Source organism: Capra hircus, chromosome 14 (genome assembly GCF_001704415.2).
Source record: "Capra hircus breed San Clemente chromosome 14, ASM170441v1, whole genome shotgun sequence".
NCBI classification, from domain to species: Eukaryota; Metazoa; Chordata; class Mammalia; order Artiodactyla; family Bovidae; genus Capra; species Capra hircus.
The window spans coordinates 11,979,264-12,123,442 of record NC_030821.1 but is presented as its reverse complement, the minus strand read 5'-3'; the positions used below and the strand labels follow the sequence as shown (position 1 = coordinate 12,123,442).

Genomic DNA, 144,179 nt, shown 5'->3' with positions numbered 1-144,179 from the left:
ACAGAGGCATCAGTTGTCTTCTGAACTCATTCGCCTTTGGTAACAGGTCTTCATCCTTTCCCTGATGGTGCTGTTGTCCTTATTTCAGTGGGCAGGATTTTCACCCAGGAAATGCTCTGGGCATTGGTGCCCACAAAATGCCACCTGCGGCCTGCCAAACCCAGGCAGTGGGGGAGGCTTTTGAAGGCAGAATTTCCTAAGTTAGAGGGCAAATGAAGTCACTTGCTGGCTGTGTGATCCTGAGAGAATAACTCAACCTCTCTGAGCCTCCTTTTTCTTACCTGTAAAAGTGTGGTGGTAATGCCTGTGCTATGGGAGAGGGGAGACTGGAATGATTCACGGAGGAAATGAATATGAAATGCTTAGTACTTGGTCTGGAATGATAATTCATGAATGGCAGTGGATCTAATTGCTTGTAACCCTGCCATCAGCTCAGATTTCTCTGACCATTGGAGACACAGAATCTCAAATCACGCTGTGAAAGGCTAGAGACACCTCCAAGATACCTGCAGATGACTGAGACCTAACCTCAAGTCGGACAACCTGCCCCTTCCTTCTGCACCCCTTTTGCTTCCAGGTCACCAGCTCCTGTGTCTACACATGTGCTACTTGCGTTTCATGCTGTGCCTACTGGCCAAGATCCTTATATCCTTGAGATGCTAGCAAAGGAGAACAGTTCTTATGTTTCAGTACTTTTTGTAGTGCCCTAAGCTCCAAATTTACCTTCCAGTTCAGGAGGCTTCATTTACATTTTCTGAAAGACCAGATTCAGAATGTGAAACTAGAGGGCCAGCACATGGTGTTATGGTGAAACAGTGTCTTCTCTGGAAACTGTCCAATTGAGAATGTGCTCAACACTGTCTCTACAGAAATAAATGCCTCGATGGTTTGAACAACAACAACAACAAAAAAAACACCACTCACTGCTTATTGACCCAGCTCCTTTGCTCAAAACAAGGATAAGAAATTAGGGAAAGTCAGAGTGTACGTGTGTGGATGTGTAACTAAAGAGTTCTCACTTTAAAGTTTACTAATAGAACATGTCAAAATCAACAAAAATAGAATAATGTAATAAACTCCCATCTGCCATCATTGCCCACTTGCTTTGGTACTTAGCTTGTGCCTAGTCTTGTTTCATTTCTGCTGCCCTGTACCACACTACCTTCCCTTACAACCAGAATGGATTCTTACAAAGCACATCTAAGACAGCAAATCACTTCATGCATAACTCAGTACATATCGCTAAATAAGAACCCTTAAAGAACTGAAACCACATAACCATTTTCACACCCCAAAATGGAATTTACCTATTTTCATAATTAAAAAAAAAAAAGAATTGGTTTGGGGAATTCCCTGGCAGTCCAGTGGTTAGGACTCTGAACTATTACTGACCTGGGTTCGATGCCTGGTTGGGGAGCTAAAATCTCCCATGCTGCATGAAAAAACAAGACCACAGCAGAGAATTGGTCCATGCCTTCTCTCAATTTTCTTTTAATCTATAACTGTTCCATCTTTTTTCCTTTTCAATTTGTACATGGAAGAAACAGAGTCATCTGTCCCATAGTATTTCACGTTTTCTATTTTGCAACTCTGAGTGACATTTCATCTGTAACCTGTTCCTCTCACCAGCATTTCCTGTAGACTAATTCTTTAGACCTACAGTCTAGAGTGGAAAGCTTGATCTGCTTTAGATACAATTTTCTATCAAGAAATCTTCATGAGCGTACCTCTTTCAGGGGGCAGTGGTGCGACATGTCGTCTGTTTGCTGTAGTTCATCATTTTTGATAGACTCATTTTTCACTAGGGGTTGCAAAATGAAAATAGTCTAATTCTATCATTCCTTCATTGATTTGATGGAAGTCTTCTCTAAAGAGAAACTTTCCCTTAAAACTCTTTGGTTACCCCAAGATAGAGTTTGCACAGTAAGGGCAGATTAAGTCCTTTATTCTTATCTATTCAGAATGAGGACTTGGTTCTCAGTCATCCTCCAAGGGGGATCAATGAGTTTTTGTTGTTGACTATAATTATAGCCTCATGGATTTAAACATGTTTGATGTGTTTCAGTTCATTTCAGTCATTTTTTGCCTCTGAGAGCCTCTTTCTGTTTGTTGAATTCTGTGAATACAACTCCAGTGGGTTTTGACAACTTCGTTGCTGTCCGTTATGACAAATGTTCTAGGTACATTTTGTACATTTCCTGCTCTAGACCAAGAGTCAGCAATTTCTTCAAGGAGATTTAGCTCCTTTTGTGAGAAATGATGTTTAAAGATCACAAGCTGGCTTTAGGGCTGCTCATTGCTTATGAGCTGGTCATTGTTTCTAGGCTGTTTCAGTGGACAGAATGATAAAAATTATTTAGGAGAGAATATATCATGAGTTCCTGCTAAAATTTTGAATTTGGACTTAGTATTGCAGGACTTCTGTTTAACTTCTTTGATTTTGTATTTGTATATTTTTGCTCTTCTGCCTAAAATCATGACTTCAAGCAGTGTTAATATAATTACTTTGGCTTTACTATCTGTGTTTCAGAATGATGATATTAATATCATTGCTAGCAGAATGATTTCTGAAAACAGTTTAAGATTTTTAAGGTGATTTTTGTCCTTAGGATCTAAACCACCAGGTTCACAGTGATACTGCTGTTTTTAAATCATTTGAATTATTTCCTCTCAGGCTATGCTACTCATTCAATACATAGAGAAGTTTGTTTGTTTCATTTGCTTTCCATTTAAGAGTAGCTTTCTTTTAATTTTGACCTAAGGTTGTTTTGTAGTTATGTAAAGAATTTGCATGGTTCTAAAGGAGATCAGCCCTGGGATTTCTTTGGAAGGAATGATGCTAAAGCTGAAACTCCAGTACTTTGGCCACCTCATGCGAAGAGTTGACTCATTGGAAAAGACTCTGATGCTGTGAGGGATTGGGAGCAGGAGGAGAAGGTGATGACAGAGGATGAGATGGCTGGATGGCATCACTGACTCGATGGACATGAATCTGAGGGAACTCCGGGAGTTGGTGATGGACAGGGAGGCCTGGCGTGCTGCCAGGACACGACTGAGCGACTGAACTGAACTGAATGTCAAATCTATACAGTCAGTTATATTCAGAGCAGTTCTAGCTTCTGTTCTTATTCTCTCCACTTTGATCTCTAGCTTCCCCTATGATAACTATTAAACAAATGTGCTTTATCCTTCTATTTTCTAAAGTATAAGTAAATGTATATCTGTATGTGTTTATATACGTGCATAATTATATATATATACAAGTATATGAATTTGTATCTTCCCCTTCTTCAGTGTTAGATAAATGGTTCAGTTCAGTTCAGTTCAGTCACTCAGTTGTGTCCAACTCTTTGCAACCCCATGGACTGCAGCACTCCAGGCTTCCCTGTCTATCACCAGCTCCCAGAGCTTGCTCAAATTCATGTCCAATGAGTTGGTGATGCCATCCAACCATCTTATCCTCTGTTGTCCCCTTTTCCTCCTGCCTTCAATATTCCCTAGCATCAGGGTCTTTTCCAATGAGTCAGTTCTTCCCATCAGGTGGCCAAAGTACTGGAGTTTCAGCTTCAGCATCAGTCCTTCCAATAAGTACTCAGGACTGATTTCCTTTAGGATGTACTGGTTGGATCTCCTTGCAACCCAAGGAACTCTCAAGAATCTTTTCCAACACCACAGCTCAACAGCATCGATTCTTCAGTGCTCAGCTTTCTTTATGGTCCAACTCTTACATCCATATATGACTACTGGAAAAACCATGGCTTTGACTAGATGGACCTTTGTTGGCAAAGTGTCTCTGCTTTTTAATATGCTGTCTAGGTTGGTTATAGCTTTCCTTCCAAGGAGCAAGTGTCTTTTAATTTCAGGGCTGCAGTCACCATCTGTAGTGATTTTGGAGCCCCCCAAAATAAAGTTTCTCACTGTTTCCCCATCTATTACCATGAAGTGATGGGACCGGGTGCCATGATTTTAGTTTTTTGAATGTTGAGTTTTAAGCCAGATTTTTCACTCTCCTCTTTCACTTTCATTAAGAGGCTCTTTAGTTCCTCTTCACTTTCTGCCATAAGGGTGGTGTCATCTGCATATCTGAGGTTATTGATATTTCTCCCACCAATCTTGATTCCAGCTTGTGCTTCATCCAGCCTAGCATTTCATATGATGTACTCTGCATAGAAGTTAAATAAGCAAGGTGAAAATATACAGCCTTGACGTACTCCTTTCCTGATTTGGAATCAGTCCATTGTTCCATGCCTGGTTCCAACTGCTGCTTCTTGACCTGCATACAGATATCTCAGGAGGCAGGAAAGGTGGTCTAGTATTCTCATCTCTTTAGAATTTTCCACAATTTGTTGTGATCCACACATCAAAGGCTTTGGCGTAGTCAGTAAAGCAGAAGTAGATGTTTTCCTGGAACTCTCTTGCTTTTTCTATAATCCAACAGATGTTGACAATTTGATCTCTGGTTCCTCGGCCTTTTCTAAATCTAGCTTGAACATCTGGAAGTTCACAGTTCATGTACTGTTGAAACCTGCCTTGGAGAATTTTGAACATTACTTTGCTAGCATGTGAGATGAGTGTAATTGTGCGGTAGTTTGAACATTCTTTGGCATTGCCTTTCTTTGGGATTGGAATGGAACCTGACCTTTTCCAGACCTGTGGCCGCTGCTGAGTTTTCCAAATTTGCTGGCATATTGAGTGCAGCACTTTCACAGCATCATCTTTTAGGACTTGAAATAGCTCAGCTGGAATTCCATCACCTCCACTAGCTTTGTTGGTAGTGATGTTTCCTAAGGCCCACTTGACTTCTGACTCCAGAATGTCTGGCTCTAGGTGAGTAATGGTAGCCTACTATTAAATATATACACTTTCTTTTGGTTTTCAGTTCAGTTCCGATCAGTTCAGTCGTTCAGTGTGTCTGACTCTTTGCGACCCCATGAATTGCAGCACACCAGGCCTCCCTGTCCATCACCAACTCCCAGAGTTCACTCAGACTCACGTCCATCGAGTCAGTGATGCCATCCAGCCATTTCATCCTCTGTCGTCCCCTTCTCCTCCTGCCCCCAATCCCTCCCACCATCAGAGTCTTTTCCAATGAGTCAAATCTTCACATGAGGTGGCCAAAGTACTGGAATTTCAGCTTTAGCATCATTCCTTCCAAAGAAATCCCAGGGTTGATCTCCTTCAGAATGGACTGGTTGGATCTCCTTGCAGTCCAAGGGACTCTCAAGAGTCTTCTCCAACACCACAGTTCAAAAGCATCAATTCTTCAGTGCTCAGCTTTCTTCGCAGTCCTTATTTTATTTTAAACTTTTTATTTTGTATTGAGGTATAGCCAATTAACAACAATGTTGTGATAGTTTCAGGTGAACTGTGAAGGGACTTAGCCATATATATAGATATATCCCTTCTTCCCCAAACTCCCCTCCCATCCAGGCTGCCGCAAGACATCGAGCAGAGTTCTATGTGCTCTACAGTAGGTCCTTGTTGATTAACCATTTTCAATATAGCAGTGTCCTGGGTAGCAGCAGCCAAGCAAAGACTCAGCTGCTTGGTTACAGCCTGAAAGTCAGGCTCTCAGTTGTTGAATTTTCAACTCATGAACTTCTGTCGTTCAGAGAGCAAAAGTTTCTCAAAATTGTCTACCACAAACAAGCAATGTTAAGAATAACTTTCATGGTGCCTCTTCAGACCCTAGCACAAACAATGTTGGAAAAAGCCTCCAGGAGCCCAACCAGCTCAAAAGTAGAAGAGCTGCTGTTCGCTGGATGCCAGTCAGGCAGAGAGAAAAGCTGGTGTAATTTGATGAATTGAGAAGCTTGGCCTATAGTCCAGGTGATGCAGGATCATTTGACCTCTAGTAGAGTTGACCAGAAGTCTACTTCTAGGCAAGACCACTATTTCTTTTTTCCTAAGAAGTCAGTTTGAATGCTCTAGGGTGAGGGATCAGGTCATGTGTTTCAAGGGAAGCACAGATGGAACAAAGCTGGACATGAGCTGTTAATTGCTAAAGCTGGAGGTTGGTACATGTGTTCATTACATTAATCTCTCTACTTCTGTTTATGTTTAAATTTTTCCACTGCGAAATGTCACAATAAGAGAATTCAAGTCACACACACACACACACACAACCTGACTGAAGCATTTGTTATCCAACCATAGACTACAGATACTCCTGTGAGCCTTCTACATCAATCCTTGAATTAAATTAATCACCAGCAGAAAGATTATCCTAGATGGACCTCATTAATTTAAATTCCAGTGGAAATTTAAATTTTTTTAAATTTAAACTTTTTACTAAGTTACTTTTTCATGTTATATCCTTTGATTTTATCAATGGTGGATGTAAGAGATATCCCTATAGAGAATGTACATCTTTTATACAGTCATGCAAAAAGATATTACATTGTTGGATATACACTCTAGAATTGAGGTTTAATCTGATTCAGGTATATTTTCCCAGGAATAATCCTGTATAAATGGGATTGCATACTTCTACCAGAAGACATCTAGTGACCAATTTGCCAGCTTGTGATGGGACAGTCTAGTCTTTACCTAGACTCATTATTTCACTAGGCATTTGCAAAATGATAACATTCAGATTATATCATTGTCACTTCATTTGTTTGCTACAAGACATCTATAAGAGAAACTTTTTCTTATGACCCTAGAGTTCCTCTTCTCACAGAATGGCTGGCATGCTTTAAGCCTGGAAAAATGCTAAGAGTGGTTACCACCTTCCTCAACCTCAGCAGAACCTTAGTAAACTTCTGAAATGGAGAGGATGGCATTTGGACAGAGAAGTCTGGATGAACTCATATAAATATGTCATGGAGGGAATACAGAAGTAGATGAATAAACAGGGCTGGTTTAACATTGCCTGCTTCAACATTAGTGAGTTTGCCCAAAGTAACAGTTTTGGCTTTGATATAAGTTCTCTAGAACTTTTTTAAACTATGTGAAACAGTTAGTTGTATACTAAGTCCTCTTCTGTTTGGTTGAGCCACTCAAGTCGAAGTAATAGGAGAAAGGATGTGGTCCTGGTGTCCAGGGTAGAAGCTGTGACTAGGACATCTCTATAAATCAGGAGCAGTGTTCACAATGACAAAGATCCTGAGTTATTTGAATCCAACTCTTAGCTCTGTAACCACCAGTTATGTGTCTATGAACAAGTTATTTGACTTCTTTGAACCTCAGTTTCTGTAATTGGGGTTGGAGACTGTGATCTGCCTTACAGTCTTGCGTGCATTAGAGATAAGATAAGCCAAGCACTTTGCCCAGCATCTGGCATAGAATAGACCTCATCATCATTTAGAAGTAATTCAGAAAAAGGCAAACAACATATGATACCACTTATATGTGGAATCTAAAATATGACACAAACGAACTCATCTACGAAACAGAAGCAAACTCACAGACACAGACAATAGTCTTGTGGTTGCCAAGGGGGAGGTGGGGTGGGAGAGGGACGGACTGAAAGTTTGGTGGGGGGATTGGTGGAGGGAGAAGGCATAAGTAAACAAATAAATGGAAGAAAGACAAAGGAACTGCTTAATGATCAGACTAAATAGTTAAGTCGGAATTGGGGACCATCCCTAAATTCAGGACTGAACACATTAGGTGGCAAAACAACTTCTGGAGCAATCACATGGGCTACATCTAAAAACTGTGCAAAGTTCCTACTGGGGAGAATTGTATGTCCACCAAATCCAAAGACGTTGCTGCAGGTTTATAAAGTCAGGGCAACTCTCTAGTCAGCTACCAGTAGAAATCAGTTCTCACTGCACTTTCAGAAGCCATTTGGTGAGAAATATGTCCAAATGGTGTCCGCTGAGATGCCTAATGACTTATTTCAAGCTTTCTCACTGATGTTTGCTGTATTGTAGCTTTTAAAATAGAAACTTAAATGAGAATTTGAACTTAGCTTTCTGTGGCTTCCTTTGTTGGTTTGCTTATTAACGACACCAATTTTAGTTTCCTAGCAGCCTTTGCAATACCACGAGATTAGGGTGATTAAGCCTTCTAGGCTTGTGGTCAGTTCAGTTCAGTTCAGTCGCTCAGTCATGTCCGACTCTTTGCGACCCCATGAATCACAGCACGCCAGGCCTCCCTGTCCATCACCAACACCTGGAGTTTACTCAAACTCATGTCCATCAAGTCAGTGATGCCATCCAGCCATCTCATCCTCTGTCGTCCCTTTCTCCTGGCCCCAATCCCTCCCAGCATCAGAGTCTTTTCCGATGAGTCAATTCTTCTCATGAGGTGGAGTTTCAGCTTTAGAATCAGTCCTTCCAAAGAACATACAGGACTGATCTCCTTTAGAATGGACTGGTTGGATATCCTTGCAGTCCAAGGGACTCTCAAGAGTCTTCTCCAACCCCAGGCTTGTGGTAGATGAGGCTAATTGCTGTTGGTTCCTGGTCTGAGTGAGGTTGGGAGGCAAATGGCAAAACACCCAGCAATGGAGAGGATGTTCAGTTATTGGGGGAAGGGGCTTCCCAGGTGGCTCACCGGTAAAGAATCCACCTGCCAAGCAGGAGATGGTGATTGGATCCCTGGGTCCGGAAGATCCCCTGGAGAAGGAAGTGGCAACCCATTCTGTATTCTTGCCTGGAAATGCCCACGGACAGAGGAGCCTAGCCTGCTGCAGTCCAGGGGGCTGCAAAAGAATCAGACGGGACTGAGCGACTAAACAATGAACAACATGTAGAAAGCCTAGGAAGTCAGGGATAATTGATTGACCGCTGGGGCAAAGTGCACCTGGCCTCGTGTCTAATTCTTTGAACAATATTGGCTGCTGGGCTGGGCTGGTTTGAGCTGAACTCCAGTAAAGCTAACCACTTCCTCATTAGCTCTGAGACAGGGTGACCTTCCTCCAGACCAGCTGAGAGAGAGACTGGATCCAAGTTGGCCAGGTGATGCTCTGACTCCATGCTGAGAAAGGTCAGGGGGATGTCTAAGAGGATACCAGCTGGGGAGGAGATCTGGGTGGAATGTGCTCTAGGGGGTAAAGTAGTTGGTGTTATCTGGGAATGGAAATGACACCAGGGCAGGTTTCGCGGCCGGGGCAGGATTCCCAGGGAAGGAGCTCTCAGAAAACGTGGGGCGAACGGACAGCTGGTGGGAATGTTGTTGGGGTGGGAGTGTGGATGTTTGGGCTGCGGTTCTGTGAGCTGATGCATCTAAGCTGCCTCTGATTCTGGTGCCTGGTGGATAAGTAGAGCCGCATAGGAGAGGCACCCTGCGGGTTATTAAAGGCTCTCAGCCCTGAGTAGCTATGAAGTGCTCTGATATATATATATATATATATATATTTTTTTTTTTTTTTAAAATTCACACCTGGACTCAAGCCTTGGTGAGTCGATTTTTATCTTCTTTTTTTTTTCTTGGTTTCTTTATTTGCAAAGTAATAAAAATAATGACCTCACAGCATTGTTGTGAGGATGTTATGCTGAGACCAGTTAGGAAAGTGCCTGACAAAGGGCAGGCCTTGGATCAGTGAGTCTCAAGCTCAGCTGAGCCTTTGGTACCAAGGAGAACATAGAAATGGCTGTTGTCAGATCATCAAACACCAACCCAGTTAGAATCACTTTGCTTCTGTGCAGCCAAGGTTAAGAAGCTCAGTACTAAAAATTAATTGTTTTCAGAAAGCTCAGAGGATAGAAAAGAGCGGTGGTTTTTGGTTAACTTTTAGTCAAGTCCTGTGTTGTTAACTGTGATTAGTTTTCTTTTGTATAAAGTGGTAACTTGGAGAAGGTACAGCCACCTCTGTCTTGTAAATCAATCTGATTGGATATAGTGCTGGTTCTAGGCAATCTCCTTTGCTTCTCATGCTTAGGAGTGGAACTGGGAAGATATGGGAGTAAAATAGTCTCTTTGAAGCCTTGCCTCTGGGACTCACTGGACAAGACCACAGGGTTTGAAATAGGGGCACAGTGTGAGTGGGATTCCGACAGTTTAATCAAAGACGGTCTGTGGGGCCTCCCCCATGCTTTGTGAGGGGACCTGGCATTACCTGAGTGCTCATTGGTGACCCCCAAGAATCCTTCCCCAGTGGCTTCCCTCTGTCCTCCTCCTTCAGGCTTCTCCTGAAGAAGAGCAAAGTGGATCTTAGGTGTGAGATTTCATTCCTGGGTTTTCTCCTGTAGCAACTGGGGAATTTCAGGCTTAAGATGACAGAGCTTTTCCAGAAATTCTCCTGCATAATTACTGTGTGCGTACGTGACCCTAGGCTTAATATTACCCTGAGCCAGAAGACCAAAGAAAGAAAAAAATTTCTGTTTTGTTTTCCGAGTTACTAGATTTGGTCATGTCGAAAGAAAATAGACTTCCCTTTTTGGGGGCCAGTGAATTCAAAGAGTTTCTCTAGTGCTGAACTGACTGACCTGAAGCTCTAGGAGAGAGACAGAAAGGCCTGTGGTCACCTGGTCCTCTTTTCCTTCCTTCTTTGCTCAGGGCAGAGAACTTTCAAGAATGGAAATGTTCTTATATACACTTTTAAAAGTAAAACATAGAAGATGAGATCAAATAATAAGTAAAATAAGCAAAACAAATATATTTAGGTAAGACTAACATGATTAAAACCCCTCAAATCATCTATGATACTAGAACACGATGAATTTGTTTTGAAGTTCCTGGTTTGAGGTAACTGGAAATGTTTAAGCCTGTGTCTTGTATTTCATATCAGGGTGAGTTTGGCTGCAGGAATTACCTGTTCCTTTTTTTGGTAACAGCTTTACTGAGATAAAAATGAATGTACATAAAAGTTACCAATTTAAAGTACAGAACTCAATAGTTGTTTTTAGTATATTTACAGAATCCTGCAACCGTCACTGCGATGAATTTTAGAACATTTTCATCACTAGGAAAAGAAACCCCATATCCTTTAACATAAACTTCTAACCCCATCGACCCACTCCCTGACCTCAGGCAACCATGAATCTACTTTCTAGCTCTATGAACTTGCCTGTCCTGGGCATTTCACATGAATGGAATCATACAGTGTTTGGCCTTTTTTGTCTGGCTACTTTTACTTCATCTATGTTGTAGCATATGTCAGTTCTCCCTTTCTTTTTGTGGCTAAAGAATACCCTATTACCTGGACACACCACATTTTGTTTCTCCGTTTGTTGGTTGAGTGGACATTTGGTTGTTTTTACTCTTAGTTATTATGCATAATGCTGCCGTGACCATTCATGCACCGATTTTTAAGTGGACGTATGTCATTTTTTTCTTAGATACATACCTAAGAATGACGTTGCTAGGTCAGATGGTTTAAGTTTTTGAGGAAATTTCCAGATTTTTTTTTCCAAAGTGACTTTATCATTTACATTCCCACTGAGTATACAAAGATTCTGATTTCTCTATATCTTCTCCAATACTTGCTGTTATATGTCCTTTTTGTTATAGTTATCTTAATAGGTATAAAGTAGTATCTGATTGTGGTTTTGATTTACACCATACTTATGCCTAATGATGTTGACCATCTTCTCATGTATTTGTTAGCTATTTGAATACCTTCTTTAATAATATCTGTTCTTATCCTTTGTCCATTTCTGATGGATTTTAATCTAGTTATTTTTGAATTCTAAGAGTTTTTTTTTTAATGTGTTCTAGCTACAGTTCCCTTCTCAGATATGTGGTTTACTCTCATCCTGTGGGTGGCCTTTCCACTATTAAAAAAAAATTTTTTTTTTCATTTATTTGGCTGCACTGGGTCTATGTTGCAGCACGTGGAATCTGATTATAGTTGCAGCATGCAAACTCTCAGTGGTGGCACGTGGGATCTGACTCTCTGACCAGGGGTTGAACTCGGGCCCCCTGCGCTGGGAGTGGGAGCTTTAGCCACTGGACCACCAGAGATGCCCCTCACTTTTAACAGTGTTCTTTGAAGCACAAATTCTTAATTTTGATGAAGTCCAATTTGTTTTTCTATTGTTGTTTGTGCTTTTGCTGTTATGTCTAAGAAACCATTGCCAAATCCAAAGACATTCAGATTTACCACTGTTTCCTTCTAAGAGTTTTATAGAGTCCCTAATTTCAGGTCTTTAATCCACTCTGAGTTCATTTTTCTGGATGGTATGATATAGGAGTTTGACGTCATTCCTTTGCATGTAGGTATGCAGTTATTTCATCACCATGTGTTGAAAATACTATTTTTCTCCAGGAAATACTTCTTAAGGACAACATTTTCAGAGGCAATCCCAATGTTTTGTTTTCCCATGAGAAACCCATAAGTAGAGAAAGTAATCCAGAGTTTACTGAGCCCTCGTGTCCAAGTCATGGAGTCCTTCCTAGGCAAGGTTGGTGATTCCCAGGCATATTCACTGCCAGCCTCCTATTTGTACCCGTGACAGGAATTACCAATCAATCACAGCACCCTGGCTAAGGCTTGGTGACTACCAAGGCTAACATGAAGGGGTAGTGTTCCAAGAGGCTGAGTTTGGGAGAGAGTGAAGTGGTGAGATTAATTTTGGATATGTTGAGTTTGTAGTGCATTTGGGACATATAAAGGGAGCTTTGGCAATAATTGGTTGGTGTAAAAAGACTGAAACCCAGGCCAGGGGAGGGATCTATACTGAGAGACTTGAGACTTTGCTGTACAGATGGGAACAGATCCAACCTCCTAGAGTGAGTGACAAGGTGAGATAACCCGGCATTGACCCAAGGAGTCTGGTGAGGCTACAAATGGGACTGCCAGAGACTGGCTCGAGAAGTAGAAAAGAAATCAGAGCAGAGTATTCGCAAATAAACCAAGGATAAAGGGCAGTTCAGGGAAGGCTACTGATAGTGTCACATGTTGTGAGAGATCTGGTAAAGTGCAGCGTTTCTGATTATCAAATGGGGTTGTTATCGCCTTTGTGAGCGCAGCTTCCAGGGGATGCTGGAGGTGGAAACAAGATGCTATAGTCTGAGCATTGAACTGGATGTGAGCCGAGACCAATGCTGGTGAAATCTGGTAAGAGAGACAGAGATCAGACTCAGAAAAGCAACAAGATTATTGCAACTTCTTGGAATTAAGAAAAAAATTTGAGGTCAAATGAAATGTTCAGTAGACTGCGAAAAAAATGTCTGAGGCAAGATAAGCATCTTTGTGTTTGCCAGATTCAGTCTGCATGGATAACATCAACTCAACTGCAGTGTTGTCTGAGACAGGTCCTGCAGAAATGGTGGGGGGAAATTAATATCAAGGACAGACCTTGTTAAAGAATATTTACTTTCAGATAGAGCACAGAATCACTAAGCTGTATTTCTCGGGGAAGGGTCCATGTGATTACTTGCATCAGGAATCCAGAAGGCTTTAAAAAAATATTGATCCCTGGGATGCATCTGTGACCTCCTGAGTCAGGATCTCATCATAGGAGGCCCAGTTTTAATAAACTGCCCATATTTAGAAAGCTCTAGAAAGCATTTGTCCAATCTATGTCTGATGTGGATACTTACTAACCATTCCAGTCATAGGGTTCTCCAGAAGTTTCCTGATAGGGGTAACTGGAGCCAGATTAAGGACCTATTGTGTATTAGGACCAATTGCCTACTAGGCAATCGTCTGGAGCAACCCTCTATAGATGGCGTTAAAATATTTCTGAAACAGACAACTTCAAGCCGGATCCACTTCTGTCAAAATTGAAAACAGGGAAAAGACTTTTCATTAGCTTCAAACTGTCTTTTTTGAATATTTTTAGGATGAGCACAGGTCATAGCTAAGATTTTGAAACTTCATTATGTATGGTTCAGTGTTTTTCACTTGGCATTAATGTTTTATTTTCATATCTAAGTCTTAAATCACTTAGTAATTCCTTAGAGTGTTCTGGTTTGGGAAATTGCCTGAAACAATAACATGAAAAACAATAAAAAGCCCAAACTCAAGGACAAGAATAAGGGCAGTGTAAGAGTGGGGGCTATGTTGCTTACATTTATCAGAAAGTGGACACTGCCTTGGCCAGTGAAAGGAATTAGAGAAAATTCTGCTTTGGTTTAAAACATTCACTAGCAGAAAATTAATTTCATGTCATTCCACTAAATAAATGTGGAATAAAAGATGTAAAATATAGCCTTGAGAGGATCCAAAATCATTCACTTATCTGGGTTCCCATTAGCCTTGGTTGGGCCTGCATGCAATCCTGACTATTTGGAGTTATTGAATTAAATAACTCAAAAGAGTTTAATTCTAAAAAGTATTTACTGAGAATTTCCTGATGGGCTAGTGGTTGGGCCATTGCACTCCCACTGCTGAGGGCCCAGGTTCAGTGGTCTGGGAACTAAGATCCTGCAAACTGCACGGCTTGGTCAAAAAATAAATAAATTAAATAATAAGAATTTATTCAGTGCTAATGGAAGACAGTTTCTGTCATCAGTAACATGAGTAAGACATGTATTTAAAGTAATTAAAAGTATTACTATATATATGTATTATATAACTCCTATTAGATGAAGTTCTATGTTGATAGATGCATGATAAAAAGTTCTTAAAATACATAATATGTAATGCAAATAAAGTCCAAGTTAAAGTGCAAGTGAATGAAAAATGGAAAAACTTAGTATTCATAAATTTACTTTGAGCTTATCTAATAAGAATATTAGAAATGTAACATTCTTTGAAATTTAAGAATCATTTCAAATTTTCATCAAGCTTTTGTCTAGGAGGCTATCCAAACTTTATTCCTTGTAACTAGCTAACTAGCACAGTCCATAGATCAAACACTGCTTATATATTTTCTATGGCTAATGTTGGAGGAATGGTTTAAACACTATTAATATTAAATGTTAATATGTTCTAATACTATGAAGCTGTTAGGCAGAAGTATTTATCCTAACTTTTCCAATTGTTCACTTGTTTCCATCATATAAACAATATATATCTACTTTGCTCTGATAAAAATAATTAGTAATCTTTATCAACTAAAATTTCCTTATTATTACTGTCAGTGTTAAACTATTGAACTGGAAATGCCTCATTTTTACATAAGAATGGGTTCCTAAAATGCAAAGGTGTTTACCCGGAAACACAGGGCAGAATTTAATCTAGAATTATAAATCCAGATAATTTTAATCTAAAATTGTAAACCCAGATAATTTTATAACTTATAAATTTAAATTTAAGGTATGAATGGTGAACACACAGCTCTGAAAACTGTGCTAACCTATTATCATGGAGAGCACAGGAGACGCCTTTATAATACAGAGATGTGATTACCTGTTAATTTCTCTGATGGGTGGTTTTGGCCTTTTTAGAGTTTAATCAATCTAATTCTCTGACTTGAGAAACTAGAAACCCAGAACATAAAATATATAAAGGGAAGCCCACTTTAGGAACCGGGCTATCTCCCATCAGGAATGGGGTCACACAAATGGATTTCTTCCTAAACGGAACCCAAAGAAAAACAAACTGGCAAATTCAACAGCTGTGGTGGTGAATAGGTTAGGCTTTGAATCAGACAGACCAAGGCTGGAGTCCTGATTCTATAATTTTGATCATCGCTAAGAATCAGTGATTAAAAGTGGTACATATATATACATTCTTTTGAAGAAAAGCTTATAGATTTAAATGTACTTTTTGCATACATTATTAAAAAGTACTGCAAGTGTTTGAAGAAGAAGCAAACTCAGAGCAACACCTTGAGATTCTTGTCATTGATTCAGGAAGTAAAACATGCAAGTGAAAGTTCTTTGATCTTGTGTAGCAAGGTCATTTGATCTGGTTCACGGGAGGGCAGAGGTGTTAAGAATGTGAGAGTTGCTTAGCCTCACTGACCTCATTTTTCTAAATGTAGCTATGTTGTGAAACAAAGGAAGAAGGATCCTTGCTGGGCCTGCTGGTCTACCGAGCATGCTGACCGCTGGCCCACAACCAGGTGATTTCACTTCAGGGTCCCCAAGACAAGTGAGGCTTAGTCTTCTCAAGGGGATCGAGAAGGCAGAAGCCCGTCTAGACAGTGGCTATGCTCTTGTGCTTTGACTGTGCTGGATGCGTGCTAGAGACAGGTGGGGAATGCAGTGCAGCTCAGGAGAAGCCCAGAAATGAGTATCAGAATGACCATCATATTTGACACAAAAGCGACCTTGATTCACATCTTTAGTGTAGGTTTCCAGAGTGACTGAGGGGTGGGAATGAGGAATCCGTCAAAAAGAGCCCTTGACTTTAGAAATCTGGGCCATAGGCTTTTATTGATTAATTGGAAACTTCATTTTGAGTGGAAAAAGTGGTAACTTGTTCTTAGTAAGTCCATCCTCAGAGAGGTGAGAAAAAGGACTTGATTTGTGTTTTGGGGGAAGGCTACTGCTGGCTGCTTCATGCAGACTTTGAAGAGGACCCTTGGGCTTCAGAAGCGGGTGCTGTCAGATTGCACGCTGTGTTGACCGTCTGAATCATTTCCCCTGTCTCTTGTGCCTGGTTATCAGTGAACCGAGTCACTGCTCAGACATGACACCCTGTACTTGTCTGTGTTTAAGATGGAATCTATACAAATATCTGTCAATTATTCTTCTGTGCCAAGTGGTGGGAAAGAGGACTTCCTCTCTGGCTCACTGGGTAAAGAATCTACCTATGATGCAGGAGACACAGGAGATGCGAGTTCAACCCTTGAGTCAGGAAGGTCCCCTGGAGAAGGAAATGGCAACCCCCTCCAGTATTCTTGCCTGGGAAATCCCATGGACAGAGGAGCCTGGGGGGCTACAGTCCACGGAGTCGCCAAGAGTTGAACAGGACTGAGCGGCTAAGCACACAAGGGTTGGGAGAGCAAAATATGGAGGAAACTCAAAGATGTCAGGGAACTCACACTCCACAGACAGTTGAATACACAGAAAGTTTTTCCATGCTAACTTCCTCTTGTCTTCTATTTTATTTAACCTACATTCTGAAATTCAGAAACTTGTTCTGAGAAGTGTTAGATGTGAATGAACTGCTTTTGGTATAAACGCATTTCTTTCCTGGATTACGATTCCATTTATGACATCTGATGAAAATCAATAAAACCAGTCGATGGTTAATGTTTGACTGAAGGGGAAGGGAGAGGCTGGGGAAGCAGAGCCGTGCACTGGGTGTGGCCTCTGGGGAAGATACTTCAGTCCCAGCAAGGGTCCCAGCAGCTGAATGGAAGAAAATAAGCTTTAACCACCATTTTTGTTACTTACAGAAAGGTAAGCTTTGGTATATCTTAACTATGCTGATAATGTATTTCTTTAAGGAGAGCAAAATAGATGGCGAAGGGGCTTACTTAAGTTGATGGATAAAAGCATTCCTTGAGGGGTGCTGGGTAGCATTTGCTGGGAGGGAAAGTTTATTCCTAGCATAATAAGTTATGCTTCTGGAGCATAATTTCTTTCGCAGGTTCTTTTGATTAGTCTGTATCTTCTATAAATCCATTTCATGAAGTGGTTTGGGTTAAATCAAGCTTGGGAGTAGAATTAAAGGAAAGAATAATGCTTTGGATGTTTACATGTGGATTACACCCATTCTTTGCAATTAAAATATAAAAAAGTGCCCAGCCCTGAGAGTCCCTGGGACTCTCATACTCTAGAAATCAGGGCCAGAATCTCATTTTCACAATGTGTTATTTCTCAGAGGTGGTCTTTAAAAACTGTGCATTTTATTTACTTCTCAGAGAGCGAAATTCAGTTTAGGATTCATAGGACTGCCTGGGACAGAGTAGAGAAAGGGAAATGCATAGGAGGGAAAAAAGTCCTTTGTTAAAAGTAGTGGAATAGGAATTGAAAACAGAGAGACAGATCTGCCTTCCCAACTGGGAAAGCAAGGTTGGTGCGTGTATCGTCAGATTCTGGTCCTTCTTTCGGCCATATTGGTGGATGTAATATCAGCTAACGAGTGATTATTTTGAGATGTCAAGACATGTACAGCTTGTCAGTGTCTTCAAAGGTCCAGTCCCTGTCTCTGTCCCAGTTTTCCCTTCATTGTAAGTGACTTTGAAACAGATGCCCTCTGGGCTGGCAGACGCCAAGCAGCAGACGGGCAATGCATTCTCTAACATTTTCTCATCTTTCTGTTTCTTCAAAAACTCAGATAGCAAGAGCAGAATAATTTGAAAGAAGAAGAAAGCATATGTTTCGATGACAGGGAAAATGGATGGCATTCAGCTCTCACCAGGAAATGAAATGAGTCTTGCTGAGTGAAGGTTTATCATGGACTATAGAGTATGTAGTTTATGAGTCTTCTGGGTTGGGCAGATGGGTTAGGCCAGTTTCATCATTTACCAGCCAGGGGACACGGAGCAGATTGCTTAAGCTCCCTGTACCTTAAATTTCTCACCTAAAGAATGGAGATGCCTGCCTCACCAAGAAGTTGTGAGAATAAGTTAAAAATTAGATCAGCACGTCAAGAACTCAGTACACTGTTTGGCACCCAATAGACGTTTAATGAATGCTAATTAACTCTACTTTCCATGAGAAGAGATGTTGACTCTACCTTTCAAGTAGGTGATGCAGGTCAGACTGAGAAGTTGCTCTTTCGATCTCTAGGGAGAGAAACCAACAGTAATGTTGCAGTAATTGCATCTACCATTATGCAAGGGGGAAACTAATGCTATGCCAAAGAAGTGGGGTCCCAAAATATGAGATAACGATAAAACACTTGAGTTTTGTTTCTTTTTTAATGAAGCATTTTAAAGCACGTCTGATGTTTCGCATATATCTTTGGTGAGAAGGGAGTGAGGTATCCTTTGAGACTTGCTAAAATGTCCCCTGGGAAAAGTCATTGCTGTCGTTCACGATGAAGATTGTATTTCCAGTACCTCCTCCCTTCTTTTATAAAAGGCAAAATATACCCCACAACAACTCAACTTCCTGTTCCTTTGTCAAAGGAACTCTCTGGAAAGGAGAGTGGGCTCCCCCTTTTCTTCCCGGTCAAGAGAGGTGACTCTGGTCAGGAGGAAAGCTGAACACTGTTGTGCTCCTTTCTCTGAAGGCTGACAAGTGTCTTTATGGCCGTTAGTTTACACGGGTAGAGACATACAGGTTTATTTGTTGGCATAAAGTTGTGTTCCGTCAGAAATCCCTGGTGTCGAATTTAGCAGGGGCTAGTTGTTCTGTGTTCTCCTCAGTGATTAAACAAGAAAAGAGGTACTGAAGTTTGTTAGGGGAATATCAATCTACCTATTTGTTACTGGTGAGAACAAGAATGTTTATTTAGGTATAAGAAATGTTAAGTTAGTAAAAGCAGATACCCAATGGTTGAGGTTTAAATTCTTGTACACTCAAGATGAGCTTTTCACTTCTGCATGTGTAACAGACCAAGCTGTCCATGGTGATTGTGTGTGTGACACAAATAAAACCTAATTTGTCTTAATATTCTGTAAGACCGACATTGAATTCTCTCATCCATGATATTCTGAATCAATGATTTCTTACTGCATTTTAATTATTTTAAAGCATAGGACTTGTGTTTCTGAGTGAGAGGCAGAGAAATCGGAAGGGTAGACTTGTGCCCTTAAGGACTGTTAAACTCAGGATGAGCACGTCTTCCTCACGCAGAGGGTTGCATGCTCGGTCTCTGCGATCAGACTGATGCTCCTTCTTCAACCTCGCTGAGCTGTTCTGCCCTGTAGGATGACAACAGGTCCTGTCTTATGGGAACGTTGTGAAACTAAATGAAATAAGTCATCCAAAGTACATAACTTAGTAAATGTTCACTAAATGCTAGCTTTTTTTTCTTTTTAAAGGTTTCAATTATAAAAGACCAACTCATGAGTGAGGTTTCATAGTGGTATATCACCCTTTAAGAAGATAGAATTAAATTTATTTTCCCCTTACTTTCTTGCCCATCCCAGTTGTCAATTATGACTTAATTACAGAATCAGAAAGTTAGCCTGCTACACCTGAGGAAGACTGCACATTTTTGTTTTTAGAGCCCTTCCCTGAAGGTCACCTCATACGTGAGCTAGTATTGTAGCAGGTCTTTTGTTTTGTTTTAAATCTCAGTGTTTAAACCATACGTGAAAGTTAAAGTGTTAGTCACTCAGTCATGTCCGACTCTCTGCGACCCCATGGACTGTAGCCTGCCAGGCTCCTCTGTCCTTGGAATTCTCCAGGCAAGAATACTGGAGTGGGTTGCCATTCCCTTCTTCCTGACCCAGGGACCGAACCTGGGTCTCCTGCAATGCAGGCAGATTCTTTACTGTCTATCCACCAGGGAAGCCCTTAAATCATATGGGATGGGATCTAATTTAGATTTACCTCATATTGAATTTCTAAGGCCAGAATGTATTATCTTGACAAAGTATTCACCTGTGCACTTCTTAATACGCAAAGAAATGTATAAAGCATGAAGAAACACTTTGCCAAAAATCATTAAGCTGCTTTTTTGAGAATATTGATTTCTACTCTCCTTTCGGTGGCTCAGTCAGTAAAGAATCAGCCTGCAATGCAGGAGACCTCCTGCAGCATAGCAGACCCAGGTTTGATCCCTGGGCTGGGGAGATCCCCTGGATAAGGAAATGGCAACCCACTCCAGTATTCTTGCCTGGAGAATTCCATGGACAGAGGAGCCTGGTGGGCTACAGTCCATGGGGTCACTAGAGTCGGACACCACTGAGCAGCTACACAATGACAGCCGTCCTCCTTTTAGGCTAGAAAAGACCCTTGTGATGTCGTTGTGCTAGACATGGAGGAAAGAAGTCCTATCCCTGCCTCTTCTGAGGTGGAAACCTAAACACCTTAGAGAACTCAGCATCGTCGTCCCTACTGCCTATCTGCTCAAGTCGTCCAAGGACCATGGGGGTGGGTCGCCATCTGTGACCCCATGCGAGGGCCTCCCTTCCCTCTGACCTCCTCACGCCAGCTGCCCCTTCCCTAGCTCACTCTGAGGGGCGTGCTGGGTGGAAGTAAATATGAGCATACTTCCTGAAATAGTCCTTAGAACTCATTATTACTTTCTTTAATAATTAGGTTTAAAATTTGTATTTAAGTCGATCAGAGAAATTCAACATATTTTAAGAGGAGCCCTCTACCCTCTCATAAGACTGTATAACCAATTATTCACCTACTGATTAAGTAAGAAATCACCCTCAATTTTGCATACGTGTGAATGCAGATTTTCGTATGCTGAAAGATGGGCATATTTCTACTGCAAAAGTCAGTGAGAGAACACAGTGCCTGCCTTTATGTGTGCATTGGGGGGGAGAGGGCAAACTACCCTTCCTCTTCCTTCTCTGAACCTTCCTTCCTCCTCTCTAATCAGCCTGAAGTGGACGGCAGCAGCCCAGATTTTATAACTTCCTGTTTGTTTCTAGCTTATTACTAGCTGCTTTAATTGGGTCCTTAATCTGCCAAGAATGCAAATTGATCGGATCCTCCTGTGATTTTTTCTAAACCTTGAAGGATGTAATGAGTGCCTGAGATTTGTGAGGAAGAAGACCACAAAGATGGGCATGATTGATCTGAACATTACTTGATGGACAATGTGAGCAAGCTTTTAATAGGATTTTTATTCATATCTGGCCTTGCTGTCCAATTTATGCTGCTCTTAGCAATATACAACGCAGAGGTGAATTAAATGGCACACAGAATATTTGGCTCTATTATTTGGTCCTGACGGTGTTATGAATTCTAGTCACAATTCTTTCCTTGGCCACATCACCTATGATATTGGAGAGCAAATTTTGCAGCCCTCTCCTGCTGTACCTTCGCTGTTCTTTGGAAATGCATGGTTCAGCCTTAGAGCATGGTGAATTACTTTAATTCAAAGCCCTTAACTTTTCTTTTTTTAAACAAAAAGGATGAATACGGCTGACTTGATTTAAGGTTTGCCTATCACTTAGCTTTTTGTAAGAGGGGGAAAAAAAATCAATGCTTGTGTATTGATTTACTTGCAGGTTTTGAGGCCTGGGACCTAGAAATTCCTCGTCCTTACTCAGATAAATGGGGATACGACAGGAGAGTCTAAAAATACCTCTTGGAGTCACTGGAGCCCAGCAGGAGATTCAATCAGCTTGGAGTGGAGATGCAGTGGCCACTGCCTATATCGTTACTGGATGAGGCCCCATCTGAGGCCACCTCTGTCCTAAGATGGCACTGCCTTTGTCAGTCAAAACTAGGGCCCCTTGAGGTATTAGTTTGGCAGGGATGCTATAATAAAGTACCACAGATACAGTGGCTCAAGCAACAGAAATCTATTGTTTCACAGCTCTAGAAGCTTGAAGTCCAAAATCAAGGCATCTGCGGGGCTGACTCCTGAGGACCATAACAGGTCTGCGGCCTCTCCCCTTGGCTTGTCTTTCCCTGTGGCCCTTCATATTGTCTTTCCTCTCTGTGTGTCTCTGTGGCCAAGTCCCCCCTTTTGATGAGGACACCAGTCATATTGGAGCAGGCCTACCCTGACAACTTAATTCTAACCATATTTCCTCTGTGAAGACTTGAGTCTCCAAGTCAGATCACATTCTGAGGTACTTGGGAGTCAGGACTCCAACATGAATTTTGAGGCAAGGGGCACTCTTCAACCCATCACACTTAGCTCGATTAAAAACTAAGAAACTAGGGGAGTGAAGTTCAGAGAGTGAACGAGGAGAGGGTACGATAGAGAAATAGTTGTGTGGTAGGAGCCAGATCTCCAAGGCTGATGGTCCTCTGAGAAGGCGGACGCGTGTTAGCGTCTGAAGAGGAAGCGCCGCCATGGAGTGAAAAGCAAAACTTTTTGAAATTTTAGCAAGATACTTAACCGACTCAGTGACACTAGGCGTCTTATTCGTAAGGATGTTCGTGCTTTCAGAGAGACTAAGACATGAATGAGAGCATAGGTGTGAAGTTAGCCAGACAGTGTGATCTTGGACAATGTCTTGTAACTTCTTTGATTTTTGATCTTTAAAATGATTTTGTTTCTTTTCGGCTGTGCTGGGTCTTGTTGCTGTGCGGGCTCTTCTCTAGTCGTGGTGCACGGGCTTCCCTTGGTGTGGAGCACAGACTCTAGGGCCTGGACCCGGGTCTAGAGCACAGACCCAGTGGTTGTGACACATGGGCTTAGTTGCTCCAAGACAGGGAGGTGGGATGCTCCTGGATCAGGGATCAAACCCACGTCTCCTGCATTGGCAGGTGGGTTCTTTACTACTGATCCACCAGGGAAGCCCCCTTTTAAGAGATAAATTTTAACAGTGCCTGCTTCATAGGGTTCTTAAGAAAAATCAATAATTATATAAAAGTCTCACCATATGCTGAGACAAAGGGCTTCCAGTAAATGTTAGCTGCCTTTGTGTCATTATCCTGGCTGGACACAGATGGAGGACATGGAGGGGTTTCAGTGTTTTCTGGGCTGTGGTGAATTAAACGAAGCCATCAGCCCTAATCGTCAAGGCCAGCAGACCTGATTCCGTGTTTGTAAATGGTCCATGGTTAAAGCAACTGGTGGTGGCTTTTCAAAACTCTCCCAGACCTCTGACCTCTGACCTCTGTTGCTAAGGATGTACTTGGCTTCTCAGATAGTTGCATTGAAACTGTGTGAATTTAGTCTTTGTGCCTGAGGGAAACTCTGACAGATAGCAAAAATTCCTAGCAGATGGCTGGATCAACTGTTTCAGATAGTTCAGATGAAATGTCACTGAATTATCTGGAAATCTACTCCAATCCTTTGCCAAGTAGGGTTGGTGAAGTAGTCTATCAAGTGTGTATGGCTTGGTGGTTTTAGGCAATTTCAGTTACAAACCATGGTTTCCCTCCAGCCAGGATGTAATATACATTAGTGAAATTATGTCTGTGTAAAGAGGAAAGATAGGCGAGACTTGTTTGTGAGGACGGAGTCCTCCTTTGGCATAATCCTAGCAGTGGGGTACTTTGCCTTGGACCATTCAGACAAAGGCTTTGCTTGGCCGCTTCATTCGGCCGTGAGGGTGTTGCTGTGAAGGCTGCGTCTCGAGTATCCTTGTGACCAGGGCCATCGAAAGCTGGGAACTGTGACAGGAGCTGTCTTGTAGGACAACATTTAAAGTTCTGACTAATAAACTTGGGTGGCAGAAGAAAATTTTGTTTGACAAAAAATATTAACTGTTCAAAATATTCCCTTATTGAGGTCCCCAAAGTAGGTACTTTTATCCTCGCTTTACCGATGAGAGTCAGTGGAGGAGCCAGGATCCAAACCAGCCAATCTAACAATTGCATCGTGTGACTGATTCATCCACAAAGAAATCATGAGACCCTAGGCATGGGAACGGAAAGCAATTACTTCTGTTTCCCACTGGAAAACTTTCTGTGAGGGGTGAAACCAAATGTAAATGACAAAATAAAGGATGAGTTTAATGCTTTGTTTACTTTTTAGGTTTCATTAAGCACCTCAAACGGTGGCCTGTTTGAGCATCTAGCTAAAATAAGGTATTTATTTTAATTTGCTTTTCTGCCATTCAACTTACATGTCTTTGGAAGATTGGAAGTGTTAAAAAATCATTTCAAGTGGAGATGGTATATATCAATCAATCCTTAACCTATTTACTGAGAAGAAATTTGTTTGTGTATTTAAAAGAGAAATAATCCTTTTCATCAACAATAAAAATGTATTACTGTGGATCAAAATAAATCTTTAGATCTCATTAGTTTCCTTCAATGTTTTCTGTTTATTCTGAAAGCTCTTACTAATTGGAGAAATTCATAGAATACCAATGTTAGACAATCACAAATGTTTCAGAATTTAATAAACATCTGTTGAGAGTGTAATATATGCAAGCCATAGTATGAAGAGCTGGGAGAGGTTAAAAATATATAATTTTAAAATAAGGCCTCTGCTTTGAAGGATTTTGTTTTCTAGTAGAGGCAGCAACACAGACATGTAAATAAGTGATAAAAAATAAAATGCAGGTAGGAGGGGCTTTGAGAGAGTTTCTGTCTGGAAATCAGAGAGATTGCATGAAAGATGTAATTTCTAGCTCCATGAAGCAGATGCTACACCCCTTATTTTGTTTTCCCAGATTTTAGCCGAGTATCTGGCACATAATAGAATTGTTAAATTCAGTGATTTTAAAATAAATAAATTGGCTCTAGATGGTCAGGTATGTAAGGAAAAATGAGAACGCATAATCTCAATCCGGCTTGAATCAGCAAATATCAATTGTCATTTACTCTGGGTGGGGCCCTTTGCTGGGTGGGAAGAACAGCCAGTGCCAAAGCGTGGAGACAGGGAAGCTGGGTTCAAAGTCCACGGAGTGCTCGGCGGCATTCCTGGGTGCGGTGGGTGTGGAAGATAAGGCCAGAAGAGCAATTGGGGACCAACATTTAAAAGATCTTGATGCTGAGGGTTTTGAGGAGGAAGATCCCCAAATGTCTATATTATGTTGTCTGTATTTTTACTTCTCTTAAGCAAATATTGGTTGATAGCTGATCGTGTTCATTTTACTAACTTAAAAAAAATGACTAGTTAGATTTAACAATACCCATTTATTCATTTTAGATATATTGTAGTATGCTAGAACCTGGGCTTGTTATTTGTTTCTGTATATTTCCAAACCACATAAGCAGTCTAAAGCAGTAGAAAAAATGTCTTGTTTGTGTTTGACAAGGAGCCAATTCTAAAATGATGTTTGGACACATAGACCAGACTAATTCTGTTGCAAAAGCTCATTTCTAAACATTCACAGAATTTACAGATCTAACTGTCCTGAAGGGTTTTCGTCCTAGCTCTTTCTTAAAATAGCTGTAGCCTTGGGACAATTGGCCTCATTTACACAGCATGTGCAACCAATATGCACATCTCTATACCTGCGTCTGCCTCTCTTCCGCTATCACACAGTACAGGGTAGAGCTGGGAGAGGAAAAGTTCTTTGAACTTTGGCCTCTGACAGATCTGGTTGGCAACAGGGCAGTATCACTTCCTAGCTGTGTCTTTAGGTGAATGGCTTAACTTTGAACTTCAGTTTCCTCATGTATAAAATAAGAGTAACATTTTCTAATTCGTTATGGCTGTGAGAAACTCGTAACAGTGTTCGCTCACTATTGAGGAATTGCTATGTGTTTTCCATTCGAGTAAACTGAGGCACAGAGAGAGATTAAGTAGTACCCACGTGGCCACACAGCTAAGGAGAGGCTGCGCTGGGTTTCCGGTCCAGACTCGCTGACTCAGAGTACACCTTCTGGGCCTCTGCCACTCTGTCCGTAAAGGTCCCTCCACTGATCTGCCCTATGTGCTGTGCTGCGTGCTTAGTCACTCAGTCGTGTCCAACTCTTTGCGACCCCATGGACTGTAGCCCGCCAGGGTCCTCTGTCCATGGGATTCTCCAGGCAAGAGTACTGGGGTGGGTAGCCATGCCCTTCTCCAGGGGATCTTGCCAACTCAGGGATCGAACCCAGGCCTCCCACACGGCAGGCAGATTCTTTTTTTTAGCATCTGAGCCACCAGGGATGATCCTTAATAAACACTAAGTTCTATCTTTATTTCCCAGGACATTTCTGAAGCTAAATTGTTGTAGTACTGTGGTTATTCTTAAAGTTCAAATAGAAAAGGTGTCCAAAGGTAAGGAATTAAAAATTTTCAGGGTCTAAATTTTTAGATAGTTTGAATTTTATAATCATTTTCCCTTGCCGATTGTATCAGCGACGTAAGTTCAATGTAGAAAAACTTTAAAAAATTTAAAAAAAAAGAAGCAAAACAAGACCATCTTCAATTCCTTGAGGCAATAAAATAATTGGAATTTTAGTGAAGTGAATGCATTCTTCATTTCCTTGTTTTTTTTTTTTTGTTTTGTTTTAGCAGTCCAATATTATGATAGGCAACAGTCCTGCTTCACAGACCATGTGGAAAATTTGTCTCAGATCTTAAAATCAGTTAGTCATGAAAAAATAAGAATAGGAAAAAAAAAATCAGTCATGATGTATCTTAGGGTGAAAGGTATACTTTTTGTGAAATGTGAAGGCACAGGGAAAGAGGAAAAATAATACTGAGTAGGAGAGAAGAGGGGCGGAGTGTGGATTCTCACTGGGTTGCTTTGGGAGTTATAAATACATTTTTTCCTTTGGTGTATTGTACAGTTAACAGCAAGGTTTAGAAGAACAAAGAGGCGGCTGGTGAGGTCGTTGAATGAAGGATTGGGAACACGCTTGGGTTCTTCCTCCTTGAAGACTCTCATATATTTGCAGCTGTGAATCAGAACCACTAAAATTTTAGCGTCTCGTTATTTTGGCATTTGCCCATCTCCTCCATCCATATAATGAGGGTCTTCATTGTGGCACATGGGGGCTTCTCTAGTTGTAGAGCAGAGGCTCACTAGTTGCGGCTTCTCTGTTTGCCCCCCGGGCATGTGGGCTCTTAGTTCCCCGTCTAGGGATTGAATCCTCATCCCCAGCATTGGAAGGCAGATTCTTAACCACTGGACCACCAGGAAAGTCCCCACTTAAGACTCTTTAAGTGAAGAAGAGTGATAAAGTGAAGCGGCAAAAACGGAGTGAGCACAAGCTTGTTTCGGGATATTGACTTGTGGTTGCTGTGGATGAGGTATCAGGGGGCTTGGGGAAGTCCAGGCTGATCCGCAGAGGAGAGGCTGGCCTTCAAGGATGCCATCCTACGAGGTTTATAACTGAATATCGTCCAGTGATCCTTTGTGCTTGGATAAACATGGTTTTAACAGGAGGGGAACTAATCAACTTATCTCCGGTTTATTCACAGGAGTTTGAATAAGGAAAATTATGACAACGCAAGCCCAGCTACACTGCTTGTGCCTCCTTACACTCTACTTGGTAAGAGAAGAGAAATGTTCTGTCTTTATTTAGTGGAATATTTCTAGCCCATACCAGGGAAGCAACAGCTATCATCACTTTAAAAAAAGTCTATCAAATTAACTTATTGTGAACAAAGCACACAGCTTACCCTAATGGGCCATTTTTGATGAAATGGCTGTAAGTTATACGTCTAACTTTCAACCAGGGAGATGCTTTCTCCTCAGCTCTTATAAGCCAATGCCCCTTCATGGGCAAGTTTTAAACAATTCATCTACTCAGTTTTAAGCCTTTACATCCAGCTCAGGGACTCTGGAAAGAAAAGTATACTGATACATGTGTTAGTCTCTGTCCGTTAGTCTTGACTTTATTTATTTTTTCTTTAACCATGGTTAAATTACCACTGAAATTAAGAAAAGCATTTTCTCCATTTTTGACTCTGCTCTGCTCTGTACTTTTGTTCCCATATACGGCTTGGACTTTTTTTTGGCCAAATTTGCCCTTAGTCACTTGTTGAGCTAACCCTATCGACTCAGGCTTCTAGAAGTTGGAGCTGAATGGAACGTGGGGAGACCAGCCCAGACCTCAGGTAGATAGAGGAATGCTGTCTTGCCTTTTGTCGTGAGGTTCATAAGGGTCATACACATGCCAGATTTGCTGTGTTATGAAGCATAATTATGGGGAAGCATTTGCTTTCTCCTTAGAAGGAAGCTACTAGATCCTCTTACCTCTAATCTTGGTTCCTTTCTTTGAAAACCCAAACATAACATCGAATTTCAAGTTCCAGAGAGCCCCTGAGAGTCTACACAGTTCAAAATATTTAGAGTGACATGCAGCTGTACTTGTAAACTTAACAGAGTGTTCCTCTTGAGGGGAAAAGCTGTAGTCTGAACCTTATGAGCACTGTGCATTCTCACAGCCTGGGGCTTGAAGCTTGTCCCCAGGACTGCCCAGAAGCACCACTTGGCTTCGCTCCTATTGCTACCTTCTCATATGTGCTTTGCTATCTATATTATGGCAGAACGGTGAAATCAGTGCCTGGTTCAAACTTGGCACTGCTGTTGACTGGTGATAGGAGCTTGGGTGAGTTACTATGCTCTGAACCTCAGTTTTCTGCCCTGTGAAATGGGTCTAACAAGAGGACTTGCCTTATGTGGCAACTAAATGAGATCATACAAAGCCCTTGGATCAGTGATTGGCACAGTCTAAGGACTTGATAAATATTAGCTATAATTATTACTATTGCTATTATTAAGTCACTTCAGTCGTGTCCGACTCTGTGTGACCCCATAGACGGCAGTCCACCAGGCTCCCCTGTCCCTGGGATCCTCCAGGCAAGAACACTGGAGTGGGTTGCCATTTCCTTCTCCAATGCATGAAAGTGAAAAGTGGAAGTGAAGTCGCTCAGTCATGTCCGACTTAGTGACCCCATGGACTGCAGCCTTCCAGGCTCCTCCATCCATCGGATTTTCCAGGCAAGAGTACTGGAGTGGGTTGTACATTTTAAATATTCCGTGATTACACTCATATGGACCCTGACCTCCATGAGGAAGTCTGTGTTTTAGTCATCTTTGCAGCCTCAGCACAGAGCACAGTGCCAGGAACAAGGTAAAAATTAAATACATAATTATGGATTTATATTAAGAAACAACAATGAGCTCTAAGAAAGAGAGAGAAGATTCTACCAGGATAGTTTAACATTAGCAGGCTCAACAGCTTCTGATCTGAGATGGGGATATGCACTTTTCTTCCTAGACAGAGGATGAAAAGCAGTTTTCCTTTTCCTTCCTTTCGTTTTCCTTCCTCTCACTGTAGTGTGGTTTCCACCTGGAGTAAGAAATATGGCCCAAACCACTGCTGGCAGCAAGAGCGTTGCCCGGGAGACAGCCACGTTCACAGCTGTCTCTGGGTGAAGGAGGGAGGCTGCGACCTGTGGCTGGGGTCTCAGGGGCGTTGGGAGGAGCCATGTCTCTTCTGCCCCCCTCACCCCTATGCCCAGACCCTCTCCTGTGAAGACGGCAAGTTCACTTGGTGCTTCTTTCTTTCAGCATCAGGCTTTTATTTCGCAGAGGTTATTTACCATTTATTCCATACTATAGTGGCTCTCCCGTCTTCTTCTGAGAACTGGTTCTCTTAGGGGATTAGAAACACTGTGTGAACACATTGGAAGGGCACTGAAGAGAGGATTTGGGAAAGTGCTGAGTAGGGATGCAAGGCAATCAGGGAGAAGCCAACTGTTTCAGAACTGTGTCTGGGACTCTGCTTCCTCCAGAAGGAAGAAGAGCTTGAAATACTTACTGTATAACCAACACAGAGAACTCTTGCTGTAAAGTGCAATGAAGGTGGCTACTAGGCAGGCAGATCTGACAATTGCAAGTGTCCTTTGCTGGCCTGGAAGGCAGTGGGGCAACTTGGTGGAGAGTTGGGGCTTGGTAGTCCAGCCCCATTGGTACTGTTCCACGGTAACACCAACTATCTGTGTCTCTGCTAGGGGAATTCTCTTGAGAGATTTCCTTGATATTGATGAGGATCTTAAGAAATGACATGTGTGGAGGGTCACATTCCGTAGCAGGAGACACGAAAATATCAGTTCCTTCCGCTTCCTACCTTTCACCTCTTTATGCAAGATGGTGGGTTTTGTTCCTCCAACTCTTTCACAAGTTTTCACTGTAACATTCTTCCCAGTTCTGGCAGTATGGCCTGTTGACTCATGCATTTTGAAATCTTTATAGCTCAAATAGCCCTGATATGAGAACCCAACCCTACTTTGAACCTTGCCACTGAGACATCTCCTTGTTTCCTGATAGGTGAGCCAGCTTGTCCACCGAGGAAAAATGCAGGCTTATGGGTGAGGTGTGCCTGACTAACATAGTTTTCCTGTAGGGGCCGTCACCGGTGTGATCAGCTGAAAGACAGACTGCTTCCTGATGTGAGCAGAAAGCTGATGAAATGAAATGAAAGTCACTCAGTTGTGTCCGAATCTTTGCGACCCCAAGGACTATACAGTCCATGGAATTCTCCATTTCAATTCCATTCCCCATGGAATTCTCCAGGCCAGAATACTGGAGTGGGTAGCCTTTCCCTTCTCCAGGGGATCTTCCCAACCCAGGGATCGAACCCAGGTCTCCCACATTGTAGGCGGATTCTTTACCAGCTGAGCGGCCAGACAGATTGCTTCCTGATGTGAGCAGAAAGCTGATGAAAGCAGTGTGCTCTTAAGCAGTAGCCCCTCAAAAAGCACTGCCCTAGCAGCGGCAGCATCCTGTATCCACCACGGCGCCCACTTCTTGTGCCCTGCCTTCCAGAGGGAGGAGGAGCTGGAGCTGGAGCTGGAGAAGATGTGGAAAGAAGTGGGAGGGAAGATAAGCCCTCAGAGGAAGACACACCTTGAAAGGGACTGATGAGCTAGGAGTCTGTATAGTTACTGTGTCAGTCAAGAAGTCCTTTGCTGCTGCTGCTGCTAAGTCGCTTCAGTCGTGTCTGACTCTGTGCGACCCCATAGACAGCAGCCCACCAGGCTCCCCCGTCTCTGGGATTCTCCAGGCAAGAACACTGGAGTGGGGTGCCATTGCCTTCTCCATAGAAGTCTTTTAGCTATGAGCAAATTTAGAGTTTCTCCAGTCAATAGGGATTTATTTTTTTGTTAGACAATAAGGATCCTATAGTGGGCAGTCCTGGGCAGGTTTTGCAGTTTTGTGATGTTATCAGAGACCTAGGCTTCTTTATCTTTGCTCCACCATTATTTGAGTTGGTTTATCCCTCATGGTTTCATGACAGCTGCCACAGCTACAGACAGGGCACCACTGCCTGAACAAGAACAAGGAAAGAGGAAGGGCCATGCCACCCACCTCAGTCCTTTTTCATCAGCTCAGTTCAGTCGTGTCTGACCCTTTGCGACCCCTTGGACTGCAGCACGCCAGGCCTCCCTGTCCATCACCAACTCCCGGAGTTTACCCAAACCTATGTCCATTGAGTCGGTGATGCCATCCAACCATCTCATCCTCTGTTGTCCCCTTCTCATCAGAAGAACAAAAGCTTGACTAGAAACATCCCCCTACCCACACCCCGACCCAGCAGACTCCACCTTTTGTTTCAATAACCAGAATTGAGTCACTTGGCCATGATCTTCCCTGCAAAGGAATCTGGGAAAGAGATCATTTATTTTTCCAAGGGACAGAGGTTGACGATGGCTGTGGGGGCAGTTAACCCGAGTCCACTGCTACTCTGAAGGGGAGGGAAGTTCCAAATTCCAAAACCTCTGTGTTCTTATTACTGCTTTTTTGTTGGACACTGAGATCAACTCAGTCAAGGTTTAATGAGCCATAGTACAAGATCTTTTTTCCCCATCATTTCATCCTAATTGTTTTTGGGTTATTTATCTCCAGTGTTTCTGTAGTAAGAGTATACTTGTTCCATATAAAGAAGTGGAAAATAAATCTCTTCTCCCCAGTTTTTCTTTCTTTTTTTGGTTTTACCTGTCCAGTTCTCCAAACCATTAACTTCCCATATCCTACTAATCTATCCCACCCTTGACTGCCACCACAGGAGGGAGAGCGGAAGGACCACTCAGGAGGGGCACTGGCATTGGGTGTCATGCTAGATACCGCGTTCCAGGGGTGCCCACTACGGTGGGTTTATAGCTGGTGGTCCCTTCCTGCATGCTGCTCTGCCTTGTGATTTCCTTCTGTGATCCTCGTTGGTGGGAGACAAAGGGATGGCAGGAACTACCTCTGAATGTGCCCTCTTGTACACCCCCCTTGCTGCAGATTTCCTGCCAGGCTGTCTCTGCCACTTGTGAGTAGTGGGGCAGTGGCTTAGAGTGGCTAAGAGTGGTCTGGAATTGTAGGTTAGAATCCTGCTTCCTGTACTGTGAGCAAATGACTTAACCTTTCTGCATCTCAGTCTCATCGCCGGTGAAACAGAGCTAGTGATGATAAATGTAGGATTGTTAACGTGGTTAAATGTGCTTAGGACAAAGCTCAGCATACGCTAGCGTAGCGAATGTGAGCTCTTTTTGCTGTGTGCCAGGCAAGCATTGTATTAAACAGGTCCACGTATTTTTTTCCCCTTATGGATTCAATTGTCTTTGAGGTGCCTGAACTCTAGCATGCTGGGGAACCTGCCATGGATTTCCTTATAAGCTAACAAGAGTGGAATGGAGGGGTTTTAAGAAGCTGGTGTGAACCAGGTAGAATTGAATGGCATAGTGGCATTGTGGGACGACGATCAGCAGTTTTCCTTCAGCTAGAACCTAGTGTGTGTGCCATGTCAGCCGCTCATGGGTTCTACTCCGGTCAAGTGACTAACCCTTTGTGAGCCTGATTGAAAACATGGCAGTGTTAATTTTTTTCCCTCAGGGTGATTGCTTGAATCACCTTGAATGAGAAAAGCAATGCTAGGCTGCTGACAAACCATCTTGATGTAGTGGAGCCTCAACAAATATTAGAACCCTTCCTGCCTATTTTGATTTGATTTCACTTTTTGAGGGGGCCATGTTAGAATCTTAGATTTCATATATCACTCCCGGAACCATAAGAAAGCCATCAAGTGGCCCATATACATTCATAGTACATGGTGTTGCTAATTTTCTGTTTTCCTTTCATCTTTTAACAGACAACTGGATATGGCCAAGAGGGAAAGTTTAGTGGGCCCCTGAAACCCATGGAATTTTCAATTTTTGAAGGCCAAGAACCGAGTCAACTCATATTCCAGGTAAGGGCTCCTCAGTCCCTGTCATCTTGATTTTTCAGGCTCTCTCCATGGACTTTTACTCGTTTACTGGACACCCAGAAATAAAACAGAGGCCTAGGAGATCTCATTATGGAGAATGAGTTCAGAAGCCAAGGGATGAGCAGCCTCAGTAATACCAGGCGTCCTCATTCGGACTTCCTCAGTGGTATCTGGGGTATCTCCCATCCCTGAGGCGGGGACCTTAGGGCCTGTAGGCTTCACCCCTCCTAGGGGGTGGGCGGGGAACCAGTCTCGGAAGTGGTTGGTTATCTGAGTCTTGGTCTATTCCGTGAGCTGGCTGCTTGCAGCGTTTGAAGATGCCGATTCTTTGGTTTAGCGCTGGAATAGCCTGCCTTCCTGGTGAAGGAAATGGCAACCCACTCCAGCATTCTTGCCTGAAGAATCCCGTGGACGGAGGAGCTTGGTGGGCTACAGTCTATGGGGTTGCAAAGAGTCGGACACGACTAAGCAACTAACACACACACACACACACACACACACACACACAGAGCCTGCCTTCCCCACCGAGCCATCTCTAGGCCGACGCAGGCATTGCCCAAGACACACTGGGAGGCAGTCATCTTGTTCACTTAGTTCACTGAGAGAAGCCTCAGGTTGAGGGTGCACGGCAGGGGCTTGAGGGGCAAGAGACTTCAGCTTTGGGGGCACTGAAATAATCCTGGGAACATAATGGAGAGGGAGAAAAACATCCTACTGCATTGGTCAGAAACTCCTGGGGAAGCCTGCTTGGCCCTGGAGTGGTTGAAGAGGATTTGATGGGCCTTAGAGGGTGACCGTGACCCCCTACCCCATGCACTGGGGGAGCAACAGGGGTTGCCAAACTACTGTCTGAGGTGGGTATGCCTTCTCTTAAGTGCCAAACATCTCTTTTGTTGGACAGTTCCCATCCACAGAGGAGGGACCGAAAACTGCCTCATCCCAGCTTCTCTCATTTGGTACCAGATCAGTGCGAAGTGGCCCTATTATATGAGCTGGTAGGGGTGCACAGGTATCTCTGTGCCCCCACCGTGGGGTGTTACAGAGGCTTTGACCTCTCCAGTCAGGGGAATCAGGCCCTGAGGGAGGAACAAATGCTTTGCGAGCTTAGACAGAAGAGCATTCTAGCAAAGGCACAGCTGGGACACCTGCTCTGTGCTGGAAGAGGGCAGGGCCTGCCTGGGGTTCTGGCAGAAGGCCAGTGAGACTGGGAAGCCACGAGCCTGGAGAAGGAGGTAGGCGCAAAGGCCGCAGAGACAGGAAGGATCCTGACTTCTAAGGTTCTTAGACTCCCCTGCTCCCCCAGAGGAGCGGGCCTGAATCACGTTTCCATTCAGGGCTGCCAAGTGGAGGGGGCTGGAAAACGGGAAAGGATGCCAGGAAACTGGTTGGGAGTCTCTGGCGAGGGCTCACTTAGGGGAAGATCTCTTTAACTCTGTCTCCCTGGCCAGGGAGCATTTAGTTAGAGATTTCTCATTTGCATTTGGAAAGTCCTTTTCATTTGTGTGTTTTATGCTTCATAAGGTGGTAAGAATGCTGCGGGCTGGGCGCACATTCGTCTCCTTGTGTGAGCTGTGCAGAAAGTGCCCCCTGTCACTAGATGCTCTCCCGGGTCCTGGGGGTGCGGGATGAGACCAACAGCAGTTCTGCCCCTGGAGAGCTCTTGGATAGCAGAAGGAGACTAACAAGAAAGCAAACAATGCAGTGAGGGTTCTGATTGGAGCCTGGTGGGCTGCGGAGGGGCCAAGTGCAGGCCGAGAAAGAGTGGTCGATTTTAAGAGTGGAGGGTAGTCTTTGAACAGAAAAAGTTTCACTGGGCCCCTGAACTGGGTATTTAAAGTCGACCAGGGACTCCCAAACAGAAAGCAGACCCTGAGGACTAGATGAAAAAAAAAAATATGGGGGCAGGCATTTAGCAAGAGAATGAAAGATGGCAGGTGGTTTAGGGTGGGAGAGGGTGTGAGGAGGGGTTGCTGAGGGCAGGGGTCGGCGTGGGGGTCCAGACTGGCTGTTTAACCTGTGCTAGGCGGCAGGGCCCACTGGGATGTTAAGGAAGGGGTGAAGGAATTAGGCCGTGTTTGCCCAGACTTGCTCTGTGATTGCTTTGAGTGTATGATGAGGGGATGAGCCTGGAGGTGGGAAGGGTCTTGGGACACTGTTGGCCATAGAACCAGTGGGATGTAGGCCTGGTTTAAGCAAGTATAAACGGGAGTGGAGGGGAGGGGTCGGAGCAATGCCAGGGGGTCCCATGTGCTGGAATTGGTTACTGAGTGAGTGCAGGCCGTGAGAGAAGGTGTTGAAGGTAACTCTGGGGTCTCTGGATTGCTAGACTGGCTGGTTCATGGTGTCATTCAAAGAGAGAGTGAGAGAAGGAAGGGAGGGAAAGTTTATGGGAAAGCAAGTTTTAGGCTTATTGAATTTAATCTGTGGGGTTAGCGAGGTGGAGATGTTTGAGAGACAGTGGCCACATGAGTCTGGAGCTGTAGACTGGGGCTAATCCAGGGCTTGGGTTTGAAAGCCCGTCTGTAGTGAGTACCTCAACTACCCACAGGGGCCAGGTAGATGATGAACGGTACTATCTTGGGATCAGAAAGGCAATAGCAAAAAAAAAACAGATGTAGAAAAGCCCCCAACTGTGCGAATGTGAAATTAAAAGTCTTCTGACACTTGGTTTCAGCCTGTGGGACACGGAACAGCGGGGAGCAGGACTAACTGAGGGTGCCTCCCAGGGCAAAGGCTCAGTGCAATTCCAGATAATTTCTCAAATCAGAATTTGTGTATTACAGGATTTCATGATTTTTTCCACAGAAGTCAGGCATTTTTATGTTTATGTAGAATTTCCTGGTTCAGTTCAGTTCAGTTCGGTCGCTCAGTCGTGTCCGACTCTTTGCGACCCCATGAATCGAAGCACGCCAGGCCTGGTAGAATTTCCTAAGAATCTAAGTATTTCCTAAGAATCAAAATCTAAGAATATTGACACAGTTAAAAAAAATCATCCTATAATCAAAGCAAAAGGTATCTCTGGGCCAGAGAGTCTGCCGTCACTTCCTCAGACAGAAAGGAATGGATGTTCTGTGAGTACAAGTCCACGTCTCGTTGAACAGAATCAGAACTGTACATAGTTCTGATGTACTGAACTGCACAATCTCCAACTTACAAATATCGCAGACCTAGAAATTGCTTCTTAGGATTCTTTCACAGTCTCTGAGGATCCCAGCCAGTAAAATCATTCCTTGGGTTGCTCCACGTCGTTTTCTGTTCTTTTTCCATCAGTCATGCTACAGAGCTTATCTCTTCTAGGCAGGAAATGAGGGCCCCGCCGTCATGGTTGAAAGTTCTTGTGTATGGGTGTGTGTGTTACAGAGAAGTAGGAGATGAAGGGGATTTCCTTCTAGAATCTCAGAGTCTTCGTGCTAGAAAACACCTTAGAGAATTTTTGTACCAACTGCTTGTTTTACAGATAGGGAAACTGAGGCTTAAATAAGTTACTGGCATAACTGATATTATAACACTGCTGTTCTCACATTCTAGTCGAGTATATCCTGCTACCTAACACCATATATGGCTTCCCAGGTGACGCTAGTGGTAAAGAACCCTCCTGTCAATGCAGGTAGAAATAAGGGAAGTGAGTTCAATCCCTGGGGTTGGGAAGATCCCCTGGAGAAGGGCATGGCAACCCACTCCAGTATTCTTGCCTGGAAAATTCCACAAACAGAGGAGCCCGGCGGGCTATAGTCCATAGGGTCACGCAGAGTCAGGCACCACTGAAGTGACTGAGCATGCGTGCAACACCATATGCAAAAATTAACTCAAAATGGATTAAAAACCTAGATGTAAGACCAAAACCATAAAACTCCTAGAAGAAAACAGAAGCAGAAACTTTGATATAAATCATATCTGTCTCCTAAAGCAAAGGAAATGAAAGCAAAAATAAGCAAGTTAAACCTAATTAAACTCCAAAGCTTTTGCACAGCAAAAGAAATGATTGTTAAAATGGAAAGACAACCTACAGAATGGGAGAAAATGTTTACAAACGATATAACTGATAAGGGGTTAATATCCAAAATATGCAAAGAGCTCATACAACTCAGCGTCAGAAAACAACCTAATTTAAAAATGGGTAGAATACTGAAATAGACATGTTTCCAAAGAGGACATGCAGAAGGCCAACAGGCACATGAAAAGATGTTCAACATTGTTAATCATCAGAGAAATGTAAATTAATAAACTCTAGAAACGATCCCTGAAAGTACAGTCTTGAGAAATGCAAATTTAAACCACAAAGAGATATCACCTCAAGCTGTCAGAATGGCTATCCTCAGAAAGAGCACAAACGACAAAGGTTGGTGAGGATGTAGAGAAAAAGGAATTGCTCGTGCGCTTCTTTTTGGGAATATAAATTGGTGCAGCCACCGTGGAAAACTGTACGAAGGTTTCTCGAAAAATAGAACTACCATATGACTCAGTGACTCCACTCCTGGGTATATGTGAGAAAAATGAAAACACTAATTCAGAAAGATACATGCACCCCAATATTCATAGTAATAGTAGTTACAGTCACCAAGATATGGAAGCAAGCTAAGTGTCCATCAGTGGATGAATGGATACAAAATACATGACACACACACGCACAATGGAATACTGCTGCTGCTGCTGCTAAGTCGCTTCAGTCGTCTCCGACTCTGTGCAACCCCATAGATGGCAGCCCACCAGGCTCCCCCATCCCTGGGATTCCCCAAGCAAGAACACTGGAGTGGGTTGCCATTTCCTTCTCCAATGCATGAAAGTAAAAAGTGAAAGTGAAGTCACTCAGCCTTGTCCGACTCTTAGCGACCCCATGGACTATAGCCTACCAGGCCTCTCTGTCCATGGGATTTTCCAGGTAAGAGTACTGGAGTGGCTTGCCATTGCTTTCTCTACTACTCAACCATCAAAAGAACTTCCCTGGTGGCTCAGACTGTAAAGAATTTGCCTGCAGTGCAAGAGAACTGGGTTCAAAACCTGAGTTGGGAAGATCCCCTGGAAAGGGAATGGAAACCTACTCCTGTATTCTTGCCTGGAAAATCCCATGGACAGAGAAGCCTGGTGGGCTACAGACCATGGGGTTGCAAACAGTCAGATATGACTGAGTGACTAACACTTTCACTTTCATAAAAAGAATGTAAATTTACCATTTGCAGCAATATGGATGGACTTCGAGGGTATTACGCTAAATGAAATAAATCAGACAGAGAAAGAGAAATATTGTATGAAAGCATTTATATGTGGAATCTGGAAAACAAAACCAACTAGTGACTACAACATAAAAGACTCAGAGAACAGAAAGTTCTCACAGAGAACAAGCTAGTGGTTATCAGTGACAGGTTGGGGGAAGAGGAGGGGCCAAGATAGAGGTAGGGGATTAAGAGGTACAAACTATTATGTATAAAACTCCCTTGAACAGCAAGTGGGTCAAATCAATCAATCCTAAAGGAAATCAACCCTGAATATTCCTTAGAAGGACTGATGTTGAAGCTGACACTCCAATACTTTGGCCACCTGATGCAAAGACCTGACTTATTGGAAAAGACCCTGATGCTGGGAAAGATTGAAGGCGGGAGGAGAAGGGGATGACAGAGGATGAGATGGTTGGATGGCATCATTGACTCAATGGAGATGAGTTTGAGCAAACTCCAGGAGATAGTGAAGGGCAGGAAAGCCTGGTGTGCTGTAGTTCATGGAATCGCAAAGAGTTGGACATGACTTAGCAGCTGAACAACAGCAAATAATCTACAAGGATGTACTGTACAACACAGGGAATATGACCAGTATTTTGTAGTAACTATTAGTGGAATATAATTTAGACCTTGTGAATCACTTTGCTGCACCCCTATAATTTGTGTAATATTGTGTGCTGTGCTCTGCTGTGCTTAGTTGCTCAGTCTTGTCCGGCTCTCTGTGACCCCATGGACTAGTCCTCCCAGCTTCTCTGTCCATGGGGATTCTCCAGGCAAGAATACTGAAGATCCTCCAGGGGATCTTCCTAACCTAGGGATTGAACCCAGGTCTCCTGCATTGCAGGCGAATTCTTTACCATCTGAGCCACCAGGGAAGCCCATGTAATATTGTGCTTCAATTTAAATCAAGAAGTCCTGGAGAAGGGAATGGCAATCCACTCCAATATTCTTGCCTAGAGAATCCCATGGACAGAGGAGCCTGGTGGGCCACAGTCCAAGGGGTCACAAAGAGTTGGACATGACTGAGTGACTAACACTACTACTGTGCCTTGAAAGAAAAGCTTTGACAAAATTAGACAGCATAATAAAAAGCAGAGACATTACTTTGCCAAAAAAGGTCCATCTAGTGAAAGCTATGGTTTTTCCAGTAGTCATGTATGGATGTGAGAGTTGGACTGTAAAGAAAGTTGAGCCCTGAAAAATTGATGCTTCTGTGTTGAAGAAGACTCTTGAGAGTCCCTTGGACTGCAATGAGATCAATCCAGTCAAACCTAAAGGACATCAGTCCTGAATATTCATTGGAAGGACTGATGCTGAAGCTGCAGATCCAATACTTTGGCCACCTGATGTGAAGAACTGACTCATTGGAAAAGACCCTTATGCTGGGAAAGGTTGAAGGCAGGAGGAGAGGGGATGGCAGAGAATGAGATGGTTGGATAGCATCACTGACTGGTTGGACATGAGTTTGAGTAAGCTCCTGAAGTTGGTGATGGACAGGAAAGCCTGGCATGCTGCAGTCTATGGGGTTGCAAAGAGTCAGACACAACTGAGTGACTGCACTGAACTGAAAGAAAGGTAAACACATGAAGTTAACATTAGGTGAGATGATTATAGAAAAAGGGTGCTAGTGGTAAAGAACCTGCCTGCCAATGCATGAGACATAAGTGACATGGGTTCGATCCCTGGGTCGGGAAGATCCACTGGAGGAGGGCATGGCAACCCATTCCAGTATTCTTGCCTGGAGGGCTACAGTCCATAGCATCACAAAGGGTCGGATATGGCTGAGTAACCGAAGAAGCTTGAATTGTACTTGTAGGAGCAATAAGTAAAATACTGTGAGAACAGACAAGAAAGGAGACACAGAGAAGTTTAGAACTTGCCCAGGAACACAGAGCCTGAAAAGAAGGTGTTGAAGGACCCACAATCAACCAGCTGTCCCCCTCAGTGAGCGCCTTTTATTTCCCATTTTTGGTAACTCCATACTTAAGAAACATATCTCACTCATTTTCAAAGTGAGATTCAGTGATGCAAAAGACTCAGTGGCAGTGCGAGTGGGATTTCTCACTGTTGGGTAAAGCAAAGTGTTTGTGCTGTTTTCAACTTTCTAGTTCCAAGTTAATCTCCTACAGCACAAGATGAGTGTTTGTGTTGAGCTGCTCAGACTCTGCAGAGCAAGCAAATGATAGGGAACTTTAGAGGGGAGATATGCAAAGAGCTGACTCATTGGAAAAGACCTGGATGCTGAGAAAGATTGAAGGCAGGAGGAGAAGGGGATGACAGAGGATGTGATGGTTGGATGGCATCACTGACTCAATGGACGTGAGTTTGAGCAAGCTCAGGGAGTCGGTGATGGACAGGGAGGCCTGGTGTGCTACAGTCGATGGGGTTGCAAAGAGTCAGGCATGACTGAGCAACTGAACTGACTGATATGCTGAAATGTGATTGATGGGAAGATTTCTTGCATTCTTTCTGATGGAGGGAAGACACAAATTGATTATGGACCTTCACGATTGCTGTAAAAATCTTCTTTGCCAAATAAAGTAACATAACCCTGGGGGGGGGGATAAATAAATTAAAAAGTAGGTTGCATGGCAAAAAATAAAATAAAATCTGACATCTCAGGAAAAAAAAAAAAAGCATTTCATTCTCTCTCCATCTTTGGATGTGGAGGTGATGTGGGAAACTCAGCCTTGGTAAGATGTTCTCTGAGCTCTTTATTCCAGGGTAGCGTGGAGTTGTCCCAGTCCCCTCCTCTTACCTGAAGTCAGGGAGGCACAAAACAAGCTTATTGCCCCATGAGGTTGACCCTTGCATTATTACCATATCCTCCAAAAAAGAAAGAAACAAGCAAACAAAAGGAAGGAAGGCAGGAACTACACATCTACAGATTTCTTTCACTGAAGATTTGCAACCAAACCCAGCTCTGTACTCTCAGGGGCTTCCAGAGGAAAGAATTGTATGATACATTTCTGAGATAGGTCATTTTTTGCCTTTTCTCTTTGTAATGTATGAGATGTAACTCACATATCTTAAGATTTGCCCTTTTAAAATGGCCAATTCTTTGGTTTTTAATGTATCATAAAAATATGCAACCATCACCACTGTCTGATCCCAGAACACTTTCACTTTCAAAGAAACCCTATACCCACTGGCAGTCACTCTTTCCTCTCCTCCCAACCCCTGGCAAACACTGATTTATTTTCAGTCTCTATAGATTTGCCTTTACAGACACCTCATAAAAATGAAGTCATATAACATGCGGTCTTTTGTGTATAGTTTCTTTTACTTAGCAGAATATTTTCAAGGTTCATCCATATTGTAGCAGCTATTAGTACTCCACTCCTTTTTCATAGCTGAATAATATTCCATTGTGTGAATACGCTACCTTTCGAATATCCATTTATCATTTGATGGACACTTATGGCTATTACAAAGTAATGGAATTATGGACATTCATGTACAATTTTTTGTGAGGACATATGTTTTCCATTCTCTTGGATATATACCTAAGAGTAAAATTTCTGAGTCATGATAAATTTAATATTTAGCCTTTTGAATAACTGTAAAATTGGTCTGCAAAACAGCTGAACTGTGTTACATTCCCACCAGCATTGTATAAGTGTTCTGATGTCTCTACATCCTTGACAACACTTGTTACCATTTAAAAAAATTTTTTAATTAAAGCTATTCTAGTGGAGTAGAGTGGTTTCTTTGTGGTTTGGGTTTCCCTAATGATTAATGTTAATATCTTTTAATGTACTTATGTACTATTTGTATCTGTTCTTTGGAGAAATGTCTCTTCAAATCCTTTGCCTATTTTTAAATTGTATTATGTCTTTTTATTGTAAGAGCTGTTTATATATTCTGCATAAAGTTCCTTATCATACGCATAATTTGCAAATACTTTCTCACATGCCGTAGATTGTCTTTTCAGTTCCTTGGTAATGTCATTTGAAGCACAAAAGCTTTTAATTTTGAAGTTCAATTTACTTATTTTATTTTCTGTTTGTGCTGTTGATATAATATCTAAAAAACTATTGCCTCATCAAGAGTCATAAGGTTTTATGCCTGTGTTTTCTTCTTAAAGTTTTATAGTTTTAACATTTAGGCCTTTGATCTATTTTTAGTTGTTCCGTGCATGGTACAAGGTAGGGATCTAACTTCTTTTTCTTTTGCATGTGAGGATCCAGTTGTTCAAGCATCATTTGCTGAAAACACTATTTTTTTCCCCTTGAATTATCTTAACACCTTTGTTGGAAATTAATTTGACAATAAATACAAAAGTTTGCTTCTGTACTCCTGATTTTGAGTCCACTGATCTATATGTCTATCTTTATGCAGTGCCATAAGCTTATTGGCCCATGAGGTTGATCCTTAGGTTATTAACATATCCTCCAAAAAAGAAAGAAAGAAATTCTTATACAGTTCTATAATACTGTAGCTTTGTAGTAAAGTTTGAAATTAGGCAGTGCTAGGTCCCCTAACTTGGTTCTTCTTTTTCAAGATTGTTTTGGTTATTTTGGGTCTTTTACATTTAAACCTAAATTTTAGGATCATTCTGTTAATTCTACAAACAAGACAAAGGTAATTTTGATAGGGATTGTGTTGAATCAGTATCTCAACTTGGGGAATATTACTATCTTAAAAATCTTGTTTTTCAGCTTTTAAGGATAGGGTGTTTTCCATTTATTTAGATCTTTAATTTCTTTCAATAATGTTTTATAGTTTTCAGATTAAAAATTCAGATTTTCTTGTATTTCTCAGGTTAAATTTATTTGGAAGTATGTTATTCTTTTTAATCTTATTGTGTATGGGGTTGTTTTCATAACATCACTTTCAGATTTATTTTTTGCTAGTGTATAGAAATAGTATTGATTTTTGTATATTAATCTTTTGTCCTGCAGCCTCATTGTACTTGTTTATTTGCTGTAAAATTCTTTGTAGATTCCTTAAGATTTTCCATATAAAAGATCATGCCTTCTGTGAATAGAGGTACTTTTATTTTCCAATCTGGATGACTTTTATTTCTTTTCTTGCCTAAGATCTCAAGTACAATATTAGACAGGAAGTCCCCTACATGTGAATGAGTTCTGTTCCGAGAGTGCATTCTTAAAGTCCACTTTGTTCATAAGTCCAACAGGGTTAGACTAGTTACCCAACAATTGGCTACAGAGTACCATATTATAATTGGTTTATAATACTTTTCACACAAATAATATGCAAAAAACAAACATAAAAAATGAAAACATTTTTAACCTTACAGAATAGTACCTTGAAAAGTACAGGACAGCACCTGGCATACAGGGGCTGGTACAGAGTGAACAGGCAAGAAGAGTTACGGACCTGAAGAGGGAGAGGAGGTGGCAGACGACAGAGCTGAAGGAGTGCCAGCAATAGGAGACAGAGGGCGAGCTGCAGTCTCACTCCCGCCTGATGCTGATAGTACAGGTTCTGGCTCCTTGCTGCGTTCAACCCTACCCTTTTGATAAAATGATCCAGTGATGTCTGGGTAGGGCCTCTTTTCTTCTCATTGTAGATGATATCTTGGGCTTGAAATTAAGACATTATACTACTACACTCTATACAGTGCGTGCATGCTCAGTCATATCTGCCTCTTTGCGACCGCATGGACTGGAGCCCACCAGGCTCTTCTGTCCATGGCATTCTCCAGGCAAGAATACTGGAGTGGGTTGCTATTTCCTCCTCCAGGGGATCTTCCCAGCCCAGGGCTTGACCTAGCATCTCCTATGTCTCCTACATTGGAAGGCAGATTCTTTTCACCACCGAGCCACCTGAGAAGCCCATCCTCTACAGAACTGTAAAGTCCACAAAAGCACAACCACTTATAGAGGACGCACACACGTGACAACGTGCGCCAGATAAGTGAACTAACTTAAGACATGGAGATGCATTTTCGAATCTTTGAGCGCTCACAACTTGAAGGGGACTTACTATATAGAAGTGGCAACACTGGGCTTCATTTCCTTGTTCCTGATCATACGGGGAAAGCTTTCAGTCTTTCACCACTAAGTATAATATTAATATTAACTGTGGGTTTTTCTTATATATCCTTTATCAGGTTGAGGAATTTACATTCTATTCCTGAATTGTTGCATACTTTTCATCATGAAAGGATATTGGATTTTGTGGAATGATTTTCTGCCTCTATTGAGATACTCATCTGGTTTTGTCCTTAATTCTATTAATATGGAGTATTAAATTAATTGATTTTTGTACGTTGAACCAGCCTTGTATTCTGGGATAAATACCACTTGGTCATGATATGTAATTTTTTATAGTTGCTAGATTCAGTTTGCTAGTATTTTGTTGAAAATTTTTGCATCTGTATTTATAAGAGATATTGCTCTGCAGTTTTATTGCATTTTTTTTCTGATTTACATATAAGGATGATATTGGCCTCATAGAATAAGTTAGGAAGTGTTCCATACTCTTTTTTTTTTTTTGGAAGTATTTGTGAAACTTTGGTGTTAATTCTTTCATTGTTAGGCAGAATTCACCAGTGAAGTTATCTAGACCTGGACTTTCCTTTGTGGGAATTTTAAAAATTATTAGCTCAATCTCTTTACTTACTATAGTTCTTTTATTCTTTTGTCAATTTTGGTTCAGTTCAGCTGAGTTCAGTTGCTCAGTCCTGTCTGGCTCTTGTGACCCCATGGACTGTAGCACGTCAGGCCTCCCTGTCCATCACCACCTCCTGGAATTTACTCAAACGCATGTCGATTGAGTCTGTGATGCTATCCAACCATATTATCCTCTGTCACTCCCTTCTCCTCCCGCCTTCAATCTTTCCCAGCATCAAGGTATTTTCAAATGAGTCAGTTTTTCTCATTTAGTGGCCGAAGTATTGCAGTTTCAGCTTCAGCATCAGTCCTTCCAATGGCTATTCAGGACTGATTTCCTTTAGGATGGACTGGTTGGATCTCCTTGCAGTCCAAGGGACTCAAGAGTCTTCTCCAACACCACAGTTCAAAAGCATCAATTCTTCGACCCTCAGCTTTCTTTATAGTCCAACTCTCACATCTATACATGACTGCTGGGAAAAACATAGCTTTGACTAGATGGACCTTTGTTGGCAAAGTAATGTCTCTGCTTTTGAATATGCTGTTTAGGTTGGTCATAGCTTATCTTCCAAGCAGCAAGCGTCTTTTAATTTCATGGTTGGAATCATCATCTGCAGTGATTTTGGAGCCCCCCCAAAATAAAGTCTGTCACAGTTTCCACTGTTTCCCCATCTATTTCCCATGAAGTGATGGGACCAGATGCCATGATCTTCGTTTTCTGAATGTTGAGCTTTAAGCCAGCTTTTCCACTCTCCTCTTTCACTTTCACCGAGCCTCTTTAGTCCTTCTTCACTTTCTGCCATAAGGGTGGTGTCATTTTCATATCTGAGCTCATTGATCTTTCTCCCAGCAATCTTGATTCCAGCTTGTGCTTCATCCGGTCCAGCATTTCTCATGATGTACTCTGCATGTAGGTTAAATGAGCAAGGTGACAGCATACAGCCTTGATGGACTCCTTTCCCAATATGGAACCAGCCTGTTGTTCCATGTTCAATTCTAACTGTTGCTTCTTGACCTGCATACAGATTTCTCAGGAGACAGGTCAGATGGTCTGGTAGTCCCATCTCTTGAAGAATTTTCCACAGTTTGTGGTTACCCACACAGTCAAAGGCTTTGGCATAGTCAATTTTGATAGTTTTTGTCTAAGAATTTATCCATTTCACCTAGGTTGTCTGATTTGTGAGAAAACGATTGCTCATAGTATTCTATTTAGATTTTTTAATCTTTGTAAGTTTGGTAGTGATGTTCCCTCTTTTTTTTTTTTTGGTTGTGCCATGTGTGGCTTGCAGGTTCTTAGTTCCTCAACCAGAGATTGAACTGGTTGAGATAAGTCCAGTTGAAGATTCATTGATCTTTTTTTTTTAATCAACTTTTGGTTTTGTTGATTTTCTCCTTTGCTTTTGTATTCTCCATTTCATTAATTTCCACTTTATACTTCATTCTGCTTGCTTTGGGTTAGTTTAGTCATCATTTATTTAGTTTTTGTAAAAAATAATTTTTTATTTATTACGGTTGCTCTGGGTCTTCATTGCTGCATGTAGGCTTTCTCCAGCTGTGGTGAGCAGGGGCTAACTCTTTATTGCCATGAGCGGGCTTGTCATTGCAGTGGCTTCTTTTTTTGTGGAGCACATGCCACTTATTGTTTAAAAAATATTTCCTTAAGATAAATTCTGTTCAGCAATGTTTGCTATTAAAGGCTATAAACATTTTATGCCTCAAGTTATTTCCAAAAGGATTATGCTAAGTTATATTTTCATTAATAATATATGTGCCTCTTTCCATTCTTTACAAGAGCTTTTACAACATTGGCTATTATTGATGTTTGACCTGTGAATATAGAAAAATATATTAAAATTGTTAATGAGGTTGAATGACTTTTCTGTCTGCTTTATTTTACGTGAATTTTCTCTTCTGTGGTCTTAAAAGTACTATAGCTATCCCATGGGTGATCATTGACATTTTCTTCATTTCTGAAAAAGCGAGATTTTCATACAGAATATTATCAAATAAAGCCACTTTAAAGTTGTTTCCCCTACCATTAAAATATCTCTTAATCTTTGTCACAGTTTTTAGAAGTACTAAATGCCGTCTTTTTCATCCTAGCAATGAAACTATAGTTCTTAAAGTTTCTTAGAAGCTAGTAGTAACATAGCTCTCAGATATTCCCAGAAAAAATCTCATCTAACTCTAGCTGTAATGTAAAGTATCAATTGATTTTTGTAAATATATTAAATTATGTCATTTATTGTTTCTTGAGAGACATGTAGTTTGAATGTTAGTTAACATTAAAGCAGACTTAGAATGTATCCCTTTAAAAGCTCAGAAATCCTTATTTTGGTGATTGCGCAAATAAAAATGTTACCTGAAATTGGTGACTTTCAACAAATTCTACAACATTGCTTTTCCTAATGACTTAATCTAATTTTTGCTTTTTCCCAGTTTAAGGCCAATCCTCCTGCTGTGACTTTCAAACTAACGGGGGAGACAGATGGCATATTTCAGATACAACCTGATGGACTTCTATATCACAACAAAAGCCTGGACAGGGAAACAAGAGCTGTTCACAGACTCCAGGTGAATCGACACCAGGCCATGGACACCAGCTCCAATCTCTGAGCGCCAGAAATGCCACTGGCATACTCCTCCCTAGCACAGAATCCCGTTTACACTCTCTTGACCCTAATGATGTGTTTGCCAATCTTGTTTGTCCACATTTTTTTTTTTTTAACCAACTAGAGAGTGATTTGGTAAAGATATCCCTGTTTTTAGGCTTTTTGACCAGGTAACCCAAGTTATATTGCCAAGGCTCTCAGATGGATCACTCATCCAAGTAAGGCCCTACTTAGGCACCTGGATCAAAACCGTTCAACACTTCTTTGACGTTTCACTGGTGTCTCGCTCTGGCTGTTGGGTGGGCTCTGGCTCCGCAAAGAAGGCAGCATTGGTGCTAGATGGCCCGCCTTTGGGCCTTGCAAGAAGCAGAAGTAACAGATGACCAAAGCATAGTCTGACTAAAGAGACCTCTTCCCTCTCTTTCTCCCTTAGGTTTCATGGTTTGCGTCTGAATACACAGAAATGGTAGAGAGCTAATTGTGGGTAAAGAGCAGGCCAAAGCTTTCTGTTGGTAAACATGCAGATTGACCACTAAAGTGCCTCTGCAACAGCTTGTGACATTTCCATACCCTAAAGGGTCAAAGGGTTCTTATTTCACTGATTCTAGCTATTTAGAAAAGAGCGTGTCCTGTGGCCAGCATATCCCACTGCTGGAAAACACAGTCATGATTAGCTTGGCTTAACTGATAGGGCCTCTATTTTAGCAGCCCCCAATTTGGGCTTTTATGGGTGTCTTTCTCCCCTGTAGTTATCAGACCATTGATTCTTTGGGCTCTAATTTTCCTCAAGTGACTTTTGGGTGTATGATATGAGGTTCAGACTCACCAAGAAGCTTTCCTTCTGTCAACATCAGGTCTCAGCCCTGGATGCTCAGGGCAATACAGTGGAGGGCCCAGTCCCTGTCACCATCGAAGTGAAGGACATCAACGACAACCGACCTGTGTTTCTCCAGCAACATTATGAAGGCTCAGTAAGGCAGAATTCTCGCCCAGGTAATAGGCAGGAGCCTGGAGATATTTGGCAGAATGGCACATTTGTGTGGTTAACAGCTATAGCTATCATTCATTAAGTGCTTACTATCTTATTTAATTTTATTTATCTTATTTAAATTTCACAGCAATCCTCTGGGATTTGTTTTATTATCCCCATTGCTCTAGGGTACAATTTCTCACCCTTGGCACTACTGACATCTTAGGCTCCATAATTCTTTTTTGTGTTGTTGTTTTTCTATTTTTTGGTCAGGGGCTGCTGTTCTGTGCATGATAGGATGTTAGCAGCTTCCCTGACATCTATCTACACATCAGATGCCAGGAGCAACACTTCCCTTCCAAGCTTTGATAGCCTAGATGTCTTCAGACATTGTCAAATATCTCTTGGGGGCAAAATCACGCCCAGTTAAGGACCACTATCTTAGGATGAGATTTTAGAATACCTCACAGCCCTAGAGGGGCTTCCCTGGTGGCTCAGACGGTAAAGACTCTGCCTGCAATGTGGGAGGCCTGGGTTCAATCCCTGGGTGGGGAAGATCCCCTGAAGAAGAGAATGGCAACCCACTCCAGTATTCTTGCCTGGAGAATTCCATGGACATAGGAGCCTGTTGGCTATAGTCCATGTTGTTGTCAAGAGTAGGACATGACTGAGCAATTAACACACACAGCTCTAGAACACTCTGGAAGGGTAAGCTTACTTTCCCACACCCTCCCAGAAAATTCCACATTCTCATGGTCATTGCTGGCTCCCAGTTCTTTTTCTTCTCTTACTTGCAACTCCTAGCTAGGGTTCATCCTTTCACAATTCTCTTACCTTTCGTCTCCAGGAAATCCCCTCATCAAAGCCTAGATGTGTGCGGTTCAGTTCAGTTCAGTCACTCAGTCGTGTCCGACTCTTTGCGACCCCATGAATCGCAGCACGCCAGGCCTCCCTGTCCATCACCAACTCCCGGAGTTCACTCAGACTCACGTCCATCAAGTCCGTGATGCCATCCAGCCATCTCATCCTCGGTCGTCCCCTTCTCCTCCTGCCCCCAATCCCTCCCAGCATCAGAGTATTTTCCAAAGAGTCAGCTCTTCTCATGAGGTGGCCAAAGTACTGGAGTTTCAGCTTTAGCATCATTCCTTCCAAAGAAATCCCAGGGCTGATCTCCTTTAGAATGGACTGGTTGGATCTCCTTGCAGTCCAAGGGATTCTCCTTGCAGTCCAAGGGACTCTCAAGATTCTTCTCCAACACCACAGTTCAAAAGCATCAATTCTTCGGCGCTCAGCCTTCTTCACAGTCCAACTCTCACATCCATACACGACCACAGGAAAAACCATAGCCTTGACTAGATGGACCTTAGTCGACAAAGTAATGTCTCTGCTTTTGAATATGCTCTCTAGGTTGGCCATAACTCTCCTCCAAGGAGCAAGTGTCTTTTAATTTCATGGCTGCAATCACGGTGTGTGTGGTAGGCTTTACTAAAGATTTAGAGAAATGAAGAAGCATCTTGTCATAACAGTGCATAAAATAAACATGAGTATTAGACTTTGAGTTCTCAGAAAGACTCTTGGCCATTTCCATCGACTCACTCTCAAGCTTCCTTCTGTGTTATTTAATGTTCTCTCTCATTTTTCAATGCCCTCTTCCAATAACTCAGGAAGAGTATTCCTTTCACTATATTATGTGGAGTAATTTCATGTGTCTCTGTCCCTGAGGTTGCATACCAAAGGTTCACTGCTGAACTGTGTTAAGTAATAATCTTGCAGGTCTTATTCTTCACCAATTAGAATTTTTAGTCCAGTGGTTCTCAAACTTTTGGGTCTTAGGGCCCTTGTATTCTCCTAAAAACTATTATAGGCTCCAAGGAAATTTTTCAAGGATATATGGCTTATATCCAGTGGTATGCTGGCAAATTTTAATAGCTGTCTATTTAGGGGGGCATAAAAAAACCTCTGATTTGTAGCATTCATCAATTTCTGTGGTATAAGTACTCCTACCATAACCCATTTTAAACAACCAATGGTGTTAATAATTGACTCACAGAATTTCTGGAAATTCAACTGGGTTGTACAAGTTGGCTCCACTATATCACTGGTTATATCTACCAATATTTATCATATTTGAAATTAAAACTGAGAAATTGAAAAATTATTTAGTAATTGACCTAAAGTATTTATCATATTTTAATTAAAAGAACTGTATTTTCAAAGATAGAAGGAATTATTAAGAAAATGGCATTGTTTTAGTCTTTGCACATCCTTTAATGTTTGGATTAGTTGAGAACAATTGGATTCTTATGTCTGTTTTTGCATTCATTTTGTGGCCATAAACTGTTTTGGTTGAAACATTTAAAGAAAAACTGTCCTTAGGCAGACGTGTAGTTGAAAAAAGGAGTATTGTAACAGTGTTTTCAGATAACTGTGAATAGTCTTTGATACTAGACAAAACTCAGCAAGGGATGGTTTATTGTTCATTGCAATGTGGAATCTGAAACTGTATCAATGTTTTTTTGGATACTCCTTTATGCTAAAATGCATAGATTTATCTTGTGATTTGGGTGGGTCTTTTATACATATATGACCTTAAAAACAGTCTCAAAGACCCCCAGAGGTTCCTGGACCATACTTTAAGGAACTTCATCCTAGGAAAAAGTAGCAGAATAAAGATTTATTCCATACTAATATGAATTATGGCACATTCCTCCACTCTATTTCTGCCCCTTGGAAGGCAAATGTGTCTATTGTTGGTTTAATATCTTTTAATATCTTTTTTTAATATCTAAATATCTTTTTTTTCTGGGTACATTTTGTTAAACAGGAAAGCCCTTTATGTATGTCAACGCTACAGACTTGGATGATCCAGCCACACTCAATGGCCAACTTATTTATCAGATTCTCATGCAGCTTCCCAAGGTCAACAATGTCATGTACTTTCAGATCAACAACCAAACGGGAGGAATTTCACTTACTCCACAAGGTGAGTTAAGTGATGCCCTCATGGGACTCTCTGAATCAATACAAACGACCTAGATCCATATCATCTTCAGAGACATTTCCTTTCCTCTTCTCTCCTACTTCCCATAGGGTCCCAGGAATTGGATCCTTTGAAGAATCCTCACTACAAGCTGGTGGTCTCAGTGGCAGACATGGGAGGCCTGACTGAGCATTCCTTTAGTGACAGTGTACCTGTGGATATTACGGTGAAGGAGAATATTTGGAAACCGCCAGAACCTGTGGAGATTGAAGAAAACTCGACTAAACCTTACCCCTTTAAAATCACTCAGGTAGTGCCCAAGGAATGCTAACAGCCTGCTCAATCAATACACTCACATTGTAGGGGCCCACCCTCGTGGTCTTCACTGATGTTTTTGCATAGTGTCATTATAAAGCAAACTAAATAAACAAAATCTCTGGCCCCAAGTCTCTGGAGTTTGCCATCATGGGTGAACTCTGGACTGTACCAACTTAGATTCATGTGCGCTAAGTCACTTCAGTCATGTCTGACTCTTTGTGACCCTGTGGACTGTAGCCCATCAGGCTCCTCTGTCCATGGGATTCTCCAGGCAAGAGTAGTGGAGCAGGTCGCCATTTCCTTCCGTGGGGTTATCTTCCAGACCCAGGGATCAAATCCAAGTTTCCTGCATGGCATACAGATTCTTTATCATCTGAGCTACTAGGGAAGCCCAACTTACATATATTTGAGTTTTAAAAGAGAACTTTACTCACCTTCATTTTCTAAGTAGATAACGCTGTTTTCTTTTCCTTGTCTATAGTGTAGGATATGGCTGAGTTGTATATGGTACATGTGCATGATTTGAATTTGAGACTGCAAATTGCTTCTTATTCCGGTGGGGAAAATCTTGATGTGAAAGATGCGCCCCATCATAGGCTGAGGGGCAGAGACAGGACTGGCCAAGAGTAAGAGCTGAGGAGACAGCTTTTACCTTTGGAGCCCACCCCCTTCCCAAAGCCATCCCCTCTAGGTACCTCCCCTCTCCATTCAGACCCTCCCCTGGTCCTACCTGTGTCTCACTCTGAGCCTTCTCTCCCTGCTTTAATTCCTGGAAATCCACTCCAGGGCCCACCCAGATCCGATCTTTTCTGGGAAATCAGGAGATTTTTTGACGCAAAAAGCTGTGAGTCAGTGGAAGATCACTGGATTTGGAAGCAGATAAGCAAAACCACATTCTTGCTCTGTTACCTCAAGGACTGATCATAAACAAAGAAAGTGAAAGTGAACTCACTCAGTCGTTTTCTACTCTTTGCTACCGCATGGACTATAGCCTGCCAGGCTCTCCGAAGGGGGTTTTCTAGGCAAGGATACTGGAGTGGATCTCCATTTCCTTCTCCAGAGGATCTTCCCAACCCAGGGATTGAACCCAGGTCTCCTACACTGCAGGCAGACTCTTTGCCATCTGAGCCACCAGGGAAGCATAAACAAGTCATTTGTTGTTTATGAGAAGTTGAGGCAACTTCTCACCAATAAAATGGGGATAATGACAGCTCTTTGGGGTATGACAGAAGTTAATTAGTATCTGTGAAAGTAGATAAAACGGATTAACGTTATAAGGCAGTTCTAGTCTCTAGTACTCCTATTTTTTTTTTTTTTTCAAACGGTACTGCTGCTGTTAAGGGGTCCTGGAATGGCCCATCCCACTGTATTGATCATCTAACTTAAGATATTTATTTATTGAAGTTTTTTAATGTGAAAAATGTTTCTCCTCCTTTTACAAATTTACTTATTTATTTAATTGGAGGATAATTGCTTTACAATGTTGTGTTTGTTTTCTGCCATACAACAATGAGAATCAGTCATAACTGTATATATATCCCTTCCCTCTGAAGCCCTCTCTCACCACCGTCCCCCTCCCCCCAATCCCAGCCCTCACAGAGTGCCAGGCTGGGCTCCCTGTGTTATATAGCAGCTTCCCATTTATTGAATGTTGAATTAATGAATTTCACCTTCAGAAGAAAAAAAATGAAAGCAAGAAGTATTCTGCTTTACCAGATAAGAAAGTATATCGGGACTCATTTCCCCAAAAATTTCAGTTTGGTTCTTTTATGAAAGTCTTCCTATTTATTATTCAGGTTGCCTTCATAAGGATTTATAAATGTTAAAAAATTGCATATACTTATTTTTTCATAGCACTGTCAAAGAAAAGAAAATATAAAGAGCCATAGCCAATACCCAGGCCTGGGAAAAGTACTCAGTGTGTCTTCAAACTGGGGAAGAAGAAGTGGAGGGGGACAAGATGGAAGAACTTGGGCTGAATTTGTAGGGTGTAATGGGAGCTTGCTTACAACCAAGAACATAATCTTTGGCCTGGAGCTTAAATAACTAGAAAAGGACAGTGGTGGCTCCTTGATACCCTTCCCAAGTTGTCTTTGAGAAAATAGTTTAGTGTAGAAATTTCTACACTACACTTAGTGTAGGACCTAAGTGTAAACCCAGATGTAGGACTTTAGGCAAGTCATTTAAACATTCTGTATGCTAGTTTCCCCATTTATAAGGTGGGGATAACAATAGTCTCTACCTCATGGGACTGTTTGCAGATTTAATGAGATACTTTAAAGTGTTTAGTATTATGTCTGGAATGGGGCACAACCCTCAATAAGTGTTATTATTAGTAATAAGTAGATTATCCTATAGGCTAGGCTCTGTCTGTAGCAAGTAGACAGGACTTACTATTGAGTTTATTGATTTTTTTTTTTTTTGCAAAGTTATTTACAAAACAACACTGGGAGTTGGCAAATATTCTTATCCCTAAAGTCTATGAGATTAAATATTTAAGGGAGAGATGTTCTTTATTTATGTATCACTTGTTTTAAATAACAGCATGGTAAAGAATTTGAAAGTGTCTCCTTATCTTTACTGGGTAGTTTTGGGAGCCTGTCATTCATCATGGCTTGGTCCTCACATAATGCCAGATACTAAGTGCTTCTTGTTTCTTAAATTGGTGTTTCATGACAGGAAGTCTTCACAACCAGGCTTCCAAATGAACAACCTATAGACTCTTTAGAGGGTTCACAAAGAATTGCTTTAGGGAAGAGAAATACCGCTATGTGCTTATTTGGAGCAATACAACAGTGAAAAGGGAAAAAGGGGGAGGGATTATTTTAGGTTGAAAATGAAAAATGTAATTTAGCAGTTATAAGAAACCACAGACATCCAAACAAGGTCATCAGAAATTTCAAACGGAGAGCTAGAAAATTGTTTATTTCCTTTCCAATTCTCTCCGTCCGGGTCTGTCTTCCCTCACATTTTGCTCTGGGCCCTGTAGGTGCAGTGGAATGATCCAGGTGCTCTATACTCCTTACTGGCCAAGGAGAACACACCACAGTTTCCATTTTCCATTGACCAGGAAGGAGATATTTATGTGACTCAGCCCTTGGACCGAGAAGAAAAGAATGCAGTGAGTAAAACTAAGAGGAGGTTCACGGGTGACAAGACGAGATCCTATGCCCGTGGAGATCTGAGAGCAGAAAGGATTTTACTGAACACCCGCACCACCACCACCAAACCCCCAGAACTGTGTTCTGAACCTCAGTGCCTTATTGCTCTCAAAGACATGGAAAATAACCCCACAAATTTGATCCATTTTATATTTTCTCATTTCCCAGTTCTAAATGAATTGAAAATAAGGGGATAAATGAAATAGTCTTGAAATAGTTGTTTTCTCTGCCTTTTAAAGAGGATGATGATGGAGTCATGTTTTACCTCTGATCTTGTCGTAGTATGTTTTTTATGCGGTTGCAAAGGATGAGCAGGGAAAACCACTCTCAAAACCACTGGAAATTCAAGTGAAAGTGAAAGACATTAATGATAATCCACCTACGTGTTCATCTCCAGTGACTGTACTTGAGGTCCAGGAGAATGAAAAAATAGGTAAGAAAGTGTGTGTCTGTCTTCTTTAACTCTGTAGTCCCTTTCTCCTCCCTGGTGGGTAAATGGTGGGCAGGTAAACCTGACGGGATCGGCTGTCCCTGCCCAACACAGCATAGAGGTAGAATGCATTTGGGGACTCACACAGGTACAGTATTTCAGTTCAGGGAGTGTCTGAGAAGGGTTCTAAAATCGGAGTTTTCTAACTACCACCCCTACTCATAGCACTGTTACTGCCCCTGCCATTACTGCTACTGCTCTCGCTGCTGCTGAGGCTACAGCCCCACACCTGCCGTGAGCACCATAACCACTTGCACCAGCATCCCGTGTAAATGTGTAAGGTTATCTCGTCTGCACAGTTTCACCATAGATTCCTATTTGCCTTCCAAAAGAGTCAGTGACAGATGTAATCCCATCAAATTTGCTAAATAATTTAAACAAACATTCCCGCTCCATGTCAGATACCCTGCAATCGACCCTCTCTAGGCAATGGCAACCCACTCCAGTGTTCTTGCCTGGAGAATCCCAGGGATGGGGAAGCCTGGTGGGCTGCCGTCTATGGGGTTGCACGGAGTTGGACACAACTGAAGTGACTTAGCGGCAGCAGCAGCAGGAGGCTGATAAAAGCTCATGGGGCTTAAAGATGAAGTTCAGTTTCTATCTGTTTTTGTCCTTCTGTTCTTGACCTGCTTCATTTCTTTGTGCTATGCCAGGATAGCTTTAGTTTTGTGCAGGGACAGCCACCATTAGAACATTGATTTCTGGGAGTTCTATGACTTCACTGGATTTGGGACACCTCTTATCTATTACTCCTTACTGCTGAGCTCATTGATTGTGCAGAAGATCTTTGAAAACCTCTGTAGATGATACCTCAAGTATTTTTGTGTAGGGCCCAACATTCAGTGTATCAGTTCATCTATGATGCATAACAAACTGCCCCCAAATTTAGCAGCTTAAAACAACAAACATTTATTATCTCACAGTTTCTCTGACTTAGGGATCTGGACATTCAGAAAGAGAGAGAGAGAGTTCAAAACAAATGGCAAGTAAGATGAAAGTCAGTCTTTTCATAATCTAATCTCAGAAGTGACATCCCATAACTTTTGCCATATTCATTAGAAATGAGTCACTAGGCCCAGCTCACACTCAAAAGGAGGAAGTTACACCAAGGCATCCCGATCAGGGGTGCGGTGATTGCTGGGGGCCATCATAGTGGTGGCCTGCCTTACTAGGGAGGAGGACAGCATTTGTTTTTGGAGACTAGTGAGGATGTCCTTGCTGGTAAAACAAATTGTTCAAGGGTGCAGCCTCTCCAAATGTGATAATTTATTTTGTAACAATATTTCACAGTCTTGAGTTGTGGACTTAATGGACCAGGAATTCTTATAAATCAACACAGAATGAGCCTATTCTAATATATATAGCCTAGAAGGGTACCCCCCCAAAAATGCCCCTGCCTTTTGGGGCCATACTGTCTAGCTCACTAAAATATTAAATTATTCTTTAGTATATTTATATTCTCCTGTTTGGTGTCTTGTATCGGCCAGAAACTTGTGAGACTCATGTCCCCAAGTCTCAGCAGTGCCAACTTTAATTCTGAAATCCCACTCACCACCAACACCTTTGTATTCACACCAGACCTTTATCCTCTCATAAAAGCCCCACCTCCCCAAAGTATTTCTCAGTGCCCCAAGAGATACTGTATGTACCTCTGAATCAGTTTGGGCTGCCGCTTATTCCTAGCTGCCGGGGTCCAGCCCCGGTGGATCCAGGGTGATTCGAAGAGGGGGACAGAGTCGGCGTCCTTGGAAATAACTTATTTAATTACAGATAGAGAGAGATTAGAAAATTAGCAGAGAACGAGAGGCTGAATAACTTGGTTTACATGGAATACCAATCACCACCTACGTAGGCCGCAGGTGTCTTCCCGTTCTTCCGAAGGAGAGGAGGCACTCAGGCTGCCCCCCCGGTCCAATCTTAGAAGCCCAGGCAAAATCAGCAGGCTTGGTGGGTACCCATGCACCAGATGGGAATTCGGCCAGAAAAACGGACAGCAAGAAAGAAGCGACATGGGGGAATCAGTCTTTCTGGAAACTGATCCTCTTTCTTTATTTTTGGGTTTGCTTACATACCTTTTGTTACACATAGGGATGAATACAGAGTCACGCGGGGGTCAGCAGTCCTGACCTTTATCAAAGTCAGGTGCTTTACATAAAAAAAAGATCTTAGAGGTTTTACATCATTTTCTGGCCATGAGGCCTGCTGACATTTTACGACCCTTTCTTTCTGATAACCAAAAAACTTATTTTTTCCAAGGGTGTTTTTTCTTAAACCAGGCACCACCCTCCAAATAAAGTTGCATTCCTATAGGGTGAGGATGTAGTGAGTTACAATCAAGAAAGGAATTTATTTAACCCAAGGTTAACATGATTAATCTTAAAGGTTAATACTTATTTCTCCTATATGCTAGTTATATTCATTATAAGAGCAGGGAATATGGAGATTTAGCAGCAAACATCAGCCCAACAAATGAAAATCCTTTCACCAATGTTCCCCTTAAGATCTATTTAGTCTTAAGATAGTGATAAAGTTACATTTTTACATAGCAAGGACACAGTGATTTATAACAAAGTACAATGGTCTATTACAAAAGAGAAATTTCATGAACTCAAAAAGTCTGGTATTGCTGACCTTAAAAACTACTATATTTCCTTTTCTATATTCCAAATACATAGATTAATATATTCCCAGGTGCCTAAGGATATGGAGGCCTGGCGGCAATCATTGACTCAACAATGAGGAAAGCCCTATGCTAATTAAGACTTTCAAAACCTCCAGACTCTCTGTGCTGTTTATGGTTGAGAGATAGTAAACAATCATGTGCAGGAGTATGGATAATCCTGTCACACAAGCTAGTTTGCCAGCAGAGAGCTTTGACCTGAGACACCCTTGTCACACCCAGGGCAGGGAATTAGCAGCAATTATTGGCACAACAAATGAAAAACCCTTCACCAATACAATTCCTAACCAACCTACTATACTAATAATTTCTAACTTCCCCAAAGAATTTGCCTTTAGTAAGTCTAAAACGTCTCGTGCCTCTCAGGTTGGGAGGCTGTAAACAATCACATGTGGAAGGACAAACCTATACAGGCGGGCTAGATAACCTTCAGAGGAGTCCGTAAGTTGAAACACTCTTGTCACATCCAGGAATTTTTATTGACTTGGAGCTGCATGTTTACTCCTTCTCTGAGGGAACCGGTGGGGAACAGCCCCTCCATAAAGTCAGAGGTGTAGGCGAGAGCATGAAACAGTAAAGTAGATAGACTCTGGTTTTGGGGGTAGATGCCCGGGAACAGGGGGTTTCCTGAGGCTTGATCACGCCTTTGTGTATGCCAAGCCTCCTTCCTCATGACCTTTGCCATGGACGAAGTTCCTTGCCATTCGGAGACAGGACACTTCTTTCACTCCTGGCTCATTCATAAAGTTCTCTGCTCTCACTGAGTGGCACCCCCTACTGGAGTTTCCCTGTCATTGATGCCAAACAGTCCTGGTGTCCCTGACAGCTGGAGGGTTCCCCCGCAGTGAGGGGAGACTGGTGTCCTCTGTGTTATGCTCATTTGCCACTTGCCGGGGAAAGGGTCCCAAGCAGGGCTGCTCAGACACCAAAGTGAAAGTGAAAGTCGCTCAGTCGTGTCCGACTGTTTGCGACCCCATGGACTATACAGCCCATGGAATTCTCCAGGCCACAATACTGGAGTGGGTGGCATTTCCCTTCTCCAGGAGATCTTTCCAACCTAGGGATCGAACCCAGGTCTCCCTCATTGCAGGCAGCTTCTTTACCAGCTGGGCCACAAGGGAAGCCCTCAGACACCAAACCACCACAGAATTTAGAGAGATGCACTTTCATTCCAGCACGCAGATGCTTTTCTTACAAGGGCAGATGCAGGTTGCAAAGGTGACTTGGTTGCTTGTGAGGATGCAGAAATGGCAGCTGCTACCACACTAGACACATGTTCTGATGCCTCTCCTTCCCTGCCCAGGAGACAACGTCTGCCAAGGCAAGCCCCTTAGAGGCATAACATAGGTACTTCCATTCCTCCCCTCATGAAACCCTCCAAATCTCCCTGTGAATCAGTAGATGCAAAGGCAAGGGATAAAATACAGGGCAAGGGGATAAAATACAGGGCAAGGAGATAAAACCAAACTCCACAAGGGGGATACATATTCAAGTTCTAGCCCTCACGTGGAATTCTGGCTGTGCGTAGAGAAACACACAATTCCTATTTCACGCAGCAAGATGACCCAGCATCTATCAGAGCTCACCCAGACAGACCTGGGTAGAGCACTCCGTTGTGGCCAGACTTCTAGAACTCCTTGGACTGAGACACTCACAGAAATAAAACTTTGGTCCATAAACTGCAGCGAGGCAGAGAGGACACCTGCCTGCTCTGGGCCTGTGCTGTCTTTATCTTGGGGGTGGAGTTAGTCTCTGCTGTTGTTCCAGAAACTTGCTTAGAATTCAGCACAGTTGGCTTGTCCTTGTTGAGTTTTACCATTTGCCTTGTGCATTAGTGTCTGAGGGCGGCCATAACAAATGACCACCGACTCAGAGACTTGAAACAACAGAAATGTATTCGCATTCAGTTCTGGAGGCTAGAAACCTGTAATCAAGGTGCCCGTGAGGGGAGAATCCTGGCCCTTGATGGCTCCTGGCATTCGTTGGCTGCTCGTGGTGGCCTTGCTGCAGTCTCTGCCCTCTTCTTCACATTGCCTCCTCCTCCGTGAGTGTCTCTGTCATCTCTTCTGGATTTAGGGCCCACTCCACATCCAGGATGGTTCAAGACCCTGACTTGGGTCCTCCCGAATTCATATGATGAAGTCCTAGGCCCGGGCACCTCAAAGGGGGACTATCATTTAGAGACAGGGTCTTCAACATCATTAGCGTGGGTCTTAACCCAATATGACTGGTGTCCTGCTGAGAACAGAAAATCTGAATAGACACAGAACGGGGGAAGACCATGTGAGAACACATGCAGCAGACAGCCATCTGTTAGCCAGAGGGCTCTGAAGAAGTCAGCCCTCCTCACACCTTGTCTCAGACCTCTAGTCTCCAGAGACTGAGAAAATAAACTGCTATTGTTAAAGCCGTCCATTGTGTAGTCACTTTTTTTTTTTATGGCAAGCCCTAGCCAGCTAAAAATGGACTTCCCTGGTGGCTCAGACAGTAAAGAATCTGCCTGCAATGCAGGAGACCCAGGTTCCATCCCTGGGTTGGGAAGATCCCCTGGAGAAGGGGAACAGCAGCCCACTCCAGTATTCTGGCCTGGAGAACTCCACGGACATGGACTGCGGGCTACGGTCCATGGGGTCGCAGAGAATCGAATGCTGCTTAGCGACTAACACACACATATGCAGCCAGCTAAGACACTGCTCCGCACACTGTAGAGCTGAAAAGGTTAGAAGCACCAGCATCAATCTAAGAACTTTATTCCGCTTCTCACAGTTACTTCCAGTGCCTTCTAGGAACCCGATTCTCCACAGAAGCCATTTTTTAATAGGCTAAAAAGAATAATGGACGGGTTTCCTTCTTTCTTTCCCTATAGGGAGCAGTATTGGAACTCTTATTGCTCATGACATGGATGAAGAAAACACTATCAACAGTGTTTTAGAATACAGAATTGTGGATCAAACTCCCAAAGTTCCTCAAGATGGACTCTTCCTGGTCCAAGAGTACTCTGGAACACTCCAGTTAGTGCTGCAGTCACTGCATAAGCGGGACACTCCGCAGTACAACCTGAGCGTACAGGTGTCTGACAAAGGTTAGTATCACTTTCACAGTGTCGAGTGAAACACTTGTTTTCTTTCCAGCTGTGATTGTTAGGCTGCTCTAATGCCTGGCTGTGTTACAGAGGCTGCCATTGAAAAAGGTCTTGCTTCCCATGTAAAACAAGCCCAGAAGCCAGCATGGTAACAGCCAGAGTTGCAGATCAGAAAATGAGATTATGTTTGTCTCCTGAGAAGCAGATGCCCAAGAGGGGATTAAATATATAAGGATTTTATTAGAGGAACTGCCTATGAGAAAAAATGGAAAGGGATATAGAGAAGGGTGGAAGAGCCATCAGACCTCAATACGAGCCTGACCCTGAGTGAAGGAGGGAAGGAAGGAAAGTGCTGGGGAAACTCCCGGTCAAAGGGAAGTTCGGCAAGGTCATCGGAGGCCCAAGGCTGGCTGTGGAAGGAGTCTGTGGTCTCCAAAAGCAGGCCTACCTTAGCCTGCCTGCCTTGTTCAGGCACTGCTGGGGCAGCCAATGGGAAGCAAGGTCTTGGTGCACACAGAGTGATGGGTTTCAGAGCCCAGCAGCACATTGTCAATTAAGATCCCTGTTGTTAGAAGTTGTTGGCAAGCCTCATTGTCATGGCCACCGTGATCACAAACAAGAAAGTTAGTTGTATTTCTCAAGTCTCCCTTTCAGACTCAAACGCTTCTACTGTATGACAGTGAAGGAAATTTTGGAAAGCTTTGTCTTCTCCTATTAGCTTCTAATTGGCCATTTGACAATATCAGGAAACATTCATCCTTATACTTTATACAATTTCAAAGCAAGTGGTTTTTAATCTTTGCTAAGTCATGAGACCCTTTGAGAATCTGATGGAAACTATGAATTCCTAAACAGATGCATACGTTCTCAGATAAATTGCACAGACACACAAACATACTCGACCTCAGAGACAGGCCTATTTTAGGGTCATTAATACTTTTAAGTTAAGAATCTTTCTTCGAGTTAACTGCTCTTGAGTCTTAAATAACCAAGTAGTTCGGTAATTATTATGCTAGGAAAGAGAGATTATATAGGTATGCTGTAGTGAAAAGCATCATTTTACATTGTGCTTCATATTTTTTTTCTTTATCCAGATGTTGAGATACCAAAGAGAACTGAGAGTGCTGGGGTTTACCAGGCCCCCAAAGCAGAAAGTTTGAGGGATAGTAATTTGGCAAATATAGAGGGCCTAACATAATGCTTAGCATTATGCTAAGAGGTACAATGAAATTGGGTATAATAAATTATCCCTGTCTGTGATGAGCTGACAATTTCACACCATTAGCCAGCCATTCTTCCAGTGATTACTGAGCATTTACCTTGATTGAGGCACCATTCAAGGTACTGGGAACGCACAAATAAATAAGACCCGGTGTCTGTCCTCAAGGAGCACTTTTTGGTAGAGGAGATGGACAAGTGAATAAATAAATTATAAGGAATATGTACAAGGTAGCCCATGAAAGCAATGAGTGACTCAGTGGAGAGGGAGAGAGACCTGAAAGGGCTTTCTGGAAGAGGTATCATTAATCCGACTTTCGATGGATGAATATGACAAGTTACAAAACAGTGTAAAGGCTTATACAGGAGAAGAAAGCCCATGTGCAAATGCATGGAGACCCAAAGCAGTTTAATGCCATAAGAGCATAAAGTGGAAACCAGATGACAAATTGTCTATATGCATGAATACATCTATAGACTATATGGACCAGATTGTGCAATATATTTATATGTAAATATATGTGTGTATGTGTGTTGAAGGAATTAAACATTCAATAGTATACTACAGAAAATTAGTCAGTAGGCTATAATTAGCATAGTTTTACATAAATTCAGGGAAGTGGTTTTATTTACATAAAACCACGAGGCTCACTGCTGGTCCAAATGAGGCTTACGTGGAACAGGCAAGTGGTGAGTTCAGGCCCTGGGACCTCTCCACATCTCCAGCCATTCTTGCTGTCTACAAATATCTTGGGGGCAGCTTTAAGTAGCATCCACTTATTTATAAGATGGTTGTTATTAGGTTACATGCCTGGCCTTGTGTCTGGTGTGTTGAGAACAAGCTCTGGAGCTCGGCAGCCTGAGTATGTTTGTCAGCATCCCAGGAAAAAAAAAGCCCTCTTTAAAGAAGTAACCAAAAAGAGAGTAAAGAAGGGATTCTCTGTAAAGCTGTGGGTAGGGGTTATGGGAAGCCAGCAGGAGGTGTGAAGCACAATGGGGTCATTCTTACCCCAAGGTGAGAAGGGGCAAGGGAAGGGCCCTTCCCTGAAGGAGCAGGCCCTGGGCGCCCTGGGCCTGGGGCCGTGACTCTAGAGGAAGCTGCTGGCAGTGGGAGCCAGACTCTGACTCCGTGCTCCTGCCCTTCCTCAGACCTCCTGCCAGTGCTCCCCCTGGTAGAGCTCGACTGGTACCCAGAGGGCCAGGATGCCCAGTGATGCTCTCCTAAGGTCAGCCCCAGGGCACAGAGCGGGGTGAAGGGCGGGGAGCAGACGGAGAGGACTGTGGGGCTCGTGGATTCGGATCTGGCTCGACCACGAGCCAGCAGCACGACTGTGGCCAAGTTACCCTTGGCTTCCTCGGTTATGAACTAAATGAAAATGACAATAGTACCTACATCAGAGTGAAGAGTGAGGATGAAATGAGTCATGTAAGCAAAGCACCTGATACACAGAGAGTGCCGGCCGTGTCTGTTAGGATGAGAACCTTGATTTTGTTGCTATCTACATTTTATAAACTGACTACCTCACACTGATTTCAAGTAACATAACCAACCTCATACACGTCTGATAAGTAGCAGAGACAGAATTTCAGTGGTGGGGGTTCCAGAGCCCAAAGTCTTAGCCATTGTATAACGTAGGCTTCACGGTTGGAATAATGGAAACCTCAACAAAAGATCCCATCCTGTTGGTCTTCATGTAGCTGTTTTTCTGGGGATCCCATCTCTACTGGTACTCCATGCTCACCTTGGATCCAGGTTAAACTGCTGTCTCTAACTAGGTCTCTGGATTGTCAAACCCACCCCTCAGAGCCACTTACCAGGATTCTGTGAGCTGCCTCAGGGTAGGCATGCCCTTGGAAGAGGGCTAATTGTATCGTGGGCTTCCCAGGTTGTGCTAGGGGTAAAGAAAGTGAAGTCGCTCAGTCGTGTCCGACTCTGCGACCCCGTGGACTGTAGCCTATCAGATTCCTCCGTCCATGGGATTCTCCAGGCAGGAATACTGGAGTAGGTTGCCATTTCCTTCTCCAGGGGAATCTTCCCAACCCAGGGATCGAACCCAAGTCTTCTACATTGCGGGCAGACGCTTTAACCACTGAGCCACCAGGGAAGCCTGGGGGTAAAGAACCTGCCTGCTAATACAGGATATGTAAGAGATGTGGGTGAAATGCTGGGTCAGGAAGATTTCCCTGGAGGAAGGCATGGCAATCCACTCCTGTCCTCTTGCCTGGGAAATCCCATGGACAGAGGAGCCTGGCAGGCTATAGTCCAAAAGGTCGCAGAGTCGGACACGACTGAAGTGACTTTGTACACAGACACACCATTGTACCTTGCCTCCCTCACTTGGGCCTTCCCTTTATGGGGGCAGAAGAGATATAGGACAGTGAGAGCTGGAAGTGTTCAGAGAAGGAAAGACAACCTTCTGGGATGCTCAAATAAGCTTTTTAGAAGGACAGTTTTGCACTGGGCTTTGAAGGCTACATAAGTTTCACGAGCCAGAAAACAGAGGCTGCCTCCCAGGAAGCCTGGCTCAGGAACAAGCTTGTACCGAGGAAGAGGCAGGTGGATGGAGCAGGAAGCCCAGAGGCGCCTCTCCCAGGGCTTTCCTCCGCCCCACCTTGGTGACCCACACGTGGGGGTCGGTGGGGCACAGAGAGACTCCTTGCTACGCACATCGCAGGTCAACAGTCAAATTGTGGCATGGCTGTTACTGCACTTGCCAATTGTTTTTCTTGCAGATTTCTGATCTTTTTTTTTGTTTTCTGATCTTAATGCATGATTTTCAGTGAAAATTTTTGTGATGTGCTTTTGATTTTCAGACTTCAAGACCCTCTGCTTTGTGCAAATCAACGTTATTGATATCAATGATCAGATCCCCATCTTTGAAAAGTCAGATGTGAGTACTTGTTGCCTTGTTTTTGCTTTACTTTGTTTATATTACCTGACCCCTACTTCTGGGATAAAGACACAAACAGTAGTTAGGGGTAATGCCAGATTTAATATCTTAGTTAATGCTCTGGTAGTAAACTCAGGCATTGTCTTCAGTGGAAATCTTCTGGGAACAGTAACGTTCACTGTTATAGTATCTGCGAGCATCTGTTTATAAACTTTTGCCAAAAGCTCATTTATTTCAAGGACTGCTTGAAAGCTGCAAGCACAGTCTTTGTTAAATTGAGACGAATTGAGTAGCTGCTTCCAGTTTGCCTTTATATATTTTGTGAGTATAAGACAATAAATAGGTTATTGCTAGGTTCTCAAACAAGAATTCTTTGTCAAAATTTAAAATCTGGCAAAATATTGGCAATTTAAACTCACCTTGCATTAACTGAATAAGAATCCAGTAGTCATATACAGATGTGAGAGTATCCAAAGGCTGAGCGCCGAAGAATTGATGCCTTCGAACTGTGGTGCTGGAGAAGACTCTTAAGTGTCCCTTGGACTGCAAGGAGATCCAATCAGTCAATCCTAAAAGAAATCAACCCTGAATATTCATTGGAAGGACTGGTGCTGAAGCTGAGGCTCCAATAATTTGGCCACTTGATGCAAAGAGTCGATTCATTGGAAAAGACCCTGATGTTGAGAAAGATTGAAGACAGGAGGAGAAGGGGACGACAGGATGAGATGGTTGGATGGCATCACCGACTCGATGCAAACTCTGGGAGATGGTGAAGGACAGGGAGGCCTGGTGTGCTACATGCAGTTCATGGGGTTGCAAAGAGTCAGACATGACTGAGCAACTGAATAACAACAACAAAGGCGAAGAAAAAGCCAGCCTCTGGTTTATGCCAGAAGAGTGTGCTCAGCACACTTGCAAAAATGAGAAGAACTGGGCAGAAAGAGCAGGAGAAAGAAGATCAGTTGACTATATCAAGGAGAATTCAAGCTAATTTATTGTTAATGTGGGCTTTGAACTTGGCAGTAATTTTATCATTGCTTCCCTTAAAATGGATACCTCTATTTATTTATTTTGGAGGAGAGAGAAGCTGTTTTGACTAGGTTGTTATGTTTGAAGTCAGTGATGAGGCAGCCCCGAGCCTTGTGATAATGTTCATGAATCAAAATAAAGATAAAGCTGTGACAAAGACAGGGAATTGATTTACAGGAGGGTTTGCAGAGGTAAAAGGTATGACAATATAACTTGTGTAGCAGGCACTGAGGTTAAGTGAGCATGAGATGAAGAGCCTGTCTCTTCTCTGTCTCCATTCTCTTGGATATTTGATCTTTTCTGCATGTTATAGTCTCCTTGCATTACATCTAGACAGTGCTTTTAGACTGAGGACAAGAGTTCTGCTTTAGGAATCTCAGAGCTTGGAAAGGCAAACAGGGCTCTAGAAAGTAGGAGTCCACTTCTTTCACTGCCGTGGTCCACTCCTGGTCCCTGCCTGTTATCATCTTCATGATCGTGATGGCAAGAGACGTGACCTGGGGGATTTTCAGTGGAGGAGTGAGAGATTAACAGCACCTGCTTTGGAGGTGGACAAGCATGGATTTGAACCCCAGTTCTGTGACCAACTAGCTGTGTGGTCTTGAGTGGGTTTTACCTCTCTAATCTTTTGCTTCTCTGTCAGATGGAGGTGATAACACAGCTATTCAGTAGGGCATTTTGTCTTGATGCTTACCTTTTTGAGCACTTATTATGTGCTAGGCATTCAGAGGTTTTATATGTGTTATCTCTATAAATCCAAACAGAAAACATAAAACAGCTTCCATTTTTATTATGTCCAATGGACAGAGGATGAACCTGAGACTTTCAAAAATCAGGAAACTTATTTCAATTCACCCATATAATAAGTGGCGAGCCTAGGATTCATACTGAGGCCATTTGACTCCAAAGTTCAGGCTCTTAACAACTATTCTCTGATTGATTAAGAATTAATTAAAATGATATATGTAAAGTGCCTGTCACATTGTAGGTACTCGATACATAAGAGCTATTTATCTGTCTCATTACTAATAACTATAATGATAGTCCCAGTATTAAATATATTGGGTGTGGGTGGGAAAATCTGTTTTAGAATCCGATCAGTCGCTCTCTGAGACACTGTTTCTTGGTATAAGAGATATCAGTCTACAAGTGTGACTGATGTCAAAAGCAACTGCAACCTACTCATCAATGGGAAAAGCATGCTTGGTAAGTATTGATGTAAACTGTGACTTGTGTCCATTCTGAAACCAGAGGCAAGTTTGCTCGTTGATAATTGTGCTTGATGACAATGGACATTCTCATTGTTTCCTTCCCCTATTTCCCTCTTAGTATGGAAACCTAACTTTCCCTGAAGACACAGCCGTGGGATCTGTCATCCTAACCATCCAGGCCACAGACACTGATGAACCGCACACTGGGAGTTCTAAGATCCTGTATCGAATCACACAGGGAGACAGTGAGGGGCGTTTGGAGATTGAAACAGATCCCCTAACCAATACTGGATACGTCAAGCTTAAAAAGGTAAATCACCCATTGAATGGAATTTGTCTTTTTCATAGATTAGTTTCCTTAGGACCATTCAAGGACCTATAAGCAGAGGTGATGAATTGGTGGTGACCTCTCAGGCACGTGATGGACTCCTGGAACCCCCTCAGTCATTCCTGTCCTCGTGAAAGACAGAGGCCAGGATTCCTGCTCTGAGTCTGTCACTAGCTGACCAAGTAACCTTTGCAGAGGGAGGTAGGATTTTCATAAAAATTATAGAATGAATCATTTTTAGTATTAGTATGTCCCATGCAATAATTGGGACATGCTTTTACTAAAAAATCGTTTACTGTTTATCTGAAATTCCAATTTAACCAGGCATTCTTTGTTTTTATTTAATAAATCTTGGGCAAGGTGGTGCTCAGGGCTTTATTTTTCCCTTTGCAAGTGTGGGATATTAGACTAGATGAATCCCGTGAACCTTTTAGGAGGCAGGCTGTTTATTCTAGTGGACCAGCCATAGGTTCCTCTTTTTAATAATGACTGGAGGTTGGTAGGTCTCCTTTAATGGGCAAGTTACAATAAACCAATTTATTCTCTCATACCTTCTTCCCTGCCTACTCCTTACATTCATCTTTCACGGTGCTGCTAAGTCCACTGGCTCTTGCTTCGACTCTCCCTTTGGAAGGACTGGGTAGTCTGGAAGCCAAAATCTTGATTACGGTGATACTTGCTTCTTTATAGAGGGTCTTCCCATTCTTGCCTCAATCTACTCCTGTCCTCTACTGTATACACCTGAAGTTTGACCCTTTCCTCCCTGGCTGCCTCATTTATGCCTGTAAACTGTGTATCAGATGACTCAACAGGAAGTGGCACTCAGTGTCATCCAATATCTTTAGAATGAAAAGAGATCAGAGCTACAGCAATAGAGACTCTGCAGACATGGCTGAATGCGGAGAGTTTGTAGTACAGTGTGTGGGAGGCTGCATCAGAAAGCTCTGAAGGAAAGTTTTGACCCAGAATAAAGGTAGAAATTGAAAATGAAGACAAAAGAAAATAATTTTACAGAAAATGAATAGAAGCATGGGGGGGAAAAGTGCTGGTGCTGAAGGAAACCCTGGAGCAGAATCTCAGAATTCTGGTACCGTTCTGACCACACACTCCACCTCTGACAAAGGGCCTCACTGGGTTTCAGTTGCAAGGTTTGTGTGTGGACCTACTTAAGCAGTAGTATTTTGTTTGAGTCTGACCTTTGCCGTTACATCGTCCCCCTCTATTCATGGCTGCCTTCATGGACACAAAGAACCCAGAAGGAAAGGCCAGGTCCCCGAGTTTGCAGTGGGTGGTCCAGGCAGCAGGCCTGGTCCTGTGGCAGGAGGCGGGGGCAGATAGCTTCCATCCTTCCCCAGGACCAGCACCCTCTAGGTGTCTGAGAGAAGATAAAGGCCTGTCCATCTCAGTATGAATGTCGGTAACTTTTCACGGTGGCTTGTTGTGAACTAATGTAAGTTAATTTGACCATCTGTGGCTAGCGGGCATTTATAGGGAAAAGTTGGTAACCTTGATGATCAGCAGTAGGTGAAGGCTCTAATTTTCTTCCCACACCTTCCTTGACATGAGGGGGTGTGTTCCAGTACAGCGGGCCTCTGGCCAAAATCTTGGTCGCACCCTGATTTTGTTTGTGGTTATATGCCAAGTGTCCAGAATATTTGCACACAGTGGAGGTTCAATAAATCTTGGTCGCCTGGATACATAGTTGAATTCTGTCCCATGTGCAATTAATAACAAGCAGGTTTGAAAACCAGCATTCAACTTGTGCTTTAGGCTTTAGGGTTGTGCTGGCCCGGCTCTCTGTCCCTCAGGCACTGTAATAACTGTAATCACAGTAGTCTAGTGACAGGATTCATCTGACTGTCCGCAGAAAAGGTGACGATAGAGCAGAACTGGAGTCCTGGAACTCTGAAGGGTATAAGCTGCTGGACTAGCCAGATGCTACATTCTTCTTCAAGAATGTATTTTTCCACCAAATTGCCTGTCTTGAATACCACTGATATCACAAAAACTTCTTTGCAAGATCACTTTGGTAATTAACAGACCTTTTAGTGTAGCTTGAGACAGTGCTAGCTCAGAGCCTGTAGCAGCTGCCTCTGGGGTGTGGCTCTGATTGGGATCTTTCAAATGCTAAGTGCCAGCCGGCTCAGAGGTGTGGATCCTTGACCAGGATACACTGATGTCAGCCAACTGCCCCTAGGATGCGTGTCCTCACTGTGACAGGTGTGTTCATGCAGTTTTCAGATTTTTAAACTTAGCCTCTATTATGCGGTTTCTCTAGTGGCTCAGTGGTAAAGAATCTGCCTGCAATGCAGGAGATACAGGAGGCATGGGTTCGATTCCTGGGTCGGGAAGATCCCCTAGAGGAGGATATGGCATCCCACTCCAGCACTCTTGCCTGGAGAATCCCATGGACAGGGGAGCCTGGTGGGCTACACGTCCACAGGGTCATAAAGAGTCAGACACTACAGAAGTGACTGAGCACGCATGCATGTGGTTTCTCGTGCAGAGCTTAGTTAGCCTTACTTCTAAGTCCCATCTCATTAAGCCTTCCATTGCTTCAGAACCATTGTATTGGTCATTTAAAAAAAATTTAAATCCCAATGTAAACTATCACGATCCTCTCAGCACCTGTTCACCTGAATTAAATGTGCAAATGAAAGTGAAAGTCGCTCAGTCAAGTCCGACTCTTTGCGACCCCGTGGAATATACAGTCCATGGAATTCTCCAGGCCAGAGTACTGGAGTGGGTAGCCTTTCCCTTCTCCAGGGGGTCTTCCCAACCCAGGGATTGAACCCAGATCTCCCCCATTGCAGGCAGATTCTTCACCAGCTGAGCCACAAGGGAAGCCCAAGAATACTGGAGTGGGTAGCCTCTCCCTTCGCCAGGGGATCTTCCGGACCCAGGAATCGAACTGGGGTCTCCTGCATTGCAGGCGGATTCTTTACCAACTGAGCTATGAGGGAAGCCCTAAATGTGCAAATGGCAACCAGTAAAATTCACCGAGGAGCGCACACTCCACACCTGAAGCCCCTTTCGCTTCATGAAGCACTTCTGCACATACTCCCTCCCTTCTCACACTGACCCCGAGGGAGGCAGAAACAGTCCCATCATCCAGCTGAGGTTCAGGCTCACAAGTTACAGTCAGCCCCTCTACTAGATGAAGGAGCTGGGAACTTGACCCCTGGCTTCTGACTCCTTTCAGGAAAGGACTGCTATGGGGGCCTGGCATTACCATGTACTAGCTCTGCGACCTTGACACAAATGTTGTAACCTCTCAGACCTCAGTTTTCTGATCTGAAAACCTAAATTGGTAGAACCTTCTTGATGAGGATCCTGGAGGAGTCAGTGCAAAAATACACACATAGCTCTTAAGACAGCCCCTAGCAGGTGGTAGCCAACTTCATAAATGTTCAACATTATCTTAATTCTAATTAACTCGGGTGAGGGCAGAAGCTAGGACTCTGGCTGTGGACAGATGAGACATTTTCTCTTCTTGCCAAGGGGGCCAAACTTGCCCAATCCCAGAGTCAAATGGTGCCCACTGGGGACAGCTGGCTCAGGCTCTCTGGGGGAGGGCCTGGAAATCAGTCGTTTTAGCAAGTGCCCTGCAAAGGCTTTCTCCTCTACTCTTGAGTAATCACTGCACTTCAGGGTGGATACCAGGTGTGTGGGCTTTCCACACACCTATCAATTCTCCAATGCCAGCCTGGTGTCCTACGACGTAACTCAATTCTGACACTTATCTGTCGGGAGACAGCATCCGACCCCCCCAGGTTAAGGCTCAGTCCCGCTCTCCCACCCCACTCCAGAAGCCGCCAGCAAGTGCCAGGTTGTCGCCTGTTCTTCTGGCTGACTGGCTATACATCAGAGGCTCATGACTCCCTCCTTAGGTTCCAACATTTGCTAGAGCAGCTCGCAGAGCGCAAGGAAGCGTATTTACCAGTGTATCACGTAATAAAGGATATGATGAAGGATCCAGCTGAGCGGCCAGGTGAAGAGATGCACGGGGTGAGGCCTGGGAGGGCCCCGAGAGCAGAGCTTCTGTCTCATGCAGTTGAGCTGTGTATCGCTTCCCCAGCTCGTGGATGTGCTCACTAACCCAGAAGCTCTCTGAATGCCTTACTCTGGGGATCTTTATTGAGGCTTCATCATGTAGACGTGATTGATCATGAACTCAGTCTCTGGCCCCTCTCTCCTTCCTGGGAAGTGGGAGGGATTGTGCTGAAAATCCCCAGCTCCTAACCATGGCTTGGTCTTGGTCTGGTAACCAGTCCCCGTCCTGGTTACCAGGAGCCACAAAGAGTCACCTCATTAGAACAAAAGGCACTCCTATCACCCAGGAAATTGCAAGGGATTTAGGAGCTCAGTGTCTGGAACCAGAGGAAAAGACCAAGATATACTTTTTCTATTAATTCATATGCCCCAAGTGATGCTTGGGAATAAACACGTTTTATTTATTAATGCTGTCCTCCCTGTCTTTACTGCCACCCTGAGCTCTGGCCTATTGTGTGATAGATCAACACATTCTTGAGACCAAGCAGGTATCAGGAGCCAGGAAGGCTATTTCTCTGAGCCCTGCTAGACTCATCAATAACTCTCCTGAAATTGAAAGTCAGAGGTTTGTTTTGGCTTTAATTTTTATTTTTTGATACAAATTTTGTCACTTCTTCATTATGGCTGGTCCTTTCGAATTCTCAGTACATGATGTGTTTTTAAGCAGCTAGAGTATCATGTGGAAAACTAATGTGCATTTTTTTCTCATCACTGATTATTGATGAAAATGTTAAATGTCCCCGGTCTCAGCTCCTTTCCTTCAGCACTTTTATCTCTGCTTCCAGGTTGAATCTAAATCATGAGGTTGACCTTTCAAGCAGTCGTGTACGGAAGAGTGATTATGGCATAAGTGGGTGTTTTCTGCCTACCTGATGAGTAAGGTCGTGAGGGTCTCTTGACTCTGCAGGCGTAGCTCCATGTCATGAAAGACAGGCACATGGTTTGACAAAGCTTGTTCTTGATTAAACTCTGCTGGTTATCACTTGCTAATTTTAGTATCTTCCATTTCTAATTTTATTCCTGGAAAATGTGGTTCCGTGTGTTTTCCTGGTGTGAAAGCTAAGCAGACTGACTGAGGGTAAGCCGTTACGTCCATTCAGTAAGGGTTGAAGGAACACTGACACCCTCTCCTAACAGGCCTCCCTGCCCAAGTCAGATCAGCTCCAATCCATCCCTCCCCTGGCGGCTCCCAGAGTTAACTTCCTCCAGCACCAATCCCACCTTGCCAGCCTTGTGCTCACCGCCTCTCTCTGCTCATCAGGGATCAAGTCCCAGTTTCTGAGCTTGACGTGTACCGTCTTCTCCATCACCTCTCTCTTCTCTCAGGTCACACATTCTGTCCTGATAACTCGCGCTGCTCCTCATTTGCAGGGACACCATTTCGTTTCTGTATCCCTCGCCTCTGGTGGCCTCGTGAAAGGATCGGAAAGCCAGGGAGGGGACTTAGGACCTGTTTGATGTAAGGATGGAGTGTGCGTCCTCTGCCCGAGCCCACAGAGTGCTGTGCTGCTTGTCTGAGCCTGGTCTTGGCTGGACCCACAAGGAACAGATTGCTGCGTCCTTGGTCCACACGGTGGGCTTGCTCTGGGGGCTGCTGGCTTCCTGCTCCATCTACCAGACTTTTAATTTGACGGCCCTGCCCTCCTCCCCTGAGATGATGGACGCATCCTGGCAGTCAGACGCTCCAGCGTGCACACATTTCTTCCCAACTACCCTGGGTGGGGAGCCCTATCCCACCATGAGGTTGCGACCAAGAGGTTATCATGGGGTCATATCCTGTAGGCACTGGATGCTTATTTCTATGAAAAACCTCTCTTTTTACATCTCAACTGGATTACAAAATTTTATATCCTGCATTTTAACAAGCGCCAATTGATTCTCAGATGACCTTGAGTCTTTACACATAATTCTTTCTCTTTCATATGAGGAAATTTTCTATCTTACTTCCTTTTGAACTAGCAATTGGGTTGCGATGTTGTCTGTGTTTGCGTGTTCATGGAGGAGAGGGTTTCTAGAGAGTGAAGATTTTCTCCAGAATCTCTTTCCCACTGGAGCCTGCAAGGGCTTGAGAAGGACCAACACCTTCTCATTTTTGTATTTCCTAATGGATACACTATGCATGCTGTTTGTCACGGAAGTGATGAGAAGCAAAGAATATAACACAGTTCCTCTTCTCAGAGAGCTCATGGTCAGTAAGGATCTGGAATAGAGAAGCAAACAATTAGGATCCTGAGTTAAGTACTATAAGATTACAGAAGGCATGGAGCTCATCTATTGGGGGATACAGAGTGGGATTTGGGGAAGATTGTACACAGAGAACAGCACTGAGCCAACTCTCGACTGATGGGGGGAATTTTTTCAGATGTTGAGGGAAGAGCAGGCTGAGCTAATGCAGTCATGTGTCAGCTTTTCCTCTTTATGAAAGGAAAATACCATTTTTTGTTTAACTGATGAGAAACTGATATAAACTAAAGTTAAAGAACTGACAGCTCCCCAAGAGATCCTGGGTCCTCCAGGCCTGAAAGGGTGAATAAAACCAAGCAGTTCCCAGAATCTATAATGTGCTTTTTGAGCTTTTCTCTGGTTCCTTCATCTCTTTGAGGTCATGGGTACCTTTGAGACTCTGACAAAAGCTACATAACCTCTCCTGATGAAAAAATTCATGTATGCACAAACAACAAAAATTCAATGGAGTAAATTTAAGGATCAAACTGGCTTTATTAAATAATTCATAAATCAAGTGTCACTCCACCTAGCAAATAGAAAGGAGCTCCACCAAGCTGTAGAAAAGGAAAGATTTTCAAAGGTAGAATGGGAGTAGAAAAAGGAAATTATTGGCAAAGAATGTCTTGTTTCAGACAAAGTTGCCCTCCTAAAAGGAAGAAAAGGGCCTACGGGGTGGATTACCTTACTAGGGCCGACCAGATTCAAGACTGACTGGTTAAGGTTGCATTCCTGGGGCAGGGATTGAGAATGCAATAAGGTAGGTATTACGTTTTGTTGCTGACATGGGGTTTAGCGCAAGTGATTCTATTTTGGGCCTGTTTTTTCTTTAAAGTGTGTGCATGCTCAGTTGTGTCTGACTTTTTGCAACCCCAAAGAGTTCAACTCTTTGTGGACTGTAGCCCGCGAGGCTGCTCTGTCCATGAGATTCTCCTGGCAAGAATACAGGACTGGGTTGCCATTTCCTTCTCCAGGGGATCTTCCTGACCCAGGGATCGAGCCCACGTCTCCTGTGTGTCCTGCAGGGCAAGTGGATGCTTTACTGAAGAGCTACCGGGGAGGCCCTTTAACAGTTTCCCCATTTTGATCAGATTCTCGCTTATCTGAGAAATGTGATAAAAACTTGAAGCAGTAAATGTCACTATCAGATACTGCTCTTTAGCTGTTTCTTCTGTTGATCTTCTGTGTGATATTCACAGGTCATAATGGTTTTGTTTTTTTATTTACTTAATCCCTGTGATATTCACAGGTGTCAACTTCAGGTTTAGAGTTTTTAAGTTGGTCATTCTTCTGTCCCCTTTCTGATGTTCTTAGTCTTAGTGAGACTTGGTAGTGAGTGATTGTGAGCATGTATTTAACAATTTTGAGAGAATGCAACACATAAGGGAGAGTACTCTGATTCTAACAAGCAGGATAATTCCTTGTGTTTTGAGTGTACCTTCGAGCCATGGTCCCCAAGACTCAAACCAATCAAATGCAAAGAATTCAAAGAAAGACTCCATGGCAGGAGTCACCCTTTGAAGGCAAGTGGCTTGTTCAGTGATCTGATGTTCCTGAATTTCCACTGCCCCGAAAGTGTTCTCCAGGTACAGCAGGTGGTGTTGGCTACAGCATAGACATCTCCTTGCTCACATTAAAGGGAATCGAGGGCTCTCTTATGTCAAGAACAACTTTGGCCAGAAAGTCTTATGATTTTTGTTGGGCAGCTATTGCTCTAACAGTGAATTTTTCAATATTTTCAAGAATTAAGGAAAGGTTGCTAATCATATTCTGGTTTACATGCACTCTTAACCAAGGAGGGCTTCCCTGGTGCCTCAGACGGTAAAGAATCCACCAGCAATGTGGGAGACCTGGGTTCAATCCCTGGGTTGGGAAGATCCCCTGGAGAAGGGAAAGGCAACCCACTCCAGTATTCTGGCCTGGAGAATTCCACGGACTGTCTAGTCCATGGGGTCTCAAAGAGTCAGACATGACTAAGCAACTTTCACTTCACTTCACTTCACTTAAGAAGAATGGACTGGCTAAAGAAAGGGAATCCTGAGTCATGAATACCTCTTGACAATTCCTTTCTAATTCACTGATGTAAATCCAGGGAGTTCAACCAATGAGGTGTCTCAGTTTGTTTGTGAACACTCAGGGGTGCAGTTAGATAACCTAGGAGACATTGCCTGATGAGGATGTACCAGCCATCTAGGTACATATGGAGAATGACAACCATCACAGACAAAGATAAGTCCTGTCAGGACACAAGTCGCTTCCATTGAGGCAGCACTGTTCGGGAATTCACTCGTAGGGATAGTTAGCTGCATACGCCTGTTCAAGTTAGATGTCAGTTAGGTTTTCTCTGAGCCCCAAATCGTAGTTGTTTTAAATTTCAGAGGCTGCCTCCCTTAGCCACGGCCTGGGAGATACAGATGATGGCTTACCTTTCCAGGCCAATGCCAGAGTGAAAGAAAGGGAAGGGAAAAAAAGAGAGAGAGAGTTTCATCTTCAGCTGAAGTATGAAGTGTTGATCTGGAAGGGAGGATCTGCCGCACTGTCAGCTGCCTCTCTTCCTACTCAATCTGATTTGGAGATTCAGTATTTTTATAAGGCCAGATGTCCGGTGGACTCCTCTTCAGCTGTGAGATGTGTATCTAAGGTTTAAGACCGTAAAGTTTGGCTGCCATGTGGGGAGCGAGGAGGGCCTGGCAGATCCCTTCCAAGGAGGTTCAAGGGCAGTCTTTGTTCTCACCGATTCCAATTCAGAAAGGTGGCAGACAACTGAAACATCAGCTTGGAGAGTTGTAGCCAGATATTTGAGGAAACTAGAAAAATTCAGGATCCAGTCCAGTTTATGGGTATTTGTGTGCATGCTAAGTCGCTTCAGTCACATCCGATGCTTTGCAACCCTATGGACTGTACCTCACCAGGCTCCTCTGTCCATGGGATTCTCCAGGCAAGAGTCCTGGAGTGGGTTGTCATTTTCTTCTCTAGGGGATCCCCTCGACCCAGGGATTGAACGTGCATCTCCCGCATTGGCAGGTGGAATTCTTTACCCCTGAGCCACCAGGGAAGCCCCACACCATGTGGAAATCTCTGTATAAGTGTTCCCCAGTGACTTCTGAGAACTGTCTTGAAAGAATCAGTAAGTTTCTGATGAATGAATGAATGATCCTAGGATTAAATAAATTGGAAGAGTGCCGTATTGATTCCCTGCTCTAGGAGAGTCAGAACACACATTAGCATATTCAAAGTCCTGGTAAGTCCTGTAGCAAAAGCTTCTCCATTGCTCTACTATCCAGAGAAGGAAGTTTTTGCTGACGCTAGATTAAGAACTGATGCTCTGTCAGAGCGTTTTTTAGGGCGCCTTGGGGAGGGGCGGATTTTAAGGGAGTTAATTATCCCCCAATTGATTTTCCTTCTTTTTTCCCCTGTACAGCCTCTTGATTTTGAAACAGTAGCCATTCATAATATTGTAGTCCAAGCAGAAAATCCTGAGCCTCTGGTGCCTGGTGTACAGTATAATGCGAGCTCTTCTGCTACCTTCAGACTGACGGTGACAGACGTGAATGAGGCCCCGCAATTTTCCCAACAAGTATTTGAAGCAAAAGTCAGTGAGGCTGTGGCTAAAGGCACAAAAGTGGGCAACACGACTGCCAAGGATCCGGAAGGTCTGGACGTCAGGTAGCTGGGAAGCTTGGCTGGGTGCTGTAGTCATGGCCTTTGGAGGAGGAAGGGCTGGGGGGCAGGTGGGCAGAGAAGCTGGCCTGACTTGAGGGCTCTCCCCTAAAGGAGCAGCCAGGGATCTGAAGCTGTGTCCTAGTGTGCTTGGTGAATCTGCCCTGGTTTCGTCAGGCTCCAGTCACCTGGTGGGCATCCGGGAGCATCCAGACTAGGGAGTGGGAAGCAGGTCAGATTCCAGCCCAGCCTGCCTACTGCAGGTCTCAGCTAGGAAGTCCAGGAGGTGGGGCTGGAGACCCGGCTGCCCAGAGGTAGGCCCTGTGTTTGGACCAGTCACAGGGCCAGGGTCCAGAGACAAGCTCCAGCTCCTGAGGCAGACGGGCGTTCTAGACAGCAAAATGAAGCAGAAACCTGACGGGGTGGACTCAACCACCTGAGAGGGTGAAGGGAACCTTCTCCATGAGGAGCTCTTTTTTTTTTTTTTTTTTAAGAGGGAAATAAAGTAACCTTTTTTTAATTGTAGGATAATGGCTTTTGCAATGTTGTGTTGGTTTCTGCCATACATCAACAAGAATCAGCCATAACATATGTCCCCTCCCTCTTGAGCTTCCCTCCCACTCTCACCCACCCCACCCTTCTTTTTTTTTTTTTTTAAAGTTTTATTTATTTATTTATTTTTATTTTTTAAATTTTAAAATCTTTAATTCTTACATGCGTTCCCAAACGTGAACCCCCCTCCCACCTCCCTCCCATGAGGAGCTCTTCAGAGCAGGTCCAGGGCAACAAGATTCATTCCGGAGCTCAGCCCTGGAAAGGTGAATGCGTGGGCTAAGATGGTTAGACAAGATGTGTAAGTATTTCCATTTGAGTAGTTCTCATCTTTTTTTCAGGGTGATAGAACCCACACAGATTTTCCTTAAATATGTACAACAATATCAAATTTTCCACGATAACAGATGTATATGTATACATCCGTGTCTGTATCAACGTCTATAACTGTCTTAAGATCATCTCATTAGTAAGCCTAAGGACAGGACTTGAACATGGATCTTTTGCTTCTATTGTATAACGTCAGTCCTGCTGTCCATGGCATGACAAATATTTTAGCATGGCTTAAAATCTATGCAAGTGATTATGAATGTTATGAATGACAATTCCTTAAGTGCCCCTAAATATTTGAGGGGAGTCTTGCCTCCCACTGAGTGATCCTTTTGGCACTTGGAATCAGTTTCAAGACGTTTTTCTGATTGTCTGTCAGAATAAAGTTCCTACCTACTATTTTACACTGCAAGCACTTATCAACTTTCACAAAGACAAATAAGAGAAAGGAAAGAAGAGGTGTGTTGTACTGGATGGTTAGTGTAGATACTACTCTACGTCAGAGTCACTAAGCGTGATGGGGCACAAAATGTTCCTAATTTTACAACAGTTTACTCTTTAACAAATGCTTCCATCTCCTTCATGAGAATGCCATGAGAAAGTCATAAGTCAAAGGCAAGTGAATAAAAAATTGAGTTTATGAGTGGAGAAAACAAAGTCATTTAAGAACATTCCTCAGATTTTCATTCTTTCATCTGAGGGAAAGATATGATGTATGTACTATTAAGTTAAAATCAGGAAGATGAGTAAAAGGATAATGTCCTGGAAGAAACAAATGAAAAGAGTACTTCATGAATGAAGAGTAAGCAATAGTTAGGATGCTAGGAGTAAGTCAATTAAGATTGAAGGATAACGCCACAGCTGCTGCTGAAGGCTGAGCGATTTAATTCTCTTTCTTTTAGATCCACAAAGTTGGAATTCATTAGCACCCAATGGATCCTAATCCAATCTATCAGTAAATACTAGTGATTCTTTCATTGAAATATATCCAGAATTCACCTGCTTCTCCTCACTTCCTCAGTGATCCAGGCCACAGTATCAACTCTTCCACCCATCCATTCACTGCAACGAGAGTAGGTCTTTAAAAAAGTAAAGTCATGTAACTCCTCTGAAAATCCTCCAGAGGGTTTCCATCTCACTCAGACATCCTGACCACATCAGTTCAGTTCAGTTCCTCTGTCGTGTCTGACCCTTTGTGACCCCATGGACTGCAGCATGCCAGGCTTCCCTGTCCATCACCAACTCCGGGAGCTTGCTCAAACTCATGCTCATCGAGTCAGTGATGCCATCCAACGAAACACAGGCAATTTTTAATTCATTGCCCATACACAGAGCCTAACACAGTGCTTGGCATATAGAATATTCTAACACTGGGAAAAAAATTAGTTTGAACCAACAACATTATTACTTTTTAATCATTCTACTCCCAGACATGTAGGTTATGTCCAGTATTTTTTAAGTTATAGAAAAGTTTTGAATGTATGTGTATAATTCGTTTTTAAGACTTCTATTAAATTGTTTTTTATTTGGAGAAAATTTCCAGAGGTGGGTTTTTTTTTTTTTTAATTTAAAGATATAGACATCCTTATGGCTATGGTGCTTTTTTCCCAAAAGGCTGTAGCCATCTGTTTTCCTTTGTTTCTAGACTTTACTTGCTCAAATTCACCTTTCGTGCACCTACCAATGAGTTCCACTGAAAACACAAACATGACTAGGTCACCATTCCCTGCCTGCCCATCGCTTCCCACAACCCAGCTCCTTCCATCCCTTGAGCTTCACCCTTTGCCATCCACTGTGTCCTATTTTTATCCCTTCACTCCTGGAATGTCTGATGCCCCCACACCCTAAGCTATTCCTTGGCCTCTCTGCCTTAGTTCCTGAAATTCCTTCTGCTTAAATCATCCGTCTTTTTCTTGCTTTAGTTAACGTCTACTCTTTCAGATGTTTCAGAAAAACATTGATTTCTGCTTTATTGACTATGCCAAAGTCTTTGACTGTGTGGGTCACAATAAACTGGAAAATTCTGAAAGAGATGGGAATACCAGACCACCTGACCTGCCTCTTGAGAAACCTGTATGCAGGTCAGGAAGCAACAGTTAGAACTGGACTTGGAACAACAGACTGGTTCCAAATAGGAAAAGGAGTACGACAAGGCTGTATATTGTCACCCTGCTTATTTAACTTATAAGCAGCCTGGTGGGTTGCAGTCCATGGGGTCGCAAAGAGTCAGACATGACTGAGTGAGTAAACACCCCACAGCACACTCTTTCAGAAAGTCTTCTCTGGTTCCATTACCTTATCTGGAATTCCACATGGACCCTGTCAATCATCACACTAGAATTATCTGTCTCTGTCTCCTCCACTGGCCTAACAACCCCCTTTGGTAATTTTCTCTCTTGGTCCACAGCCTGATGTTTGCTATCTCTCAGCAGATGTCTGTTGAATGAAGAGTTCACCGTGCCTCTGAGTATTCACCTATTCACATGTATCCACCAATGAGTGTTCATGTTTTCTTAGAGGGAGTGGTTTTAATAGACAATTTCAGGTTGTTTTATTTGAAATAGATGTTTAACTTTTTTTCACTAGAGGTTGTGACTCTACCTTTTTTAAAAAAAAAATTAAAGCAAGTACAAAAACCACTTTGTAGGGATGAACAAATCCTTCTTTTGAAGGCAGATGGTAGGCAAACAGAGCATTAGTAACATTAGATTATGCTTCTTTATATATGTTGTCAATAGTCTGCAAGGGACAGTGCTACAGCACGGAGGTGCATAAACTATCTCCACGTTTTCATGCAGGGTAACGTGGGCTTTCTTTTGCTCTTTTCTCTTACTGAAGTTATTCCCTGAGAGGTGACAAGAGAGGCTGGCTAAGAATTGACCCCGCCACTGGTGAGATCTTCAGTGTGGCGCAGCTGGACAGGGAAGCTGAAAGTCTGTATCGGGTACAAGTGGTGGCTACGGAAATAGGTGAGCCAACACAAATACGGAAAAGGTAACACAAGTGATCAGGGGCTACGTCAACAGAAGCGGGAGGGAAGGCGAGGTGAGTGGAAACTCCACTGGGTCGAACGGTCAGAATATCTGACCGTGGAGAAACAAGAAGAGGACAATCACGGGGGGAAGGGCTCACCCCGCCCTGGCTGTGTTCCGGCTGAGAACCCTCGTGCCTGCCGCGGGGCTCTTTCCGGCCGGGCTGCCCCTGGAGGCTGGCACGGCTTCAGAGCCGCTGCTCCCTCTGTGGGGTCTTGCAGGGACCACGGCTCCTAGGAAGGTTCCTGCGCCTCCACTGAACTACCCCACCTTCCTCCAAAGTGGCTGTGGGTTTCTCCAGGGAGCGGGATCAAACCGCCATGTAGTAATATAGAATTATATGGTGGTGGCCGTTTAGTTGCTAAGTCGTGTCCGACTCTTGCGACCCCATGGACTGTAGCCCGCCAGGCTCCTCTGTCCATGGGATTGTCCAGGCAAGAATACTGTAGTGGGTTGCTATTCCTTCTCCAGGGGATCTTCCCGACCTAGGAATCGAAACCGGGTCTCCTACATTGCAGGCAGATTCTTTACCAACGGAGCTATGAGGGAAGCCCCAGAATTATATAATATATAGTAATATACCTGCCTGACTTACCCCCCCAAAAATGAGAACTGAACAAAGTATGACTAAATAAACACAGATTTAGGGCAAAGAAAGAAACTTTCAAAATGTAAAGCCCAGGTTTGGGAGTGGGGGAATGGGAAAAATTCCAGTAGGTGGGAATCATGAAAATGGTCCCTGTCTGTGAAAAGCTGAAGAACAGCAAAGTACTGTGGTCATGTTAAACCAAGGAAGCTAGACCCGCAGATGTGTGTGCTGAACTTGAAATGGTTGTGGGTGAGCGCACGGACCTCGCTGAGGTAAGTGTGGGCTCTCTCTCTTGCTTCTAGTTAATGTGCTTCTAACAGATACGGCTATCACACTCTACACATTTAACTCTTGATTTAAAAAGCTCCTGATTTAATCAGCAGGAAGTTTCTGGTGAAATCTGTGCTCTGCCTTCTGCTAAAATGTACTGCGGGGTCAGCACTTCACTTTAGACATGTCCTGAAGCCTCTCACAGTTTAGAAGTGTCGGGAATCAAAAACAGGGTTCAAAACCCTGCCCGGTGTGCAGTTGTTGGCCCTGGACTGATCCGTGTCGATGAAATGACTTGAAGAAGCCGGTAGCTCTTCCTCCTTTGGTTAAGCAGACAGCTGGCGAGAAAAGCCGGCAAATCGAATTTACAGGAATTGAAGCAGGTTGGAGTCAGAAATTGTAGGAACATCAGGGAGAATGAGAACCGTCAGTGTTACTGCTGTACTGACCGTCTCCTTCTAAGCACTTACCCCTCACACAACACTATGGGGAGGGATTATTATTGATTATATTTGATGTATGAAGAAACCAAGATACTGATAAATAACTCACCAGTGATCACACAGTTACTAATTGTTCAGGCAACAAGGTCAAAATTTTTACCATGGTACCCCAGCAAATAATATTTATACAGCTCTATACAATTTTCTAACAATACTACATGTTGGATCCTCATATAGTCACATTTTACAGCTGAAGAAATGAGGCTTAGAAAAGGTTTTTTTTAAAATATTTATTCATTCATTTTGGCTGCATCAGGTCTTAGTTGTGGCACCTGGGCTTCTCTCTAGCTGCGGTGTGCAGGCTCAGCTCGGTAGTTGTGGAGCAGGTTTAGTTGCCTTGCAGCCGGTGGGATCTTAACTTCCCCGAGCAGGAATCAAATCCTCAGCCTCTGGATTGGAAGGCAAAGTCTCAACCACTGAACCATAGGGAAGTCTTGAGGCTTAGAAAACTGAACAACCACATGCCTAAGTCAGTGATGAGGAGCAATGGAAGTTGTGGGCTCTAGAGTCAGATCTCCTGAGCTGAAAGACTCTCCACTGCTGTGTGACCTTGGGCAAGTCACACAACTTCTCTGAGCTCCAGTCTTCTCATCAATAAATGTATGCAGAATTGTTTTGAACTAACCTGTATAAAACATTAGCACATAATTCTTGGGTGTGTGCGTGTGTGCTCAGTTGTGTCTGACTCTGCAACTCCATGGACTGTAGCCTACCAGGCTCTTCTGTCCAGGGAATTTTCCAGGCAATACTACTGGAGTGGGTTGCGATTTCCTCCTCCAGGGGATCTTCCCGACCCAGGGATCGAACTTGTATCTCCTGCGTCTCCTACACTGGCAGGCAGATTCATAATTCTTAGTTATTTTTATTATCAAGACTTTTAAAGCAGAAAATGAAACTAGGTCTGAATTGTAAATTTTTTTTTTAAGGAAAGGAAATATCCTTTCTGACTGAGAGGAGAATGAGAGAGAGCAGACACCGTATTTCAATGATTCAATTCCTTAGGTGGATCCTACCTGAGCTCCACGGCGCAATTCCACCTGACCCTTACGGATGTGAATGACAACCCCCCACGGCTGGTCAAGGAGTACACAGGCTTGTTCTTTTGCTATCCCCTCAAAGCACCTGGAAGTCTCATTTTTGAGGCCACTGATGATGATGAACTGACATTTCGGGGTCGACACTTCACGTTTTCCCTTGGCAGCGAAAGCTTACAAAAAGACTGGGAAGTTTCCAAAATCAATGGTGAGTTGTCAAAATAACATTGAGAAAAACACTGATGGGCAATGAAATGAGTTTTTAATTTGCCTTGGTGTGTGTGCAGCAGTTAACACAGAGCTTTCTTCCACGCTCTAGAAAGGAAGTTCATGCTGTGGAAACTTGCACAGACAAGCTCTCCAGAGGGTTGAAAGCCCCCAAGGTTGGGAAAAGACAGATTGTTAACACTCAGTGTCCCCTTTGGTGTACACGAACAGTTGGACAGTAGTTAGTTTACATGAATTGTTTTGCAATCTAGAGCAGCATTGCAAAGCAACCAGTGGCCACTGAGAAACAGATTTCATCATGATCTTTTAAAAACAGCTTTATTGAAATATAATTGACATACAATTAACAGCATATATTTAAAACATACAGTTTTATAAAAGTTGATATACGTATGTGCCACTGAAGCCATCAGCACAATCAGGTAAGACGACTCCACCAGCTCCACCAGGTTTGTTCATGCTCTGTTGCAATCCCTATTTTCCACCCCACGCTGTTCATCCCTCAGTCAGTTCAGTGGCTGAGTCATGTCCAACTCTGCAACCGCATGGACTGCAGCAGGCCAGGCTTTCCTGTCCATCAACCCCAAGTAACCACTGATCTGCTTCCTGTCACTGTAGATTGGTTTGCATTTTCAAGAGTTTTATGTGAATAAAATAACAGCATGTAATTTTTTTTTGTTTGGTTAATTTCACTTAGTATACTTATTTGGAGATTTCACTGTGTTATTGCATATATCAACACAGCACTCATTTGTATTGCAGAGGAGTATTCCATTGTATATCATGATTTATTAGTCATTGACTTATTACTACTTAAATTGCTTCCAGTTTTTGCCATTTCAAATAAAGCTGCTATGAACATTTGTGAAAAAGTACTTTGTAGGAGCCTGTGCTTCCATTTTTCTTGGTCAAATACCTGGAAGTGGTCATATGGTAGCTATATGGTCAAATTTTAAGAGGATATAAAATTGCTTCCCAAATAGTCTGTAACGTGTTACATTTCCACCAGTGAATGAGAATTCTAGTTGCTTAATATTCTTCCCAATGCTTGTTATGCTCAGTCTTTTTAATTTTAGCCATTGTAGTGGGAGTGTAGTGTTTCATTATGGTTTTAATTTACATGGCCTTAATGATTGATGGTGTTGACCAGCTTTTCATAAGCTTATTTGCAACCCATATATCCTCATTAGTGTAGTGTCTGGTCAAATATTGTGCTTGCTTAAAAAATTAAGCAAAGGTTTGACTTCTATTGTGGTCTTTGTCAGATATGTTTACAAATTTTTTTTCCAAGGCACTGTTATATTTTTATTTTGTAATAGTACCTTTTGAAGAGCAAGTTAAGTTTTGATGAAATCTAATTTATCGATATTTTTCCCTTATAATTTGTGACTGTTTTGCATATTCTCTAAGAAATTTTTGCCAAGGTCATTAAAGTTTTCTAAGTTTTTTTTTTTTTTCTTCCAGAGGAAAAGAAAGCTATGGTTTTAGCTTTTACAATTAGCTCTATGATCCATTTCAAGTTTATCTTTCTTGCATGTATGGTAAATGTCAAGGTTCATTTTTTTTTTAATATGGCTAATTATTTAAACACTGTTTATTGAAAATATCCTTTTCACATTGAATTGTCTTGGCAGCTTTGTCAAAAATCAAGTGACCAGATATACATGGATCTATTTCTGGGCTCTCTCTTTTCTGTTTCATTGAGCTCTTTGTCTATCTTTATAGCAACACCATAATGTTTTGATAATTTCAGCTCAATAATAAGACTTGAAATCAGGTAGTGTAAATGTCCTCGCTTTGTTTTTTTCAAGTTTATTTTGCATTTCTATATAAATTTTCAAATTAAGCTTGTCTGTTTCTACCCCCAAAACCTATGCTGGTTGTAATTGAGATAGTATGAATTGGTGCCTGAATTTGGGGGAGAATTTAAATCTTAACAAAACTGAATTTCCTAATCCATGAATATGATTATGATTATTCTCCACTTATTTAGGTCTTTCTAATTTCTCTGAGCAATGTGTTTTAATTTTTTAAGTATAGTTTTACAGAATTTCCCATGAGCACTTCATATTTTTATGCTGTTATGAATACTTAAAAATTTTAATTCCAGGATATAGAAATATAATAGATGATTTTCTTTTACTGATCTTGTAGCATATAACATTGCTGACCTCACTTGTAAGTTCTCTCTCCCTTTTTTCCTTACATTTTCATATTTTTTCTACATGTTGTCTGTGAATCATAATAGCCTTACTTCCTTTCCAATCTGGATGGCTTTTTATATGTTTAGCTTGCTTTCTGACTGGTTAAAATCGCCAGGACAATGTTCAGTGAAGGCAGTAAGAGAAGAAACAATTTGGCTTCTGACCTCAGGGAGAAGGCATTCAGAGTCTCTCACCGTTAGGTATAAAGTTAGCTATAAGTTTTTGTAGATGTCCTGTATCAGAGTGAGGACTTTATCTTTTATTCCTAACTTGCTGAGAGGTTGTTTTGTTTTGTAATGAAGTATGATGCTAAAAACTTCAGGTGTTTTTTCTGCATCTATTTAGATGATTGTTGGTTAATTTAGGTTTTTGTTGTTTTGTCTGTTAGTTGGTGAAATATTTCCGTCAACTTTTATATCTTAATTCAGTCTTTTCCTGAGATAAGGCGTACTTGATGATGAAAATTAGCATTTTTATAAGTGATTGGATTCAATTTGCTAAAATTTTAAGAATATTTCTATTTATATTCATAGGGATATTGGCCTATATTTTTCCCTTCTAGGGCCTGTGTCTGATTTTGGTATCAGAGTAGTACTGGTCATAGAATGATTTAGAAAGTGTTCTACCTCTTCAATTATCTGGAAGAATTTGTATAAAATTGCTTTTTATTTTTTCCTTTAAGTTTGAAAGAATTCACCAGTGAAGCCTTCTGACTCCAAGTTTTCTTTGTAGGAAGTCTTAACTACAAATTCTATTTCTTTAATAGATAAGGGACTACTCAAGTTATAGATTTATTTTTGGTTGAGCTTGCTAGTTTGTATCTTTCAAATGATTTCTCTATTTCAATAGATTTGTCTAATTTATTGGCATGAAGTTGTTCATAATATTTTATTACTTTCAATAATTACAGAGTATGTAGTGATATCACTTCATTCTAATACTGGAAATTTTTGCCACTTTTTTGGTCCTGATCAGTCTGGCTAGAGGTTATTAATCACACTGAACGAGCTTTTGGTTTCACTGATTTTGCCTTATTTTTTTGTTTTATATTTCATTGCTCTGATCTTTATTATTTCCTTTATTCTTCTTATGTTGTTTTTAACTTGCTTTTTGGTACTGTTTTTATTAAGATGGAAGCTGAAGCAACTGAGATTTTTTTTCTTTGTTAATGTAGGCATTTGGTGTTATAATTTTATCTCAGTGTCGTATTAGCTGTATTCCATAAAGTTTGATGTGTTTTCATTTTCATTCAGTTCAAAACATTATCTAACTTCCCTTTAGATTTCTCCTATGACACTTGGGTTATTTAGAAGTAGGGTATTTGGTTCTCATATATGTGGGGATTGCCCACATCTTCCTGGTTTCTGATTTCTAATTTAATTCCATGGTGACCTGAGAACATGTGACTGGGATACTTTTAAACTTACTCAGTTTTTCTTTCAGTACTTTACAGTCATTCCTTCACCGTGTTCTGGATTGTATTGGTTCTTCTTTGTTCTTTTGAATATAATATCCTTTTTTCTCTGGATACCTTCAAGATTTTCTTTTTCACTAGTTTTCAGTAAATTGAGTATTATATGCCTTGGTGTAGTTGTGTTTATTTTTCTTTTTCCTGAGATTTGCTGATCTTCTTGGATCTGAGGATTTATAGAGTTTTCATCAAATTCTAAAAACGTTAGCAATTACTTCTTCGAATATGCTTTCTAATGCAGTGTTTGTGACCACTTTATGGAACATAACTACCAGGAGTAATGACAACCTACTGCATTTGGTGTTCGTTTCTACAGCGGAGTCAGGAATTGAGAATTTGATGGCTGCTTCAGCACCCTTTTTAACATTATGGAGGGTACCTGTGGAGTGGTGATACTTGGGGTAGTTTAACTCACACTTTCATCTAACCATTCATGTATGGGGCAGAGATGAGCTTTATTCCTGCTCATCCAGGGGCCCACAGTTGTGTTTTCATGTCAGTCATTTTTTTTTTTCCCTATTCTGACAGGAACTCATGCCCATCTCTCCACCAAGCACACGGGCTTTGAGGAGAGAGTTTACAACATCTCAATCCGTATCAGTGATGGTGACCGGCAACCCTTGGAAGGGATTGTCTCTTTACCAGGTAGATATTTTGCTGCAGGCAACTTCGGATAATGTTGTCTCTCAATATGGTAATTTGTGAGAATTCTTATCTTTAATACCAGATTCTTCAATTGTTTGCTTGAAAATTTATCTACCAAATATTCTGTTTCTCAGTTACTTTCTGCAAGTGTGTGGAAAACAGGTGTTTCCAGCCAGCGGCTCACATGCCTGGGATACCCCCAGTTGGCATGGCAGTTGGTATACTCCTTGCCACCCTTTTGGTCATCGGTGAGTATAGTCGCTCAGATTTAAGGATTTCTGTCATGTTTCTGCCTCAGAAACATGAGCTCACATGAGGGTCTGACTTCATGGGCTGAGCTGGGGCTGCTCACATGGCAACCTGGGCAATAACCAAGAATACAGATCACCAGTACACCTGATTGGGAGTTACTGCTTTGGTACTACCCTCCACCCATCACTGCCTTGCTGGTTAGTTTAAAACCAGCAAGTTTTTTAAACCAGTTAGTATAAAACCACATAGGCGGCTTTAAAGAATAAATTACTATATCTCACGCTGAGTCACCAAGCTTTCACGATGAAGGGGAAAGACATGCAGTAGCTGTGCCTCGGCCATGTGTCAGGCACTGTGCCTGGTGGGAGGCCCAGTGACGGACATAAACGGCTCTTTCGCTCACAGAGCTTAGGGCCTGGTCTGCCATTGTTGGAATAGATAGAAGCTAGCCTTCCAGTGGAGATGCGGGCATATCTGAAGGACCTGACATGTTGCAGAACTCCCCCTTTTATGTTTTTGTCACTGTGGACCTTGATTCTTTATTAACTCAGAATAATTCCACTGCGTCGCAGGCCTCACTCTGCCTTGGCCCCTAGACAGCAGAGTTCCCTGTCTTCCTTTTTGTAAACAGCTCAGTGTCTACTGTAGTCTTTACCCTCTTTCAACAGGTGTTCTCACCACAAATTATGTATTAGAAGTAGATATTCATCAGTTCACATGCACCTGAGCGAAGGAGTTGACACAGCTTCACATCCTTTCTCTTTTAAAGGAAGAGCTGGGGTTATTCTAAGTCTTTTTCATTGTTCTCTTGGCATCTGTTCTTTTCTGCCATCATCCAGTCTACCACCCTGGATTCTGACTCGTAGCTCTAAAAGGGATCTCATTTCTTTATACCCTTCTGTTTGTATTCCTCATTATTATGACATAGAAAGGCCTTTGTGACGTGACCATGACCCATCCTAATATGTACATAGTAGCAGTAATGTGAGTTGCTCAGTTGTGTCCGACCCTTTGCGACCCCATGGACCATAGCCCGCCAGGCTCCTCTGTTTATGAGCTTCTCCAGGCAAGAATACTGGAGTGGGTTGCCATTCCCTTCTCCAGAGGACCTTCCCGACCAAAGGATCAAACCTGGGTTTCCTGTGTTTAGGCAGATTCTTCACTGTCTGAGCTACAAGGAAGTCCCTAATATGTGCATGGTGACCATCATTTCTCTCTGACAATAATTTGGTGCAAACCTTTTATGCTAATTGAGCTGGCTTTTGAGGTTTACTCACTTACCAAACTCCCCCCTACCTCTATGCCTTTTCTTCTTCTATTTGTCTTCTCATCTTGAAAGGATTTTTGGGCTTACATGCCATGGTTTTCTAGCATGACCATTTACTCTCAAAATTTTACCACAAGTTAAAGATTGGATGCGATTGGTGATCTACAGACAGAAGTAATAGGATCTTGTAGCTTCATATCCTTACATTTTTTTCAAAATAGGAGGATTGGGATTATTGCAAGATTCTTAATGAGCCTCTGAGCATCCAGTCTTTTCTGCCGTTATTCCTCCTGTGACCCTAATGCCAGGTTAATTTCCTAAAAACAATTTCCTTTTCTATATAGGTCTCTGGCTTGTAGTATACATTTAGGGCTAAAACACACAATGTAATTTTGCAGGAGGTCAGAGATGAGGGAAAGCAGAGAGGTTAGGTAGTCTACTCAAGCTGGAGCCACAAGGAAGGTGCAAAAGAAAATGGGATACTTGGTGAAAGTAGGCTTTAGGTAGATGGACGAATCCAAGAAAAGCTCTCTGGTTGTTCTCATTGGATTATTTCCTCCAGGGAAGGAGAAGGAGGACTGGAATCAACATCTATTGACTGTGTCCAGAGTTCAGGAACTCTGTCAGATACTCATACACTTAGTCTTCAGGGTAGTGCAGGCATAAAGTCCTATATCCCTTGACAGAGGCCTGGGGATAGCCATCAGCTTAGATATAACTTGGGACTTGTTACACACTGACAGCAAGAAAAGTGATAAGTGTAGTTATCCAAGAAAACCCATGCCTAGAAGCCCTTAATCACCATGACAACGAAGCTTTGTTGACCCACTCACAAAATGAAATTATATGAGTCATTTTTTCCTACCAGAGTGCTTCTTTATAAATGAATGTGACAATACATTGTAAGATTTCATCTATTTGACTCTGATTTTTCTCTTTTAGGTATAATTTTAGCAGTGGTGTTCTTCCGGATGAAGAGGGATAAAGGCCAACATAATGCTGAAGGTGCTCAGGCATCTGAAGTCAAGCCTCTGAGAAACTGAATGTGAAAAAGAATGTCTGAGTTTATGTACCAAGTGCTATTTCAGTAACATAACCATTTAGTCCCATATTTTTACTTTTCATCCAACATGTGCACTGGAAGTTTTACAGATAAACTCTCTTGTCTTTCAATATTTTATTACTTTAGATATTTCATGTGCTATAGACATTAGAGATATTTTCCAATTTCTCATGACACTTCTATTGTGCAAAAGTTGTAGCTATTTCTCCAAACACAAAAATGTGTGTTTTTCCCTCTTAGGGAATGAGGGGCTGATGAAATACTCTGTTTATTTTTGCTTCCTCAAGAGATTTTATCAGTCACCCATCACAGAGCTTTCTGGATTCCATTTACGCTTTTTTCTAATTCCATCCCATGTCTCCTTCCACCATTTCTCCTTTGGTATTTCACTAATTTTAAAACATTTGTTGGAGAAAAGAACAAAGCAGAGTCTCAGGAAAAAAAAACAAAAGGGCAGACCTGTCCCTCAGTTTGAACAGAACTTCTTGATCATTTGAAGAGGCCTGCTTCACAGACCCTGGTTGCAAACACCGACCACTCACCATGTTTACTCACCACCTACCATGCTCGTGTGCTGTGCACGCTTCCTTTACGTGTATATTAATAAAGTCTTGGTTATTATATATTTAATGGCGAAGGAAAATAAGGAAGCATGAAAGATGTAGCGACAACAAGCAAAAATAAACATTGGCTGTGGTTTTGTTTCTTGGATTTCTTTGGTTCTGCTTCCTGGTTCTTTGCATTTCTTGAGGGAAGGACTAGATAGCAGTGGTTACCTATCGTTAATCAAAATTACCTCTCATGTAAAATTAACCCATAAAGAGGGGTCCGCAATGAAATAAAAATTCACTGTGCTTATGATCATGGATTGGGATGTTCAAGGCAGATACATGAGGAGTTTTAAATTTTTAAATAAGAAAACCTTAGATTTGGAAGCACTTCTAGGACCTGGAGCTGTTGTCTGGCTCCCGATTTGAGTCTTGAAAGCATTCAACATTACACAACCTCTCAGAATTTTCAAGAATTTTGGGGAAAACAACTTGTATCTGAAAAGGCGCTCCTACACTGATGGCTAAAGCAGGCCATGGAGTTCTGTTTTTCAAAAATACCCCTCTTTGTGGGCTTTTATTATAGATTTTTTGAAAGCAAAAAAGTAAGAAATTATGGAAACTCTGTTTCTAAGACCTCAGTATTATTTTCTTGCATAATGTTATCCTGTGCCCCAGCATAATACTGAGCTTTTTCACCTGTTTTTTTTTTTTGTTTTTTTTTTTTTCCACACAAGACTCATTGGAAGTCTCATGATGGGTGAGGTTCTCTCTTGTTTCACCAAATGCTGAAAGACCAAACAAAAGAAAATAAAAATCTAGGAGCACCAAAAGCAAATCGACTGCACAAATTTTACCCCGGCCTAAAGAATGGTCTAACTTCCTCGGCAACTTCTACAGGAAAACTTCTTGTGTGTTTTTGACCAAAGGTGACTGTGATTTAGGTCACTTAAAATTGCATCCTTGTTGTTGTTCAGTTGCTCAGTTGTGTCCGACTCTGCGACCCCATGGACTGCTTATGGCAGATCACTTTATCATTCCTGAAAGACAGGCAGTTCCGTGGCAGGTCTGCTCAGGGGGCTCAGGAACCCCTCCTGCCTCAGTTCAGAGTTGTCCTCTCTGGACCAACTTGTATCACCTAATAGTAGACTGATCACACATAACCATCTCAAATCTAAAATCACTGCTTTTTCTCATCTAAAACCACTGATGAGTACTCATGCTTCTTCCCCTTGGTGGGCCCTCTGTTTAAACCTTCTACTCCTTTCATGACCAGATCCTACCCATTCTTAGAGTCTTCAAGACCAATTTAAATACTGGTCCCTTTGGGAAGCCTTCTCTGAGGAAACTACAGGGACCCGGCCACCATCTCATCTAAACCTCTACACTGTGGTGAGGAAAAAGCCGGGGTCTATTCCCTCTGCTGGTGAGAGTGGCTCCATTTCCACCGGAAGACATCTTCCCCTCCCCGTTCCCCAGCTTTTCCACACCCCATCTGTATAGTTTAGAGTCAACTTCCTGTTTCTCCCCATGTCCCTAGACTCATTTCTAGAATTTCGTCGAAACTCTCAGAAAACAGCTCTCTTTAAGTACAATTTGCTAAACTAGGAGAAAATAAGCTTAGAGCATTCTAGTCACCATAAGAAGTAAGCCTGTCTCAGAGCAAGGACCATAGAGAGCTCAGAGGAGACTTTGAAAATGCTGAGTGCCTGCTCCAGCTCTGTCTGAGGGCAACCTTGCTCTGGACTTTCTTATCCTGTGAGGCGGTATGTTCCTTTTTTACTTAAAGCTCAGTGGAGTTCTGCCCTGGCAACTAGAAGAGTGGATGTTTGTACCTTACTTTGGACCTTCTGTTCCACAACTGGAGCGTGTTTGACCTACCCAACTAGTCTGGGGTTTCTCTGAATCCTTTCAGTGTCTCTCTGACAAGTCTTGGCTCATAGAGGCTCCTCCATAAGTTTTTAAAGGATGAATACATGAAATAGCTGATTCATTTAGGCCATTTATGCCATTGTCATTTAAGAGGCAACTGTTAGACAAAATCAAAACTAATCCATTCTGTGTTTAGTTACGGTATCCTCAATGATACCTTAAACTCCCACTTCACCATGCTCTGATGTGCCGTTCCAACATCCTCAGAGCTGAAAGAAGTGGTGAATGAGGCCTGTGAGTGACAAAGCCTGCAGGAATTTCTAGATGATTGAGAAGTAGCTGTGAGAGTGAGAGGGTCTCAGGAGCGGGGGTGGGATGTACTCCTGGGAGAAGCTATAAGGAAAGTCTTGGGGATTTCTGGACAGCAGTAAATGAAGAGGAGAGATCTCAGGGTGGGGGTCCATGGTCTAGATACTCACAGGCAGGAATCTAAGGTTACCTCTGAAGTATCCAGGGCAAGAAGGAGAGAATTTGTTTCCAAGGTTCTGTATAATGCTATATGCAACATGGGAACTTGTTGAACTTGGAGACTTAAGAGTTACCTGAAAAGAAACAATGTCTTACAATTTTATTTTTAAAATTCATTTAAACTATTTAAAAAGGTACAGTTCAGTGGCACATTAAGTACGTTCACATTACTGGACAACCACCACCGTCATCCATCTCTAGAACTTTTTCATGAACGTGTAGAGTTTCTAAATGAAACAATTAAAAGTGAACTCCTCATCCCTTCCTACCCCTAGTCCCTGGTAACAACTGTTCTAACTTTCTGTCTCCATGAATCAGGTATCATACACTATTTATTCATCATATTAGTGTTTTAAAATGGATTTTAAAATAGAGAGGAAAAAAAAATCGCATTAAACCTAGGAGTTATCTTACGAGGAGACTGTCTCAAAGCTAATGCTACTTTTGACTTTGCTGCTAATGGCCTTCTACACTTAGATGTATGTTTTACGCATCTATGAAAATATCCATAAATGCACGCACAATGCACATGGGTTCTCCAAACACAGACGCTCTCATTGCTCCTAAATTTCTTCTCACTGAAGCCTGTATCCTTCTGGCTGAATCCCGAGGCTGTGGGCAGCTGTTGGATGGCCAGTTCTCTACCACAGGGGTGCTCAGTGGACACATGTTAGAATCAACTGGGGGAGTTTTTCAAAAACACTCACTCCAGAGCCCCATCCCCAAATGAGTCAGCAACTCTGGGCAGGGTGTTTTAACTTTAATATTCTGGAAAAAAAAAAAAAATCCCTGCCTGAGTCTATTGTGCAACCAAGGCTGAGATCCCTTATTCCAGACAATCCTGAGAGGGGTTAGCACCAGGCTGGTGTGGAATATGATCCTCTGTGGGGTCTGAATTAGCATCTTTCTTCAGAACATCAGATTCCCAAGCCTCTCAACTTTCTTGCACCTTGGACCCGAGCCTGCTCCCATTTTTTCCCATGTGGAAACAGGGACCATGACCTAGAGCTCAAGGAAGGTGGGGGGTTGCTGTCAAGAGAGCCATTCCTCGGCCCTCCAAGATCCTTCCGCTGAGAGAGGCCTGGTGGGTACAGACTCAGGTCACCCTGCCAGCGCACCGGAGCCTGTGAACTACGACCATGAAGCTGAGAAGAAAGACACGCCTTTCACCTGTGGAAGAGCAGAACTTTTGTAGACTAGAGCAAAAATTACTCCGAAAACACACATTTCTGTAAAGTGATCTTCTTGTGCTTGGAGACCTGGTTATTTAAAGGGACATTCCTGACAGTCTTCCCTGTAGCTAACATGGTAAAGAATCTGCCTGCAGTACAGAAGACTGGGTTTAATCCCTGGGTCAGGAAGATCCCCTGGAGAAGGAAATGGCAGTCCACTCCAGTATTCTTGCCTGAAGAATCCCATGGACAGAGAAGCTTGGTGGGCTACAGTCCACGGGATTGCAAAGAGTCGGACACGACTGAGCGACTAATACTACTACTTCTTGACAGTGTTAAAGACAAAGAATATTTTTCATAACACAGTTACTTCCCATTTTATTGGTTTTCAACTTGTACCTCGAGCATGGTACAGGCCCCATTCGACATGTCAAAAGGACTGTATGCCCTGTTAGTCATGTGTCAGCCATCTGGGCCCTTCGGACAAGGAGGGTGGCATCCTGACATGGTCTAAAGGGGAAGGGACTGTCCTGGAACCCAGGGGTAATAATGTCCACGGCTAAGGCACAAGTCACACTTGGGGCCTCCACAAGTTATTTGTCTCCAACAGCTCTTGGTGTTTTGGGACAGAAATCAAAGTCCACCCCTCCCCCCACCTTTTTACACACGATCCTCATCCTGGGAGTGCCCGGTGGGACAGGAAGAGGAGTGAAGCCCAGCTATGGAAACAAGGGCTCCTCTGACGGGGAGAAAGAGTTCTCATTCTTTCCATTGCAACAGCTGGGCTGAGGGGGTAAGTCCCAGAGTTGGAAAGCTACACTGGGAGGGGAGGAGGGCAGGCACCAGGGAGGTGGGAATAAAAATAGCACCTGTGTACGCGCAGCATTTTAGTTACTTGAATTAAGCACAGGACTGGGAGGAAACAGAATGTATTTTTAGTAACCGAAGTTAAAGTGAGACTTTCTGGCTCTTGGCCAAGAGAAGATTCCAGAGGTGGAATTTTCGGGGGTCTGCTGCGGCCTTGGTTGGCGGCAGACACAGAGAACCAGGGAAAGGTCCCCTGAGTGGCAGGAGGGGAGAGGCCTCGGGGGGTCCCTGCCGAGTGTGGGCCTCTGTGGGGGGATCTCTGAGCGCCTTCCTGGGGCCTCTGAAGGGGAAGCCTCCCCTGGAGTAAGCAGGCTGCACGCCTCGGCGCTGGATCACTGGCATCCCGGTTCCGGCTGAGCCGGAAGTTGGTCCTGGGGTAAGGTGTTCTCGGGATGTGAGTTCTTCCCCGGTTGCTCCACGTCCTCCCAGCTCAGTGTCAGTGACCCTTCCTTGGAAGGGCCCGTGTGTTCTCCAGGAAGGGCTTTCAGGAAGTGGAGGCCGAGAAAGAAACAGGCAAGGGGAAGTTCTGTGAGAGGCAAGGCCTGTGAGGGATGGAAAAAAGGAGGGTGAGGGAAGGGTGCTGGGTGTTGAAGGAGCCAAGGAAGGCGGGAGGACCTTTAGGAGGAGCCTCAGGCCCGCCGTGCAGCTCTAAGAGCCCGGGGCCAAACCCATGCCGAGCTCGAAGCAAAGACTGTTGGAGAAGCCGACGTTCGGCAGAAGCCTCCGATCTCAGAACCCCTGTTCCGCCAGGCTGCTGACTGGGGATGTGATCCTGAAGGTGGAGGTGGCGATCCTCCAGCTCCTGCAGTGAGGGGCCTCTTGAGGGAACATCTGATACCCTTCCCCACCCCCCCGCCCCGCCCCGCCGCATCCCATGGCCGTCACAGTTAGGTTGCTGTTTTGTCCTTTTGCTTATCTGTAGGTCAGATATTTGTTGAGCCTCCACCATGGCTAGCGGCAAAGAATCCTCCTGCCCATGTAGGAGACTCAGGTTCAACCTCTGAGTCGGAAAGATCCCCTGGAGCAATGAAATGGAATGAAATCCACTCCAGTGTTCTTGCCTGGAAAATCCCCTGGACGGAGGAGCCTGGGGGCTACAGTCCATGGGGTCACAAAGAGTCCAGCACGACTTGGAGACTAAAAAAGCTACAACCACACCATGGCCTGATATTGAGCTAGTCTCTAGGAACACAAATCACATTAGCTAGTAATTTTACAGCATTAATCATGTGCCCCGTACTATTCTAAATGCCTTACAAAATATTGTCATTGAGTCCTTACAACAAGAGTATGAGGGAGATACAATTATTATGTGTATTGTACAGATCAGAAACCGCAGTAGAGAAAGGTGAAGTATGTAACTTGCTCAAGGTTGCATACCAGGTAAACAACCCCAGAAGTCTTAACTCTGAAGTCCATGCCCCAAACTACCATATTTCATCTAATATAAGGAACCAGCTCTTGTGAGATGCATTGTTATTTCAAGTGACACTAAGAAAGAAAGAAAGAAAGAAAATGAAGTTGCTCAGTCGTGGCCAACTCTTTGAGACCCCATGAGCTGTAGCTTTACCAGGGTCCTCTGTCCACGGGATTTTCCGGCAAGAATACTTGAGTGGGTAGCCATTTCCTTCTCCAGGGGCTCTTCCCAACCCAGGGATCGAACCCAGGTTTCCTGAATTGCAGGCAGATGCTTTACCATTTGAGCCACCAGAGAAGAAAGAAAAGAGCTCTGCAAATCAACGTTGCCATGCCATTATTAGTAAGATGCATCCTCAACTGCAGAGAGGTTAAAATGTGAAAAAGAAAGCGAATCTTGAATTGATCGTTGTTGCAAAGAGGCACGTCTCTGTTCTAAGGCACAATTGCACAAGGGAGACAACTTCAATGATCGTGCAATGAGCTGAGCTTCAAGTCAGACTAAGGTGGAGTGCACACGGACTGCTTCGGTGGCAGAAACAGGCGACCTTCACTTCTATCTGAGGGTCTGGGAACCCATCGCAGAAGTGGCGCCCAGCTCTGCCTTAGGGTTTCTCCAAATAGAGAAGGGAAGGATAGAACTGGGAAATCTAGGGTATTTGAAGGGCCATGGTTGCTAATACTAATGTTAATATTAATTAGCAGTAGCTAACAATAGCTAATTGTTCAGTCTTCACCACGTGTCAGGCACCGTGTTTAGGGCTTTCCATGCATAATCCCATTTAATCTTCACAGAAACCCTTTGAGAAAGCACCCTTATGAGGAAGAATCCCGAGGCTTAGGAGGTGAACAGATTCATCTTGTACAGCACAATTAATAGGTAATGTACCAGGATAAGGGTCTCTGGCAGCCCAGCTCCCAACTCTCAGATTTTAACTACACTGCAGAGCCATCTCTAGGAAGCAGGTTAGTCTTATAACAATGTACTGTACAACTGAAATTTGCTAAGAGAGTAGAATTTCAGAGTTCTCTCTCACACACAAAAGGTAAATATGTGAGGTGATGGCTGTGTCGATTTAATTAGTTCAATAGGAGGAATTCTTTCACAACATGTACGTATATCAACTCATCACATTGTACACTTTTAAGTCTCTTGCTGTGTTAATTGTCCATTGCTATCTGCCTCAATAAAATGGGAAAAAAAAAAGAAAGAGAGAGAATTGGTGATGAGACCTGCTCACCAAGATCACTCTCACCCACTGAGCTCTCCATTTCCTGGGAAAAGCACGTGTGAGGGCTAAGCGTTGTCCACCCCAAGGGCTGAAGAGAGACCCTTGACAGACCAAAGACCTGACTCTGAAGTTGGGCATAGGATGAGTGATGGGCAGGAGGTTCTGAAAGCGTTGGTGCAAGACTGGGGGCACTCAGTCATTTCAACAAGCAAGTCTTTGCTGAAAGCTCATCTCAAGGCAAAGATCTGTGCTGGGCATCCAGAGGACTTTTGAAAGAAGTTGTGGACTGAGCGTCAAATGCTGCACAAATGAAATATAACGTTGAATTCCTTTGCTGCTGCTGCTGCTAAGTTGCTTCAGTCGTGTCTGACTCTGTGCGACCCCATAGACGGCAGCCCACTAGGCTCTCCCGTCCCTGGGATTCTCCAGGCAAGAACACTGGAGTGGGTTGCCATTTCCTTCTCCAATGCATGAAAGTGAAAAGTGAAAGTGAAGTCACTCAGTCGTGTCCGATTCTTAGCCTCTCTTATCCAACCCCTACCCGCTCTGACCTCATCTCCTGCCTCCTCCCTCTTACTCACCATACATTAGTCACATGGACCATCTAGCACTTCCTTGAGGGGGCAAATTCCTTCCGCTTCTGTTTCTTTACGTGTGCCTCTGCCTCGAAGATTCTCCTACCTCTAACCCCCTTTTCTGTGTCCGCCCTTTTCTCTTGCTTTAGGTCTCAGTGTAAAGTTGGTCTCCTCCAAGCTGTCCTGCCTGTTATTATCCACCTGTTAATTTTCTTCCTAGCACTTTCATAGTGTATATTATGTCCTTTATTAGTTTGCTTCTTTAGGGGCAGAAACCTTGTTCGCTGTTGTGTCCCATCACTGAGCATGGCGCTGGCATGTAGGAGAGGCTCTGTATTCGAATAAGTGAGTAGCTTAACTTAGAATCTAATTATGGAGCCAAGATATACATCGATGGCAGCAAAGAGTTAGCTGCTGAACTTTCAATAAATGGAGAGATTGATGTGGGCAGAAAATGTCAAGGAGATACAAGCATTGAACGGGGTGGGCAGAATCCAGACTTAGGGATAGCCCTGGAGAAGAACCAGCTAGGAGAAAAAATCCAGTCTGCGGGAGAACACAAAAATAGTTTTCTCTTCCCTACAGGTTTGAAGCACCTTCAGTTTCAGTACCTGCAATCCGTCTAGCTTTACTTACCTCATGAGCTCTCCTCCTACTTACCAGAACACGAGCAAAGGCCACGGCGGCCAGCTGTCCAGGCTTCTTTCCCCAGAGTGCTCTGGTGGACTCCCTTGGGGGACCAAACACAACACTGAGATTGAACTCACCTATGGTTTCTCAGCCCAGGAATGAGGATGTTTGGGGGGAAAACCAGCATGGATGCTGCCTCACCTCATGAAAAGTGATCCCCAAAGTCCATGGCTCAGAGGGTGAAGAATCAGCCTGCAAGGCAGGAGACCTGGGTTCAATCCCTGGTTGGGGAATATCCCCTGGAGAAGGAAATGGCTACCCACTCCAGTATTCTTGCCTGGGAAATTTCATGAACAGAGGAACCTGGTGGGTTACAACCCATGGAATTGCAAGAGTTGGACACGACTGAGTGACTAACACACAAAGTGCAGAGAGGACCTCAAATGGTCATATTTTAGAATCCCTTCAGGGAATGTAGATGCAGAGATGTAACTCATCAGCTATAGTGTCTTCCGTCAGCTATTCCTCCCCACGCCACCACTGAGGTCTAATAGAGCACATTATTTGATTCACTTGCTTAAGAGTTGTACTTGCACAACTTTGAATTTCACGAATTTCCACACTGTACATTTTGAAGGTTAAGACTTGTTACCATTTGACACATGTTCTGCCTTATTCATCTTACATGTCTAGAAGGTGGTCTGTAGAGCATCAAGTCTTTCTTTAATTATTTATTCATGTGTTCACGTCCCCTCACCCCACCCCTCTCCAGCACACACTCGGCGCAGCTTGAGGGCAAGAGACATGTCTTATTATCATTGTAACTCTGCTGCCAGCAAAGAATCTTTAATAAAACAGTTTCTTGGTAAGTGTTGAATTAAACTGCAGTATTCTAAGACCTTCTAGAAGTTCAGTTCTCTTTTTTAGTAAAGTTGCCTCAACTCGCCTGAGCCCAAGGTTGTTTGCCTGTTGACTGTATAAAGCAAAATCTGTGTCCCTCCTTGTCAAAGACTATTAAAGGGCAGAAATCTCATTTTATTTTATTTATTGTTTTTTGAGAAAAGCCACCATAAAGCACTTTTATTGCAATAATAAAACTTGAAACTCATGTGTAGTGCAGGGGATGGGGGTAGGCTGAGGGAGTAGGCAGCAATTTCTCTCACCAAATCTCTACACAGGACAGCAAAGGGGTGAGAGGGGGCAAGGAGAAGCCAGGAAACTCTGAGATCAGCAGGGGGACCTGAGCATCAAAACACAGGAGATGCTGAAGCTGTGATGACCAGCATCACTTTCTTAAGACAACACTCAAGGATTTGTCATGATGGCTGTGCTTTCATGGGTGTTAAGTGTCTACAAACAGCACCTTCAATTTAACTTTCGATTAAAGTTCTTGAAATTTAGGAAGTAGCGCTTGGATAGCTATGCGTTTACAAAAATCCTGGATATCCATTAGAAAAACCACAGGATGGAAAAAAAAAAAAGGCCAGGCCATGAAGGTTTCAGAGGTCCCTGCTGGCTTGGGGAACAGACATCTGCAATGTCCAACATCTCAGTGAAAACGATCTGCTTTCAAAAGGCAGAGGGTCTACGAAGAGGGTGAGGGTGGGGCAGTGGAGACAAAGGCTCTCCCCCTTCCCACTGTGGTTTTGGAGGGCTTTCAATTCAACCCGAGGATGTGTCTCAACTTGGAGAATAATTCGGCCCTCAAAAGCGCCTCGAATCTGCGATAGCTTTGCAGCGCAGCAGCAAGAACATTTAATATATAATAGATAAAACTTTTATCCAAAAAATAAAAATAAAATAAAGATTCTTGCACCCTCCCCAACACCAATTCCTAAAGTTAACCCATTACTTGTGCTGTTAATACTTGACTAATACTTAATTGGAAACCTAGATCCAAAGGACTGAAACTCAGTCTTCACCCCAAAACAAAAACAAACTGAGTAATTTGAGGTTTATGGCATATAGTTCAGGTCAACACACATACGCGGAGAAAGGGGAAGAGCAAAGCTGGTGACAGAACACATTCAGTCTGGGAAGATGTTTATACAAAGAGTGTAGTGGAACGGCAGGAAGAGCTCCATGCAGACTCGCTGTGCGCGTCTGGAGGCGCCAGATCCTTCTGCGGCACATCCAAGAATGGGGAGCGCAGGGAGGAGGCCACTCCTGCCATTCCAGTTTTAGAAGTTACACGTCAAAGATGAGAGTGGCATTTGGTGGGATGATGCCTGGGTGCCCAGTGGCACCATAGGCATAGTCTGGGGAGATAGCTTGGCTCTCTGACCCACGCTCATCTGGGCAACCCCTTCTTCCCAGCCTCGGATCACCTCCTGCTTGCCCCGCACAAACTTAAAGGGCTTGTTTCTGTCCTGGGAGGAATTGAATTTCTTTCCATCTTCAAGCATCCCCGTGTAGTGCACCACGCAGGTCTGGCCACGCTTCGGGAAGGTGCGCCCGTCTCCGGGAGAGATGGTCTCCACCTGCGCTCCCATGGCTGCTGTAGCGGCGGACGCTGGGTTGGCCGACCGGCTGCGCGATGGGCACCGGATCTCGCGGCGATTCCGCGGCTCTGCCTCGACCCTCCGAGCTACGGCCGCGCACCCAGAAATCTCATTTTAGCTTTAACTGGTCTGCGATTTAATTTGGGAAGCCTCACCTTACCCACGATTAGGCATGATTGAACAAGAATACAGAAAAATGAAATGAAAGTTAAAAATAACTTTCTGCTATAGTGAAACAACAATTTAAAACTCTAAGCAAAACTCTTTGCCACAAACCTCAACCCAAGAATCCAGCTATTTCAGAATTTGTAGGGATTTAATTGCCACGTTTCTGCCAAGGACAATACCATGCAGTGGAGCTAGGAATGAAGTCATTTGGGCATGTGTTTTCTGGAACTGTGCCCCAAATAGTTTTCTTCTTGACATATGCCCAGCTCTTTAATACAGCTTAGCATTAGTAATGCTCATAGTTTCTTTATAAAATCATGTTTAAAATGTAAAGGAAACATGGAAAGATGCTCAGAGTAAGGGAAAGGAAAGAAAAATGAGGAGGAAAGCATTTGTTGAGGATGAGTGAATACTCAATAAGAGTGCATCTTGAAAACTGCTCTGTCAATGAGAACCTTATCCAAAGAGTCAACCCAATGATTGACATGACATTTGCCCCCTGAATTAGGACACTAAGGATTATTTTCTTTAGATTCATGCATTATTAATCCACACTTAATCCACAAAGGACTATTACTCTTTTTTTTTATTCCTAAGAAGCAGGCAGGAGCGGTGGTGACCACTCTACACCTTTGCCCATGCAGTTTCCTTTCTGTCAGTTGTTTCCCTCCACTCATGTCAAGTCTTCAGAAGGAATTTTGGATGTTCCCTGATTGCAGGTTCAAGGACTCTTCCACCAAAAGGTTATTAAGTAAATGTTTATAGTCATCTTTGCCCACCTTGGACTGTTCCTATCTCTGATATTTCACCACGATCAGAGCCTAAGATCATTTGGCAAATATTTTAAGGAAATAAAAGGTATGAAAATCCCTATTGAGGTCAGAACTATAGAATTACAGAGAGACTTGGTAGACTCCCCAGCAGCTGAGAACAGTCAGCTAGAGAGTGATGCAGAAATTCATAAACCACATTAAAAGTTTTGGTGCCCTGGAAAAAGCTATGAAATGTTCCAATCATTAAATTACTCAACTGAAATCACTTTCAGATGAGCAAATGCAGAACAAACCCAAGCTTTTAAACTACATCATATGTTCCGAAAGTAAAATGGAAAGCAGTAAAGCAGAGTGGTCAGTTCTTACTCCCACCTGCTTATGCAGGTGATTTCAGATTTAATACAAAGACATCTCCAATATGTCTGCCCTCAGAGCTGAATATGTGAAAATAATAAGCTTGGACCACTGACTCAAAGGAGTTTAATTTTTAAATGGTTCTGCCAATTAGAGTGGTTGATGTCAGGACATTTAATACATAGTAGATAGTAGTGTTCATAGTAATGTTCATTTCAGTGATACACAAACACACAGATAAATAATATCTGTGGTGAGAATAAGGTGAAAACTCTTGGCAGAGTAAGTAGCCCTATGAAAGAATAAAAACAGAGGCCAAAAAATAAGACAAAAACTTGCAGACTAAAGTGCTGAAAAAAATCAGAGAAGAAAATCATAAAAAGGAGTAAGTGATTGACAAGCTCAGCTGTAGTGAAGGGCCTTGGACTGATTAGTGTCAAGCAAATTTAATAACAACCTGGTGATCTGGAAGATAATAGTTGCAATTTGCACGCAAGATCAATTAAGTAGACGTTGCCTCCAACTCCCTGTGCATTCCCTTGTATCATCCCCTTACCAAAAGTGTGGGTGGGATATGGTTACACAATACTAGTGAATAGAATCTGGAAGAAGTGATGGGTGTCACTGCTGATATTAGGTAAGAGAAAGACTGTGGTTTCTCTCGGGCTGCCCTCTCATTCTCACTCTCTGATTTGCTTGCTTTGGGGAAGCCAGCTGCCACCCTGGAGCTGTCCTAAGGAGACAGTCACGTGACAAAAACCCTCCTGTTTCTGGGCGATAGCCAGGGTGAACCCGAGGCCTGCCAACAGCCATGGGCATCCAAGCACATTCCTGCAGTCATTTACTGTGTTAGGAATATGTATTAATAGACATGGATTGCTTTCATTTATCTCAAGAAGTACGACTGAGCTATTAATATTACTGAAAATCACATTGTAGCCATTCCCTAATCTAACAGCAAAGAGTGATGGCCCTGTGGGCTTAAGGATAAAGGTGGAAGATATCCTTCCTCAATGAATGAGCAAAGAAGATAGATGTCCTCTCACATTCAATTTACTCTTTAGTCTCCTAATTCATGGTTTCACTTATCATTTCAAGGTCTGTTTAGAAAATTCCAATCTGTTTTGGCTAGACAGACAAAAATAGATGACTAAGAGCCAAAACAAAATATTTAAGAAACTGTGATCTTTTTAAATGGGATTTGTTTTTAAGTCACTTTCTCTTTTGAAAAAAGATAACAGGAAGGAAAACAGTTTAACAGGCCTGCTTGACACAGCCATTTGGATGTGGTTATTTTGATTTAGGAAGTGTTTTGGTGTAACTGTTTTGATCCCAGTATTCCAATGAAAAGGAAAAATGCTGTTTATTTTTAAAATTTTCCAAGTGATATGCCCAGTAAATTAGTGGATCTTTCTGTCCTGACCCTCCCTCACCCTGGATCACTCTGATCTTAATTTCCAGGCAGTAGTTGATGATGAGATGAAACTTAGGGGTTGGGTAAGGATGACAATTTCAGAGTGATATTTAAAATGTAAAATTTTAGTGGCACAATTTTGGGGGGATATTCAAACAATCTGATTATCAATATGGCCATTTCAAATTGTCAGGTACTTGGAGGTATGTTATTTTTGCTAATATCTCTTTGCTTATGTGACCTTACTCAAAATGTGTAATATCCACTAATATAACTTATGTAAGTGTTTTCCAGAAGGCAATGGCAACCCACTCCAGTACTCTTGCCTGGAAAATCCCATGGACAGAGGAGCCTGGTGGGCTGCAGTCCATGGGGTCGCTAAGAGTTGGACACAACTGAGCGACTTCACTTTCACTTTTCACCTTCATGCACTGGAGAAGGAAATGGCAACCCGCTCCAGTGTTCTTGCCTGGAGAATCCCGGGGATGGGGGAGCCTGGTGGGCTGCCGTCCGTGGGGTGGCACAGAGTCGGACACGACTGAAGCGACTTAGCAGCAGCAGCAGCAGCAAGTGTTTTCCAGATTTAAATGTAGATGGATATCAGTTACATGAAATGCTCTCTGGAATGCACTATAATGTAATGATTAAGAATACAAGATAATATACTCTATAATGAAGTATGTAATACTATACACTATATTAATACTCTACAATAAATAGGAAAAGGAGTACGTCAAGGCTGTATATCGTCACCCTGCTTATTTAACGTCTATGCAGAGTACATCATGAGAAATGCTGGGCTGGAAGAAGCACAAGCTGGAAACAAGATTGCCGGGAGAAATATCAATAACCTCAGATACGCAGATGACACCACCCTTATGACAGAAAGTGAAGAGGAACTAAAAAGCCTCTTGATGAAAATGAAAGGAGAGTGAAAAAGTTGGCTTTAGCTCAACATTCAGAAAACGAAGATCATGACATCTGGTCCCATCACTTCATGGGAAATAGATGGGGAAAAAATGGAAACAGTGACAGACTTTATTTTTTTGGGCTCCAAAATCACTGCAGATGGTGACTGCAGCCATGAAATTAAAAGACACTTATTCCTTGGAAGAAAAGTTATGACCAACCTAGATAGCATATTCAAAAGCAGAGACATTACTTTGCCAACAAAGGCCCATCTAGTCAAGGCTATGGTTTTTCCAGTGGTCATGTATGGATGTGAGAGTTGGACTGTGAAGAAGGCTGAGTGCTGAAGAATTGATGCTTTTGAACTGTGGTGTTGGAGAAGAATCTTGAAGGTCCCTTGGACTGCAAGGAGATCCAACCAGTCCATTCTAAAAGAGATCAGTCCTGGGTGTTCTTTGGAAGGAATGATGCTAAGGCTGAAACTCCAATACTTTCGCCACCTGATGCGAAGAGTTGATTTATTGGAAAAGACTCTGATGCTGGGAGGGATTGGGGGCAGGAAGAGAAGAGGATGATGGAGGATGAGATGGCTGGATGGCATCACTGACTCGATGGACATGAGTTTGAGTGAACTCTGGGAGTTGGTGATGGACAGGGAGGCCTCGTGTGCTGTGATTCATGGGGTTGCAAAGAGTCGGACACAACTTAGCAACTGAACTGAGCTGAACTGAATATAATATATAATATTAGTATAAGCCGCTCTGTAATATAGTGGTTAAGAATACAAGATAATATAATGCTATGTATTGTTATCAGAAATGCATATGTCTAAGTTGAATCTGGGAAGGCAATTCCATTGATAATATCATACACTGATAAAATATAGATGAGAATTATTAAGATGTCCCTGGTGGTCCAGTGGTTAAGACTCCATGCTTCCACTGTGGGCAGCATGGTTTTGTTCCCTAGTTGGGGAACCAAGATCCTACAGGCTCACGTGCCATGTGATGTGGCCAAAAAGAAAAAAAGAATTATGTAAAGTTGTTAATATTAGGAATTCCCAAACATGGGTGCATATCAAGAACCATCTAGAAAGATTTCACCTTCCTATGAAGATTAAGGAGAAAAAGTTCACTCTTTCTGTGAAGAGTAAGGAGGTTTGGATTTAATTTCAGACCATAAACAACTAGAAAATAGGGTAAAATAGATGAAACAGTCGTTTTCATACATTGGACAACAGGCAGCACATTGATTCTTGAGAGAAGGAAAAGAGCTAAGATGAGCCCTGTGAATCCTGTGAATCCCCCAACCTTCTGCCCACAGGCAATTTATGGATCAGTGATATGGCAGGGGGGAATCCAGAGACTTGCTGAGTTGAAGAGATAGAGACAAAGTTTGGGGGAGACTGAGGTGGCTGTACTTGTGGGACAGAGTTCCAGAAAGGATGGAGTAACACAGAAAAAAAACTCACTTGTGTAGGGATTCCTTAGCATCTTTGCTGAGTACTATGCTGTATAAAGTGTGAAATTCCACAAGCCTGGGTACAGAATGACCAGAGTTATAAACTAAATAATTCCCAAAGCTTACACAGGGAGGGAAAAATTTGAAATCTGGTTATTCAGTCTGATGAATCCTTTACATCATCTACAACGTTCAGTAGAGGGCCCAGAAGAATCACATCATATTAATAGGACTCTATTATTTTGGAATGAATAATACTCTAGACTACCCTAGCTTCCCTGGTGGCTCAGCAGTAAAGAATCTGCCTGCAATGCAGAAGATGAGATAGACATGGGTTTGATCTATGGGTCAGCAAGATCCTCTGGAGAAGGAAATGGCAACCCACTCCAGTATTCTTGCTTGGAAAATCCCATAGGCAGAGGAGCCTGGAGGGCTACAGTCCATCTAAGGGGTTGCAAAGAGTTGGACACAGCAGAGTACACACACACACACACACACACACACACACACACACACAGTTATATTAAAAAAGATGGCCAAAATTAATGATCTAAAATCTCACCTTAAAACACAAGATGAAGAAGAGTAAGTTAAACCTAAAGTAAACAAAAAAAAAGAAATAATAAAAAGCCAAAAACAATAAATTAAAAAATGGGGTGGGGGGAAGTAGCTAAAATCAGTTCATGTAAAGGCTGATTCTTTGAAAAGATCATTGAAACTAATGAACATTTAGCTAGACTGTTCAAAAAGAGAGAGAGAGACACGCACACCCAGAGACACAGAGAGAAGACACACATTACCAATATCAGAAATGAAAGAAGGAATATCACTACAGATCTTACAGACATTAAAATGAGGTTATGGACAACTGTATACCAACAAATTAAAAAATTTAGACAAAATGGACAAGTTCTTGAAAGACTCAAATTATCAAAACTGACTCAGGAATGAATATCTGATTCTTATGGAGTCAACCTAGCACTGATTCACTGAATATTATTGAAAATCATTGATTTTGATCAAATTTTATCCAAATATATCAGTGGACCAAAATGATAGAAGATTTGAGCAGGATTGTTTGTTTTTGTTGTTTAAGTCACTAGGTCGTGTCCTGCTTTTTGCGAGTAGGCTGTAGCTTACCAGGTTCCTCTGCCATGGGATTTTCCAGGCTGGATGGCATCACTGACTCGATGGACGTGAGTCTGAGTGAACTCCGGGAGTTGGTGACAGACAGGGAGGCCTGGCGTGCTGCGATTCATGGGGTCGCAAAGAGTCAGATACAACTGAGCGACTGAACTGAACTGAATACTGAAGTGAGTCGCCATTTCCTTCTCCAGAGGATCTTCCTGACCCAGGGATCGAACCCATGTTTCCTGAGTCTCCTGTACTGGCAGACAGATTCTTTACCTCTGAGCCAACAGGGAAAGCCAGGATTAGGGTGTCCAAATAAAGCCAAAACCATTAAACAATAAAATATGCAACTGCAATTGAAGTCTGCACCACCAAACACATCTCCAAATAGTTTTCATGGAATTGCTGAATGATTTGAGTCAGTTGTCTAGGAGTTTTACAAACTTCGCTTTCAAGATTTAGATGTGAAGCCACTGTGGGTTGTCTTGTCAGCCATTCCCAATCCCCTTCTCTCTTGCTTATTTTCCAAGCCTTCTTTGGAGCTAGATAAAGGTGGCCAAATGCACCAACCTGGCAAGAATATAAGCAGATATCTGCTAAAGAGTGGGGGAGCACCTTGATAAAAGGTGAAAAAGTTCAGCAGCTCTCTTTCAAATGAGAAAATGGCAGGGACAGTAGTCCTAACATCTTTTAGCTGTTGAATTGGTAATGGAAATAATGGGCTTCTTATGGATTTATTATTATTGGTATGTAAGAAAAAAATCCCTATTTATTGGAACAGTTGATATTGAGCTTTCATTTACTTGCAACTGAGCAGTCTTAACAGAAGACTTGCTGTTACTATTGAGTTGCTAAGTTGTGTCCGACTCTTTCGCCACCTGATAGACTGTAGCCCTCCAGGCTCCTCTGACCATGGAATTCCCCAGGCAAGACTACTGGAGTAGATTACCATTTCCTTCTCCAGGGGGTCTTGGTGACCCATGGATCAAACCCATGTCTATCACATCTCCTGCATTGGCAGGCGGATTCTTTACTGCTGAGCCACCAGGGAAGCCCAAGAGAAGACTAGGGCACATTTATATACCCCCATAACCGAGGATTCCTGCCCGCAGTAGTAGATACAATGGTCATCTGAGTTAAATTCACCCATTCCAGTCCATTTTAGTTTGCTGATTCCCAGAATGTCGACGTTCACTCTTGCCATCTCTTGTTTGACCACTTCCAATTTGCCTTGATTCATGGACCTGACATTCCAGGTTCCTATGCAATATTGCTCTTTACAGCATTGGACCTTACTTCTATCACCAGTCACATCCACAACAGGGTATTGTTTTTGCTTTGGCTCCATCCCTTAGAAGAAATGGAGTAGCCATCATGGTCAACAGAAGAGTCCAATATGCAATACTTGGATGCAATCTCAAAAATGACAGAATGATCTCTGTTCATTTCCAAGGCAAACCATTCAGTATCACAGTAATCCAAGTCTATGCCCCAACCAGTAATGCTGAAGAAGCTGAAGTTGAATGGTTCTATGAATACTTACAAGACCTTTTAGAATTAACACCCAAAAAAGATGTCCTTTCATTACAGGGGACTGAAATGCAAAAGTAGGAAGTCAAGAAACACCTGGAGTAACAGGCAAATTTGGTCTTGGAATGCAGGATGAAGCAGGGCAAAGACTAATAGAGTTTTCCCAAGAAAATGCAGTGGTCATAGCAAACACCCTCTTCCAACAACACAAGAGAAGACTCTACACATGGACATCACCAGATGGTCAACACCGAAATCAGATTGATTATATTCTTTGCAGCCAAAGATGGAGAAGCTCTATACAGTCAACAAAAACAAGACCAGGAGCTGACTGTGGCTCAGATCATGAACTCCTTATTACCAAATTTAGACTCAAATTGAAGAAAGGAGGGAAAACCGCTAGACCATTCAGGTATGACCTAAATCAAATCCCTTATGATTATACAATGGAAGTGAGATATAGATTCAAGGGACTAGATCTGATAGATAGAGTGCTTGATGAACTATGGACTGAGGTTCATGACATTGTACAGGAGACAGGGATCAAGACCATCCCCATGGAAAAGAAATGCAAAAAAGCAAAATGGCTGTCTGGGAAGGCCTTACAAATAGCTGTGAAAAGAAGAGAGGTGAAAAGCAAAGGAGAAAAGGAAAGATATAAGTATCTGAATGCAGAGTTCCAAAGAACAGCAAGAGGAGATAAGAAAGCCTTCTTCAGCAATCAGTGCAAAGAAATAGAGGAAAACAACAGAATAGGAAAGACTAGAGATCTCTTCAAGAAAATTAGAGACACCAAGGGAACATTTCATGAAAAGATGGGCTTGATAAAGGACAGAAGTGGTCTGGACCTAACAGAAGCAGAAGATATTAAGAGGTGGCAAGAATACACTGAAGAACTGTACAAAAAAGGTATTCATGACCAAGATAATCACAATGGTGTGATCACTCACCTAGAGCCAGACATCCTGGAATGTGAAGTCAAGTGGGCCTTAGAAAGCATCATTACAAACAAAGCTAGTGGCGGTGATGGAATTCCAGTTGAGCTACTTCAAATCCTGAAAGATGTTGCTGTGAAAGTGCTGCACTCAATATGCCAGCAAATTTGGAAACCTCAGCAATGGCCACAGGACTGGAAAAGGTCAGTTTTCATTCCAATCCCAAAGAAAGGCAATGCCAAAGAATGCTCAAACTACCACACAATTGCACTCATCTCACATGCTAGTAAAGTAATGCTCAAAATTCTCCAAGCCAGGCTTCAGCAATACATGAACCGTGAAATTCCAGATGTTCAAGCTGGTTTTAGAAAAGGCAGAGGAACCAGAGATCAAATTGCCAACATCTGCTGGATCATTGAAAAAGCACGAGAGTTCCAGAAAAACATCTATTTCTGCTATGTGGACTATGCCAAAGCCTTTGACTGTGTGGATCACAAGAAACTGTGGAAAATTCTGAGAGAGATGGGAATACCAGACCACCTGACCTGCCTCTTGAGAAATCTGTATGCAGGTCGGGAAGAAACAGTTAGAACTGGACATGGAACAATAGACTGGATAGGAAAAGGAGTATGTCAAGGCTGTATATTGTTACCCTGCTTATTTAGCTTATATGCAGAGTACATCATGAGAAATGCTGGGCTGGAAGAAGCACAGGCTGGAATCAAGATTGCCGGGAGAAATATCAATAACCTCAGATATGCAGATGACACCACCTTTATGGCAGAAAGTGAAGAGGAACAAAGCCTCTTGATGAATGTGAAAGAGGAGAGAGAAAAAGTTGGCTTAAAGCTTAACATTCAGAAAATGAAGATCATGGCATCTGGTCCCATCACTTCATGGGAAATAGATGGGGAAACAGTGGAAACAGTGTCAGACTTTTTTTTTGGCTCCAAAATCACTGCAGATGGTGATTGCAGCCATGAAATTAAAAGATGCTTACTCCTTGGAAGAAAAGTTATGAGCAACCTAGATAGTATATTCAAAAGCAGAGACATTACTTTGCCAACAAAGGTCTGTCTAATCAAGGCTGTGGTTTTTCCAGTGGTCATGGGTGGATGTGAGAGTTGGACTGTGAAGAAAGCTGAGCGCCGAAGAATTGATGCTTTTGAACTGTGGTGTTGGAGAAGACTCTTGAGGGTCCTTTGGACTGCAAGGAGATCCAACCAGTCCATTCTAAAGGAGATCAGCCCTGGGATTTCTTTGGAAGGAATGATGCTAAAGCTGAAACTCCAGTACTTTGGTCACCTCATGTGAAGAGTTGACTCATTGGAAAAGACACTGATGCTGGGAGGGATTGGAGGCAGGAGGAGAAGGGGATGACAGAGGATGAGATGGCTGGATGGCATCACTGACTCGATGGACATGAGTCTGAGTGAACTCCGGGAGTTGGTGATGGACAGGGACGCCTGGCATGCTGCGATTCATGGGGATGCAAAGAGTCGGACACGACTGAGCGACTGAACTGAACTGAACTGATAACCAAGGAAACAACAAAGACAAAAAGGGAGCTGTCATTCAACTCTTCCCTTGATTGGCTGTAAAATCTTAGAACCATTCCTTAGCATCAGTGAGCCTGAGTTTTGACACCAGTAGATTAACAGCAACAATAATAGCTATGTAGTAAAAACAGTGCTGAAAGAAGAAATAAACAAGAGGCTTCAGAATCCCTTTTGGCCACTGGAAACACACTATGCCAGTACAGGAAGTTTCTACACATCAGAATTGCTAAATCAAGACTGAGATTCTCCATGTGGCATAATGAAACTTCATTAAGCATCAGTTTTAGCACGAATATGAAGAGTCCTGAGGTTTTTTTAGAGGTATATATGCTAAGAAGGCATCAGCTCCTAAGAGAATCGGGAAAAGTAAATGAAGTGCATTCAGTGTTTCCCCAACAGAAGCCTGTGACAATATTTCATATGAAGGAATCTTTGCCTCTATGATGCACTGCAAATCCCATGACCCATGTTTCTTTTTACATGAAAAACCACCAAGGTTCCCCCACAGAACAACTCCCTATTTAACAGATATTTGTGGTCAAGGTTCTTTTCCCCATAAATGGCTTGTGCTCTATCCACTTGGAGGAAAGTAGAGCTCACAGAATTTCAAAAGGCTGCTAGTGCCCAAGGAAATCTGTGCAAACTACCTGGGCGTGTAAGCAAATGGAGCAAGAAAGTCATGCACCACTTCCAGGTGACAGGGAAGGGCAGTGAGATTGGAATCCACACAACCGCGGTGCCTTACCTTTCTTTCTTATACGTAAAGCATGGAGCTTGATTTGCTCACTAGTCTAATTGCTTTTTGGCTTCCCATGTGGCACAGTGGTAAAGAATCCACCTGCTGACACAAGAGATGCGGGTTCAATCCCTGGGTCTGGAAGACCCCCTGGAGGAGGAAATGGCAACCCACTCCAGTACTCTTGCCTGGGAAATCCCACGGACAGAGGAGCCTGGTGGCCTGCAGTCTCCATGGGGTTGCAAAGAGTCTAATACAATGGAGCATGCACTAACTGGTTTTTTATATGAAAAAGGGCTCTGGTACCATCCAACTCCACCCCTTACCACCTGGCTGTGTTGACACTGGGGGAAAAAAACAAGTTGTGTCTCAGTTTTGTCATATGTAAAATAAGGATGGTAATAGCTCCTCCATAATAATAATGGGCTTTCCTGGTGGCTCGGTGGTAAAGAATCTGCCTGACAATACACGAGACACAGGTTCAATCCCTACATCTGGAAAATACCCCAGAGAAGGAAATGACAACCTGCCCCATTATTCTTGCCTGGGAAATCCCATAGACAGAGGAGCCTGGCTGACTACTGTCCATGGGGTTGCAAAAGAGTCGGACACTACTTAGCAACTAAACAACAGATAGCAACTTTAATAATAATAAGTTTATTGAGATTTACTTTATCCGGAACACTACTGTAAGCACATTAAGTATGTTAAACTCCTGCAACTCCATGGTGGGGACTCTATTATCATTATTGGATTTTAAGTTGAAAAAAGCTGAAGAAAGGGTAAGAGCCTTCCTGAGGTCACATAGTTAGTAAGAGACAGAGATTAGCTAGAGGGTGACTATCAGGATTGAATGCGATAAAGTATGCATGTAAAGTCCTGCCTGGCATATGGTACATATGTGCTACTATAAATACTAGTTGTTATTTCTAGGTCATGTTTTGCCCATGATGTCACCTTAGAAACAAGTATAGGAGTCTGTTGCAAGTTATGAGTAGGGAATGTAACATAAATAAAAGCACTGAACCTTTTTACTGAAATCCAATTTTGTAGGATAGGAACATGCTGGGTAAAGCAGTTCTAATTGTTTTCTAGTGAGTCCTTCCGGAGAAGCAGCCAGCACAAACCAGTCACAGAGACATTGTCAATGGTGAACTAAAGTCAAGCTTAGGAGAGAAACAAATGCTAAGTTCTCACAATGGCAGGGGAGTTATAAGAGAATATAAAGGGATAAACCTGTAACAGACACAGTCCCACTTCTTTCTAAAATAATCTAGAGTCACCTAATCCTTCTGTTTTTCTATTTCATAATAAAAGAGTCATTGGCTATCTATCTGCTTCTCAGATAAACCCATTCTATTAATATGAACCCTTAGAACATTTTTTCCATTCCCTGAGATACACTTAATTCTAATCCACTTTTGATTTCATCTTTAGCCAAGCTGAATTTTATGCATCTTTACTTGTATTGCCTCCAATTCTGTTTAAAACTATTCACTGAGTCCCTATTTTCTCCAAGATTTTTCCTGCAATCAAAAAGATTTATTCTTTAATGAACTTCATGGAAATACTTTTAAGGGTTTTTTTTTTTCCTTTCTTTTTTACAACTGTCCAACACAACTTTCTGTTCTGACATTTGTTAGAAATGAGAACTTTGTGGACTGTCTTGTGATTTGTGATATTCTCAGAGAGATGATTCTTTCCTTTTTCAGAGGTCTCCCCTGAGGCTAAATAAATATTTCCCCAAAGAACACGTACAAATAGCCAAAAAGTACATGAAAAAGATGCTCAACATCACTAATTATTAGAGAAAAGAAAGTTAAAACTACAATGAAGTAGCACTTCACACCAGTCAGAATGGTCACCGTCAAAGCAATCTACAAACAGTAAATGCTGGAGAGGCTGTGGAGAAAAGGGAATCCTCTTGCACTGTTGGTGGGAATGTAAATTGATATAGTCAGTAGGGCGATTCCTTAAAAAAAGCTAGGAATAAAACTATCATATGACCCAACAATCCTGTTACTGGGCATGCACCCTGAGGAAACCATAATTAAAAGAGACGCACGTTCCCCAGTGTTCACTGCAGCACTGTTTACAATAGCCAGGACATGGCAGCAACCTAGATGTCCACTGACAGGTAAATAGATAATGAAAGTGTGGTACATATATACAATGGAATATTACTCAGCCATAAAAAAGACCCCATTTGAATCAGTCCTAATGAGGTAGACCAACCTAGAGCCTATTATTGAATTAGTGAATTTAGCCTATTAGTGAATTTGATCAGAAAGAGAAAAACAAATATTATATATTAATGCACATATATGGAATCTAGAAAGATGGTGCTGATGAACTTATTTGCAGGGCATCATTGGAGAGGTGGGCATAGAAAGCAGACTTGTGGACACAGTGGGGGAAGGAAAGGGTGGGGCGAATTGAGAGAAAAGCATGGAAACATGTATATTATCATGTGTAAAACAGATAGCCAGTGGGTATTTTTTTAAAAGATGTGATACACATATACAATGGAATATCAACCATCCATAAAAAGAGAATGAAACAAGGCCATTTGCAGGAACATAGATGGACCTAGAGATTGTCATACTGAGTAAAGTAAGTCAGAGAAAAGCAAATAGCATATGATACCACTTATACGTAGAATCAAAAAAATGTACAATGGACTTATTTACAACATAAAAATAGAGTCACAGAGAAAATAAACTTATGGTTACTGGAGGCGGGGGGAAAAGAGCTGGGGGAGGGATTAATTGGGAGACTGGGATTGGCATATACAGACAACTACATATCAAAGAGATAACCAATAAGGTCCTACTGTATAGCACAGGGAACTCTGCTCAGTACTCAGTAGTGGCCTATATGGGAAAAGAACCTAAAAAAGAGTGTATAACTGACTCACTTTGTTGTACACCTGTAACTAACACAACATTGTAAATAAACAGTGCTATACCAATATACCAACTATACAAATAGAAGTAAAAAAGAGACATTCATTCATTCAATGTTCAGCACCAATGATTTCCTAGGAGTTGGGAATACAAAGATAAATAAGATGTCATAACTGTCTTGGACAAGATACTAAAAGTAAAGGAAAAAAGAGTAAAGGCAGAAATCAACATAACATTGTAAGTCAACTACACTTCAATAAAATAAATTTTTAAAAGAATAAAGGCAGAGCTGAGATTTAAACACAGAACTATCTGGCTCCAGCACTTGAGGTCATCTCATTGGATTAGACACCCATTCTTTGACTTACTCAGAGTCAGGTTCTGGGTGAGGTGGCATGGCCAGGAAGTCACCAGGGCATGCAGCAGCTGGGACTTGACCCCAGATCTTCCATACCAGCCCAATGTTCCTCCCACACCACTGCAGTCCTTGACTGGGTAGTTGCCAAAATCAGGCAAATACCATGATAAATGCTAGTGGTAAAGAACCTGCCTGCCAAGGCAGGAGACTTAAGAGACACAGATTTGATCCCTGGTTCAGGAAGATCCCCTGGAGAAGGGCATGGCAACCCACTCTAGTATTCTTGCCCAGAGAATCCCATGGACAGACAGAGCCTAGCAGGCTACATCCATAAGCTCACAGAGTTGGACATGACTGAAGCTAGTTAGCGTGCACACATGTAACATGATAAAGACTGAGTGGGGTTGGGGGTGTGGTCTCCCTTGGTTCAGAGGCACCCAACAGAATGTGCAACCCTTTCCAGGTCCGCCTTCCCTCCCCACAGCTGCAAACGGACACCCACTTTGCACCTCGTCCCTTGCTTCTGCTTTCTTCCTGGGCTGCCTGTAAAGCACCAGGGACTTAGTGTAGGCTTTATTTATTCTTGTCTCCTTGAGGTTTTGCTTATGTATACTTTCCAGTTTCCAAAGTGCTGAAATATATATATATATTTATTTATTTATTTATTCCTTTCATGCAGTTTATTGCAAGCCACTCACAGAATAACTCATTTTAGAAAGAGGTTGCTACAAATGTAGCACACACTTTAATTTAGGATTGTCCTTGCTATCCTGTGAGCACCAGTCTTGACCTCTGAGACTTATCTCACCTAATAAAGATTGCAGCAAATATGATTTTTGCCTGAATGTCTACTGTTTTAGAAGGAGGTTTAGGATTGCTTAAATGCAGATTAAATCCATTTAATTGAGCAAATGTGTAAGGTCTATTGAAATGCAACTGTCAATAATGGAATCTCCCAGGTTGGAGGCTGAGGGGACAGCCAGGGTGAATGAGACAGTCTATGCCCTCTGCGAGATTTTGGTTTAATTTGAAGGGAGGCTGATGGAGAGCAGGGGTCAGCAAACTCTTTCTGAAAAGAGTGATGTAGTAAATATTTTAGGCCCCGCAAGCCATAACATCTCTGTAACAACTGCTCGATTCTGCCTCTGCAGCACAAGAACAGCCACAGACAATAGTAAACAAATGGAAATGGCCATGTTCCAATAAAACTTTATTTATAAAAACAAGCAGTGGGCCAGATTTGCCCCACCAGCCATAATTTGCTGACACTTGGTTTAGAGTGAGGTCTCTGCCATGAGACTGCCCACATTACAACCCACTGCCTCCAACTGTGGGACCTTGGTCAACTCACTTAATTCCTCTAAGTCTTAGATTTCTTATCTGTAAGCAGGAATGGGAATAAAAGGTGATTCGCAGAAATGTTCTAAAATTGAATGAGCTATGGCTTACATAGGGCAATGGCTGGCTCCTGGTAAGAACTCAATAAATGTTAATTATTCTCACTAAGCCAAGAGCCCAATCAGAAGACTCTCTCTTGTGGGGGCATCACAGGGATAGAAGTAGAGAAAGGGGATCATAAACCATAAAGTGTTGTAAAGGAATTCCCTTAGAAATGATAGGTTTACACAAGGCCCTTGTGAAGAAGGGTTTGAGGATCAGAGAGATTGCTGAGGCTTTTTCTGAGGGTCTCTTCCCCCAACACATATGCCTGGCTTTGCTCTGCTCTCATTACATCTTGTGTGAACTTCTGTTAGGGTCATTGATGGTTCCTCTGAGGAAAACAAGAGTTAACACCTGTCCTCACTCCACTGCGAGCTTCTCCTTCTGGGATTCCAGGACCTCGAACAGGGCTGGGCTCAGTGTTAGGTGGTTAGTGAGTACTGTTTTGTATACTTTTCAGTGTTTAGGATTCTGTATGAGTGAAGAAACAGCTCTGCTATAACACCTCTGAGCTCTCCAAAACCAGTCCTGTTTTGAGGGGGTTTTGGAAGGACCTTCCCATCATGCTGCTAACATCCTCCCCCCTTTCACGGTAGTTTCTAAGCTGGATCTTACCCAGTCTCTGAAAGTCTGTTTTCTTTATTTCTAAAAGTCAAGGACAGATCCTGTAACACTTACAGAATGTTGTTGAATAACCAATTGACCCTGATTATTCAATGAATAATCTTCTTTTACTCATAGGAATGAAAAACAAAAGAAAGTGCCAAAGCAGAACAATCCTAGCCTGGCAGTTCTGCAGTGGATGGTCGCCTTGCCACTAGACAGAGACCCAGATAAACAAAGTGAGAGGAAGCCAGACAGCCAGCTTTCCATCACACCCCCGGTAGGCATCCTCCAGTGCCTTTCTGGCACAGCCTGGAAGGGGGCCCCAAACGGGGACACGGCTGATATCTGCCTCAGTTCTAACAGACGCAGATCAATGAACCTGGCACCTAGCTCATCTTTATTTGGGTTGCTTTGAAAGCCCAAGATAGGGAGAGCCAACGGGCTCTGCAACACAACATGCTCGTGGCTTTGGCGGAAGGCTCTTCTGCTGTCTGCCTCTCCGCTGTGCTGAGTCATTCTCAACAGGGGAGGCGGCAGGAGGAAAGGGGCCTCTTTGCAAAGATGTGGAACCGGCCTAACTGTATCCCAGGTCTTTGCACAAACTGGGCATTGCTACTCACGGTCTGAACCATGGAGTCAGGAATGTAGCAGAAGCGAAGAATGGGGGCCTCGTAGAAGAACAAGCCAGTGTGTTTCAGTGCCTGGGCAAGCTTAGCGCCCGCCAGAGGCTGACACACACGCTCACAGGAAATGCCCACAGAAGCTCTGAGAGCTTCACACCAGAGCCCTTCTTTACCCTGGATCCCAGGTATGAAGGCTGCTATCCAGCCTTAACCTCCACAAGCCTCCAAGAGGTTCTGTCACTGCTTCACACTCTCCCCGAGACCAGTCAGCACTTGCTGGACTTGCTTTTCTCAAACTCAGCCTCTCTCTTTCACCTCAGAGCCTTTCCAAGTGCTACGCCCTCTCTCCGGAGCTCTCCTCTCCTCCTGACTCCGCTTCCTCCAGCCTTCTATCTTAGTAACTCAGTACTTAGATCTCAGTTCAGGTTTTCCTTTATCCAGCTTCGCCTAACCCTGCAGTGTAGGTCTCTATCTCTCTTCAAACCTCTTACCTCAGCTTGTAATCACGTTTATTAGCAATAAGTCAGTCGTTAACGCAGTGAGTGTTTTCTCTCCATTGTTAACACAGTTCCTGGCTCTAGAGCTGACCTCTTGAGGCTTAAATCTTATCTCTAACGCCTACCAGCTGTATAACAGGGGCAAACCACCACATCTGCCTATGCCTCAGTTTATGCATCTATGTAATGAGCATTGGAATAGAACTGATGGTTTTGAGCTGTGGGGCTGGAGAAGACTCTTGAGAGTCCCTGGGACTGCAGGGAGATCCAACCAGTCCATCCTAAAGGAAATCAGTCCTGAATATTCATTGGAAGGACTGATGCTGAGACTCCAATACTTTGGCCACCTGATGAGAAGAACTGACTCATTTGAAAAGACCCTGATGCTGGGAAAGATTGAAGGCAGGAGGAGAAGGGGACGACAGAGGATGAGATGGTTGGATGGCATCACTGACTTGATGGACATGAGTTTGGGTAAGCTCCGGGTGGTGGACAGGGAAGCCTGGCGTGCTGTAGTCCATGGGGTCGCAAAAAGTCAGACACGACTGAGCCACTGAACTGAACTGACATCATAGAGCTGTTGGGATGATCAATCAAGTGAACCCCTGAGGGGCTGGCTCCGCCTCTTCTTGGTGCTGACACCTGTTTGGGCTTCTGCATTCACAGGGATCAGTCAGTTCAGTCGCTCAGTCGTGTCCGACTCTTTAGTTTTAAAAAAATATTTATTCATTTGGTCATGTCAAGTCTCAGTTGCTGCACACCGGATCTTCACGTGTCATGTGGGATCTTTCGGGGCAGCGTGTGGACTCTCTAGCTGTGGCTCACAGGCTTCGTTGCTTCGTGGCATGTGGGATTTTAGGTCCCCAACCAGGGATCAAACCCATGTCCTCTGCATTGCCAGGCAGATTCTTAACCACTGGACCACCAGGGAAATCCCTCAAATTAGCTTTTAATTATAAAAGTAAAATAATTTTACAGGAGGGCTTCCCAGGTGGCTCAGTGGTAAAGAATCTGCCTTCCAATGCAAGAGATGCAGGAGGCCTGGGTTCAGTTCCTGGGTCGAGACGAGCCCCTGGAGGAGGAAATGGCAGCCCACTCCAGTCTTCTTGCCTGGAGGATCCCATGGACAGAGGAGCCTGGCGGGCCACAGTCCATAGCGTTGCAGAGTCAGACAAGACTGAGGGACTGAGCACACAAGCAAATTTACATGATTTAAAACTGATCAGAAGCATAGAAAAGTTATGGAAAAGCTCTCTCCCAACTTACCTTTCTGGGGGGTGTCCACAATCTACTGTGTGTCCTTCTAGAAAAAAAGAAGTCATTCAGTCGCGTCCAACTCTTTGCAAGTCCATGGACGGTAGCCCACCAGGACGTCTGTCGATGGAATTCTCCAGGCAAGAATACTGGAGTGAGTTGCCATTCCCTTCTTCAGAGGATCTTCCCAAGCCAGGGATTGAACCCAGATCTCCTGCATTGCAGGCAGTTAGTTTCTTTGCTGTCTGAGCCACCAAGGAAGCCCTGTCCTTCTAGAAAAAAGTTTGCCAGATATGGATTTATGCAAAAATATCTGTGCAAATGATATATCATACATATTGCCCTGCACAAGGGCACTTCTTTTAATAAAGCTGTGCCTTTGTTTCATTTTAAAAGATAGAGACTGAAGGAGAAACAAAGATTCAAAATACCACTTGTCAACCTATGCTGATTCTTCAAATATTATGGATATATGATTCATTCTTCTCAAGGCAATAGCATTCTGTTCACAAAATTCGGAAAGGTCATCATTTAAAAACCAAAGAATAACTTTGGTCTTGAATGGATAATGGTACTTGTACAGAGTAGGCATTTATAACCGATAGTGATACCACAACTGATAATATTATTAGAATATTCTAAAAGAGAAGGCTGCCTAAGAGGAGCTGGTTATTCCTTCCCTTGTGCCCTGTTGTCCCTTGAATACTATAATCACATCTGTATTCCATATTTATAATTGTGTGTTTGTATTTCTTTCCTCTTGAGTCTAATTTAGCTTTCAAGCTGCATGGACTCAATAGTGTCTGGGACATAATATACAATCAGTCTTTGCCCTGTCAGTCTCTATGTAAAGGCATAGCTTCAACTCTTAAATATAAACAAGCAACCAAGGATGAGCAGCCTTGAGGAAAGCTATGTCATAAGATCCAGGAAATAGGGGACCTAACACGAGAAGGAGATGGAGAGGATAACCAGGATGATGGCAGAAGTCAGTCCCAGGACAACAGCTCTGCAGCAGGCCTGCGAAGAGACCAGAGGTAAAGGAGCAAAGGAACAGAGGATGTCTCCAGGGAAAAAGTGTGATTAATAGGTTACCTGGGGCTTCCCTGGTGGCTCAGGGGTAGAGAATCTGCCTGCAAATGCAGGAGACGTGGATTTGACCCCTGGTCTGGGAGGATCCCACATGCCCCACACCAGCTAAGCAGCTAAGTGTGCCCCAGCTACTGAAGCCCATACACCCTCGAGCCCACGCTCTGCAGCCAGAGAAGCCATCCCAGGGCGAAGCCCGCACACCACAGCTGGAGAGAGCCGCCACTCACAGCCACTGGAGGAAAGCCCACACAGCAACGAAGACCCAGCACAGTCAAAAGTAAGCAGATAAAGAAAACTATAAAAAAATAGGTGGCCTGATGTGTTTGATCATGTTGAGGGAAACTTCACAGCTTTGTAAGTGAGTCTGGCTGCAAATTGGTGATAAATACACAACATAAACTAAAGGAATAAACAAGAATAATAACACAACCCTTAACTCCAAGAAAAACAAGCCCTTCTACAGGAAAGCAAAATAAACAATGCTGCACTAGACTTAAAAATATAAACACAAAATGGTAATTTAATAAAAATTTGGGATATAAACATACTTCGGATATAAATATACTTGGAAAATATATGGAGATGGAAGTGAAGTGAAAGTGAAAGTCACTGAGTTGAGTCTGACTCTTAGAGACCCCATAGACTATACAGCCCATGGAATTCCCCAGGCTAGAATACTGGAGTGGATAGCCTTTCCCTTTTCCAGGGGATCTTCCCCACCCAGGAATCGAATTGGGGACTCCTGCATTGCAGGTGAATTTTTTAGCAACTGAGCTATCAGGGAAGCCCATGGAGGTTGAAGTATAATATACCTTATCTTTCAGGGTACAAAGTCAATCAATAATGTCTATAAAATCAGAAAAAATAGCAAAAAAATTCTGTTAAAGCATATTACTTAGACACTGTGGAGATTCCTTAGAAAATTAAAAAAAAATCCCCACATAATTCAGTAATTCCTTGTCTAAATATATATCCAGCTTCCCATGTGGTGTTAGTAATAAAGAACCCGCCTGCCAATGCATGAGACATAAGATACACAGGTTTGAGCCCTGGGTTGGGAAGATCCCCTGGAGAAGGAAATGGCAACCCACTCCAGTATTCTTGCCTGGAGAATCCCATGGACAGAGGAACCCGGCAGGCGATAGTCCATCGGGTCGCACCAAGTTGGACGTGACTGAAATGACTTAGCACACATAGCACAAATATATATCCAAAAGAAGTGAAAGCAGGGTCTTGAAGAGATATTTGTATGCTAATGTTCATTGCAGCCTTATTCACATGAGCCAAAAGTGAATATCCATAGGTGAATATATGGAGAAATAAAATGTGGTGTACAAACACAATGGAATATTATGTAACCTTTAAAAAGAAGGCGGTTCTGCGATTTATGTTCACATGGGTGATTCTGGAGGACATTATGCTAAGTGAAATAAACAAAGAGACAAATACTGCCTGAGTCCACTTATATGAGATAGCTAGTCAAATTCATAGAAACAGAAAGTAAAATGGTACTGTCAGGGGCTGATGGGGAGGAGGGTATGGAGAATGTTGTTCAATGTGTATAGAGTTGCAGTTTTGCAAGATGAAAAAGTTCTAGAGATCTGTTGCACAACACGGTAAATATAGTTCACACCACTGAATTGTACACTTAAAAATGGTTAAGGTGAATTTTGTGTTAAGTTTTTAAACCCAATTTTAAAAGATTCGTAATTAAAAGACACTTGCTCCTTGGAAGAAAAATTATGACAAACCTAGACAGACTATTAAAAAGCAGAGACATCACTTTTCTGGCAAAAAGTCTGTATAATCAAAGCTATGGTTTTTCCAGTAGTCATATATGGGTGTGAGAGTTGGACCATAAAGAAGGCTGAGAGCCAAAGAATGATGCTTTCGAATTGTGGTGTTGGAGAAGATTCTTGAGAGTCCCTTGACAACAAGGAGATCAAACCAGTCAATCCTAAAGGAAATCAACCTTGAATATTCATTGGAAAGACCACTGGAAGATGCTGAAGCTGAAGCTCCAATAGTTTGGCCTACTGATGTGAAGAGCCAACTTGTTGGAAAAGACCTGATGCTGGGAAAGATTGAGGGCAGGAAAAGAAGGGGGCAATAGAGGATAAGAGGGTTGGATGGCATCGTCAACTCAATGGACATGAATCTGAGCAAACTGCTGGAGATAGTGAAGGACAGGGAAGCCTGGTGTGCTGCAGTTTATGGGGTCACAAAGAGTTGGACACAACTTAGCAACTGGACAACAAAAAACCCTCATCAACTGTGCAGTTAAAATATGTGCATTTAATTGTACACAAGCTATGCCTTAATGAATTTGAAATCAGCAAAAAAAGAAGAAGCATGTTATGTAGGGAAAACACTAGAACAAATAGCTCTTTTTAAAAATCTCTTTAAAGAGGTCATCCCTGGGGATGGGGGAAGTAGAGCAGGGACTACTAATTCATCCTACAATTAAATGTTAAATGGTATATTTTGTTCATATATTGCTCAGTAAAAAATAAACAATAAACTTTAAAAATCCATTCAAAGACATGAGTAAACATTAAGTTTTCAACAGAAAAATAGGTCAAGACTACAATTCAAGAAATAACAAGAGGTAATGAAAATAAGAAAAAAATTCAAAGTTATTAATAGCCAAAGAAATCCAATGACATACTATTTTTCCTATTAAAATAACAAACTAATTAAAAAATCATGTCATTCAATGAAGGCATAGAGAGAATGAGATGAAGGTTTTCACATCTCGTGGAGCAACCTTCCAAAAGGGCACTTTGGGTATGTGTATTAAGGTCCTTTGGGCCATACTTTTTGACCCAATGGCTCTAGTTTTGGAATTAATCATACAGAAAATTAAGGATTAACTCAGAGACATGGACAAAAAAATATATACAAAAGAATTAATCATTGCACCATTATTTGCAATGTTTTATTATAAAAAATTTCAAACACAGAAAAGTTGAAAGTACAATGAACTCCCATGTACTGTTCACCTAGGTTCTATTGTTGACAATTTGTCACAAGTCAAATTGGATGACTTCAGCAGTTAACAGTGGTTATGTCTGGCTATTGGGATTACAGGTAATTTTTACTTTTTATATCATATTTTTTAGCTTTTAGTAAAAACAAACATCAACACTATATGACTCAGCAATCCCACTACTAGGCATATTGTTCAGTCACTCAGTCGTGTCCGACTCTTTGTGACTCCATGGACTGCAGCACGCCAGGCTTCCCTGTCCATCACCAACTCCCGGAGCTCACTCAAACTCATGTCTATCACGTTGGTGATGCCATCCAACCATCTCATCCTCTACTGTCCCCTTCTCTTCCTGCCTTCAATCTTTCCCAGCATCAGGGTCTTTTCAAATGAGTCAGCTCTTCTCATTAGGTGGCCAAAGTATTTGAGCTTCAGCTTCAACATCAGTCCTTCTGATGATCTTTCCAATTAATATTCAGGGTTGATTTCCTTTAGGATTGACTGGTTTGAGCTTGTTGTCATGGGACTCTCAAGAGCCTTCTCCAAGACTCTTATAGTTCTTCTGTGTATTCTTGCATGTCTTAATATCTTCTGCTTCTGTTAGGTCCATACCATTTCTGTCCTTTATTGAGTGCATCTTTGCATGAAATGTTCCCTTGGTATCTCTAATTTTCTTGAAGAGACCTCTAGTCTTTCCCATTCTATTGTTTTCCTCTATTTCTTTGCATTTATACCTGAGGAAGGCTTTCTTATCTCTCCTTGCTATTCTTTGGAACTCTGCACTCAGATGGATGTATCTTTTTTTTTTCTCCTTTGCCTTTTGCTTCTCTTCTTCTCTCAGCTATTTGTAAGGCCTCCTCAAACAACTGTTTCGCCTTTTTCCATTTCTTTTTCTTGAGGATGATTTTGATCACTGCCTCCTGTACAGTGTTATGAACCTCCATCCATAGTTCTTCAGGCACTCTGTCTACCAGATCTAATCCCTTTCTATTTGTCTCTTCCACCATATAATTTTAAGGCATTTGATTTGGGTCATACCTGAATGGCCTAATGGTTTTTCCTACTTTCTTCAATTTAAGTCTGAATTTTGCAATAAGGAGTGCATGATCTGAGCCACAGTCTTGTTTTTTGCTGACTGTATAGAGCTTCTCCATCTTTGGCTGCAAAGAATATAATCAATCTGATTTTGGTATTGACCATCTGGTGATGTCCATGTGTAGAGTGGTCTCTTGTGTTGTTGGAAGAGGGTGTTGCTATGACCAGTGCACTCTCTGGCAAAACTCTGTTAGCCTTTGCCCTGCTTCTGCACTCCAAGGCCAAACTTGCCTGTTACTTCAGGTATCTCTCAAAGTCCTACTTCCTATACCCCAAGGAAACCCAAAATTGAAAAAGACACATGTAACCCAATGTTCATTTCAGCTTTATTTACAATAGCTAGGACATGAAAGCACCCTAAATGTCCATCAGGAAATGAATGGATAAAGAAGCTGTGGTACATATATACAATGAACTATTTACTCAGCTATAAAAAGGAATGCATTTGAGTCAGTCCTAATGAGGTGGATGAACCTAGAGTCTATTATAGAGTGAAGTAAGTCAGAAAGAGAAAAGTGAGTATTGTATACTAATGCATATATATGGAATCTAGAAAGGTGGTACTGATGAACTTATTGCAGAGCAGCAGTGGAAACACAGGCATTGAGAACAGACTTAGGACACAGTTGGGGTGGGGGTGGAGGAGAGGGTGGGAGGTACGGAGAGAGCAACATGGAAACATACATTACCATGTATAAGACAGACAGCCAATGGGAATTTGCCATATGACTCAGGAAACTCAAACAGGGGCTTGATAGCAACCTAGAGGGGTGGGATGGGAAGGGAGGTGGAAAGGATATTTAAATGGAAGGGAGCATGGGTAAACCTATGGCTGATTCATGTCAATGTTTGGTAGAAATCAGTGCAGTACTGTAAAGCAATGATCCTTCTATTAAAAATAAATAAATAAAAAACACATCAACAATTCCCAATTAATATTTCAGCAAAAAGAAATTCCTGATAAGTGATTTGTTTATTCAACAAATATTAGATGGTGAGTCGTTTCCTATGTGTCATGCCATATTGCCCTCCCACTACTAATACCATTTCTGAGTTCAAAATGCCTACCTTCAGAAGCTTTAGTAAAGTCAGTGGTGAGCGTCTCCAGGTTTTTTGTTAACAGTTTGCCTTTGAGAGAAGTTTGTAGGTTGCACATTATTTATCTGAAACTAGGAGTGAGTTTCCCTCTGGGTCAATCTGAAACTGTGTTTATTACTATTTCTTCTATTTCTGATGACCCTGGAAATTGCCCTGAATTCCAGCTGGTTGCCTGTCTTAACTGGTCTGAACCACTCTCCTCCACGCTTGCCTGTCTGGCTCTCACATACCCGTTCTGGAAGGCTTAGCCTAAACCCCTAGTATCTGATACCCCAGGAGAATGAGAAAGGTGCTCCTCCCACCTCCCATGCCCCTGTAGTGCTGGGGTCTCTTGTAGCACAAGATTGCCCCTCGATCTCCTTACCTGCTCCCTACACCTGGCTCTTGGCTCTTGAGGACAGGGTCTGCCTGATTCCAGTGTCACAGGACCGAGAAGACAGGGGGGCCCAGCCCCCTACTCTGTTGCTTAGAAGATCGTTCCTTTGCTCCAGAAACTATTCAAGATGACTTGTTTTGGGGGCTTTCTTAACTTTCCTGAGAGAAATGCCTAAAGAAAATGTGGTTTCCCATCTCGCTACCAAGCAGGGGCTCAGAAATTTTGTCCTGCCACTGATCGCGAGCCTCAGTTAGGGCAACTTTTTCTCTTCCAAGAGGGCAATTTGGGGACAACATGGATCACCTTCCAAAAGTCTGCTGTGGGAGGAAGGCTGGCCGGGGAGGAATCCAAAATAAAAGCTCTTTTTGAGCTACCTGAGTGGAATCCACCCTCTGAGGAGGTTTACCTCCTCTCTAAGCTCATTTCCTGGAGAAGGCAATGGCACCCCACTGCAGTACTCTTGCCTGGAAAATCCCATGGATGGAGGAGCCTGGAAGGCTGCAGTCCATAGGGTCACTGAGGGTCGGACATGACTGAGCGACTTCACTTTCACTTTTCACTTTCATGCTTTGGAGAAGGAAATGGCAACCCACTCCTGTGTTCTTGCCTGGAGAATCCCAGGGATGGGGGAGCCTGGTGGGCTGCCGTCTATGGGGTCACACAGAGTCAGACATGACTGAAGTGACTTAGCAGCAGCAGCAGCAGCAAGCTCGTTTCCATGTTTGTGAAATTGTTAAGTCTGGACTTGAAGGCGTCTCAGGCCTCTTGGTCAATGTGAGTCAGAGCAGGGCCCTTGCCAGAGTCCTAGCTAGGGGTGGAGGGGATACCATCAACCCAAATCGCTAGAAAACGCCAGAAAAAATCAAGAGAAAGGAAATTCAGAGCAGGTTTCCACCCTGGGCAGGTGTCCCCTCCACTTTGGGGGGACCTCAAATGTATGCCCCTACCCCAGCCTATGTTTTGCAGAGCGTCCCTGGCTAGGGGCCTCGGGGGCACAAGCTCACCTTGACTTGTACCTGTTGTTGCTGTTAAGTCACTCAGTCATGTTTGACGCTTTTGTGACCCCATGGACAGTAGCCTGCCAGGCTCCTCTGTTCGTGGGATTTCCCAGGCAAGAATACTGGAGTGGATTGTCATTTTCTTCTCCAGGGGACCTTTCCTACCCAGGGTTCAAACTCGCGTCTCCTGCACTGCAGGAAGATTCTTTACCACTGAGCCACCAAGGGGAGGCCTTGCAGTGGGGAAGATGCTTCTAATATATGATTTGCAGACTTGAGAGCTAATTCGTGGTTATGGGGATGGCTCAGCTGAGCTGGAAACAGTTCTGCATACACGGCTGCCTGATGAACAAGGGTCAGGGACTCTGTTAGCTTCAATCTCCTGCTAGCTGGCCCATGCCCAGGGCCTGCCTACCCAGCCAGGCTGCTCGGTCACCAGTGAAAGGACTGCTTCGCTCTGGTGGCAGGCTGCTTTGGGGTTGGTAGGTCTGAATCATTTTCAGAAACAGCTAATTGACCTCGGGTTCAGATGCCCACACATCGTGTGTCACAGCAGCCTTCAGAGAAGCGTCACAAACGGGCAGATGGAAGATCAGGAAGGAAGTTAGGGCACAGGTTAGAAGAGGGCACATTTCCGCAAAGGTCCTCACAATTTATCTTTTGAAACGTGGAGACTGCCGTGGGGCTTGAGAGGGTGTCGTGCTGGAACGAGCTCTTCCTGGGACAAAGTAATTACCCCCGGCTCCCCAGTGCTATGGAGACCAGCGACCAGCGGCAAAGGGCCTCTGACTAACGTGAACTGAATTTTAAAAGGCCCAATTTTGCCAAAAAAAGAAAAGAGGGAAAATAATGAAACTCATAAACATTTGAGTATGACATTTATGACTTTTCTCCTTATGTGCTTGAGATATTTTTCTTTGATGAAATCCAGGGCACAGAGACTTTACATCCTGGCTATTCAGAGTTAAGTATCTTCAACTTTGAGTATGACTGCCTTGTGACAAAACAGAGTGCGGGGCAGGCGTGGAACTTGTAGCTTCATACTGTCATAAAAACACAGAAGCCATAATAAAGTGTGCCTCCCGGTGCCTTTATTAAAGCCTGCTGGCCTGACTGCTCCCAGACAGGCTAGCCCACACCACCCGATGCAAGCCTGGGTGAGCGGCCAGCCTGGCATGTGGGGTAGATTTAGGCCCTTTGGCGGTGCTTCCACTGTCTTCTGCACTGATTTCATTTAACCTCTAGAGTAATTTGAAAACAGATGATGTTTTGCTATGGAAAGTTTTCCTCTTGGAACTGTGCCCAAGCTTTTGATATGGGAAAATTTTTGCATCAATTGCTTAATAATTCCCAACACACATCGTAAAACCCTCACAATTTAGGGTACTTCAGTTCACCCTACCAAAAATAAATCAATTTATTAAAAACAACAAAGGGAATTATTTCCCACAGTAAGTTGAGAGAAGGAGAAACCAGCAGGGCTGTTGGTCCCTGGGGCAGAAGAGAAGTTTTTACTCTTCTTTCCCTTTGCTGTTCAGTCACTAAGTCGTGTCCGACTCTTTTTGACCCCATGAACTGCAGCACACCAGGCTTCTCTGTCCTTCACTGTCTGCTGGAGTTTGCTCAAACTGATGTCCGTTGAGTCAATCATCTCATCCACTGTTGCCCCCTTTTCCTCTTGCCCTCCCAGCCATCAGGGTCTTTTCCAAAGAATCAGTTCTTAGAATCAGGTGGCCAAAGTATTGGAGCTCCAGCTTCAGCATCAGTCCTTCCAGTGAATATGCAGGGTTGATTTGCCCTTCCTTGCTTCTAGAGCTGCTAATCTGCTTGTTGAGATTCTTGGACACTGACGGGGTCATGTTCAAGCAGACAAGGGTGCTAGGAGTGAGTGGCTCTCTCATCCTCCGTGTGTGGTTGAAGTACCCTGAGTCGGGACAGACCGGCCCATCTTCCTTTCTCTTCTCAGTGGGAGGAAGCCGGGAAAGCACTCTCCCTTCCCTGTAGGGAGCGTCTCTCCTTTGCTGCCGACTGGAGAATGAGGATATGGACACAGGAGGAAACTGAGGGCTGCCCTTCAGGCCGCAGGCCTCTTGGCCACTGTCTCCAGTTCATCTCTTTGCCATTTTGCACAGAGCAGTGGTTCTCCAACCTCCGCAAGCATCGTAATCACTGGAAGACCTTGCTAAAACCCAGACTGCTGCCCTCCAGCCAGGGTCTGACTCAGGATGTCTGAAGTGAGGCCTTAGGAAGCGCATTTCTAATGAGTTCCCAGGTGATGCTGAAGCTGTTGGTCCAGGACCAAGCTGTGAGAATTATGATAACATAACATTTTGCTTTCTTTTACAAATTAGGTGTTCAGGGTCCCTTGCTGAATACCATCAAAGCCTCTCTCTGACCCCTGAAACGAGTAACAAAATGATTAAATTATCCCAGTAATAGACAATGGATTTTATGATGTAATGATAAAAGACTCAGAGGTTTTTAACCTAAAGAGTAAGAGGCAAAGAATCTCAAGGAGAAAGCTGTCCACGTTTCCTGCACAGACAGTTAAAAAGGCCTGAGCAGCTATGAGAGACCCACTCCAGTGTTCTTGCCTGGAGAATCCCAGGGACAGGGGAGCCTGGTGGGCTGCCGTCTATGGAGTCGCACAGAGTCGGACACGACTGAGTGACTTAGCAGCAGCAGCAGCTATAAGAGAGGGCCTGGTGGACATGTGGAAGGATTTCCAAAGATGATTAAGCAGGCTCGCTGAAGGGGCCTGGAGAAATCGTATCCTCAGGGGTCTCCAAAAGCAGGATCAATGACCATCACTTGGACTACTTGAACCTGGGTGAAAACATGCATTTCTAGAAGAGTTGTGATTAGCTTGACTCTCATCCTCTTCCAGGAACTATGCTAAATGTTTTATTTTATTCTCTTAATAATTCTGTAAAAAAGGCAGAGGAACCAGAGATCAAATTGCCAACATCCACTGGATCATAGAAAAAGCAAGAGAGTTCCAGAAAAACATCTACTTCTGCTTTATTGACTATGCCAAAGCCTTTGACTGTGTGGATCACAAGAAACTGTGGAAAATTCTGAAAGAGATGGGAATACCAGACCACCTAACCTGCCTCTTGAGAAATCTGTATGCAGGTCAGAAAGCAACAGTTAGAACTGGACATGGAACAACAGACTGGTTCCCAGTAGGAAAAGGAGTACGTCAAGGCTGTATATTGTCACCTTGCTTATTTAACTTCTATGCAGAGTACATCATGAGAAACGCTGGACTGGAAGAAACACAAGTTGGAATCAAGATTGCCGGGAGAAATATCAATAACCTCAGATATGCAGATGACACCACCCTTATGGCAGAAAGTGAAGAGGAACTAAAAAGCCTCTTGATGAAAGTGAAAGAGGAGAGTGAAAAAGTTGGCTTAAAGCTCAACATTCAGAAAACGAAGATCATGGCATCTGGTCCCATCACTTCATGGGAAATAGATGGGGAAACAATAGAAACAGTGTCAGACTTTATATTTTTTGGCTCCAAAATCATAGCAGATGGTGACTGCAGCCATGAAATGAAAAGACGCTTACTCCTTGGAAGAAAAGTTATGACCAACCTAGATAGTATATTCAAAAGCAGGGACATTACTTTGCCGACTAAGGTCCGTCTAGTCAAGGCTATGGTTTTTCCAGTGGTCATGTATGGATGTGAGAGTTGGACTGTGAAGAAGGCTGAGCGCTGAAGAATTGATGTGTTTGAACTGTGGTGTTGGAGAAGACTCTTGAGAGTCCCTTGGACTGCAAGGAGATCCAACCAGTCCATTCTGAAGGAGATCAACCCTGGGATTTCTTTGGAAGGAATGATGCTAAAGCTGAAGCTCCAATACTTTGGCCACCTGATGTGAAGAGCTGACTCACTGGAAAAGACTCTGATGCTGGGAAGGATTGGGGGCAGGAGGAGAAGAGGACGACAGAGGATGAGATGGCTGGATGGCATCACGGACTCGATGGACGTGAGGCTGAGTGAACTCTGGGAGATGGTGATGGACAGGGAGGCCTGGCATGCTGCAATTCATGGGGTCACAAAGAATTGGACATGACTGAGCAACTGAACTGAACTGAACAAATAAGGAAGCAGAGACCACAAAAGCCTCATGCTCACTGCACCTGGAAAGTAGCAGAACTCAGGTTCAGATCCATGTCTGTGTGATTCCCCGTCCCAATTTCTGGTCATACATGAAGCTGTAACTAGCTATTGGTGGTTTGTATCTTCAGATTAAAGAGTCGTTCCTGTCCCAAGAAGTTGGGAAGAAGAAAGTTCCCTGTAACTGAATGAAAAACACATGATTGGTAAGTTTTGAATCCTTGAGGATTAGGGAGTTGGGGTAGAGGATGTTGGAAGCACACAGGCCCTGGCCAACCAGTGAGGAGTTGGGGTGGGGGTGGGGGGACAATATGGAGAGCCTGGAACCCATGGAGCAGATCACACTGAAGAGGGAGGAGAGAAAGGAAAGTCAGCTCACAGTTTGTAGCTTTCATAATTTTGCTTGGGTCAGATCTGCTGAGTATAGGCAGTATCAAAGTAACCCAGACTCAGTATGGACTTACTCAGGATGGAAGGTTGTTTCTCTCTGATGTGAAAGTCCAAGCTGGTAGAGCAAGTTTCCTTTGTGACAATGTCAGGGGCCCCAGAAGTTGTGGCAAGAATACATAGAACTATATGAAAAAGGTCTTAATGACCCAGTTAACCACGATGGTATGGTCACTTACCTAGAGCCAGACATCCTGGAGTGTGAAGTCAAATGGGCCTTAGGAAGCATTACTATGAATAATGCTAATGGAGGTGATGGAATTCCAGCTGAGCTATTTCAAATCCTATAGATGATGATGTCAAAGTACTACACTCAAAATGTCAGCAAATTTGGAAAACTCAGCAGTGGCCACAGGACTGGAAAAGGTCAGTTTTCAATTCAATCCCAAAGAAGGGCAATGCCAAAGAATGTTCAGACTACCCTACAATTGTGCTCATTTCATATGCTAGCAAGGTTATGCTCTAAATCTTTCAAGCTAGGCTTCAGCAGTATGTGAACCGAGAACTTCCAGGTGTACAAAGTGGGTTTAGAAAGGGAAGAGGAACCAGAGATCAAATTGCCAACATTCCTTGGATCATAGAGAAAACAAGGGAATTCCAGAAAAACATCTACTTCTGCTTCACTAACTGCACAAAAGACTTTGTGAGGATCACAACAAACTGTGGAAAATTCTTAAAGAAATGGGAATACCAGACCACCTTATCTGTCTCCTGAGAAACCTGTATGCCAGTCAAGATGCAACAGTTAGAACCAGACATGAACCAATGGACTGGTTCAAAATTGGGAAAGGAGTATGTCAAGGCTTTGTATTATCACTGTGCTTATTTAATTTATATACAGAGTACATCTTACAACTTGCCTGGCTGGATGAAACACAAGCTGGAATCAAGGTTGCGGGAGAAATATCAACAACCTTAGATATGCAGATGATACCACTCTAATGGCAAAGAGTGAAGAGGAACTAAAGAGCTTCTTGATGAAGGCGAAAGAGGAAATTGAAAGAGCTGGCTTAAAACTCAGCATTCAAGAAACTAAGATTATGACATCTGGTCTCATCACTTCATGGCAAATAGAAGAGGGAAAGTGGAAGCAAAGGCAGATTTTATTTTCTTGGGCTCCAAAATTACTGTGGATGATGACTGCAGTCATGAAGTTAAAAGATGTTTGCTCCTTGGAAGGAAAGCTATGGCAAACCTAGACAGCATATTAAAAATTAAAGACATCACTTTGCCAACAAAGGTTCATATAGTCAAAGCTATGGTTTTTCTAGTAGTCATGTATGATATGAGAGTTGGATTATAAAGAAGGCTGAGCGCTGAAGAATTGATGCTTTTGTTTTGTGTTGTGGTGCTGGAGAAGACTCTTAGCAGTCCCTTGGACTGCAAAGAGATCAAACTAGTCAATCCTAAAAGAAATCAATCCTGAATATTCCCTTGAAGGACTGATGCTGAAGCTGAAGCTCCAATACTTTAGCCACCTGATGTGAAGAGTCGACTCCTTGGAAAAGACCCTGATGCTGGGAAAGATTAAAGGCAAAAGAAGAAGAGGGCAGCAGAGGATGAGATGTTTAGACAGCATCACTGACTCAATAGACGTGAAGTGAAATGAAAGTCACTCAGTCATGTCCGACTCTTTCCATGGACTCTATATAATCCATGGAATTTTCCAGGCCAGAATACTGGAGTGGGTAGTCTTTCCCTTCTCCAGGGGATCTTCCCAACCCAGGGATCAAACCCAGGTCTCCAGCATTGCAGGCAGATTCTTTACCAGCTGAGCTACAAGGGAAGCCCCTGTAGACATGAATCTGAGCCTAATCCTGAAGACAGTGAAAGACAGGGGAGCCTGGTGTGCTGCTGTCCGTGGAGTCACAGAGTCAGAAACGACTGAGTGGCTGAACAACAGCAGCAAGGATGCTCGTGACCACCTGACCCAATCCCATTCCACAAGCATTACACATTCCTCAGGACTTGGCCAGATGTCATCCGCTCCAGAAAATTACTTGGATCCTATAGTTTCATTCTAAACCTCCAGGCCGCTCTCCTGTTATAGCACTCCTCATTTTCCTTATCTTCTTATTTATTTACTTTGCCACGCCCAGCTTCAAGACATGTGGGATCTTAGTTCCCTGACCAGGGATCAAACCCGTGCCCCCTGCAGTGGAAGCGAGGAGTCTTTACCACTGGACAGCCGAGAAGTTCCTCTTATCTTCTTGAGGCTGAACCCTATGCTGATTTTGTCCCTAACCCCAGAACAAAACACAATGTCTGATAAATCTCTTAGTAAGTTTATGTTGGGTCCACTTAAAACGCCAAGAATCAAGTTGTACTCAACACTTCTGTATCATGCATGTCACAAGCCAATGGCTAAGAGTTCTGTCCCCTGGCAGGGAATTCACCGCCTGCGTCTGGGCCTGGAGGTGGAGCTCGTGCCTGGCTAGAGCAGAGCTGTTCCTGTCCCGCAGGCCACATGGGAGGAACAGCTGGGCCAGGGAACAACCCCCTTAGAGAATACTCAGGTCTCTCAGCTTCTCATGTTATTTCAGATCCTCTACCTTATCTCCTGGCTCAGCACCTTATAGACATGTCAGGGCCTTTTGTAAAGTCCCTTCACAATGGCAATGATAGGCAAGCAAAGCGAGGCTCCATCCAGCCACCACAAGGAAAGAAAATGTCGGAGGTAGTTTAGCTTCAAGTCTGAGGACAACAGAGGCGATCAGCTTTTAGCCTTTGGTAATTTTCAATGCATAGCATGAAAAGGTATTTCAAATCTGGCAAAAGATCTGAATCTGTGTCCCAACATATCTGGAGTCAGAGAAGAAAGGTCGTATTATTTGTTTCCTGGTATTTGCAAACCCAAGGACCAGACACTGAATGGCCTGGCAGTCTTTCCTTGGATGAAGAAGAACTCAGACGAGAGGGTGATACCCCCTTGGAAAGGGACAAAGGTCAAATGTCACTCATTCATTCATCACCCAGCAGTCACCCTCCCAGTCAAGCCTGTGCCAGGCCCTTCAGAGATCAAGATCCCCTCTGCCCCGGGCTGCCACCACCAGGCAGGGCGTGACGCGTGCAAGCTTGTGTGCTACTAAACAAACAGCTCTACACAACTTAAATGTCCGTTGCTTTAGTTCAGTTCAGTCACTCAGTCGTGTCCGACTCTTTGCGACCCCATGAGCCGCAGCGTGCCAGGCCTCCCTGTCCGTCACCATCTCCCAGAGTTTACTCAAACTCACGTCCATTGAGTCAGTGATGCCATCCAGCCATCTCATCCTCTGTCATCCCCTTCTCATGCCTCCAATTCCTCCCAGCATCAGGGTCTTTTCCAATGAGTCAACTCTTCACATGAGGTGGCCAAAGTACTGGAGTTTCAGCTTTAGCATCATTTCTTCCAAAGAAATCCCAGGACTGATCTCCTTTAGAATGGACTGGTTGGATCTCCTTGCAGTCCAAGGGACCCTCAAGAGTCTTCTCCAACAACCATAGTTCAAAAGCATCAATTCTTCGGCACTCAGCTTTCTTCACAGTCCAACTCTCACATCCATACATGAGTACTGGAAAAACCACAGCCTTGACTAGACAGACCTTTGTGGGCAAAGTAGTGTCTCTGCTTTTTAATATGCTGTGTATGTTGGTCATAACTTTCCTTCCAAGGAGTAAGCGTCTTTTAATTTCATGGCTGCAATCACCATCTGCAGTGATTTTGGAGCCCCCAAAAATAAAGTCTGACACTGTTTCTACTGTTTCCCCATCTATTTCCCATGAAGTGATGGGACCAGATGCCATGATCTTCATTTTCTGAATGTTGAGCTTTAAGCCAACTTTTTCACTCTCCTCTTTCACTTTCATCAAGAAGCTTTTTAGTTCCTCTTCACTTTCTGCCATAAAGGTGGTGTCATCTGCATATCTGAGGTTATTGATATTTCTCCTGGCAATCTTGATTCCAGCTTGTGCTTCTTCCAGTCCAGCGTTTCTCATGATGTACTCTGTATAGAAGTTAAATAAGCAGGGTGACAATATGCTTACAGTCCACTTAATAAATTATGACCTCCTCATATTAGTGGATGCCAGACAGCCATTAAAAAGAATACTGACTGTAAGATATGTTGTTATGAGAAGAAAGGAAGCTACAGGACAGTGTCAGCTTTGACTAGTATGAAAAAGGATCTATCTACCTGTGCGTCTACACACACATACACATGGGCATGTGTGGTCTTAAATGCTTACTGGCTTATTGTTGACGTGCTGGGAAGGGAAACTGGATAAAACAAGGTGAGAAGAAGATGTAACATTCATTTTATATATATTTCAGGCTTACCTGGTGGCTCAGCAGTAAGGAACCTGCCTCCCAATGCAGGAAATGTAAGAGACACAGTTTCAATCCCTGAGTCAGGAAGATCCCATGGAGGAGGGATGAGAACCCACTCCAGTATTCTTGCCTGGAGAATCCTATGGGGAAAGGAGCCTGGTGGGCTACAGGCCATAGCGTCTCAAAGAGTCAGACACAACTAAAGCAACTGAGCATGTATGCACACACACATAAATACATATATTTCAATAATGTGTGAACCTTTTCAAAAAGTCTTTAAAATAATGTTCCTTTTTGAGTTAAAAAAAGCTACCCGAGGAGGGTTTGGCCCTCCTGTGTGTCCTGTGGGCCCCACCATCAAGAATCCTACTCTTGAATACTCTGCCAGGCACTGGGTGTGTGCATCACCTCATTTACTCTTCACGAAACCCATGAGGAAGTTATCGTGGTCCCCAAATAATCGGTGAAGGAAGACAGAGCTGCTGTGGAGAGCCAACAGGGAGCCGGCGCTCCCGGCCCAGGTGTTGAGAGCTGACTGAGCCTCTGTTTCTAGAGTGAGTCTGAGGAGGCAGGCCAGGAAGGCAATGACCGGTGAAGAGGGCCACCACCCGGCCAGGGGGCCAGGACTGCTTGATGGCACCGGTGTGTCGGGCATTGCTTCCTCCTGACATCTGAGCCCTGGAAGGTGAGGAGGATGAGGCAGGAGAAGAAATGGGGGTGAAGCAGAGGGTGAGAAGCACATATGGGGGACAGGGCAGAAAAGGCTGCCGAGTGGAGGCTGAGGGGTGACGGGGCCCTGCTGAGGCTGCCCGTCCCGGGGTGATGCGCATTGAGGACAGGCTGCAGACAGAGGCTGGAGCCCTAGGGGGAGGTGGCCAGTGCTGAAGGCAGCCAGGAGCCCCCGTAAGGTTCAAACCAGGAAAGAGGGCGTGTTCCACTCCTGCCTCATCATCTTCACCCTGTTGTCTGTCCTTTTTAAATGCTGATTGCTGTCTACAAAGGGCTTCCCTAGTGGCTCAGCAGTAAAGAATCTGCCTGCATTGTAGGAGATGCAGGAGACGTGGGCTCAATCCCTGGGTCGGGAAGAGCCCCTGGGGGAGGACATGGCCACCCCCTCCAGTATTCTTGCCTGGAGAATCCCATGGATAGAGGAGCACGGCAGGCTTACCGTCCACGGGGTCGCAAAGAGTCAGATGTGACTGAGTGACGGGGCACGCGCTGTCTATAAAATCCTCTTTGTAGCTCACTTGTTTACTCTCTGTGTCCCTCAACGGATATATAAGCTCTGGAGAACTAGGACCACGTGTGTCCTGTGGGCCCCACTGTCTGCTTGCCTAGAGCAGCAGGGGGTATGCTTGGGCTCTCAGCATTGAATGGACGGGTGAAGACTGATGATTGCAGTCCTGCTGTGCACCCCACCGCCCAGTCCTCATCTTTCAGGAGGGAAGTTAAACACTGAGCTGTTTTACGTCCCCCTAGGTCCACTCCCTGCCTTCTCCACCCTCTCGGCATCCTGGGAGGTGGGCTTGGAGGGGCTGCCTCACCACCGTAGGGGCTCCCTTATGCTCTAGCTTCTGGGAGGGCCCAGCCAATGACAGCACTGGCGGGAGATCAGGGAGAGGGCCTTCTGTTGAGCCTGTCTTTTATTCTCTGTACACTGAAGCTTTGACATCTTTGACTCCATCAGACCCTGGAGTGGGTCAGACCCTTTCACAGGCAGATAAACCAATCCAGCGTTCCAGCTACCAGCTGCCATCGTCATCAGCTCTCACACTCTGGGCCTGGTCCCCTGCCCTCCCCACCCTGGACCAGGTACGAGGTGACTAGAGGCAGCCCCTACTCCCCATTGTTTAGCCTAGCCAATCCTAAGCTTCCTTATCCTGCCTCTCTTTTTCCTTCCAGTGGGAACCACAGGGAAGGCTCTTCCTGGTCACGCTTTCTCCTGCTCCTTCTGCCCCTGACTAATTACGGCGCCTCCTGGGGACGCCTTACACAGCGGAGTGCCACGCCTCCTATTGCTGAGGAAGCGTGAGTATAAACATGTCTTCCTTCACGAGTCATTTCGTGTCTGTGTGTCTTGAGGGACTGGATTAAAACAAGTGCCAAGTACCCTGAAAACTGGGTGCAGTGAGGGCGGGGTATGTGTTCCCTCGACACCCTGACCGTGGAGGGCCGGCTGCACCCCCCCAGGCGAGTTACATCACCTCCCTGAGCTTTGGCTTCCTCATATTACAGTGGAAATACTATTATCCACCTGGCAGGGTTGTTCTGAGGGACAAATAGACAATGTACCGTATATGTCTTCCCATAAGGGGAGCTTTTTCTCTCTCTGAAAACTTACCCCTCAGAACTAAAAAGGAACTACCTTATATTTGTGTCCCTATAACGGGGTGTGTTTCTACTGTTTCCACTGGAAACAGTGGCTGACTATTTTTTGGGGCTCCAAAATCACTGCAGATGGTGATTGCAGCCATGAAATTAAAAGATGCTTACTCCTTGGAAGGAAAGTTATGATCAACCTAGATAGCATATTAAAAAGCAGAGATATTACTTTGCCAACAAAGGTCCATCTAGTCAAGGCTATGGTTTTTCCAGTAGTCATGTATGTATGTGAGAGTTAGGCTATAAAGAAAGCTGAGCACTGAAGAATTGATGCTTTTGAACTGTGGTGTTGGAGAAGACTCTTGAAAGTCCCTTGGACTGCAAGGAGATCCAAGCAGTCTATCCTAAATGAAATCAGTGCTAAACATTCATTGGAAGGACTGATGCTGAAGCTGAAACTCCAATCCTTTGGCCACCTGATGCGAAGAGTTGACTCATTTGAAAAGACCCTGATGCTGGGAAAGATTGAAGGCGGGAGGAGAAGGGGACGACAGAGGATGAGATGGTTGGATGGCATCACTGACTCAGTGGACATGGGTTTGGGTGGACTCTGGGAGTTGGTGATGGACAGGGAGGCCTGGCGTTCTGCAGTTCATGAGGTAGTAAAGAGCCGGACACGACTGAGCAACTGAACTGAACTGAACGGGGTGTGTTAGAGGCCCTGTGATAGCCTCTCAGACTCACTTGGTTTCAAGGTAACTCCCAGCTGCCACTGGCAGTGTGCCTTCACACAGGGGTAACGACAGTCTCCCAGTTCCTGCTGCACCTTCTTCCCGCCCCTTTGGGGGCTCCCTGCAGACGCTGCCATCTTTCTGTGAGGCCCGTTCAGTGCCCACACTGAGCGTCCATGGGGCAGAGGGAGCTCCAGCTTCCCACAGGCCAATATTGACCCCAGGGAGACTAGGGGGGATGAATGCATCCCCCTCCCCTTACCTGTCCCAAGAAGCAATTATAAGGCCTTTTGAAGGATGTCTTGAGAGATGGTGCCTTTGGTTCCCTTGATACCAGCAGGGATGCAGCTGAGGAATGCACTCCATATCTGCTGCTGCCCAGTACCCCGCTCCTGCCTGTGGTTCCTTGATAGACTGGCAGCTGGAAGGCTTTGCCTTCTGTGGAACCCAGGCCAAGACACTTGAAGGTTCTTTTCCTTTATTTTGACAAAGTACTGTTTGAGACGGACAAATTGTTCTGAGACAATGTTCTGCTGTCAGCTGCAGTTTGGAGTGGTTATAAGGGTTGCCTTACACAATGGATTTTTTCAAAGGAGGCAGATTTAATACAGATATACTCATAAATCTGTATTATCTCAGGATAATACGGATTTAGTCATAAATCTAGGGATATGACTTCACAAGAGCAAATACTAGATATCATTGAAAACAGGCCTTTAAGGATCACTTTTAAAAGCAATAATAATTTTATAAATACCATAAATACACATTTAGAGAATGAATGAAGAGACACATCTGTACTAAGCCTTACAGAAATGGATATCTGAGGCCTCAGGCACATTGTCATTAATAGCATATTATTATTTGGATTCAAAAAGCAATGTTATCTCAGAACAACTTAGTGGGAAGTAAAGGTGATATGTTTTGGAAAACTGTTAGATGCCTCAAAATGTGACTTTGGTTGTGACAAGGACGGTGATAGTAAAGGAGATATGAAGAAGTAATGTAGGATGGTTTCATGAATGTGAGATGGGAATATTTAAAAGAAATATTTCTAAGTTAGCAGTATTTCTAAATTACTATAACATTTGTAATGTCTTGATAAATTCATAATGTAACAGGTAGACATTTGTCTGTTTCATTTATATTTCTAAAAGAATATACCCTCACATTGTTCAAAACCTCTTTTTTGATCTTCAGTCTTTCAAAAGTGGAGACTCATCGTTCTTTTCACGTTTGCTGTCTGTTTAGACATTCGAGGTACATAGAGGGCTTGGCACAAGGAAGGAGCTGACAGACACTAGCCCCTGTGCCATCTTACTTCCTGATTAACAGCTCAAGTCTCCTTGCTCTCTGCTGCTCAGATTCTACCAGGCGCTCATTTGCTTTGCTCTGTTTCCTCTAATGCGGGAGCCAGCCTTGGGCCTAGAAAAGCACCTGACTCTTTTTACCAGGTGTGTCCTGGCTGTCTTTCTACCATACAGCTGATGGGGGGTGGTGGTGGTGGGGTGCTAGTTAAATGAGGATAATCTAATTTTTGCTGATGAAAATATATATCTTATTTGCCCAAGAGATATGATTCTTAGGAGACTCCATTCCACTCATCTTGAAGAGGCAGGGCACCTGCCAATTGCAGGTCAGAGCCACACAGAGAACAGGTGCAGGGAAATGTCACTTATTGGGAAATTTTTCTCATTACCATAGAGGCAATGGTGCTCAGAGGTAGCTAAAACCAGACTGACATGACTGTGGCTGCTTGGAGCAAAGAGAATCCCTGGTTTTTGCCCTTCCTAAAAGCAGAGACATTACTTTGCCAACAAAAGTCCGTCTTGTCAAGGCTGTTTTTTTCAGTGGTCATGTATGGATGTGAGAGTTGGACTATAAAGAAAGGTGAGTGCTGAAGAACTGATGCTTTTGAACTGTGGTGTTGGAGAAGACTCTTGAGAGTCCCTTGGACTGCAAAGAGATCCAAGCAGTCCATCCTAAATGAAATCAGTGCTGAATATTCATTGGAAGGACTGATGCTGAAGCTGAAACTCCAATCCTCTGGCCACCTGATGCCAAGAGCTGACTCATTGGAAAAGGCCCTGATGCTGGGAAGGATTGAAGGCGGGAGGAGAAGGGGACCACAGAGGATGAGATGGCTGGATGGCATCACTGACTTGATGGACATAAGTTTGAGTAAACTCTGGGAGTTGGTGGTAGACAGGGAGGCCTGGCATGCTGCAGTCCATGGGGTTGCAAAGAGTTGGACACAGCTGAGTGACTGAGCTGAATGGCTCTTCCTCGGGCATTAGGTTGTTTCACTATTATTATGGCTGTTACTTGGCATCGTCACTGGCTCCACGGCCCCTCAGCAGCTGGTCTTTGCAGGCAGGATCCGTACATAGATGCCACTGTGTTCTCAGGATCCACAGGCAGGAAAGTTACCACTTGGGTGTCTTCTGACAGCTGGAGAAGGAAAGCAGCTGATAGATGCAGTTATTGGGACCGAGCTCTTGAGTGGTTTCTGGGCCTCTGATCACCTATCAGGTGAGTCTAGAGCAAGGCTCTGAAGCCAGCTTCAAAAAGGGAACAGGAAAATGGCTTCTTCTCATTAGCTGACCAGGTGACCAGTGAGGGTGGAGTGGTAAGGACTTGGATTTGGGGTCAGGCAGGCCAGGTACGCATTTCAGCTCCTCTACTTACTATTTATGTAACCCTAAGTGTATTAGCCATTTTTGCTTTCCATTTCTTTTGTTCAAAATGGGTACAATAACAGCTTCCTCCTTTCCCCTTAAAATTATTAAAAGAATTATATAAAATAAATATGAGAAATGCTTGGCATATTGTCTGACAGCAAGTTCTCCAGAGATGTGAGCTATTATATTGACTATATTACATTTTTAGATAGCACTAGACTATACGAAATCCTTTTCTGTCAATGGACGTGTCCTTGTTCTCGGTACACTAAACACATCATGGCTATCCTTGACAAGTTCTTAGAACTTCCTCCCCTAATCACTACCCATGAGAAACAAGAAAAATAGACATGAAGTTATAATTAAACCCCAAATACTTCACATGGGTTTAGGGAATGAATTAATCAACTGATAAGAGATTAG

At 43.2% G+C, this 144,179-nt stretch overlaps 1 protein-coding gene, 1 long non-coding RNA gene and 1 pseudogene across 2 annotated transcripts; 2 read left to right on the top strand and 1 right to left on the bottom strand.

The window, feature by feature from the left end:
* Positions 27,578-92,208, top strand: CDH17 (cadherin 17). The gene is made up of 17 exons (XM_018058228.1): positions 27,578-27,648; positions 33,241-33,339; positions 47,591-47,725; positions 48,618-48,756; positions 51,558-51,716; positions 51,824-52,023; positions 55,021-55,152; positions 55,475-55,625; positions 61,229-61,444; positions 65,477-65,553; positions 67,912-68,103; positions 77,819-78,063; positions 81,778-81,908; positions 84,336-84,575; positions 88,799-88,915; positions 89,050-89,163; positions 91,377-92,208. Exons 1-17 carry the CDS (start codon positions 27,598-27,600, stop codon positions 91,475-91,477), a joined length of 2,499 nt encoding a protein of 832 aa, XP_017913717.1. The 5' UTR covers positions 27,578-27,597; the 3' UTR covers positions 91,478-92,208.
* On the bottom strand, positions 96,817-102,829 carry LOC108637472 (annotated as a pseudogene).
* Positions 138,647-139,965, top strand: LOC108637490. Its single transcript, XR_001919098.1, has 3 exons — positions 138,647-138,707; positions 139,710-139,834; positions 139,925-139,965. It is a non-coding gene; the product is annotated as an uncharacterized LOC108637490 (long non-coding RNA).

Bases quoted from the DNA above. Each gene is read 5' to 3' on its own strand.
- CDH17 (XM_018058228.1), top strand. From the start codon at position 27,598: ATGACAACGCAAGCCCAGCTACACTGCTTGTGCCTCCTTACACTCTAC. The intron at 48,757-51,557 runs GTAATAGGCAGG...TTTGTTAAACAG, and splicing joins AAGGCAGAATTCTCGCCCAG to GAAAGCCCTTTATGTATGTC. The intron at 81,909-84,335 runs GTGAGCCAACAC...TCAATTCCTTAG, and splicing joins AGTGGTGGCTACGGAAATAG to GTGGATCCTACCTGAGCTCC.